This window comes from Cetorhinus maximus, chromosome 4 (assembly GCF_964194155.1).
Source record: "Cetorhinus maximus chromosome 4, sCetMax3.hap1.1, whole genome shotgun sequence".
NCBI lineage: Eukaryota > Metazoa > Chordata > Chondrichthyes > Lamniformes > Cetorhinidae > Cetorhinus > Cetorhinus maximus.
The window spans coordinates 65,889,787-66,033,965 of NC_135882.1; positions in this window are offsets into that span (position 1 = coordinate 65,889,787).

A 144,179-nucleotide genomic window follows, 5' to 3' on the forward strand; every position below is an offset into this window, starting at 1 on the left:
AATCTGAAAAAACCCCTTTATGCCTGCTCTTTGCTTCCTGTTAGCCAGTCAATCTCTTATCCATGCCAATATGTTACTCCCCTATAGCGTGAGCTTTTATTTTACACAATAACCTCTGATGTGGCACTTTATCAAATGCCTTCTGGAAATATAAGTACAGTACATCCACTGGTTCCCCTTTAACCACAGCACATATTACTTCCTCAAAGAACTCCAATAAGTTGGTTAAACATGATTTCTCTTTCACAAAACCATATTGACTTTGCCTGATTACCTTGAACTTATCCAAGTTCCCTGCTATAGCAGCTTTAATAATAGCTTCTAACACCCTCCCTATGAGAGATGTTAAGCTAACTGGCCTGTAGTTTCCTGCTTTCTGCCTCCCTCCTGTTTTGAATAGCAAAGTTAGATTTGCTATCTTCCAATCTAATGGGATCTTCCCCGAATCTAGGGAGTTTTGGAAAATTAAAACCAATGCATCAGCTAGCTCACTAGCCACTTCTTTTAAGATCCTAGGATGAAGTCCATTAGGACCCGGGCACTTGTCAGCCCACAGCTCCAACAATTTACTCAGTACCACTTCTCTGGTAATTGTAGTTTTCCTGATTTCCTCCCTCTTCTCCATTTCCTGATTTGTAGATGCTTCTGGGATGTTACTTCTATCCTCTGTAGTGAAAACTGATGTAAAATACCTGTTCAATTCATCTGCCATCTCCTTGTTTTCCATTATCAATTCTCCAGACTCACTTTCTATAGGATCAATGCTCACTTTGTTAACTCATTTCTTTTTAAAATATTCATAGAAACTCTTACTATCTGTGTTCATCAATTTTAAACCCTTCAAGTGTCTGAACTGCTTTCTCTTTCACCGTGACCTGGACAGCATCTTCTTCCTTCGGTAAAGGCAGATTCATAGAATTCATTTAATACCTCAGCCATGCCCCCTGCCTCTATGCATAAATCCCTTTTGACCCCTAATCAATCCCACTCGTCCTTTTACCACCATTTTATTTTTTATATGCCTATAGAAGACTTTTGGATTCTCTTTTATGTTAACTACCAGTCTCCACTCATACACTCTCTTTGCTTCTCTTATTTGCTTTTTCAATTCCCCTGTGGACCTTCTATGTTCAGGCTGGTTCTGAATTGTATTATCTACTTGAAATCTGCCATAAGCGCAATTTTTCTGCTTCATTTTAATTTCTATCTCTTTCATCATCCAGGCAGCTCTGGATTTGTTTGCCTGACCTTTCCCCTTAGTGGGAATATACCTTGACTGTACCTGAACTATCTCTTCTTTAAAGGTAGCCCTTTGTTCAGTTACAGTTTTGCATGTCAATTTTTGATACCAATTTATCCAGGCTGGATCTATTCTTAATCCATTGAAGTTGGTTTTACCACTTAATTATTCTTACTCTGATTGTTCCTTGTCCCCTTCCATAAACTTATGATACAATGAACCCTGTCCCCTATTGTTCCCCTACTGACATTTGATCCACTTGGCCCAACACATTCCCAAGACTCAGGTCTAGCAGTGCCTCCTTTCTCATTGGACTGGAAACATACTGCTGTAGAAAATTTTCCTGAACACACTCTAGGAACTTTTTCCCCTCTCTGCCCTTTACACTACTACTATCACAGACTGTATTCAGATAATTAACACCTCCCATTATAACTACTCCATCAATCTTGCACTTCTTTGCAATTTCCTTGCAAATTTGTTCCTCTACATCTTTCCCGTTAGTTGGAGACCTATAGACTACACCAAGCAATATAATTGCACCTTTTTTGTTCCTTAGCTGCAACCAAGTTAATTCTGTCCTTGCCCATTCTGGGACATCCTCTCTCTACAGCACTGCAATGTTCTCCTTAATCAATACTGCTATCCCTTGTCCTTTACTCCCTTCCCTATTTTTCCTGAACATCTTGGGCAGAATTTTTTCCGTCAGTGAGCAGGGGGCGGGGCCTGCTCGCCGATGCGTAAAATGATGCGGGATGATGTCGGGCGGAACCCCCGACGTCATCCTGCCCCATTTAAATTTTCAGGAAGGCGGGGACTCAGCAAAATTAGCTGTGGGTCCGCTGACCTGTTAATGGTCAATTGAGGTCATTGACAGGATCATTTAAACAATTAAAGAACCTGCCCGTCCAACCTTAAGGTTGGCAGGCAGGCCAGGAGCTTTGGCGGCAAATAGAGAAAACATGAAACCTCATCCAGTGGCGGGATGAGGTTTCATGCAGGGTTTTTAAAATTTTAATAACATTATTCTGTAAATTATGAACATGTCTCATCTTATGTGACATTGTCACATGAGGGGGACATGTTAAGGAGTTTCTTTTTCTATTTTTAATATTTTTCAAAGTGTAAGCGATCTCCCTGAGGTTGCACTTAGCCTTGGGGAGATGTGCGCTCTTTCTTTTTTTAGGGAATCCCCCCCACCTGCACAGGAAGTGCATAGCACTTCCCGCCAGACGTCACGCCGGGAGGGCCTTAATTAGCCCGCCCACGTAAAATGGCGGCGGGGCCCGCTTCTCCGGCGGGGATCAGCTCCCCACTGCCGGAGATTGGGTCAGGCCCGCCCGCCCGACAGGCAGAAAATTCTGCCCCTTGAATCCAGGATACTTAATAACCAGTCCTTCCTTTCTTTGAACCAGGTCCCTGTTATCACCACAACATTATATTTTCATGTGGCTATCTGCGTCAGTGACTCACCAACCTTATTTACCACACTCTGTTCATTCATATACATGCACAGTAACCCTAATTTAGGTGTTATTACTTTCCCTCTTATGCTGAACTCACCTAATAATTTACTATTTCTTACTCTAGTGCTATCTATCTTTCTCAGTAATCTGTGCACCTTGGTATTCCCCTCTGATATTTCCTCCTGGTTCCCACACCTTTGCCAAGTTAGTTTAAACCCTCTCCAATAGCACGAGCAAATTGGCCCACAAGGAGATTGGCTTCTCTGCCCTGTTTAGGTGCAACCCATCCAGTCTGTACAGATACCATCTGCCCCCAGAACTGATCCCAATATCCCAGGAATCTAAAGCTCTCCTTCCTGCACCATCTTCCCAGCCATGCATTCATCTATTTCTATACTCACTTGCACATGGTACCAGGAGTAATCGAGAGATTTCTACTTTTGAGATCTTGCTTGCTAATTTCCTACTTAGGTCCCTAAATTCTGACTGCAGGACAACATCCTTCTTTCTACCTATGTCATCGGTAGCAATGTGGACCATGACCACTGGATGTTCACTCTCCCCCCTCAGCCGTTCAGTGACCCTTGACCTTGACACCAGGGAGGGAACATACCATCCTGGATTCATGTCTGCGGCTGCAGAAATGCCTGTCTCCTCCTTTAGCTATTATGTCTCCTATCACGGTTGCTCTTCTAGTGTTTGCCTATACAGCTGAGTCAACCAACAACAACATACATTCATCTAGTGCCTTTAACATAGTAAAACAGCCCAAGGCACTTTACAGGAGTGTTACAGAACATAAGAACATAAGAACTAGGAGCAGGAGTAGGCAATTCAGCCCCTCGAGCCTGCCCCGCCATTCCTTAAGATCATGGCTGATCTCATTTCGGCCTCAACTCCAATTTCCTGCCCTCTCCCCATAACCTTTCAACCCGTTACTAATTAAAAATCTGTCTATCTCCTCCTTAAATTTATTCAGCGTCCCAGCATCCACTGCATTCTGAGGTAGTGAATTTCACAGATTCACGACCCTTTGAGAAAAGTAATTCCTCCTCATCTCTGATTTAAATCTACCACCCCTTAGCCTAAAACTATGGCCTCTTGTTCTAGAATACCCCACAAGGGGTAACATCCGCACCACATCTACTTTGTCTATCCCCTTTAGCATCTTATATACCTCAATTAAATCTACCACCCCTTAGCCTAAAACTATGGCCTCTTGTTCTAGAATACCCCACAAGGGGTAACATCCGCACCACATCTACTTTGTCTATCCCCTTTAGCATCTTATATACCTCAATTAGATCTCCTCTCATCCTTCTAAACTCTAGTGAGTATAGGCCTAAACTGCTCAATCTCTCCTCATAAGACAAGCCCCGCATCTCTGGAATCAATCTGGTGAACCTCCTCTGAACCACCTCCAGTGCAACTACATCCTTCCTCAAGTAAGGAGACCAAAACTGTGCACAGTACTCCAGGTGCGGTCTCACCAATGCCTTGTACAGTTGCAACAACACTTCGCTATTTTTATATATTTTATATTTTTATATATTTTATATTTTTATATATATTTATATATTTTTTTAGCAATAAATGCCAAAATTCCATTTGCCTTCCTTGTTACCTGCTGTACTTGCATACTAACTTTCAGCGATTCATGCACGAGGACACCCAGATCCCTCTGCACTGAAGCATTCTGAAGTTTCTCTCCATTTAAATAATAAGTTGCCTTTTTATTCTTCCGACCAAAATGGATAACCTCATACTTATCTACGTTAAACTCCATCTGCCAAATTTTGGCCCATTCACCTAACCTGTCAATATCCATTTGTAAATTTCTTATTTCTTCATTGCAACTTACTTTCCCACCTACTTTGGTGTCATCTGCAAATTTAGCTACAGTACCTTCTATCCCTGAATCCAAGTCATTAATATATCAAACAAAATTTGACACTGAGCACATACGGAGATAACAGGGCAGGTGAGGAGTAGATTTCAAGGAGTATCTTAAAGAAAGAAAGTGGGGTAAGAGGCAGGGAGGTTAAGGAAAGGAATTCCAGAGTTTAGGGTCCTGGCAGCTGAAGGCACAGCCACCAATGGTGGAACGATTAAAATCAGGGATGATCAAGAGGTCAGGATTAGAGGAACGCAGATATCTTGGAGGGAAGTAGGGCTGGAGGAAATTACAAAGAAAGTGAAGAACGAGGCCATGGAGGGATTTGAAAAGAAGGGAGTTGTGGAAAAGGTCACCGCAGTGTGTAAATTAGATCATCTACTCACCCTTTGGATCACAGCATTTTGTGGCCCAATGTTCTTTGCAGGTTCGTGTTCTATAAATCATTGCTCCTCTGTCATTTATCCTCTACTTTACAATGTATACCTCCATATTCAATTTAATTGGCGCTGTTATCATACTTTGCTTGAAAAAAAATTTTTTGTAATGTTGAGATACCACAGAAGCTTTTAGATTTGATAGTTCTAATAGCCCAGGGAGCAATAAAGAAGTCTCTTTAATTCTGCACTTGAGATGGGACAATTTTGATGTGAGGTTTCAGGATGGCACAATAACAAGGCTAAGAGATAGAACTAAAAAGCAGTGAAGTTATGTTAGATTTGTATAAAACCTTGATTAGATGACACTTAAGAGTGCTGTGAATAGTTCTGGTCTCCATATAATAGGAAAGATGAAGAAGGTGCAATAATATTTGCTAGGATGATACTAAAACATACATGTTATATCTCTCAGGGAAGATAGAACAAGCTGGGGCTCTTTTCTCTAGAAAAGAGAAAACTTGGAGGTGGGATGTAGGGGGTAACTTGATAGAGGTCTTCAAAATTATGAAAGGGCTTGATAGGATAAATGGAGAGTAGATGTTTCCACTTGTGGGTGAGACCAGAACTAAGGGGCTATAAATTTAAGATATTCATTAATACATCCAATAGGAAATTCAGGACAACGCTCTTTACCCAGAGTGGTTAAAATGCAGCACTTGCTATCACAGGAGGTGGTTGAGGCAAACAGCATAGAATCATTTATGAGGATGTTACATAAGTACATGAGGGAGAAAGGGGTAGAAGGTATGTTCTAACATACCTGACGAGCAGGAGGAATCTCGCGTGAAGCATCAGCACCAGCATGGATCTGTTGGGCTGAGTGGCTTGTTTTTGCGCTGTAGATGCTTTATAATATGTCAGGAGGCTAAGACATCTATATATATATATATCATCTTGGCTAGTCTAGAAAATTATTTTTCTTAAAACTAGACAAAGGCTTTAAACTGACTGAAGCTATGACTGGCTATGACTCACACAAAAGGAATTTTTGGCCTTCAGAACAGCAGCAACCTCATTACCTCTAAAGAGGCAGTAATGCCCCTGTGACTGCAGAGATTAAATCCCCAGGATTTGTACAAAGGCCTTTACATTCCTGAGACCAGGCCCCTGGCCAACAGAGAGGATCCACCTGCAAAGACAAAAGGTCTAGGAAATGTCTGTTGAACATATTAATGGTTGAAACATTAACCATCTCAAGAATGCAGACCAGGAATTTACATCAAGATAAAAGCAAAATACTATGGATGCTGGAAATCTGAAATAAAAGCAGAAAATGCTGGAAGAACTTCAGCAGGTCTGGCAGCGTCTGTGGAGAGAGAAACAGAGTGAACTTTTCGCGTCCGTATGGCTCTTAAGAAGAGTCATACGGACTTGAAGCATTAACTCTGTTTCTCTCTCCACAGACGCTGCCAGACCTGCTGAGTTTTTTCGGCATTTTCTGCTTTTATTTAGGAATATACACCCTTTGTCCACCCAAGGTGGTGAAGTGGGAGTAATGTCACATGACACCCAATGATGGCATTTTAATGGCCTTTTGAAAAGGGTGCCCATCGCAGATGCCCTATTCAGTAAAATAGAGCATAAAAGGAAAGGAGGCCCTCTAAGTGAAGTCAGAAGGCTCCTTGAGTGGTACAAGGCAGAACAAAAAGTCTTGAGCCCCAAGATGCTAGAACCTGTAAAATTTCCTTGTGGTGCTGGAAGAAAGGCAGTGCCATTTTCTATCTCGCAGGCAGCAGCAGGAAAGGGCTTCATCCAGGTTTTTGAATACCTGGATCCCCACCTACACTTTTTCTACTTGAACTTCTGTATCAGTGCCTAATTCATCTCTACATGCCTCTCCCATCGTGGAAGTCATTGCTCCTGGAAGAGTGGATTGCTTCAGCTTGCCAACTCTGTGAAAGAATGCGCAATTGGACTTTGATTCTGGACTCTGGACTCATGTGAAACAATAGTTCTTAACTTCTCTTTGGTCTTTGCCTTTTCTTCCTTTACCTCTTTCTTTCCCTTATCCCTCTTTTATAGTATGAATGTACTGGAGACTACATAGCGACTCCCCTCCTGCATTTTTGTGTGTATAAACTAACCCTTTTAGTTCACCCTATCCCAAGTTTGCTGTGGGGTTCTGAAGGGTTGGGAAAATACACCACCACATGTAAAGGGGGAAATTAAAACACCTTTCTGTTTACGGATAGCTGGCGAGAGGAGAAATCGGGGCTGTTTAAATTAAACCCCCTCCTGTCCATAACAAATGCAATGAGGTCCTCTAGTTAAATTGGGCAAGATTTCTGTGTCCCAGGCCTTGACAGGTTCCCTGGCTATTTTTACCCTCCCTGCCACCCTCCAATTCTTGGGGCCCAAGACTTTTTGTTCTGCCTTGTACCACTCAAGGAGCCTTCTGACTTCACTTAGAGGGCCTCCTTTCCTTTTATGCTCTATTTTACTGAATAGGGCATCTGCGATGGGCACCCTTTTCAAAAGGCCATTAAAATGCCATCATTATCCTAATGAAATCCAAGGTACCTAATTCAAATGTATAAATGAGACTGCCACCTGATTCAGGCAGGTATGTCAGCTACAAACACCACGGGCCCAATTCAGTTGTTGGCAGTCAGGAATCTAGTCTTCGCAATAAGTGAAGAAAAGCCTTCACAAAGCAACTTACCCATTGAAAATCCCATTTTTATCCCTGGTCACACACTGTCCATATTTCATCTTATTTTTATTTTTAAAAATATTATTTTGCCTTGCGTAGAGTCTATTTAGATTAGTTCAGTAGCAACTAGATTTGGGTATCCTGTCACCATTTTCTTAAGCTATAAGGCAATTGGCATCTGCACTTATTTTTAAAGTTCATTGGTATCTGGGTTTCACAGCTGTCAGTCCTATGGAAATGTGAGATTCACTTGTAATACTCACCTATTCATTACAATCACTCTGTCAACTCATTACATCCAGAACTCGACAGTAAATCGCATAAAGGAGAAGTAAGTGCAACTGGTTTAAAAGTGGCATCATCTTTTCTCTTCCTCATTCCTTTGACAATCAGCATACTGTACCATACACAGAAGGGCACATTACATATTCCTGAAATGCACGGAAACTCATCATCAATCTTAAGGGTTACCAAATCATCCAAACTACTGAGAAATTCACTTACGAAGATGTTCCATTTGCCTGATATAGAGTACAAACTGACTGCAGGGACACATTCTATTTACTGAGCCACAGTTTTCTTAGGTGCAGGTTGTTAAGAGACAAATCTTAGCAGTTTGAAGCTTGCATAGGAGTTTTGCTGGAGTTTTACTTGCTAAAACTGGGCAGTGGTAGGCTATTTGCTACATTCTCACTTGAATCACCCTACCTATTATGAGATTGGCTGCCAGGGTTATCTTGAGCCAAAAGAGAAGAATCCCAACCCCAATTACTACTTTACCCCGACAGGTATGTCCAATGTGACAAACTGCCTGATCAATCATCAAAAGCACCCTTGTATCCTATAGACTTGTTTGGCTTGTTGAGTCGGTAGTTAGGAAGGCAAATGCAATGTTGGCATTTATTTCGAGAAGATTAGAATATAAAAGCAGGGATGTGCTGCTGAGGCTTTATAAGGCTCTGTTCAGACCACATTTAGAATGTTGCGAGCAATTTTGGGCCCCGTACCTCAGGAAGGATGTGCTGGCCCTGGAGAGGGTCCAGAGGAGGTTCACGAGAATGATCCCAGGAATGAAAGGCTTAACATATGAGGAACATTTGAGGACTCTGGGTCTATACTCGATGGAGTTTAGAAGGATGAGGGGGGATCTGATTGAAACTTACAGAATACTGAAAGGCCTGGATAGAGTGGACGTGGGGAAGATGTTTCCATTAGTAGGAGAGACTAGGACCCGAGGGCACAGCCTCAAAGTAAAGGGAAGACCTTTTAGAACAGAGATGAGGAGAAACTTCTTTAGCCAGAGAGTGGTGAATCTATGGAATTCATTGCCACAGAAGGCTGTGGAGGCCAGGTCATTGAGTGTATTTAAGACCGAGATAGATAGGTTCTTGATTGGTAAGGGGATCGAAGGTTATGGGAGAAGGCGGGAGAATGGAGTTGAGAAACTTATCAGCCATGATTAAATGGCAGAGCAGACTCGATGGACCGAATGGCCTAATCTCTGCTCCTGTGTCTTATGGTCTTATGACTAAGGCATCAGATCATCGAGGCTGCCACAGTAAATTGACCCAGCTTCAGATTCCCATTCCCATAGCTGTGTCAGCCATGGCTGAGTTTGTAGCAATCTCACTTCTGATTCCTAAAGGTTATGGGTTCAAGTCTCACTCCAGGGCTTCAGCACAAAAATCAAGACTGGCACTCCAGTGCAGTACTGAGGGAGTGCTGCATTCTTGGAGGCACTGTCTTTCAGATGAGATGTCACCATATGCCCATTTAGGTGGGTGTAAAAGGTCCTATGGCATTATTTTGAAGAGCAGGGGAGTTAGCCCTGATGCCCTGGCCAATATTTATCCTTCAATAAGCATCACATTGCTGTTTGCAGGAGTTTGCTGAGTGTGAATTAGCTGCTGTGTTTCCTACATTACAACAGTGAGTACACTTCAAAAAGCACTTCATTGGCTGTAAAGTGCTTTGAGACATCCAGTGGTTGTGAAAAGCACAATATGCAAGTCTTTCCTTATTATTGCAACAGGTATAATCTAGTGGTCAATTTCCATTAAATAACACTTTTTCCATTGTGAGCAGTCAATGGTTGACAATTAGCAGGTGTAGTATGAACGCCTGTCAGGCCACTATAACTCCTGATGCCAGTTGAAAGTTTTCCTTGTGCATGACAAAATGTACACATGTAACATCATTAAAATTACATCGTGAAAATGTTAAAATTAAGCCAAAGCTCCCTCTTTGCCTATACCAATTTGAAAACTCATCTGTGCATGCATGCAGTGACGTTATCGTGTACAGGTGGTTGCGCGGTGACATCATCACGTTCCGAAGTTTGCATGGTCACATCACCACCCACTCATTTGGTACTTCCCCATCTTGTTTTAGCTTCTCCTGGCTACATCATCAATATAGACTCTACCACATTGAACAGTGACTCCATCAGTTGGAGTTGTGAAGCTTCAGTGAGAACAGCTTATCTTTCTGCACCCAAGAACAGTAAATATATGAATGTGTCTCTTATACCTGGCCTGTATGTGCTTTTCATCTTTTATTAGCTTATTAATCTCTAACCAACCATCCCAGCAGTTCAGATTTCTTCCTATTCCCAATGCCTGTGCTCTAGCTGGGTTGAAGTCTATGTCCATTCCAGAAAAATATTACTTAGAACATCCTTCCTCAGACTTGGATAATTACATCTGTAGTTGATAGATTAGAGGTTTAGTCGTAATCAAGATTTGAATGTGTGACTTTAAAAATGTAACATCTCTTGATTCAACGGCTGAAATAATCGGGCACTTCACTCCTAAATGAAGGCCGTAGGCCCAAGGCATAGAAATGTCCATTATTCAAGTTCATCCACTGCAATTTAGCCAGTTTCTGACTAGGTAGATGCACGGGCAGCATTGGAGGCAAGTATTCTACGGGCAGAATTTTTGGGTTGGTGAGCGGGGGCAGGGCCCGCTTGCCGACGTGTAAAATGACGCGCGATGATGTCAGGCGTGCATCCTGACATCATCATGATATTTTGTTTGGTGGGGGTGTGTCGGAGTCAGCTGCGTGTCTGCCGAGATGTCGACGGCCAATAAAGGCTATTAAGAAATCAATTAAAGCAGTTAAGAATGCTGCCCATCCAACCTTAACATCAGTGGGCAGACGAAGAGCCCAGGCGGTCTTCACATTTTTCATGGAACCTCATCTATGGGCGGGGTGAGGTTTGATGAAGTATTTAAAAATTGAATAAAATTTTTTTAAAAAATGCATTGACATGTCCCAGCTCATGCGACACTGTCACATGAGGGGACATGTTTTAAAATTTTAAAATTTCTTTATTTACATGTTTAAAACTTAAACTAATCTCCCTGAGGCACAGAGGCACATGCGCCAAAGAGCGCAGGCCCCGACTCAGGGAATCCTCCCCCCGCCCGCACAGGGTGCGCTCAGCGCTTCCGGGCGCGCATCACACTGGGTTGGCCTTGATTGGCCCGCCCACGTAAAATGGCGGCGCGGACCTGATTGGGGGCGCTGATTGGATTTGCGTCCGCCCCCACCCGACCCCACACAACCTCCCCGATGGGGGAAGAATTCTCCCCTGGCCTGAATTTTATCTTTGGCGGATGCGCATGATTGGCAAGCCTGGCAGTGCGATTGGCTCCCAACCGCAATTTCACACTAGCTGGCCAATTAATGGCCAGCCAACGTGAAATGCGCAATGAAAAGCTCAGTGTGCTGGGGTGGGGGCGCAAAGAGGGCTGGCAATGATGTTACTGCCGGCATAGGTGAGCACAGTGAGAGAGATCCCTGAAGGCAGACAGCTGCCTCGGGGAGCTGCAGGCATTCAAGTGATGAAATAAAGATTTAAAAAGCTGCAAAATTATGTCCATGCATCCCAATCAAGCACCTGAAAATATACCTCGTAAAAATGCTGTCCACAGATATTTATTTTTATTTTATTTCATAACGGAGATTTCATCCCGTCCTTAGATGAGGTTTGATGAAAAATAAAAAGTCTGCCTGGCTGATTCGCCTGTCCGCCAATCATAAATTTGGACGGGCCACGGAAAATCAGAGACAATTGCGCCGTTAATGGACTTAATTGCCCTTGTAATTGTCGGTGGGCGCGCTTCCGACATATGCGTGAGTCTGCCGAGCGAAGTATCGTGTGAGTGGGCGACGATGTCGGGACACTCGCCCAATGTCATCTCGCATGATTTTACACCCGATTGGGCTGGGTACGTGTCCGTCCGCGGGACATAAAATTCTGCCCAATAGAAACCCTGCACCATGAAAGACTTGAGTGCATTGCCGCCATTCTCTTGACCACATTATGAACATACACTTGTACCCCAAACACTAATTTCAGTTTGAGCTGTTTTAGTTGCAGCAGCAGCTGTTCTTTTTGGCAATTAAATCAAGGTCAGATAGAATAGGTAAGAACTTGCATTTCTAGAACATCTTAACACACTGCAAGACATAAATATTGAATCACTTCCTTTTCCAAGTGTAGTACTGTTACTATCTAAGCCAGGCTTGTCCAAAGTGTGGCCCACGAGCGGGATTGTGGCTCCCGAAGCCATTTTTTTTTTGCTCTGGAGCCACTGTTCAAAATGCCGGTCAGACAGGTAAGTGAGGTCATGATAAGTGCTTTGTAAAGGCAAGTTCTTTATTTCTATTTTCGTATATGAAGTAAAATTTATACTAGATGACAAACAATGCAGTACATGTTTTATGAAACACAACTTTATATAGGTTGTAGGAGTTAGTCTGTACAAAAGCTACAATTAGGCTAAGGGCAGAATTTTACATCCTGCGGGCGCACTCCTGACCCAATTGGACGAAAAATTGCATGAGATGACGTCGGGTGAGTGTCCCAGCATCATCGCGCACTCGTGCAATGTTTTGCTCAGCGGGCGCGCGCAAAAGTCAGAAGCGCGCCCACTGACAATTAAGAGGGCAATTAAACCCATTAACAGCGCAATTACCTCTGATTTTTCATGGCCCGTCCAACCTTATGGTTGGCAGATGGGAGAATCGGCCAGGTGGCCTTTACATTTTTCATCAGAACCTGAGGTTTGGATGAACGCCCATTCGTCCCAAGAGCGGGATGAAATCTCCGATTTGAAATAAAATAAAAATAAATATCTGTGGACAGAATTTTTATGAGGCATATTTTCAGGTGCTTGTTTGTGATGCATGGACATTTTTTTTGCAGCTTTTTAAACCTTTATTTCACCATTTGAATGTATGCAGCTCCCTGAGGCAGCTATCTGCCTTCAGGGTGCTCTCTCACAGTACTCACCCACGCCCACGGTGATGTCATCGCCCACCTCTTCCTGCCCCCGTCCCAGCAGCGCTGAGCTTTTTAGCATATGTTTCGCGCTGGCTGCCCGTTAATTGGCCAGCCGGTGTGAAATCGCCTTCAGGGTCCGATCATGGTTGGCCATCCGTTTCTCGGCTGCTTCCGGGCCCGCTGATCACGGGCACCCACCAAATGTAAAATTCAGGCCTAAGCTTTAAATCAGCTTTTGGGTGGCTTAAGTTCTTTTCTGGACCATTGCAAGCAGCCATGTCTGGCCTGTTTGTGCCATTTATAACAGTTATTGGATTGGCAGGGAATGCAAAATAGCAACTGAAACAATAATCACTGGAGACAAAACAATATTTTCCAAAATGAGTAACTGTATAGCAAAGCAATTAGCTGTACTAACATACAGTCTGTACCTGTCTGTCACCCTGCAATGCTAAACACAATTAGCTCTAATGCGTATCTACTGGTACTGTATGCAGTATGACAGAGTTCTTGACGTGAAGATCTTTTGCATACAGGAATTGTTAACATCACTTTTGTATCCCATCAGCTTATAGATTGTCTCGGCAGGAATCCGAATTGATATTGCCTCAGTTTCATGCACTCCACGTGAGAGACAGGTCTGAAAAGATTGTTTTGCATAACCATTAGGATATCAAAGATGTGGGGTGTGGGGGAAGCAGGATGGCATGGGTTGCCCTTTCAATAAGTAATCAGTTTTAGAAGCAAAAACCTTTTATTGCACAGGAGATAAATGCATTTTATGGCTTTCAAAAAGATTCTGCTAGAGGATTGGGTGTGCAATATTTCAGAAGCTTGCTGTCTCACATCTGGGACTTGGGTTCAAATGCGATGAGGATCTTGTTTCTCTGATCACTCTCAAGGTTTCTCAGATGAATCTGATCAATTTCAATGCAATTCCCTGTGGATATAAATCTATGGTACAAAGCTATTTTCATCACTCATACTAATTGGTAAGAAATACAACTACACAGACAAACAGACTTATCCAAAATAGCTGGGCGTGATCATTTCAGAGAAAATGCTAAGCTTTGCTCATTTAGTCCAGAATCATATACAATTAAGATTTATTTTAGAACATAGCAGAAGATTTGACTTTTCATTATAAAATTGCTTTCTCATTAAAGCTGGTGAAATGCACTGTGGAGTACACCAGATTTAGGCTTTATTTACATTGAGTAAGTTAATAACATATGCAACCTTATATGGTTTAGTTATTTTTTTGGTTAAACCTTCATACAACCATATTTGATGCTGCCTGCAGACTGAACATTGAGAGGAATGATCTCTAACAGGACTCGGCTGAGCAATTGAATTCTATTCAGCTCTGTGTTTGAAGCGCAGGCCTTTTATTCCCCCATGCAAAATATGTTGAATGTACTAATTTTTGTAAATTACAGGACTCTTTCCCAAACTGCTTTTCTTCCTCAGTTAAGAGTACTTTGGTCAAAGGCCACTGCACTGTGAAGTAGTAAGATGGGCAATGCTGCAACTTAAGTTCCTGGTCTCCACTGTGCCAATAGGATACACACTGAGGTCTACAGAGATTGCTGCATTAAGAAATAAGGAACGTTTTGGGGTAAGTCATCTACACCTGGTAGCTCTTGTGCAGCTCCTTGTACCTATTTACAATGGTATTAATAGAGGCTTGGGAACATAATTTATTCCATTATTTGCCATGGTTTTAATGTAAAACTAATACATTTGTAGTCTCCTGTTTCAGATTTGTCACCTTTTTTTAAACAGAGCACCAATTCAGCCTGTATCCAATCAAATGTTCAGTGGCTACATTATAATGACATCCAATGCCTCACAAACCTCATCTTTCTATACTAGAATAAATGCCACCTATCCTAGACTGTATCAACCCTTTCAGCCTGCAAAAAATTTCATCTTCAGATGATCAATCTGAGGAAAATACATCTCACTCTCCATAAGCATTCATAAAAGGTTTTTAAAATAATGAAGGGACTAGAATCTGTGTGTGGATTGTCTTTTTGAATTATGAATGTTGGGGAAAATCTGAGGAGTTGTGTATAAATTACATAAGCACAGAACTAGGTTAGATTCAGGCATTGTTTTTTTTTGTTGCAGAGACCTTTGGAACAAGTTGCCATGAATGTGTGTTTATTGCTGGTGTCCAAAAGGGAGTTGAATGGGTTCCTGGCTATAGCTAACATCACACAGAAAAATTGTTGGTGGGGTATTGGGTGATATGCCACATGGTCACTGTAATTTTCTGGAACTTGTTTTGATTACCTTGGGGGTCAATTTCTCCCAGATATTTGCCTCTCCTGGGAGATTATGTGACTGCTATAGGCAGGGACTGTTGGGAGTCTTAATTCTTCAGTTACACCTGACTGCAACGCTCAGGCTTAATGGACCATCTGGCCCTTTCCTGGATGTCAACTTTGTAAGTACTTTGATAATATAGAACTTTGCCTTTCTGCCACCAGCCTTGACTTCAGAATTCAGCAGGACTGACAGCATCTGTGGAGAGAAAGACAGAGTTAACGTTTTGAGTCCGTATGACTCTTCTTCAGAGCTGACTAAAAGAAGACCAAAGTCTTCTTGTTCATGTAGCTAAAAATGCCATACCTTCCCCCTGAGTCTATCCCCCTCGGCTGCTGCCTCATTAAGCCAAATGCAGTAACATGCATTATTTGTTTTTGAGAGAGTGTAGCTCTGTTCAACCCTGAGCTAAGCTTCAAACGTCCCACTTGGTCCACTACCATGCTTCCTATTTTCACCTCCACAATAGTGCTACCTATTCCACACAGCTGGAACTATCACCATACCTTTGGGACCTGCAAGCTTGATTTCTCTTACTCTCCCTGGTGGGCTCCCAGCACTATTCTACATAACATTCAACTCATCCCAGAGCTCTGTTCCCCAGGTTCCCGCCCCCATTATTAAGTTACACTCGCCTATTACTTGGCTCCTTTCTTAACTCCGTTGGCTCCCATGCCTTCTGTTGTCTTAATTAATTGAAGAATGCCAACTTTTGATTTCTTTTTTGCCCAGAGGATATACCTGTTTCAAGATACTATTGTTTTGCTCAAAACAAGTATGAGGCATTTGGAACTGCGGAGAAACAAAGATGTTTATTGCCCCGTTTTACAGAAAACATTCAAAAGTAGCAGACAGGTACAAAAAATAATTAAAACAGCTAATGTAATGCCAATGTTCATTTCAAGGGAGTTGGATTAAAACTGTGTAAGTTATGTTAGTTATATAAAACTCTGACTGGATCCATCTGGGATCCTGTTTTCACTACACCTCAGGAAGGATATATTAGTCATGGAAGGGGTGTGGCGCAGATTTTCCAGAATGATACCAGGGCCAAATGAGTTAAGTTACGTGGACAGATGGCATAGACTAGGCTTGTATTCCCTTGAGCATAGACGATAAAGGGGTGATCTGGTTGAGGTTTTTATGATGATTAAAGGATTTAATAGATTCTCTCTACCTACTCTACTTATTCACAGTCAGACGTAAACAGTTCAGATTTGTCATCATAAATTATTTCTTCACACAAAAGGTAGTGGAAATTTGGAATTCTTCCCTAAAAGCTGCTGTGGCTTAGGCAATTGCAAATTTTAAAACTGGAATTGATTTTGTTTTTTGTTAGGTAATGATATTAAGAAATATGGAGCAGGTAGAAGGAGTTATGATCCAAATCAGCTATGATCTAATTCAATGATGGAAGAGGTTTGAGGGCCCACTCCTGTTCCTCTGACATTCTTCGCTGATTTTGTTTTTCATTTTGAGCTTTACAAACCAGTTACAAAAATGCATTCACTTAAGAGAAAGGTAGCGAATAGTTGACTGTGGATAGACGGATAACTGTATGTTGAATGACTGTAGGCTGGGACATATTACAACCATCGTGCCTGGAAAGCTTTGGGCGGATTTCCCTGGATGAATCGAAGGAAGATGAAGGGTTGTTAACTCCCTCCATTTTATTGTAGCTCTTGTTGTATTAATATATTTAGCTGGCATTATTGTTCAGCCAATACTGAATTAGAAGGCAGCTAGTAAAAGTATTCCAAATTATATATATTCATTTACCCATGTACATTAATTCATGTACAAAGTATAGCAGGTTCTCTCATATGTAATTTGAAATTAGTGATAAAGTATTGCCCACCTTAAAGGAGTATTTTTGCTGCAATAGGGTGACAAAAATCCTAGAAATGGTCAGTGTGTTTTTCCCACTGATGTCACAAGCAATATGATTTAATGTGCTAAGATATTTTTATGGCATGAACAACTGTCCTTTTGACACAAATGATGTCACAACATCAGAGAGAAAAATCTTTACTAATAATTTGATGAAACAACATTGTCCTGTAAGCATTTCTTAAAAAGGGGAACATAAACAGAAAATGCTAGAAAAACTCAGCAGGTCTAACAGCATTTGTGGAGAGAAAGACAGAGTTAACGTTTCGAGTCTGTATGACTCTTCTTCAGAAGAGTCTGTATGACTTCTTCTTCTCTGAAGAAGAGTCATATGGACTCAAAACATTAACTCTGTCTTTCTCTCCACAGATGCTGTTGGATCTGCTGAGTTTTTCCAGCATTTTCTGCTTTTGTTTCAGATTTTCAGCATCTGCAGTATTTTGTTTTTATCTTAAAAAAGGGAAACTGTTGTTGCTTAAATGGCTGTGTAAATGTAGGGAATTAATTCTCCTGTTGGTGTTGGCTACTTGAATTTGCTGCTAACTCGGTGATCTTTCCTCTTGGGCCCCCATTAGCCATGTAGAGTGGTTAGGAGAGTCATATCACTTCTGACCGGGTTACCGCTACTAGTGGGGAAGGGAGGGAAACTGAGTGCTGCTGGAGCCCATAAAAGGCTACAACTATTGAATGTAGGTCATGACTTTCAGCTGCAGGAAATACAACTGCAAGAATAAGAGATAAAGAATAAACTGTTGGGATGGACAGGGGCGGAGGGGGGTGGTGTGGGGAGAAATCACTGTGTGCACAATTAAACCTCTTCCAGCATCTTACCTATCCCAGCATCAGCCTAGACACACTCATATGGGAGGAAGTATACACTGAGTCAGAAGGGGTTTTACTGGCTGAAGCACTGAGTACGAATGAGGATGAGGATGCAAAAATGGAGAAGATGAAGATTGCCATTTAAAAACAACATAGTTCTTAGGATGTGGGAATTGCTGGAAAGGCTGGCAATGATTGTCCGTTCCTAGTTGCCTGAAAAGATGTGACACTTCTAAATGGCTTGTTAGGCCTATTCAGAGAGTAGTTAAGAATCAATCACATTGGTATGGAATTGGAGTTATATAAAGACTAGACTGGGTAAGGATGGCATATTTCCTTTCCTAAAGGACATTAGTGAATTAGTTGAGTTTTTACAACATTCTAACAGTGTCTTAATTACTTTTACAGATAGCAGCTTTTTACTCCCATTCTCCAGAGTGGAGAAATGACTGCCCTTGTCTGAGAAGCCCAGAGATCCAGTTTTCAGGGGTGTATTCTTCAACTGAACCCTGATTTGAGAGCATCTGTCTCATGTGCAGGCGGTGGTGATAATTTCCATGGTGATGAAGAAATGGGAGAAGCCCATTAAATGAATCTGAAATACACTTCAAGAGGTTTCTCAATGCACTGAACACCCTAGAGAGAGTGATGTGCAGAAAAATTTCTTAAGACTCCAGAAGGAGGCACTAAGGATATTGGTAGCTTCCAAACTGGCACCTATTACTGTTTGAGTAGATGCCTTTAAGGCAAGCCTGAACATTACACGTGCATAGGGCTTCTGAGACCGGACTGGGACTAATCAGTCTATAATGACACACATCAGTAGCATGCCTGAGCCTATGCCCCACACCGGGGCTGCGGGAATTAGCTGCAGATATTGTGATCTCTGTGACAGTGGCAATGAGCTTGCTGCCTTAAAGCCTTCTCCAATGCCTGTACATGACAGGGCTCCTGAGATAGACCCAGCACCCCTTAATAGTGTAAGCCAAAGATTGTTGGAAGCTGGTCCCTGTACCACAGTTACTTCAGTAAGACATCTCAGACCTCTAAAGTTATGTAGAATGTAGCAAGCTACAATTATTCTGGAGACTCACTGGACTCCAACAGATTAATGCAGGCACCTAAACAAAGGCTTAAGAGTGCTTTAGTCTGCTCTAATACATTTCTTGTGGTGACATAGGCCTCATCATATCTGCTATTCCCCTCTGTGCAAACCTTACTGGAGTCATAAGCTATGACCACATGGTTGGCTCTGATTACCAAAAAATCATCATGATATACATCACAAGGTTTGGTATCGTCGATTGTCATATGATGAATGTATTATGAAAACTTCCAGGGTAGTGGGCATTAACTTTCAGGATAATCTGATTGGCATCGTGCGCTAATAGAATATTAAGAGAAAAAAGGTGATTCTTGTTCATGAAATTGAGGGGATCTGCATATGGAGGAGGATCTTCCGGTTGGCCTGTTCACCGAGGTGTAAAATAATGCGGGATGACGTTGGGTGAAGCTCCCGACGACACCCTGCGTCAGTTCCATTTTCAGGCTGGCAGGGGCACAGCCAAGTCAGCTGTGCGCCCGCCGACCTGTCAACGGCCGATTGAGGCCATTGAAAAAGTAATTAACATCATTAATGGACCTACTCGTCCAACCTTAAGGTTGGCGGGCAGGCCGGGAGCCCTGGCGGGCTTCAGAAAAAGCATGAAACCTCATCCAAGGGTGGGATGAGGTTTCATGAGGGTATTTAAATATTTAATAAAGGTTTCAATAAAAGTTATGGACATGTCCCAACTCATGTGACATGAGGGGACATGTCAGGGAAATCTTTCTATCATTTGTTCAACAATTTTTAATTTGGAGCCGATCTCTCTGAGGCAGCACCTAGCTTCAGGGAGATCAGTGCGCTCTTTCGCGCCCATTGGGGGCGCCGATTGGAGGCACGCCTGCCCACCCCTGTCCGCGCCCACTCCCGTACTTACCCTCCCCTTTCCCCCAACGGGGGGAAAATTTTTCCCATGGGCCTTGAGTGCAACATACATTCTTGCATATGTGCTTCTTGCATATGTGGGAACATGTTTGTAGATTTGGATGGCTCACTATTTGTTTCTCTGCTTCTATCAGGAAGGAAATAAGGGAGAGATCGTCCCAGATTTGCACAAAGTGCGGTAGCAGGTGGGAAAAAGGACATTTTACCTGCCGGCTGCAATGACAGCTTTTCACGCTGCATCATCCCATTCCCGGCGCGTCCTGCCTCATTAATTATGCATCCTCGGGAAACATGCCAGGTTGCTGTGGGGTGGCCTTTGATTCACCTGTCCTGTCATCACTTCAGGCCTTTAGCCATTCAGGTGCCATAGCACAGAGCTAGCTCTCTCTAAGGCATCAGAAACTGCTGGAAAGTCATGGCTGCCAAAGGGAGGAAACATGCTGCCTCCAAATTTAGTGACACCTCCCTTGGACACCTACTGGATGCTGTGGAGGCCCGTGGTGAAGTCCTCTACCCCCACTCTGGGCGAAGACCAACAAGCAAGGTGACAAATCCAGCATGGGAGGCAGTGGCAGCAGTGGTCAGTGCTAATGCCCTGCCAAAGAGGACAGGGTAAGTCACTCTGCTCCTTACTCTCAACTCACACACTCACAAACCCATCACACATCCACAGGGATCTCACTCACTGCCAGTTCAAGGGACACCACCATTCACTCTCTCACATACCTTCATCTGCCCTGTGGATCGTATCCTCATCACATCCATGGCACCACTCACCACCCACACCTGCCAGGCATCCTTATCATCTGGCCTGGCAGGGGTCCTGCTTACACTCTTTTCATCTGTATTCACACAGGACAAGCTGGCACACAACAAGAGGGAGAGGGCACTGACAGGTGGAGAATGCCTGACATCATGTTCCGCTCAGCCTTTGAGCCATCCAGTTGGCCAGCGATGATTTGGACCGTTCCTGTGCTGATGGTGAGGTTGGCATTGTTCAACCAAGTGAGGATCCAGCAGGGCAACATCCATCAGACAATCATGCTGTGAGTGAGTTCCCCTGTTCCGCAGTCCCTTGCCGTGCACTAATTATCTCTCCTTACTTTCACAGGCACTTCTGGGAAGCAGCCGAGGGGGTCCACAAGCCAGGTCATTGACTCAAGCCCTGAAGACACCTCAGAAGAAGAACCTGATGATACCCTAATTGAAGACTCATCACAGCGCTCACCCACACCCTCCACCAGCGCAGAGACACACAGCTCGGTGGGACATGGCTCTAGAGTAGCCTCGAGGTCGCAATCTGGTGAGCACATTGCACTGTCCGATCCACAGCAGATGGAGGCAGGGGCTTCCCAGGTTTCTGGAACTCAGGGGACTGCTGGAGATCAGAAATCTGCAGAGTCCGAATCAGATGAGGAGCCTCTGGACTCGGTCATACCTCAGTTGCTGCAGTTGCAAAGGCAAGCTCAGGAACATCAGGAAGGGTTGTCCGTTGCACTCCTCAGTTTGCAAGGCACGATGGAGGAGTCTGTCCGCCTTCAGTCTGAGGTGATAGAGCTGACATGCCAATGCATTGAGGTCAACACTGGTAGGAAGGCAGCCGCCATGGAGACCTTGGTCCAGGACATTGGCCCTGCACCACTGCGCAGGCTTAACTCCATCACTGGCACCATAGTTGACCTCCAAAAGTGTCAACGCAAGATGGGTGCGGGGCAGCTCAATCTCACTCCACCTTCCCCTTCTCCTTAAGGAGTCAGCCAGGGGCCCTTGGACACCCATAGGGAGGAGGATCAACCAGTGCACACCCTGGGGCCATCCATCCAGGTGACTCTGGGAGTGTCCAGCCCATCCGAATCCCCTCTTCCTGTCACCCCTGCAGCTCCTGCTCCACAGGCCGAGGAGGGTGCCACTGCCACACAGCAGGGCCCTGAAAGCAGGCCAGGGCCCTCCAAGTCTCAGACCTCCAGAGGACGCCTGCCAAAGCCATTGGAGACAGGGTGTCACAGTCAGCAGGCTGTCTCTGCCTCCGATGTGGATGTCCGGGGAGCACCAAGATGTAGTGGCAGGGTTAGGAAAGTTAAGAAAATATTGTTTCACAGCTTGGGAACGGGCATTAATCACTGGTGCGTAATGTTGACTATTGTAAATTATGTCCCAACAATGTCACCCTGTCTATGGTTCCTTGTTATGATGAACAGGATTCATGTCAGTCTGAAGTGAAAGCTTGGTTCCCACACACGATAAAGGCTGGTGTCTCAGTCCAGGGCCTCCTCCCTGTGCTTTGTGCAACCTCCCCAGCACACTGATAGTGCACCTTCACAGTCACTGGACACACCAGTCATGGCTGTACCTCGATGGGGCTTATCATTGCTGCCAGAATGTCCTGGGCTGGTGGCACAGAGTTCCGTCATTCTCTCTGTGTGCTCCCAGCACCTTTGAGGTGTGGCTGACCCCCCATCTCATCAGCATCTGTGTCCGGTGACAATGTGGTCCTGAAGGATTCAGCTCACAAACGATGCCGTAGGATCAGGAGAAGTGAAAGTTTCTGCGCTGCATCTCCATGATGTGACCGTGTTCACAGAGCGCAAGCAAGGTGCTATCAGCTAGATAAGAGTCAAGCGTTCACAGAGGCAATGTGAGGATCTATGGAGTGTCCTCACTGCATGTCGTCATCATCCTCCATGAATCCAACAGCTATGAGGGCCTCCCACATGCGCCTGCCTCATCTGGACAAAATGATGTTCTCATCGCTGACATCCTCGCCTTCGAGGACCCCATCACCCTCACCCCCATCGATTTCCTCCTCATCGGAGGAGACGTGTAGTGCCTCCATCTCCTCCTCAGCCAGCTCCTCCCCCCAGTTGCAGCACCAGGCTGTGAAGGGCGCAGCAGGTGATGATGATGTGTGACACCCTCTGCGGACTGTATTGCAGGGCTCCATCAGACTGGTCCAGGCACCGGAACCTCATTTTAAACATCCCAATTGTTTGCTTCGCCAAAGTGCGAGTTGCAGCATGAGCCTCGTTGTACCTTCTCTCTGCTGTAGTCTGAGGCCGCCACACAGGTGTCATCAGCCACGCCCTCTGTGGGTAGCCCTTGTCCCCAAGGAGCCAATCCTGCAGCTCCTGTGGAGCTTGGAAGACTGCAGGAATCTGAGACCTACTGGGAATGTAGGAGTCGTGGACACTCCCTGTGAATTGTGCACAGGCCTGCAGGATGTGTTTGCTGTGGTCCGCCATATGGTGTCCGTGACCTCCTGAATGCATTTGTGTGTGGAGGCTGTCAAGATGCCACCGGGGGCATTTGTGGTGCCCTGGAAGGTGCCACTGGCATAAAAATTGAGCACCGCGGTCACTTTCACGGCCACTGGCAGTGGATGCCCTCCAAGCTCCAATGGTGCCAAACCCTGCAGCAGGTGACATATGTGACCGACCAGTTCCCTGGACATGCCCAGTCTTCGGCGATTCTGGTTCTTGGTCATCTGCAGGAATGATAAGCGCTAACTGTAGTCACTGACTCTAGCTAGGCGCTGACACGCAATGGCTCACTGAGGGTCTTCAGCGGCATGCGCAGGAGCCGTAGCCCCCACTTCTTGAGCATGTTGCTCCTCCCTCTGCCTGGCAAGGCACCTCCATTGCTCTCTTCTTCTTCATCTCCACTCCCTGTAAGCCATGAGGCACACAGCCAGGTCACCAGGCTCCATGCTCCCGAGGTACCCCTGCAGGATGAAAGTGGGTCAGCATTGGTCTCCCAGAGACCTCTTATGGTTACGTGTGTGGCTCCGGCATCATCTCAAGACCCCTTAATGCATGCCGGAGAGTGCTGGCTACCACTTGGATGGCCAGAGTTTAGCGTGCTGCATGGCTCCTCGAAACCACCCACTCCGATCCACTCCATCTGACCAACTGGCGGTAGCTTTGGTCATTGGACTGCATGCTGTGCTCTCAGCTCAGGCACAGATATTCTCCTAACCCACACTGCAAGGCTACACTGTTAGCTTGGGAACGATGGGGGAAACTGATTCAAACCTGAATGAAGACATTGCAAGAGGCTGTGAGCGCCTCCACCAGTGACTGCTCCATGGCCAGCTTTAGCAAGGAGATTGCACAACTTGCCCAGTTGTCCAATTGTTCTGTAGCCCCCTAAAACGCTCATTAATTTGAAGTCTGTGCCTGAGGAGTGCAAAGTTCAGGAGCATTTGGTGGCAGTTTCAGGCCTCTGCATTGCTTGAGTGGACAGATAAGCTAGATGCCTGGCTCCAAGCATGTCAATGTAGCTGTGCCTGAACTGTCTTAGCTGTGGAAGAATGCTCACTTTATACAAGGTTTCCCAACAGGTGGCTGCTTCCCTTCCCAGTGCCCAGCATGTGATTGTGCACTACAATCAGACCGTGCTGCCTTGCACTGTCCCCCCTCCTCACCCCAGCCGCAGTGCACCTCTTGCCTTGGCACCTCCCTGTCAGCCAGCTGGGAAAAGCGATTTGCCTGTGCCCTCGCCTGAATGCGTGGCCCCTGTTCCTTGAAGTCGAATGGGTCACCCTCGTGTGCACTGCACAACGTTAGTGTGCCCTCACCCCAGAGCTCCCCTCGAAGCTCAGCTCGCCAGGTGCACACCTTTTAAATGCTGTTGTGAATCACATCGTTCTGAAGTCACACCGATGTGGGAGGTAAATTCAACGTGGGGGGATGATTCCGGTGGGCAGACAAGATGATGAGATGCAAATACATTGAAATTAGGTTTCCATCGTTGGACGGCGGGAAACGCGGCCCGCCATCAACGGGCAGAGTGGACAATCACAAACTGGTTTCACGACGGCGCAAAACTGATTTTTGGCCTTCTCGCCATTTTGTTCCCCTCCGCCTGTTATGAAGTGGTGGCAAAAAATTCCGGCCGAAGTGTGTAGTTTGACTGAAGAGAATATTAGTCACCTTCTCTATGTAATGGTATACTATTACCTGACTATTGTGGTGAAGGCCACCAAATGCTGCCTAAAATTTTCAAAGAAATTTGAGGCAGCATTTACCTTGACCGATACAACCAATGGTGCCCTGGAGTGGAAGTGGATTGCGGTTGCTTTTGGGGAGAAGTGTAAACCCTGCTAAATGGCTATCTGAGGCCTCATTGTAAGTGCAGCCATTCTAGCATATTCTATCACTTTATCCTCCTATTTTTATAACTTGAGAATAGGGAAAGTCCATTGTGAAATTTGTGCCCTCAGTCCAAAACTGTACTTCTGCAGAGCTCTCTAATCAGGCAATAAAAGTGCTGACAGAACTTGCAGAGAACCAAAGAGCTAGTACTCATATACAGTCAATGTAAGACAAACCTTCAGCCACAAACAAGTCAATGTCTTCAATATGCTAAGCAAGGCAGAGATACCATTCTGCTACTTATATAATTACCTATCATGTGACAGTAATAATTAGGGTTGGATTTGGAGCAGAAGTTGGAAGAGTCCAGGTGAACATGCACGTCCCCTACCTTCCTGAAAAATCCCACCCCCATCCACATTGACCTCCCCAACCTCCTCCTTTCCAACCCCAGGGTTCGTGTCTGCCTCCGTGTCCCCAAGAACCACCCTCGCCATCTCTTCTACTGGTACCTACGCACCCTCAGCCTTCCACTCTACCGGCTCCCCCTGCCCCCTCTGACACTTACCATTCCATCTGACCACGCCCGCCCTCAGTTTTCTCCCCAGGAGGCAGTAATTGACTCCACAGACCCCTCCCTATCACGTTCACTTGGACACTCCACACCTCCCTTACTCCTTGCTCCACTTTAACTCCTTCCTCTATCCTTAGTCCTTCCTCCCCATGCTCCCTCAACCCTCAAAACTCCCTCCTCCTCTTACTCCCTCCTTCCCCCGATACCTTCCACCCCTTCAAATCTCACTCCCCCTCCAACACCTTCCAACCTCAAAACCCTGGTACACCTCCCGCTCCCACTCATATCCAGACCTTCTTCTCTTTCCTCCAACTTCACCGATCACCCATACCAGCTCATAGCAAAGTCCGTGAAGTTCCGAAGCAGGTCCGAAGTATCAATGGAGACCAGGGAAAATGGTGTGAGCCCATGGCGAAATCGAAGCTGCTGCATGGAGACCTCCTACAGCAGAGGCATGTGAATGAGAATCCACCCAGCATGCGGTGCACATGTTCCACCAGGGTCTGGTAGATGTAGGGCTCCAGCATCATCTTCTTCTCAGATGTTTGCGATCTGAGCAAGGCCCTAAAGATAAGTCCTGACTTTTGCACGTCACGCCTGTCCAGATGTGTTCTGGGACGGCATGTTTTCCCACCAGCATAACAGTAAATCAGGCGCGGGGGGACGATTCCGGTCAGGCCTTACTTTGCATCCCATTAGTGGGATGCAAATCGGGTTTCCGCCGGCCTCCAGTGGGATTCGCGATCCGTCACGGCGGACATCATCAGATGATGCTGCTGTGATTTCACACCAGCGTGAAACCGATTGCTGCCCCTCCCACAGAATTCTCCCACCCACCATGATGCCAGCCACCAATGGGAGCGGACGATTCTGGCCTTTGACATAATATGGGCGCGAATCATGTGCTTAACCATTCGGATGGCCTGCACACATTGGTCCCACTGCTGAATCAGTGGAGCTCATATTAGGGATTGGGCCTAATGCCTGTTGAAAGACCAATTCAAGATATTTATTGCCAATGAATGGGACAGAGATTGGGTCTAATTGGCTCAGGATTCTTCAGCGACTCTATGGCCACCGTTGACAGGCAGGTTGAAACTTTGCTTCTTCTTAAAACCCTTCTTGTGAAGTTGCAGGAGTGCTCCTCTGACTACACAAGAGTTGTGATGGACCATCCTCCCATCATTGTCTTTGCCACTCTCCCTTCCATGGGACTTTGACTGAAGGCTGCTGCTTGGGACATTGATCACATTGTTGGGGCAAGTTGCCAGTGGAGGCATGGCCACTGCTGGCATCTCATGCTGAGTGTGCCAGTGAGGCTTGTGGACCAATTTCCATCTTTGGGAATTTCGGTTTGGACAAAATCAGGTAACGCAGAGCCAAGTCTGGGCCAGGCAACATTTTTCACCTCACCTTTTGCTACTTAAACACCAGTTACAGAATGCATGTGTTGCTTATTTTTGTCTATACTAAGTTTCCTAATAATTTAGTCTTATGACAGTACAAATCAGTAACAGAGCTCTTCTCTGCCCATCTTCTGGTTTGCTTTCTTGTATACAAGTTAATAGGTGTTAATGTGTGTGGGCACTCACAGTGCTATGGTCAGCTGCTACTGTTTGGCCAGCATGTTTAACACAATTGAATTTTGCTGCTGAATTGAAGTTGATGGGATATGCCTTTCAAGGCCATACATCCACCTGGCTGTAAAATTTCCACTTATTATTGTTATAATCTGAAAATTTACTATCTTATAGGGATGAGTCAACTTAGTCTATGCTTTCTAAAATGCTAAACCCTGATAATCAATACTCTGTTTGTGATTACACAGAATTACAAAGAATGTACATCACAAATACAGGCCATTTGGCCCAACTGGTCTATACTGATGTTTATGCTCCGCTTGAGTTTCCTCCCAGGACTCTTCATCTAACCCCATCAGCCCAACCTTCTGATTGGTTCAAATTAATTCACTGCACTTGATGTTCAGTGAACAGCAGGGCATTTCTGAACGGAAACTTCAGCATTTCCCAGCTGTTCGCATATTCTTCCTGCTCATAAACAAAGCAATATGTTCAAAGCCCAAATTTCTGACATGAGACTTCACCTATTATGTGTTCATATGTCATTCAGCAGTAGGAATATCAGCAACTAGATTTACTTTAGTAACATTTTAGAAGCCGTAAGAAAAATTATTACACCAAAAATATCACTACAACTGAAACAGAGATAAGGTAATGTTATTTATGATTTTCTTGTGGATCTACAAAGAAGGATTTTGCAGCTTTATTAACATTAGTCTTTTATATTTATCATTTGAAATTTATTCCTGACTTTTATTTATTTTTATTTAGCTGTGTGAAATTTACTATCCTGTCTGAATGGACCTTCTGTAGAAGCTGATAAGGGAAAATAAACAATGGATAATATTCACAATCAGCAGAATAGAGACTGGGTTCTCTTTTGTACAGAAAGTACTTGTCTTAAAGACATGTTGGGCAGAATTTAATGCCCTCCCCTGTGGTGAGTTTGGTGGCAGAGGGGTCATTTAATCAGGCAGGGGGAACATTTGCTAGAGTGGTTGGGGAGGGTTTAAACTAAAATGGCAGGGGGAAGGGAACCTATGGAAGGAGTCAGAGGAAGGGGAATCAAAGACAAGAACAAAAGAAAGGAAACGGAATAAAAAAAGTGATGGTCAGAGAAATCAAGGGCAAGACTCAAACAGGGCTTCATTGAAAAATAGTGGGAACAGGACAAGTAATGTTAAAAAGACAAGCCTTAAGGCTTTGTGCCTTAACGCGAGGAGCATTCGCAATAAAGTGGATGAATTAATCGCGCAAATAGATGTAAACAGCTATTATATTGTCAGGATTACGGAGACATGGCTGCAGGGTGACCAGGGATGGGAACTGAACATCCAGAAGTATTCAGTATTTAAGAAGGACAGACAAAAAGGAAAAGGCGGTGGAGTTGCATTGCTGGTTAAAGAGGAAATTAACGCAATAGTGAGGAAAGATGTTAGCTCCGACGATGTGGAATCTGTATGGGTAGGGCTGAGAAACACTAAGGGGCAAAAAACATTAGTGGGGGTTGTATATAGACCCCCAAACTGTAGTGGTGATGTTGGGAATGGCATTAAACAGGAAATTAGAGACACATGTAATAAAGGAACATCTGTAGTTATGGGTGACTTTAAAATGCATTTAGATTGGGCAAATCAGATTAGTAACAATACCGTAGAGGAGGAATTCCTGGAGTGTATTTCTGGACCAATACATTGAGGAACCAACGAGAGAACAGGCCATGCTTGGCTGGGTGCTGTGTAATGGGAAAGGAACAATTGGCAATCTAGTTGTGCACGGCCCCTTGGGGATGAGCAACCATAATATGATAGAATTCTTCATCAAGATGGAGAGTGACGTAGTTGATTCTGAGACTTGGGTCCTGAATCTCAATGAAGGAAACTACGATGGTATGAGACGCAAGTTGGCTATGATGGATTGGGAAGCGTTACTTAAAGGATAGGCAATGGCATCTGTTCAAAGAGCGCATGGGTGAACTGCAACAATTGTTTATTCCTGTCTGGCGCAAAAGTAAAACAGGAAAGGTGGCCAAACCATGGCTTACAAGGGAAATTAGAGATAGCATTAGGGGCAAGGAAGAAGCATACAAATTGGCCAGAAAAAACAACAGACCTGAGGATTGGGAGCAGTTTAGAATTCAGCAAAGGAGGACCAAGGGATTAATTAAGAAGGGGAAAATAGAGCACGAAAGTAAGCTTGCAGGGAACATAAAAACTGACTGTATAAGTTTCGATAGGTATGTGAAGAGAAAAAGATTGGTGAAGACAAATGTAGGTCCCTTACAGTCAGAAACAGGGGAATTTATAATGGGGAACAAAGAAATGGCTGACCAACTAAATATATACTTTGGTTCTGTCTTCACAAAGGAGGACACTAATAACATACCAGAAATGTTGGGGAACACAGGGTTTAGTGAGAGGGAGGAACTGAAAGAAATCAGTATTAATAGGGAAATGGTGTTGGGGAAATTGATGGGATTGAAGGCCGATAAATCCCCAGTGCCTGATAATCTGCAGCCCAGAGTACTTAAGGAAGTGGCCCTAGAAATAGTGGATGCATTGGTGGTCATCTTCCAAGATTCTATAGACTCTGGAACAGTTCCTACAGATTGGAGTGTAGCTAATGTAACCCTACTATTTAAAAAGGGAGGCAGAGAGAAAACAGGGAATTATAGACCAGTCAGCCTGACGTTGGTAGTGGGGAAAATTCTAGAGTCCATTATAAAAGATTTAATAACTGAGCACGTGGAAAACAGTGGCAGAATCGGACAGAGTCAGCATGGATTTACGAAAGGGAAATCATGCTTGACAAATCTACTGGAATTTTTTGAGGATATAACTAGTAGAGTTGATGAGGGGGAGCCAGTGGATGTGGTTTATTTGGACTTTCAGAAGGCTTTCGACAAAGCCCCAGATAAGAGATTGGCGTGTAAAATTAAAGCGCAAGGGATTGGGGGTAGTGTATTGAGATGGATAGAAAACTGGTTGGCAAACAGGAAACAAAGAGTAGGAATAAAGGGTTTTTTTTCCGAATGGCAGGCAGTGACTAGTGGGGTACCACAGGGATCGGTGCTGAGACCCCAGTTATTCACAATATATATTAATGATTTAGATGAGGGAATTAAATGTAATATCTCCAAATTTGTAGATGACACAAAGCTGGGTGGGAGGGTGAGCTGTGAGAAGGATGCAGAGATGCTTCAGTGTGATTTGGACAAGCTGAGTGAGTGGGCAAATGCATGGCAGCTGCAGTATAATGTGGATAAATGTGAGGTTATCCATTTTGGTAGTAAAAACAGGAAGGCAGATTATTATCTGAATGGCTATAAATTGAGAGAGGGAAATGTGCAACGAGACCTGGGTGTCCTTGTACACCAGTTGCTGAAGGTAAGCATGCAGGTGCAGCAGGCGGTAAAGAAGGCAAATGGTGTGTTGGCCTTCATAATCAGAGGATTCGAGTACAGGAACAGGGGTGTCTTGCTGCAATTGTACAGGGCCTTGGTGAGACCACACCTGGAATATTGTGTGCAGTTTTGGTCTCCTTATCTGAGGAAGGATGTTCTTGCTATAGAGGGAGTGCAGCGAAGGTTTACCCGACCGATTCTTGGGATGGCGGGACTGACATATGAGGAGAGATTGAGTCGGTTAGGATTATATTCGCTGGAGTTCAGATGAATGAGGGGGGATCTCATAGAAACCTATAAAATTCTAACAGAACTAGACAGGGTAGATGCAGGAAGGATGCTCCCAATGGTGGGGGAGTCCAGAACCAGGGCTCACAGTCTGAAGATATGGGGTAGACCATTTAGGACTGAGATGAGGAGAAATTTCTTCACCCAGAGAGTGGTGAACCTGTGGAATTCGTTACCACAGAAAGTAGTTGAGACCAAAACATTGTATGTTTTCAAGAAGGAGTTAGATATAGCTCTTGGGGCGAAAGGGATCAAAGGATATGGGGTGAAAGCAGGAGCAGGCTATTGAGTTGGATGATCAGCCATAATGAATGGTGGAGCAGGCTTGAAGGACCGAATGGCCTACTCCTGCTCCTAGTTTCTAGGTTTCTATGTTTCTGTGAATGGTGGGTGAGGACCCTGCCGCTTTCCCACCTCCATTGCCAGGATTAAGTCTGTGGCAGGATGGTCTGTGGACAGCCTTCCTGCCCCACCACCAGTTGAGGCCCTTAAGGGGACAATTAATGACCACTTAAGGATCTCATCCTGCCACCACTAGTATTAACACCACAGTGCTCGGGGGCTCGCTATGTGTTAAGCATGAGGAACAAACCCGTGTGGGGTTGCTTGTGGGCTCCCAGGGGTGGGGGGGGTCTTTTTTTTCAAAGGCACTCAGTGGGCAGTTTTTACTGGTGATGACAAGGCTCCGTCTTGCCTGCTCTTTTAGACATACTAAGTGCCACTCAGGCACTTAACTGAGCAGCAGTGGGTTCCCCCCCGCTAACAAAGATCGCAAGGGTGGTCTCTAGCTGGCTGCTCTCAGCGGATGAACTTCTGACCCCAGGGTCCTTAGTCCTAGGGAAGGCCAGCCGCTGTCCAGTTAAAGCGCCTGAATGTCACTTAATTTAGCAGGCCTTCCCTAAAAGAGGTGACATGGGGCTCTCGCCAGCTGTCCAACTGACAGGCAAGACCCCCATTGCCTCCATTAAATATTGCCTGTTGTTCCTGATATTCTACATCAGACTGCTGAATGGATAGGCTGAAATGAAATTATAATGTTCTAGAAATCCAATCACGCTGCAACCATTTTGCAGGTTTAAAAAGACATGAAAGTGTCCTCTATGGTATGTAGTGCATTACTTTCCCCAACGTAAAAGGTTCCACAGATAGCTCCCACATTGCATTATGTGCTCTCCATCACTATCCTGCCACCTTTCTGGAAAAAAGGGCATTTCATTCCCTCAATGCCTATTTAGTTTATGATCACAGGCTACACATCCTGCAGATCTGTGTTCCGAACCCTGCGACACCCTTACAGAGCCAGCCTCGACCAGAAACATGACCGAGCAAACGGTCAACAACAGTCAAAAATCGCTCCTGTTGCTTGAACCAGTTGGGAAGGCATTTGAGCACAGCTCTGTGTGGCTGGCCAGACTTGCTGCATGGTGCAAAATATTGTCATCATGAGAGTGCAGCTTTTCCCACCAGTTGGGCAACAAGAAATGCTGGAGAAGGAGAAGCAGGAAAAGGCAGAGCAGCATGAGCAGGAGGAAGAACTGTCGCCATGTCGACTAATGTCCCAAATCTGTACATCAAATTCAAAACAGCATTTTCTTTTACCCAACAACTGGCAGTGTATATCCACAAATTTTTGAAGGTGACAGGGCAAGTTGAGAAGGCTGTTTAAAAAAACATTTGGCATCCTTGGTTTTATAAGCAAAGAATACAAAAGCAAGGACGTTATATTACACCTTTATAAATCACTGGGTAAGCTCCAATTCTGGCCATCACACTTTACTAATGATGCTAAGGTTTACAGAGAGTGCAGGGAGATTTGCTAGGGTAGTATAAGGGATTCGGGATTTCAGTTATGTGGAGAGTCTTGAGAAACTGGAGTTGTTTTTCTTGCAGCAGATAAGGTTAAGGGGAGATTGAATAGAGGTTTCAAAATCATGAAGGGTTTTGACAGAGTAAATAAGTAGAAACTTTTCAGTGACAAAGGTTTGGTAACCAGAGGATGAGCTGAGGAGAACCTTCTTTTTAAACACAATGATTGTTGTAATCTGCAGCATGATGGCCTCCTTCTGTATTATATTAGTTTATGATTCGGTGGGCTAAAATTTCAATTGCTGCCGCAAATGTGTGCTGAAATTGTGATGTGCGATTAACCCGCACAATTTACTGCAGGAAGCATGCAAACTTTGTGTTGCCTGCTAATTATAATATTAGTTGAGTGCAGCCCAGTGGTAAATGTAATGTTGAGTGGATGCATACCTCAGCAGGAGTCTGCAATGGTGCGAGGTGAATACCACTTAAAGCTAGCATGTACTACATAATGCCAGACTGTACCTCTTAAATTGGGGGGTAGTGGGTGCATTCTGGCTGCCTCAGCAGCTACTAGAAGTGGCTCAAGAAGATTCTCTGTATGTCAAAGTGCAGGCTCCCAAATGCAGCACCTTGGCTCCCCCACCAACCATGTGCTCACCCAATGGGTAGCCTCGGCAGTGATGATAGTTTCATGGTCACCATAACTGAGACTGGCTTTATATTCCAGATTTATTAACTGCTGTGAGTGGGTTTTGAACCCATGACCCCCAGAGGATTAGCCTGGGCCACTGGATTATTAGTCCAGCAACATTTCCACTCTGCCACTGTTTCCCACACGAGAGGAGGTTGAACAGCACAGTCAGCAGGATTTGAAATTGAGTGAGAGGATCCTGATTCAATTCTAAATCCATCGCCTTAACCACTCGGTCATCACTGCAATAGCGACCCTCAGCAGTGATGGCTGCTTGTCTGAGCCATGATAATTATTGATAATTTCATACTGTCCTGTGAACAAGTTCAAGTAGTGTGTCCTATGGGGTGCCTGAAATCTGCCACTCCTCCAATTAATCACCTGTTAAGTTATTTGCAGAGCCAATTGAAAGGTTTTACTGGGCCAATTTGGGATTTTCAGTTTGCCAGACAGGGGGAATACATAGAGTCTTGCAAACCTCAGGGTGACACTAATGTGCACACAGCAGGAAGCCATCAGGGCTCATGGGGACACTGGTCAACTCAACTGAAAGATGGGCAATCAAGCTCAGCTCAACCAGTGGCACAGAGATGCCATTGCTGGTGCTAAAAGGCATGTATTTCTCACTAGTGAAAGGTTGGAGTCCTGAGGGGGTGCCAGGCTGTCAGCTTCACCTGGGCAGCAGAGTTTGGCAGAGGAAGCCCTGCTGCACAAGCCAATAGCAGCTTGGGGACTGGAGATAGGAATGGGCTGCTCTTCATCAGGGAGGAGGCGAGGCATCCTCCTGGTCAGGAGGAGGCTAGTGGAGCTCAGAGAAGGACTGTAAGGAGAAGAAGGTGCTACCCTCTGGGTAGAGGCATCAGGTCTACCACTCAAGGGTCAGCTACCTGAAGATGTCAGAGTCCCAATGCCGAGGGAGGAAGTGCCTGTCCAGGTAGATGGTCTCAGAAATTTGTGCTATGGTGCACAACCAGTGACCTCATGGCCACGCTCTACCTGCAGCCACCAAGGTTACCATTGCCCAGAATTTTCATGCACCCGGGCCATTCCAGGGGTCAATTCAGACCTAGGTGGCATTTCACAGTCAGCAACCCACCACGCCATCAGGCAGGTCATGGATGCCTAATCCAGAGGGACTACATCCATTTTGACAGAGGGGTACCAGTGCAGGTAGAGAGGGCACATCTGGTACCCAGACATGTCAGTGGAGAGGCGCTCCAACCAGAGCCATTGATTTACATGTACCTGCATTGAGCAGACCATTGGTATGTTGAAAATGCACTTCTGTTGCTTTGCGTGGTCAAGTGGTGCCCTCCAGTACGACCTGTATTGTGATTGTCTTCTGCGTGCTCCGCAACATGTCTATTCAAAAGGCCTGAGGCTGGTGAGGAGGAGGTTGACTGGGAGGAGGAAGCAAAAGAGGAAGAAGGGGAAGAGGAGGATGAAGTGGGCACTCAAGAACAACCTGGCGCCCTCGCATTGGAGGGAGACCTCCGACATTGTCCCATACCTCATGATGATGGCTAGCTGATCTGGCCATAAGGGCCATGCTAATTTGTCAGTGCTTCACCTGAGTGGTTCCCAGGTCTATGACAGATGATTCCCAACCTGAACTTGAAACATCACATCAAGTTTTCCATCCAGCACACACATCTGGATTATTCTATTGCCTCCCTTGGACAAGGAGAATGGGGTCTCCACAACCACTATCGCCCCACCTCACAGACTCGGTACCTTCAACAAGTCCATGCCCCCTCTCCCCCACGCAGCCCCACACCACTAGCCATCTCCTCCCCCCTTAGCCTGCTTCTCAGTCCCCACACAATCCATGAACACAGAATTCTGAGTGATATCATCAAACAATGTTTATATAGCTACATAAATCAATGAAAACTCAAACAGAGCAGACTTCACAAAGTGACGCATCAAGTACAACTAACAGCGTGGCACCTTGCGCTCACACCCACTTCTACTTGGTGCTCCCCTGTGTCTGAAGATGATGTACAGGCAGCCTCCTCCATTGTCCATACAGCTAGCTGACATGCCCATGGCTTGTGTCCTTGTCTCGAATGTGCCCATAGGGGCTCCTCCACAGGCTGCTGTCATTGCCTCTGTCAGCCTCTGTCACAGGGCTTTGCTGCATGGGTGGTTCCTGAGTTGGAGTGATTGAGGAGGTGAGGGATGATGCCAGTGCCCCTGAGGTGTGGTTTCATCCTCAGCCTCCTTGACAGCCTCAGTTCTTCAGTTGTGCCGTTGTTGGCAGGGCAAGACGAATGACTGATATCCACTCTTCGTATCTCTGCGCCATCAACGACATTGAACATTCAATGCAACAAAGAGTGTCACTATTTCTGTGCATATCTACGCTCTGCTGCTGTACCCACTCAGAGTGATGCTGTATACAACTCAAAACCCTGAATCATCATGGAGAACATGCACTGCATGGACTCCTCCATTATCTGCTTATGTTTCATGGATCTCCGACAACTGGGAATTTATCTGCCTCTGATGCTCCAGAGAAACACTCCTGGTGTGTGACACCTGAGGTCCAGCATCTTTTTCCTGTGCAGCACGGCTGTCTCTGTCTTCCGTCTTCTGAAGGGGACTGCCCACAGCTGACTCTATATCACTCTCCTCCTCCTGCTCACTTGTGATGTAATGTTCACCCTATGCTTCCCATTCTAATCTAGATTATGATCCCCACTGAGGTAGTGTGTCTGTGCTGGTGGGTGGTGCGAAGGTGCACTGTGAGAGTGCTGGCTCTGTTGAGTTTCCGCCTGCCGAGAATGTGAGTGATGTTCACGTTGGCTCCCTTTGTGTGGCCCAGGCTGCAGACCCTGTAGGAAAGACAAGAAGAAAGGCAATTAGAGATGGGAAACAAATGCTGGCCTGGCTAGTGACACCCACATCCAGTGAAAGGAAAAAAAGAACTCGGACAACTCAACAAGTGCACCAGCACCAACCAAGCCCAGAGATAACAATGACCAATGAGCCAGGGTGCACACTGGGCAGGAATCTTCTTGCCCTTTGCCCGAGCATAGAGTTATCAAATGACCCTGCTTTTCTCAGTTTCCAACCTTGCCGTTGCTGATGGCTGCTGTGATGGCACCCATGCGATGTTCAGTGAGTTGCCATGAGCTGTTGTGCTCCTCAGTGACATCCCCCGCTCACTTGTGCACCATGTGTGAGGGTGGCTGACTCCTCAGTGCTGCAACTGGGCACTCACTCTGACAATGTGAGAAAGCACTATGGTCGCACAGTCTACTGAGCTTGTATGCATGCTGCTGTGTACAGAGTTGGAGGCCTGTTACCCATGTCCCGCTCACCACTCAGCTTCTCAGATATTAGGAGGTCATTGAAGCACTTATAGCACTGGACCCACATCCTGCTGATCACACCACGACTACTCACCTCCCCTGTTATCTCCAGCCATGCCCTTTTGGTCTCCTGGGTGGGGTAGGGGAGGGAGTGGGTTTCAGCCAGAGGCCATGAAGAAAATCTGCCCTCTCTCTGTCACAGTCTTGGTGAGGACCTCCAGGGGGGCATCCAAAAAATTTGGGAGCTGTACGTGTCTGCCTGCTCCTGACAGCGCTGGCCCAGATTCCTTCTTCTCCCTGGGCAGCCATCTCCACAGCGAGCAGCAGGCCCAGTCATAGCTGCTGCTCACCTTTTCAGAGGCCCTCTCTGACGGTGTCCTGTCACCAGGCTGCTTTCGCTACCACTAATTGATTGTCGAACCCACTCCCAGGCCAATAAAGTCATTTCCATTTGAAAATAAGTGTCATGTCAGTGATGCTGATGCGATTTGGGGTTGGGGGTGGGGGGTGGGGTTGTCAGGACCCGGAACTGAACTGGCGGCTGAATGCCTGACCCAGGACTGAACATTTTGGCTGAAATGCCTGTGTCAGTCCCAATCCAGCTGCTGCCCAGTATCATATTGATTATAAAAAAAATTGATGTAAGTAGTTGACAACAGATTAACCAGAAATTTGTTTTGATTAACAAAGAAAAACAATTTTGTTTTGTTTTAGGATTTAACTATTGAACAGATGTGTGCAATGAATCGAGTATATTTTGGGTAATGATGGATCAATCTTGCTCTCTACTCTGCCTCTGTTATTGTCTTCCTGAAACTACAGATGGGATGGATGAGGAAGATCTTTTATATTAACTGGAGTTCTGTAATACATCAATATCCAGGCATCCTTATTTATCATAGTTTAGCAATCTTCCTAGTACGGTAATAATAAGGTCCACTAAAGGCAGTGTCCTCTCCCAGCACTGCTACTGAACTTCCTGCTGCTTTCTGCCATTACATTACTGATATTAAAAATGTTATATTGGAGGATTACATCAGTTAAACCAGATGGGCATTTGTAAATATTCTGTGCTTTCATTTTTCTGTGCAGAATTATGATGTCAATCTTTTCATTGCCACGTAAGAACCAGGTTCACATTTGGATAACGTTGCTGGAAGAAAATGCTTTATTTAAGATAGTTTGCATTACCATATGATCTGAAATTACTATTGGTGTTTTAATTATGCCAGATATTTGTTCGATATTGTGTGATGCACTGCAGAACATATATGCATTCACTGATGAAGAAGTGGCTGCTAACTGTGTTCAGTGCTGAAGGCAGTGAAGTTGACAAGCTGCCTTCTCAAGAGCAATTAGGAATGGGAAACATATGCTGACCTTGCCAGCGATGCCCATATCCCATGAAAGAATAAAAGAATGTTGCTGTTAGTGGTTCAAATGTCACTAGGCTATTTCATGAAAGCAGAAATTAAAACCGACTTTAGCCAGAATTGATTGAGTTAGGCAACATCTGCTCCAGTTGTGGAAAAATATAGCCAAATTCAGAGACCTTTGGGATACATTAGGTCCTTTACATAGGTTACAGTAGATATGGCACAGAAATAGGCCATTTGGCCCCACCAGTGCATGCTGGTGTTTATGCTCTATCCGAGTCTTCTCCCATCTTTCCTCATCTACATCTATCACTTTCTAGCCTCCCCTTAAATTTTTCTGTACTATTCACTTCAATCACTCTCTGTAGTAGGGAGTTCCACATTCTTAGTGCTCTTTGGGTGAAGAAATTTCTTCTGATTTCCTTATTGGATTTCTTGGTAATATCTTATATTGATGTTCTCTCGTTATGCTCTTTCCCCCGAAGAGGAAACACCCTCTCTGCATTCACTCTGTCAGAGCCTTTCATAAGTTTAAAGATCTCTATTAGGTCACCCCTCAGCCTTCTTTATTCAAAAGAAAAGGGAGTCAGCCTGTTCATCCTTTTCTGATATGTATACCTGCACATTTCCTGTAAATTTTCTCTGCAGCCTATCCAGTGCCTCTATGGACTGAATTTTACAGGCCACCTGTGGGCAGGAAAACAAGCAGGTGGACCCTTAAATTGGGGCACCGTGCCATCGGTGGCATACCTGCTGCCGGTCCACCCCCGTGCACCCCTACACAATTTTATGGGCAGTGGGGGAGGCATTGGGTGGGTCGCCCACCATTGCCCAATTGAGGCCCTTAAGTGGACAATTAATGCCATTAATAGATCACTAGATCCAATAGCAATCTTCCCTTATTGGGCTTTTTACATGTTATTTATTCTTCCATGCGATGTGACCATCGCTGGCAAGGCCAGCATTTGTTGTGTATTGCTATTTGCCCCTCAGCAGGTGGTGGTGAGACACCTTTTGCTGCATTCCATATGGTGTAGGTACACCCAAAGTGCTGCACACTCTCTCACTCACACTCTCTCACACACATCAAAATTAGGTACAGATGAAGATAGAAACAATACTTAGAAAAATGGAAGGATCTCAGTCTCCATTTTGATGCAGGCCTGTTATTTCATAGTCACGTTGTTATGTCAGAAATGAAAGCTTTGAAATTGCAGAGATGTCTCAGCTGTTGTGATGGCTCGTTTAGCCGATCTGCCAGAGCAGTTGTCTTCACTATTTTTCAAGCAAGGGCCATGTTAGCAAAACACCTGCAGTGTGAGAGCCACATCAACTACTAAATTATCACTGCTTACTACTCCAGTAACTCACTTGGGCCTTAAAAAAATACGATACCAACGGCTGAATACTCTGCTAATTCTATGGTGGTTGCTATGGTAATATAACTGTTACTTATACAACGTACATGCTTAGATATACTTATTGGTGCACATTGTACCACGTGGTCAATGTGACATGTAAAGAAGACTGACTACTGATAGGCTCGCTACACATTTTTTAATGTTAAAAATAAAATAAATAGGAATAGAATGCTGGGTGAGCTCCTGCTCACTGCGACCCTCTGAGGCTAAGGTGGTCACTGAAACTGGAGTCAGGAATTGCACTTAGTGTCGATGGGAGCTGTCAGTGGCTTGAGGACCTTGCAATGAAGAACACTGTGCCTGAGGTTGGTTTCACAGATCAGCTAAAGTAGGAACCAGATAGGAGGGGGAAAGGAGGTTCTTTATTTCTCTTCCAAGGAACTGTGGTGTGGCCCTTCTTTAGCTTGATTGATCACAGCAGTTCAATGGCTGTGCTTATATGTCCCACTCTTCGGTGTGATGAAGTTCTGCGTTGGAGCTCTGTCTGGGAGCCTGACTGGGTTTGTAGCAGTTTGTTATATTTTTAACAGGCAGAAAAGATGGTTGCTGTACCACGTGGCCCTGTAACAAATGCCAAGTCAAATAAGACATTGGGATATTTTAAATTAGCACACTAAAGTCTATTCCCACTGCTTTAGCTTTTGTCCTGGCCAAAGCGAAATTTATATTCTTACAATGAGACATTGAAAAATTTCATCATCTCCTGGACAAGACCAGAGTGAGCCATAATTAAATTAAAGATGGTCTTTGTTCTCCCGAAAGATAAACACAATCTGATTCACAATCTGTCTGGTAGCTTTGAGCATTTTTGATATTCAATCTTTTTAAAATCAGTTCAAGGTTTTTAAATGTAACCTTAAAAGACAGTTTTTAAAACTTTGTAACCCTCATGCCTGACTGGGCATGACAGTATCTTTCTGAAGTTTTGGTGCCCAATGCTGAATGTAGAACTCTGGATGGGGTCTGTCCGAGGCTCAGTACAATGAAGTGGCAATTGTTCATTTTTGCAAACCAATCTCTTGAGCAAAAGGAAAGAAGTTAGCATCTTTGCTTACTTTCAGCTTTGGTGCACTAGTTTTTTGAGATATGTAAACATGGACACCTAAATCCCTTTGCTTCTCCACAGCCACTATAGGCTGTCATCATTAAGAACATATTCTGATATACCTTTCTCAGATCCCAAGTAAATGACCTCACACCTCCCCATTGTACTTCATCTGTTATAGTTTTGTCTTCTCGCGTAGTCTATCTATCTCCATTTATAACCTCCTGCTTCCATACACATAACTTACTGTGCATCCTAACTTCTGTGTCATCTGCAAACCTGGAAATGCAACACTCTATTCCTTCATCTGTCATTAATAGATATGGTGAAAAGCTGAGGCCCCATTACAACTCCACGGAAAGTATGATGGGCTTGATTTTTAGCCCCTGCTGGGGCCAGGAATAGAGGTGGGCGAGTGCTAAACATAGCACCACAAGTCTGCGTACCTGTTCCCTGGTTCCATCCTGCCACATGGCCATTTTTGCAGAGGCAGGATGGGGGAATGTGGTGGGTAGCTGATCTGGCTCCTTCAGGGCCAGTTAAAGTCAATTAAAGGAGGCCAACTGGGATTTTCCAATTGGCCTCCCGGTTCCTGCAGGCAGCAGGATCCAGTTCAGCTTCCTGGAGGTGGCCTCCTGGTGATGGACCAGGGCCAGCCCTCCAGGCAGGCCTAGAGGCCCTCCCTGACTGTCTGTATGCAGCAACAACTGCAAGTAGCCCTGTAGAGGGGCTCTGCACCCACCCCACCATCCCCCCTTCCGCCAACCGCAACCAACTGGCTGTAAAAGCCATTTTTAAATTTAAATTTAAAAGGTTGGAGAGAGGACACCTCTATTTTGAAGCACCCTCTCCCTTACTTACCAATTATACCAGCCTGCTGTTCCTTTCAAGCTGGAAGGTTTCCAATTGGTCCTCCAACTTTGAGCGCCCTCTTGCCATCCTGAATTGGATGGTGAGTCCACCCTCTGGTCACTAATGGCTGCTCCAGGGAAAATCTGAACGAGTACTGTTTCCCACAAATTGGGGGCTTCTGATGCACATTTGAGCCTGACAGCTGGGTTCAGAAGTCCACAGGGAAAGTCCAACCCTACTTATCACACCCTGTTAATCAGACAACAAGCTCTTTCTCAGCACTGCCTGTCTCCAACCTCCCAACCAATTACCAGGGCATGTTACAAGGCTACCGGCAATCTCGTCCAATCTCACTTTTGCTAATAATCTCTTGTGTGGAACCTTATCAAGTGTTTTCTGGAACTCCGTCTTGATAAGACATAAACATTCCCCTGTGCACCATGTTAGTATCCTCAAAATATTCAACCAGATTAGTGAGACATGACTTAAGATTCACAAGTCTAAGCCGATTCTCTTTTCCAGCTGTTACAAGTTCAACTACTTAATCACTATCTTTGATAGGTTCAAGTAACTTTGCGACAATTGATGTCAAACTGACAGGTCTGTAGTTACTCAGTTTCCCCTCTTTCTTTCCTCCCAAATATAAGTCATACTGTCCCAAAAATATAAATATTTTTTAACCACAGAGGGTATTACAACTCTGCCCTGTCCTGTTTTCATGTGTATGATGTGCGCTGTCAAATAGAGATCATTGGATAGTGGTCAGTAGCAGGAACCCTGGGTGATTTGACTCTCCTTTAGCTCCAGGCTGCTGAGCCAGATTGTAAAGTTCCATGCTGCTCTGACATCAGCTAGTTCAGTACAGTACAGGGTTGCAGGAATTAGCTTTATGCAGTTTTAAGTAAATTTGAATCCCTTAATATTTTCAGAGCATTTATTTGTGTAATTATTGCTACCATCAACTAATTGTAATCCATTTTATGTGACAGAGTAAATGGCTTCTGTATCATCAGAACACTGGATGGTAATCAAGTTATTTTCATTAATTATTAACAAGATAGAAAATGCCTTTTGCCATCTATAATGTCAGAAAGCAGATGCTACAGGGAATAGACTGCATTGAAAGGAGCTGTGGACTACAATAGCTTTGAAAGTAATTGATTTTTCTGCTTTATTCGTTCAATAACAAATCTCTTGTGGCATTGACACCCTACATATTAACTACAAGGGACAGCATCCAAGAATGTTACAGGGTCATTGTGTGCGAAAAGAAATAACTTCCACAAATGGCCTTGCTGAATTGTAAATGCTATAACATAAGCCATCGTGTTTACACCAAATTGGTCTTTTGCTCTGCATGTCGGAAAATGGATTCTTATAGACAGCATGCATCATTATAGCTAAATCCTTGCTGCATGAGTCTCGGCAAGTGCTGAATATGGCTGAAGTGACCCTTGCTTAAAATTAAATGTCATGGATGGGGGTAGGGAAACGTAGTTGTTCTAACAAGCAAGATTGTTTGATTTGCTTTCTTGCTGAGTGTTATGCCATAATTCTATTTATTCCCTTAGTTACATTGGGAAAACAAACAAGTAAGGTATGCATACCTTCCCACTTATTGGGCTGTGTGGAGATACTGAGGTGGGGAAGGGCAGAGGCAGGGGAGGAATGGCATCATCCCTTTATTTGTCAATACCTGTTCTTCATGTGCAACATGCATTTGTCTTTACAGTAATATATAAGACATGTGAAACTGCTTTACTGTTCTCATTGATTTATGAATCCTGAATTCCAGAATTGAATTCTGATTTGAAAAAAAATGATTTCCCTGTTTCCTTTTGCATTTATGATGGATTCATCTAAACCAAGCTTGTCCATCCTTCTGTGTTGGGGTTGGGCGGGGGGCACGTTTCCATTTCTTTCTCACTCAAGGGGCTGATGAGCAAATTTTGGAAAGAAAATGCTTGGCACAACATCAAACGTGAATTGAAAGAAAGCTGAGGTATGAAAAGAATCAACTTGCTGAGCAAAAAAAAATGTCAAAGCAATAAATTGATAAATTAAAAACTGAATGATAAATAAATTATTATTTATTACTATTCAAGTGCAAGAGGGTGAGAGTATGTGTGTCTGGCTCACTCTCAGTCTCAGGCTGCTCACTCATGCACCCTCACCTACCCGGAGAGTGGGTGAGAGTACCTGTTGGTTTGTGGGGGTGAGGGTGAATGAAAGCCCCAAGACTGGGAGTGAGCCAGACTTCTGCACACACTTCCCCCACCCCTCTCTCTCTCTCTCATACATACATACATACTCACACACTCACTCTCATTCTCTCCTCCCTCTGTCCTGCTCCTATGCAACATTTAAATGGGTGAACTTGTCCGTACAATATCAGTGGCAAAATCCACAGACTTTGATTATTGTTCAAGCTTTTATGTTTCAAATTAGCCTTCATTTGTAAAGCTCCTCCATAGATCCTTTTTATGGATTAAATTATTATTAGGTTGTGCTGGATTGACATAAAACTAAGCGATCCCACAACCAATGGACCAGAACAAACCTCTTCAGCTTTGCCACATCCAGTCATAAATAGTGGTGGACAATTAAACAATTAACTAAAGGAGGAGGCTCCACAAACATCCCCATCCTCAATGATGGGGGAGTCCAGCATCTGCAAAAGATAAAGCTGAAACATTTTAAAACACCTTCAGCCAGAAGTGCCAAGTAGATGATCCATTTTGGCCTCCTCCTTAGTTCCCCAGCATCACAGGTACCAATTCAATTCATGGCATATGGTATCAAGAAGTGGCGTGAGTGCAGTAGATACAGCAAAGGCTATGGGCCCTGACAACATCCTGGCTGTAGGGCTGAAGACTTGTGCTATAGAATTAGCTGCTCCACTGATCAAGCTGTTTCACTACAGCCAGTACACTGGCATCTACCCAACAGTGTAAAAATGTTTCCATATATGTCCTGATCACAAAAAGCAGGAAATCCAATCTGGCCAATTACTTCCCCATCAGTTTACTCTCAGCCATCAGCAAGATTATGGAAGGTGTCAATAACAGTGCTATTAGGAGGCATGTACTCAATAATAACCCACTCAATGGTGCTCAGTTTTGGTTTCCCCAGGGGCACTTGACTCCAGACCTCATTACAGTCTGGGCCCAACCATGGACAGAGAGCTGATTTCCGGAGAAGGGTGACTGCCCTTGACATCAAGGCAGCAGTAGACTGTGGCATCAAGAAGCCCAGCAAAATTGAAATCAAAGGGAATCAGGGGAAAACTCATCACTGTCTTACCTAGCACAAAAGAAGATGGTTGTGGTTGTTGGAGGCCAATCATCTCAGCCCCAGGGTGGTATTCTGGGTTGAACCATCTCCAGCTGCTTCATCAATGATCTCCCCTCTATCGTAGGGTCAGAAATAGTGCATTTCACTGATGATTGCACAATGTTTAGCACCTTTCGTGACTCCTCCGATATTGAAGATGTCCATATCCACATGCAGCAAGACCTGGGGAACATTCAAGCTTGGGCTGATAATTGGCAAGTAACATTCATGCCACACAAGTGCCAGGCAATGACAACTCCAACAAGAGAGAATCTAACCATCATCCCTTGACATTCAATGGCATTACCATTGCTGAATCCCCCACTATCAACATCCTGGTGGTTACCATTGACCAGAAACTTAACTAGACCGGCCAAATAATACTATGGCTACAAGGGCAGGTCAGAGCCTGGGAATTCTATAGCAAGTAACTCACCTCCTGATTCCCCAAAACCTGTCCACCATCTACAAGGCACAAGTCAGGAGTGTGATGAAATACTGTGCACTTGAATGGATCAGTGCAGCTCCAATAACACCATCCAGGACAAAGTTCTCTGCCTGATCAGCACCCCATGCACCACCTTAAATGTTCATTCCCTCCACTAGCAGTGTGCAGTGGCAGCACTGTGTGTCATCTAAAAGATGCACTGCAGCAACTTGCCAAGCCTCCTTTGACAGCACAAATACCTGCAAGTTCCCCTTCAGGATACCTACCATTCTGACTTGGAACTATATTGCTGCTCCTTCACTGTCGCTGGGTCAACATGCTGGACCTCCTACCCTAAGAGCACATGGACTGTGCCAGCTCAAAAATGCAGCTCACCACCACCTCCTCAAGGGAAATTAGAGGTAGGCAATAAATGCTGGCCTTGCCACTGAATATCATAGTCCCACAAATGAATAAATAAAACTGTCACAGTGCAGGAAGAGCTGTTGGCTCAAGGGCAAATGTCACTGCACTCAAGAAACTTGTCTGCTTTTCACAACATAATGGCTGCCATGAAGGAAGAAGGCAGCCATCCCAATGATCATCCAGACAGCTCTAGATTCACCATTCCTGCCATGTCCTCACCAATTCAAACATGGTATCTCACCAACATCAGTACCAGCCCAGAAGTATCTGCTAGGGATGAAATAGTTAGATAGCTAACAAGTGACAGGGAGAAGTGCTGAATATGAGTGAAATGATCTGGAACAGAGAGTGCAAAAATACAGAAAGATTTACAGCACAGAAGGAGGCCATTCAGTCCATCTTGTTGATGCCATCTGAAGGGGACTGATCCAGCCTAATCCCACTTCCCAGCTCTTGGTGCCAACCCTATCCAAGTGTGTTTTAAATGTGATAAAGGTTTCTGCCTCTACCACCCTATCAGGCAGTGAGTTCCAGACCCTCCCCACTCTCTGGGTGAAAAACATTTCCGCTCAACTCCCCTCTAATCTTCAGCCAATTACTTTAAGTTAGTGCCTCCTCTTTGCTGAGGAAATGCTGGAGATGCCGTTTCCCTCTTTGCTGAGGGAAATACGACCTTCCTATTCACTCTCTCTGGGCCTCTCATAATGTTCTGTACCTCCCTTCAGTCTTTCCTATTCTCAAGAAAATGACAGCCTTTGGCTGAGGAATGTGGGGACCCCAGATTTCAGTGACTCAGTCTATTAAAACAATAATGATTAGCAGCCATTGGTCTCATATGCTGAGGGTTTTTAAGCATTTAGTTAAGATGATGGAGAAGAGGGAGGACTCTACATTAATTAAGACCATTAAAAAGCCAATTGACGCTGATTTTTTGTTGCCCGTGTGATTTCGTGCTCGTCACACGGGCAAAACAGACAGGCGGCCAGCCAAAAACCTCATCCACGGGCGGGATGTCAGTAGTGGGGAGTTTGGTACATAATTTGCTGCTGGTGACTTATTGGTATTTGACAGCTTCATCTCTGTTCAGGTCTTCATTCTTAGCATTTCCAGGCTTCATTTCAGGACTCCTTGGTGTCTCCAAGACCCCTGGAGGATTCAGACAATATGGACCCTTCCAGGTATCAGACAGCCTTCCATTACCCTGGTAATGGGGATTATGGTCTCTGCTGAAGGCACTTCCTCTGAGGAGGAAGAGAAGGGCAGAAGGGAGAGGAGGCCAGGTGTTCCTATGCAGCCTCCAGGAGAGTGACCAGTTGGAGGAGAGGCGCTGGCGCAGGGCCAGCAGGAAGTCCAAGGCGGAAGGGGCCGCAGAAGACGCCACTACCTTGATGTCAGGGTTTACAGGCGGCGATGCAGCTACCTCAATACGTCCGAGGTGCAATGCCAAAGGAGGCTCCACCTCTCAAGGGAGACCATGAACTCCATTTGCTAGATCATCGGGCCTGAAATCAGCTCCGACTGTGTGGGCGGACACCCCATGCCAATTACTCTGAAGGTCACAGTGGCCCTCAACTTCTATGCCTCTGGCTCTTTCCAGGGCTCAGTGGGAGATCTGTGTGGAGTCTCCCAATCAGCTGTCCACAGTTGCGTCGAGCTGGTTACAGAAACTCTGTTCAAGCCAGTAATGATCTTTGTTCTTTACCATATGGACAAGACCAGCCAGGCTGAGTGAGCCAGAGGCTTTGCAGCGATGGCTGTGTTCCCCTGAGTCCAGGGTGCAATCGACTGCACACATGTGGCCATCAAAGCGCCAGCGGGTCAGCCGGGTGCCTCTGTCAACAGGAAGGAATTTCATGCCATGAATGTGCAGATAGTGTGTGACCACAGGATGCAGATTCCAAATCTGTGCAAGGTACCCTGGCAGCCCCCATGACGCTTACATCCTGAGGCACTCCCAGGTGCTGGGGCTCTCAGTGCTCCAGCCTGGCTGGATGGATGGCTGCTGGGTGATAAGGGCTATCCATTGAAGAGGTGGCTCATGACGCCTCTCCATCACCCAAGAACAGAGGCAGAGAAGTGTTACAATAGGAGTCACGCCTCCACAAGGGTGGTGGTAGAGAGGACTATAGGTCTTCTCAAGTTGCGCTTCTGATGCCTGGACCGTTCAGGGGGAGCACTACAATGCCCCTCAGAGTGGGTGTCACTGATGGTGGTTGCATGCTGCACTGACCACAATCTGGCACAGGTAAGGGGGGTCCGACTGGAGGAAGAGGATCTTGACACAGCTGCTCAGGCCACAGATGATGAGTCCAGTAGTGAGTCAGAAGAGGAGCACAGTGAGGAGAACGCTGAGGGCATGGAGCCAGACCTCAGTAACCTGCAGGGACGTAGGGATACCAGGGATGCCTTGATCCAGCGCTCCTTCAGCTAGTCTACCAAAGGTCAGCTTCAAACGCATGTCAGGGCTGCCTCCGCCATCCCGGGTGTCTGAAAGGACCCTTTCATTTGAACCCAAAGAGTGCTCAGTGCCTGTGGAATAAAGTTCAGAGCCTCTTAACGTTCAGCATACCCTGCACCAATAAAATAAAAAGGTGAAGCATACTCAGGCCATGACGACAAAAACAAAATTTATCTCATTTTGACAACTCCAAACAATTTACATAAGCTTCCCTAGTCTTCATTCCCAGACCTATATAGATAAAGCAAACATAAATGAACATAAAATCACCTGTGAACTTTCCCTCTTGTGCTCATGGTGCCTTTAGCTTAGGTTTGCGACTGCTATGTCTAGGTGCTCTCCCCCTCGCTGGCACCGGTATTGGGGACAGCCTGCTGACTCTGCTGTCTTGTTGGCCTTGATGACCTTGGCGGTCGTCCTCTGACCAGTGGAGCTTGTGCTGACCCTGCCTGGGAGGGAGCAGCCAGTGCCATGGCTGGCACCTCCCCAGTCATCGCAGCTTCATCAGATGACACGGTGACTGGCAAAGTGGCGGAGGAGCTGCTGCCATCATCCAGAGTGCCCTGAGAGGAGCCCGCAGAGGCAACAAGCAGCTCTTGCGCCAAAGTGAGGTCGCTCTGGACCTCCCTGCTCACTATTGAGGGATGGGCTCCTAGCTGGGATACTGGGTGCCTCATCCGTCTCCCACACTGGCACTGACCTTCTGAGGTCAGTGCCTGTGTGAGGGCTTGCAGGTCCGAGGGCAACCCCAGGAACCCCTGATTCTCTCCCTGGAGCTGCCTGTCCTTGAGGTTTTCCACTCTCTCAATTGAGGAGGCAGTGCACTTGCTATGAGGGTCAACGCAATGTTCACACTCCCCCTGAGCTCCTCCATAACGGCGACCATGGCACGCACACCCTCCTGGATCTCAGCCAAATCCTCCTGCACATCTTGCTGAAAATTCAGCATCTGCCGCCTAATGGATGACCTCAGAGGCTCATCATCTGCCTTCGACTGAGCATCATCCTGGTCCCCAGCAGTCCTCTTAATGCCGGCGCCCTGGGCACTCTCTGCCTCCGCCTCAAGCGAGTGTGAAGTGCCCTCACTAATGTGCACCGAGATACTAGCCATTGATCTAATGCCTGTCAAGGTGCTGGTATCTGTGCTGGTGCCTGCTTCAGAGAGCGGGTTTGATGCAGGTGCAATTGAAGTCTGGTGGTCCTCTGGCATCAGGGGTGGCTCTTTGGGGTCCACAGAGTGAACACCTGCTGGTGAACCTAAAATGGAGAAGAAGGACATGTCATTAGTTGAAGTCATCACACTGTCACTGTGCATGCCAGGCATTCTGGTGACACAATGGAGATCTGCATCATGGTACCATCGTCTTTCAATGATCAATGGGAACTCCAGGTTCGAGGCTCACATCAATGAACAGACTACACAAGAATGTTTGCACCATCTGAAACTCTCACCTCTGCGCACAGCACTCTAACCTCCGTCTGGCACCCCTGTCTCTCCACATCTGGTTGTACGTGGAGCATGCCGGCTCTCCAGCTCCAGTCTGTCTTGCTCGATCCTGCGGAGCAGCAGGAGGTTGGGTGGCCCTCCACCTGTACGTGCCCTCTCTGCCTCGTTAAGGCTTGTCTTCTCCTGAAAGGACAGAGGAGCATTGATTAGTCCACTCTCTACCTGCAGCACCATTGCAGCCTGGCCAACTCCAGCTGAGGAACATCTCACAGGACATCCAAGTCATGGTCCTTGAGCCACAAGACACTCAGCCCATGCAGCCAGGGCTCATCCCCTTGGCCAACTCCGGCATTGTTGACAGTTGGCCCTCAGACTCTTGCACCCCTGAGGTCCACGGGGGAACGGCCACACCTTAACACTTTTGCACACTGACCCATGCCAACATGGTACTCACCCTTCTTGAGTGCAGCAGGTCATTGAAGCGCTTTCAGCACTGCATCCATGTGCGCCCATGGCTGTTCACCATTACTGCCACCTCCTTCCATACCCTTTTTCCATCTCCTCCTCCCATCCCTGGGGAAAAGGGTGTTCCTCCTGGTAGCCACCTCCTTCAGGAGGACGGTGAGGCACTCATCAGAAAAGAGGGGGGGCCAAGTGCCCACTTGACCTGCCCTCCTGCCTGCCGTATCCAGCCGTACTCAACTCCATAACTTCAATATAGGAATGCAGAACAGATGCCCTTCCATGGCAGTCTTCCAGGGGCTACCAGATGCCGGTTTGCCATTGGACCCGGCGGCCGACAGGCCCCCAAACCCACTCAGCCCATCCCAACCAGTGCGGGGCTGTGTTCCACTGGGCAGGCCTTAATTGGCCCACCAGCGTGAAATTGTGGTCAGGGTGGTGGACCGTTTCCCGGCTGCTCCCGGGCCTGCCCATCATGCCCACCTGATGACCTCAAAACCCTGGCCTAGGTGAATCGCAACAACCATTCGTACATCACACACATTCGCCTGGGCCCACACACACACACACACACACACACTAGTACAGGTGGCAGAATAAGAAAATAGGCCTTAGGATCTTTTACAGTTTGTGAAGTAGATTAAACAAAGGAATATATGGTTAGCTGTTCTTTGGTTGGTATCAATGCTGTGATTCCATGTTGCAACCATTTTGTTCAGTTGTCTTCCTGGGTGTAGTTATATGGAGCAGATTTCCAGGTTTATTCCCAAAAGATCTCAGTTTGCAATAGATTTCTCTTCCCAAGATGGTTACTTTGCAAATCTGGGCGCAAGCCTTCCGAGAGAGTCACAGAGAGGGCAAACAACTTCAGCAGCCTGTTTCAGTACAGGCAGGGTGAGAGTTACTGCCCTTGGCATCAAGGCAGCATTTGGCCGAATGTGGCATCAAGGAGCCCTAGCAAAGCTGGAGTCAATGGGAATCAGGGAAAACTATTCGCTGGCTGGAGTCATATCCAGCACAAAGTAAATGGCTGCAGTTGTTGGAGGTCAATCATCTCAATCACCACTGCCTTCCCAAGGGCAATTAGGGATGGGCAATAAATGGTGGCCTAGCCAGCGATGCCCATATCCTGCAAATGAATTTTAAAAAATTCGCTCCTGTTTGGTAAACAGATCCTTAGAGTACCCTGATGGCTGTGTATCCCAGGGAAATTCTATTAGTCCATGTCTGCTGCGGTCATTGTTTTAAAACAGGTCATTTTATTTTGATGCCTCACCTCAGAAACATTTGAAAAATTTCAAGGTAGTGTAAAGCCAACAGGAGATGGAGTTTTTCATGCTCGTCAGGGGGTTGAGTGTCTTTTTTTTCACATCCCATGTGGTGGAATGCAAGCTGTATACTGTAGCCATCTGGGCAGTCTCCATTGCCTTTTGAGGGTTTCAGTTTTTTTTAAAATCCAGCCAGAAAAAGAAAATTTAGAAATTGTATCTTTAAAAAAAAGCATATCCTCGTAACAGTAACACTCTGGAGAGTAATGGTCTAGCATGGTTATACAGCCACAAGGGAGAGGGACGCTGTCCAAAGGAATGTGGTGGATCCAGAGTATCAACTACCATTTCTTCAGTGGTTGCCATGAGAGTCAGCCTGAAAGCCAGATTTTCACAAGTTTCTAAAGATCAGTTACCCATCTAAGCCTGTGTACTGATCCTGTGATTTGCCAGGAGCAGTCATAGATGCTGGAACCTCTCCAGAATGTGACAATGAGTTAAAGCCCTTTCCAATATCTACATGAACCCTTCAGCCCTTGTCACTGCATATACTGCAGGAGTTGTCCTGTCAAAATGTTAACGGGGACCACAGAAATCATGGGTGGAATCGTCTGGTCCTGTTGACAATGGGTGCCATGGCGGGCAGCAGGGGGATGATTCAGTGTCCGCAGCAGTAATCGGTTTCATGATGGTGTGAAATCGCAATGGGATCATCTGATGGTGTCTGCCATGGTGGAACGTGAATCCTGCTGGAGACCGGCGTGAACCCAATTTGCATCCTGGTATGGGACGCAAAGTAAGGCCTGACTGGAATCGTCCCCCCCAGGCTCGTTTTACCGTTACGCCGGGGAAAAACACACTGCCCAGAACATGTCTGGACAAGCGAGATGTGCAGAAGATGGGACTCACCTTTCGGGCCTTGCTCAGATTGCGTACATCTGAGGAGAAGAAGATGCTGGAGCCCTATAGCTACTGGACACTGGAGGAACATGTGCATCGCATGCTGGGTGGATTCTCATGCACATGGCCCCACCGCGAGGCAGCTCTCAGAAGACAGGAGGTCTCCACTGATGCTTCGGGTCTGCTTTGGAACATCATGGTCTTGGTCATGGGCTGCTACAGATGATCGGCAAAGTGGGGGCAGAGGAAGGTCTAGCTGTGAGTGGGAGAGGAGGTGTACTGGGGTGGGATGAAATTGGGAGGGGGGTTGAAGGTGTCAGGGTGGGATGAAATTGGGACGGGGGGGTGAAGGTGTCAGGGTGGGGTGTGATTGGGAGGTGGGGGAGTGTCATAACCAGTGGGTCATAACCCCGAATTACTTATGGACATATTGAATTTTTAAGTAAAACATGTGTTTTTTTTAAAAGAAGGACATGCAAGCAAAAACTGGCTGAAACTGTAAGGTAAACTGGAAAATTCGTATGCGGATTACATGGCCAACTAGTTTAGAAAGAACAGAATGTTGCACCTAAAAGGTGTCACATATCCTCCTTCAGACAAAGGCACTTCAAAGGAAAAGATACAACGTAAACTGAACTGTAATCTCCTGTGGTTGTGGAGATAGTGGAAAATGATTACCAACTCAGCCGAAGCCACCACCACCTCCTGTGAGTTATATCCCAGACTGTGAACATGATGTGAGTTGAAAGGAGAGCAGTTTCTGGGTGGAAGACATGTTTGTTTTTTTCCCTTCAGAAATACACAAGAAAAGGGGTTAAAGGCCAACAGCAACCCTAGTTCTGTGTGCTAGTCTGGTGTTCTGTTCTGGTGTGTGTCTGCTGTGAAGGTCACAGCTGAAGAACACCAACTGGGCATCCCTGCGCTTGCAGTTAAAAAAAATGTCTTTATCTCTGATTCCTGGAAGCAAGTCACAAGTCAGCAAAGCCACAGTAGAAAAGGAAACAGGGCAACTTGTTTCAGCTAACCTGCAGAACCAAGAATCTCCAAGCCAACTGCTCAGTTGCCAAAGTCAGCGCTACCATAAACAGCCCAACTTAACTGCTGCAACGTTTCACCATCTACCTCTCACGGACAAGCCAAAGGACTGATATGTGCATCTTTTTAATTTTTATTTTTGGACTCAATTTCTCATTTCTAATCTGTGTGTATGTGTGTTGACGTTTTTATTATTTTTTCTTGCATTTAGTAACTACTGAACTCACTCTTTGTTTGACTCAAGAAAACCTGGTTGAATTGGCTCCTTTTGTAACATAAATACATTTGGACTGGGAAAAGGCATCCACAAGGGGAGGGATCCTTTTTAAATTAACCTTGTTGCGACCAACCAAGGGGGTCGAATAAAGAAAGGGAGCCAGTTCATCCCTCCTCACCCGGGAGCAGCAATTTGGGGCACCTTGTCCGGGATCATAACAAATTGGGGATTTCGTCCAGGAATTTAACAAATTGTGGGGACCTCGCCTGGGGACCAGTCATGAAAGGGGACAAAGGTGTCGGCGGTGGGGTAAGGTTGGGAGGGGGGGTGTTGAAAGTGTCGCGGGGGTGAGGTTGAGAGGTGGGGGGGATGAAGATGTTAGAGCGTTGTGAAGTTGGGAAGGTGGAGGAGAGAGAGTACAGGGTGAAGGAGGGTATAACGGGAGAGAATGCAGCAAGTGGGCAGGTAGATGTAAGGGAGGGAGTTCAGAGTGGGGAAGATGTCCGGTGGGGGGAGGAGAGAGTTCAGAGGGGTGGAAGGTGTTGGGAGAGGAGTGAGTAAGGGTGGAGCAGGGAGTAAGGATGGAGGAGGGAGTAAAGGCTGGTTGTCCAGGTGAACGTGCAAGGAAGGGGTCAGTGGAGTCAATGACTGCCTCATGGGGAGCCAACTGAGGGTAAGTGTGGAAGGAGTAAATAGTGAGTGTGAGAAGGGGCAGAGGGAGCCAGTAGGGTGGGAGGGTGAGGGTGCATCGGTAGTGGTAGAAGGGACGGCAAGGTTGGTGGGGACCCGGAAGCAGACGTGAACTCTGGGGGTTGGAAGGAGGAGGTCGGAGAGGTCAGTGTGGATGGAGGTGGGATTCTCAGGAAGATAGGGAAGGGGCATGTTCATCTGGACATCCTGGAAAGACAAGGGTTTGTGTTGGTACGTGATGGTGAGGAGGTGGAAGGTGATGCCGGGGGTCCGACAGTGACGGGGGAAAGGACATGGGTGACAGGCAAAGGGGTAAGGACAGTAGAATTGACAATATATTTCACTACGACCATGGTTGTCAAAATCAAAAGTGAGCGGGGCCTCATGTTGGACAGGCACAGGTGCTGCATGGGAGTGCAGTCAGTGGGTGGGCGAAGATGCAGATCAGCTCAGATGAACAACTGAAAGAGAACCCCAACAGGCAGCATTGAAAATGCTTGGGACAGTGTGTGATGGATGAAGGCTCCACATGTGTGGGAGTATGCTTGCACGAGGCTCTGAAAGATCCTGCCACACACACTCCCTCCAGAATTACTTGTGGGTTGGCTGCATGCAGGGGGAAGCAGGGGGAGGACTCGCGAAGCCTGGTAATGAAGCTGAAAGACACCATTACACATTATTCAGTGAAAGTGAATATATTTTCCGATTATAAAGTGACAAAATGTGTTCACCCATGCAACCACTTGTGATCAGAATTTCTTAACTTTTCTAGGCCAACCACTTCTTCTAGTTGCTGACCTGACATGCACAGGAGGTCTGGAGACAGCCTGTGCAATGGTTGGCCCTGTTGCCCCTGATGACTTTGACATTGGCCCACTGGAGCACCGAGGCCTTGAGGATCCCAGCTTACTTTGGCTGTCTTCCTGTGGGCCAGCTGCTCCCTCTGCAGTGAGAGAGGACGAGGTTCTGGGGGTTACAGGCAAAGGGGACTCGGAGGGAAAGGACAGCCTCTGAGATTCCTGAGTGGATGACCCAGGGGTGTCTAGCTGCGGCTCCTCATCCCTTTGGGTGCCTGTGGCCCTGGCCTGAATTGTTGAGGGGACAGAGCACCTGGATGGATGTCGAGGTGCTCCGTTTCCTTCTCGCGTTACCACTGCAGGAACTGACCCATGGCTCCCACAATGGAGTGCAAGTCTGCACACATCTCCGCATTCTGCTGGATCAGGGTCTCCATCGCAGCTGCCTCCTCCCCATGAGACCTCCATACACGCACGTGTGGACACCACTTCATCAGAGAGCAGGCGGATGCAATCCTCTAGCTCGTGCCCCACTCTGTTGAGGGCTTCCAATAGCTCTGCATGATGTTCCCATGCCTTCTGTTGACTCTCCACAATGAGTTGGAAGGCCAAATCTAAAGGCTCGTTATTTGACTCAGACCACACAAGTGCCTCTTCCCCAGCAGTCTTCCAAGTGCCATGGAACCTGCCTCCTCCTGCTGCAGACACATGTCTTTGTGGTGACCACCAGATTGTGAACCGAGCCTGCTCTTGATCTAGGTCCTACCGAGGTGTGTGTCTCTGCGCTGGTGCAGGGTGTGGATAAGCGCTGTGATGGATCTTCCAGGCTGCTTGATTCCAGCTCTTTAATGGAGGAGGTGTCCTCTTGGCTGGTGGTGGGGATCTGGATGGAGCTGAGGGACTGGCTGGCTGAGGGTTTCAGTTGCTTGGCAGAGATCATTGTGAAACAAAATAGTGATAATTAGTGCATGGCAGCAGAGTCAAAAGTTGGAGAGAGAGCACTCACGGTTGTGTTGAGAGAGTGATGATGTTGCACAGGATCCAAACGTGGGTGTTCACTGCTGACCTCACCATCACCACAGACACGGTCCACATCCTCACCAGTCAGCGCGATACCACACTCCTCAAAGTGAGTGAGGGGCCTAATGTGGGCCACACCACCACCAGTCTGGGACCTCTTCTTGCTGATGTGAGCCAGCTTCTCCTACATGAAAACAGATGGAGAGAGTGTGAGCAGGACACATGGCACTGCGTGGAATGTTTGTGTGGTGAGTGGAGATGTGGGCGGGATGAGGACGTGAGCTCGAGAAGATATGAGTCTGATAGAGATGTGAGGGTGTGTGTGAGAGTTAGTGGTGTTGCCCTTGCGGTGTGAGATCCCTGTGAATGTGTGATGGGTTTGAGAATATGAGAGTTGAGAGTGATGAGAAGAGTGAGTTACCCTGGAGGAAAAGATGACACCATTCATCCTCATGCTGTACTGGATGGCTGACCTCCTCTGTGTTCCAGTGGCACTGACCACCACTGCTACTGCCTGCCAGGCCAGATTGGTGACTCTGGTGGACCTCCTGCAGCCAGAGCAGAGGACTTTACAGTGGCCTTCCACCGTATCCAGCTGCATCCCAGAAAGGTGTCACTAAAACTGGGGGCTTTCGGGCCATCTGTTGCCTGGAGCAGTCCTGGTCTGTAGACATGGAGTAGGCTGTGCTCTGGTACACTTTAAATATGGTGCCCGGAGCGAGGAAGCGCTGAGGTCACGGCGTGGTGGGCAAATCTGAACCTGCCCACCAGCGATCCGGAGTTTCCCGTGAATGCATTATTAATGAGAAGGGATGCGCCTGGAACCAGACGATACGGCGCAAAATCCCACCATTGTGGCCGACGGGTAAAACGTCATGTTTCACGGCTGCTGCCGCACTTAGTGCAAAGTTGGGCGATTCCATCCCATGTTTCCAAAATTGTTTAATTCCCACCAACCTGTTAGCAGACATACATGTGAAAGTGGTAGTTCATGTTCCCTCAGCTTTTCAACACTCCGCTTATTGTGGGTTAGCTGAAATCTACCTGTATGACCAGTTTTAAAAAAGTGATTTAAGTAATGCCAAGAAGTGCCAGTTGCCCATTTTGATTTGCAGCTAAGAAGAGCACTACAGTTACCTTACAGAGGTGCCTTCCACAGCAGCCCTGGCATTGGCAGTAGCGCAACAGAGTAATTGAGACATCACTGTTGTCTCCAGCAGTGCAAAGACCCAGGTGAAGAAATAGTTTATTTGGCTCTTCTGAAGGCAGTAGTGCTGGAGCAGCATTGAAAACAGTCACCATCCTTTAACCACTAAGATAAAAGCAAAATGCTGTGGATGCTGGAAATCTGAATTAAAAACAAAAAACGCTGGAAAAACTCAGCAGGTCTGGCAACATCTATGGAGAGAGACAGAGTTAACGTTTTGAGTCCGTATGACTTGCTCCACCTGCTCCACGCCCTCTTAAACAGTATAAAATCCATCACATTTCTACTTCTCTTTAGCTCTGAAGAAGAATCATACGGACTTGAAACGTTAACTCTGTTTCTCTCTCCATAGATGTTGCCAGACCTGCTGAATTTATCCAGCATTTTTTGTTTTTATACACCATTTTTTAACCGCTTGCTGAATGACTGCTCATCCCACTGCACAAGCTATTGATTTGGTTTCCTGATCGCTGAACCATATAAACCATCCCCAGCTACCAGGGAAAAGAAAGTTGAAACAATTTTCAAACAGCTGGCTCCTGGGATATTACAGAATCATATCTGTTTATAATGAGTTGGCAATATGAAAATAGCTTTACAGGTATACTGTAATATTTTCCTTCATTATTTTCTGTGGAGTGTAGGGAAGTTTTCTTATATCCATTTTCCCAATTTGTTTTCATGCCATATTCAGACTTTGGTCACTTTGTTCCCAAAATGTGTGTGTTTCTGATACCAGACACTTTTCTCAATAAACAAGTTAGAAAATAATCACTGTAATATTGCAACTGATTAGCTTGTCCATGAATATAATTGAGGATTAGCTGTTACTTATTCAATTGAAGATGATGATTATAAAATATTGTTAAGCAGCATCTGTAACCTGGAAATAATCAATATGGCATCCAGGTGGAAGGCTGCATTCTGGTGAATCCAGATTTGAGTGTTGGAGGATCAGGGAAATGGACATACAAAAACAAAATACGGCGGATGCTGGAAATCTGAAGTAACAACAGAAAATGCTGGAAATACTGAGCAGGTCAGGCAGCATCTCTGAAGAAACAGTGAGTTACATGTAGATAGGTAATTTGCCAGAATCTATGAAGGACTCGAGGCATCTCTCTCTATTGGAGAGAGACACTTGGTTATATAGCTAAAGGGGCCCCACTCCATATCAAGCATGGGGCAGGTCCTAAGGCAACCTTAGCCAGAGCAGGAATCGAAGCCCCGCTGTTGGCGTTATTCTGAACCACATGCTAGCCATCTAGCCAACTGAGCTAACTGGGTCATAACTTATGTGCACATCTTTCAATTTAGTGTACTGTATTCATTGCTCAAAGTATGGTTTGTAGTGAAATCATTGACATTGGGGACACCAAATTCAGATTGGGTGACCGTTTTGCAGAACACCTCCATTCAGTCCACAGCATGACCCCGAGCCTCTGGTCACTCGTCATTTTAATTCTCCAACTTGCTGTCATGCTGACCCCTCTGTCCTTGACCTCCTGCAGTGTTCCAATGAAGCTCAACTTAAGCTTAAGGAACAGCACTTCATCTTTCGATAAGACACTTTACAGCTTTCTGGACTGAACACTCAGTTCAATAATTTCAGACTGTAAACTCTGCCCCCTTTGTTTCCATTTTCACAGAATCACAGAATTCTTACGGTGTAGGAGGAGGCCATTCGGCCCATCATGTCTGCACCAGCTGTCTGGGCATTTTAACTTAATGGCAATCTCCTGCCTTTTCCCTGTAACCCTGCACATTGTTTCTATTTAAATAATCATCCAATGCCCTCTTGAATGCCTCAATTGAACCTGCCTCCACCACACTTCAGGCAGTGCATTCCAAACCCTAACTACTCGCTCTGTGAAAAAGTTTTTTCTCACCTCGCATTTGCTTCTTTTGCAAAGCTCTTTAAAACTGTGCCCTCTCGTTCTCAATCTGTTTACAAGTGGGAACAGTTTCTTCCTATCTACCCTTTCCAGACCCCTCAAGATTTTGAAAACTTCTATCAAGTCTCCTCTTAGCCTTCTCCTCTCCAAGGAAAACAGTCCTAACCTCTCCAATCTTTCCTCATAACAGAAGTGTCTCATCCCTGGAACTATTCTCGTAAACCTCTTCTGCACTCTGTCCAATGCATTCACATCTTTCCTATAGTGTGGCATCCAGAACTGTACACGGTACTGCAGCTGAGGTCTAACCAGTGTTTTATATAAATTCATCATAACCTCCCTGCTTTTCTTTGCAAGTTTGAGTTATAGTGTTGTTTTTCCCTTGCATTTGCCTTTGGACAGCAGCTATTCACCATTCTGCCATTCACACCTCCTCTAGACAAATCTTTTGTTTCTCTACTTGCCCCATTGCCACTCCCTTTGGTCCTGCACCCTCAATTCTTTAGTCAATTAATCTCTTCTGTCTTCCACTCTATCACAGACCCTCCCTTTTGTTCTTTTCCACTATCCCCCCCTTTCACTTGCTTTAAACCTATTACATTTCTAACTTTTCCCAGTTCTGATGAAAGGTTATTTACTTGAAATGTTGACTCTGCTTCTGTCTCCCCAATGCTGCCAGACCTGCAGCGTATTTCCAGCATTTTCTGTTTTTATGTCAAACAAGCTAATGCCTATAGACCAACAAAAAGATCAAAAATACCACTGAGGGATGTAAAGGTCAATCAAGCCAATGACTACCATGGAAATGTACTTTTTATTCCACTAGAAAAAAATGGATCTTTTGGATTGATCAGGATTTTTGAATAGATTCATTGGATTTATTGGAATTATTGGTTAGATTTATTGGAGAGATTGATTTGAGTGATTGATTGGTGTGATTGATTGAATTGATTAGAATGATTACATAGATCCCAAACAAATGAAAGAGGAACAAAAATAAAAGTTAAGCAATCACTAATCCAATAATCATTCATTTCCAGCTTCAGATATTAAACTTTTGTTTGAAACACATTGATAGCATACAAACAAATGCAGGTTGAAATAATTGACCTGAAAAAGCCAATTGAATGATTATCATGGGCCTTTTCTAGCATTGATTTTGTTCAGTGTTTCATGTGGTATCAACCTCTAAAGCACGAGGAGAGACGCCTGTGAATAGTGTGGTTAGTTCTAAATGGCAGGAGGCTTTTCTGGGCTCTCACAGCCCATCCAGTAAGGGGGGAGGGGGGAGGGGGGAGGTGGGGGTGCTGCAGCTGCACTTGCACTGCACACTAGTATCTGATAATTCAGAGCTGGAGCTGTGGTTTCTGCTCACCAGGGCTGCCTGGAGCAGGCTTACAACCCTGTATCACCTGACTCACAGGCAGAAATGCGAGTACTAAGCAAAAGGCCTGTCTACTTTAGGCAAGGCAGCCCAATAAAACATGAGACAATGCTTGTATTAGAGCTATGGGTGAACCAGGGGAGGGTTAAGGGAGCATAATTATTACAGTACTGAAATTCCCTTCTTGGCTGTTCATAATGAGAGCTGCAGAAATTTACCTTTCAACAGGAACGCCACATATGTAAAAAAGTATGAAAGTAGAAATTCTGAAGAAAAACCTGCCACCAGACATTGACCTTGTGATTGGCCTGCTGCGTTTCCAGCAGAGGGGTTCCCAAGGGGAAGAATTTTATGTCCCACGGGTGGGGGCGTGCCCCACCCAAATGGGCGTAAAATCACGTGAGATGACGTTGGGCGAGCATCCCGACGTCACCGCACACTCGTGCGATATTCTGCTTGGCGGGCGTGTGCAGGAGTTGGAAGCGCGCCCGCCAACAAGCAAGAGGACAATTAAGCCCAGTGGTGCAATTATCTACCATTTTCCGTGGCCCGTCCAACCTTATGGTTGGCAGATGGGTGAATCGGCCAGGTGGCCTTTACATTTTTCATCAAACTGCATCCAAGAGCGGGATCAAATCTCCGTTATGAAATAAAATAAAAAGAAATATCTGGGGACAGTGTTTTTATGAGGTATGCTCTCAGGTGCTTGATTGTGATGCGTGGACATTTTTTTGCAGCTTTTTAGCACTTCATTTAAGTTTTTGCAGGTCTGCAGCTCCCTGAGGTAGCTGCCTGCCTTCAGGGAGCTCTCTTGCAGTGCTCACCTGCGCCTGTGGTGATGTCGTTGTCCGCCCCAACCCCGGCAGCGCTGAGTTTTTTAGCGCACGTTTCACGCTGGCTGACCATTAATTGGCCAGCCAGCATGAAATCGCAGCCGGGGGCCAGTTTCCCAGCCGCTCCTGGCCTGCCGATTGCGCGCACCCAACGAGGGAAACTTTCAGGTCTCTGTTTCAGATTTCTAGCTATTTTCCTTTTGATATGAAGTGAGAAATGACTGGTTTTTGAAGACTGCTCCTGGTAGGTGGCACTCAGATGAAACTGATGGCAGGATCATTCCAAAACCATTCCAATTCAGTTCCACTGCAGATGAATCTCAAGTTGAGCTATCAGCTGAATATTCATTAATGCGTGTATATTGAATCTATGAATAGCTTGCTGTGCAATCCAGTCTGACTATCCAAGTCATCTTCATATTGCTGATAAGGAGTTTTATTGTAAAACTAGTCTCATTACGCCAAGCTTGGGTTGATAAGTGGCAAGTAAAATTTGCACCACACAAGTGCCAGGCAATGACCATCTCCAACAAGAGAGAGTCTAACCATTGCCCCTTGACATTCAAAAGCATTACTATTGCTAAATCCCCCACTATCAACATCCTGGGGGTTACCATTGACCAGAAACTGAACTGGACGAGCCATATAAATACTGTGGCTACAAGAGCAGGTCAAAGGCTAGGAATCCTGTGGCGAGTAACTCACCTCCTGACTCCCCAAAGCCTGTCCACAATCTGGAAAGCCCAAGTCAGGAGTGTGATGGAATACTCTCCACTTGCCTGGATGAGTGCAGCACCAACAACCTCAAGAAGCTTGACACCATCCAGGACAAAGCAGCCCGCTTGATTGGCACCACCTCCACAAATATTAACTCCCTCCACCACCGATACACAGTAGCAGCAGTGTGTACCATCTACAAGATGCACTGCAGAAACTCGCCAAGGCTCCTTGGACAGCACCTTCCAAACCCATGCCCGCTACCATCTAGAAGGACAAGGGCAGCAGATAGATGGGAACACCATCACCTGGAAGTTCCCCTCTAAGCCACTCACTATCCTGACTTGGAACTATATCGCCGTTCCTCCACTGTCACTGGGTCAAGATCCTGAAACTTCCTCCCTAACAGCACTGTGGATGTACTTACAATAAATGGACTGCAGCGGTTCAAGAAGGCAGGTCACCACCACCTTCTCAAGGGCAGTTAGGGATGTGCAATAAATGCTGGCCCAGCCAGCGATACCCACATCACATGAATGAATAAAAAAAAGCAATCAAATGATTTTCAAAAGGATGAATACCAGAGATTAATAATTATTTTTGTACTTATTTTCCATTGTGATGACAAGATATTGTGAATTTGCATCTAAAAATGGAGCCATGTTTAATCGTATGGTAAACAGAAGTCTGTTGAAAGCTTTATCCTGGGATTAATTATTCGGCTTCTGACAGAGCACTTTAGAGCAATGTCCCCAGAGAAACTATGCAAACATTATTGGCTGATGAACATCTTATATGTAATGCATTAGAAATATGCTGATATAGTGTAAGGAATACAGAGCTATTTGCTTGTAGGGAAATCATCAGCTCAGTTTATAGACCATATATTGAAAACATTTTTGTCTCCTATTTCACTGACAGCCAACAATATGAAGTATATGTCAGTAAATCACTACATTTAACTGTAGAAATATTCTATATTGTTTGACGGTTATTGTTATTGTACTGCATAATAACCTTCATAGGAATGGTGTGAAGAATTACAGTCATAAATAAACAAAACAGAATAAAACTAAAATATAAGCAAAGACATTTGCAGAGTTGTTAACATCTCAATAAAATAAAATCAAAGCAATAATAGTACATTAATGAAAATTGCAAAAACAAATACATGAATACACCTATTCCAATAACATGCTGCACAGCTACATCCTGCATGCCCACTATTCCAGTTACTGGAAGAATGGTTGGAATTGGATATGGAAAATATTACTGAAACACAACAATGGAGAATGCAGTTAAATATAGCTTAAAAGCTATGCTTGTTTTTAGCTCCATTGTTCCCTGCCTCTTGCCGTAGTGCCCATTATAAGATGCTCTTAAGAGAAATCGTGTTCCAACTCCATTCTTTTCAGTAATCTGCATGAAATCCTGTCTATCATTTTGCTGATGAGCATCTGATGCTACACACTGGATGTTGCACTTTGAACACCATAGCTACCAGACACTCAGGGTGGAATCGTCTGTGCCCGCTGGCATTGGGCGTGTTTGGTGGCGTGAGCTGACGATATAGCAAAAAGGCTAAAATTCAGTTTCATGATGTCGTGAAACCAGTTTGCAATTGTCTGCTCAGTCCGTCGATGGGAGGGCTGCGTTCCCTGCCGTCAGATGTCAGGAACGTCATTGTAATACATTAGCATATCATTATAAGGCCAGCCTGCCAGACTAATCTCCCACCCCCCTCTGCTGGATCGTTTGCCCACGTCGGCGGGAAAACACGCCAGTGCAGAATACATCTTCACAATTGTGACATGCAGAAGTTGGGACTAGAAGTTGTGGGCATCCGAGGAGTAGAAGATGCTGGAGACCAAGACCAACGGCACACTGGAGGAATGTCCATGACGTGCTGGGTGGATTCTATTGGACATGGCTCTGCTGCGAAGCAGCTCACAGAAGTTGCAAAGTCAGCGTTGAGGGTCTGCTCACAACAGATGATGGTTGAGGAGGTGGGAGAGGAAGAAGTGTCGGGGGGTCAGGTTGGGAAGGGGGAATGAAGGTGTCAGGGGGTGAGGTTGGGAGGTTGGAGAGAGTACGGAGGGATCGGAGTAAAGGGGAGTACACAACAACTGGGGAGATAGGTGTAAGGGGGGCGTGGAAGGTGTGAGGGAAGGAGTTCGGAGAGGGGAGGGAGTCCAGGGGGAGGAAAGAGTGCAGAGAAGGGGGAGAGTTCGGTGGGAGGTAGGAGTATGGAGAGGGGAGGGAGTCTCGGGGGTGGAAGGAGTGCAGAGAGAGGACAGAGTCCAGGGAGATGAAGGAGTGTGGAGAGGAGAGGGAGTCTGGGGGGAGGGAGAAGTAATGGCGGAGGAAGGAGTCAGGAAGGGGGAAGGAGTAAAGCTCGAGGAAGAAGTGAGGGTGTCTGAGGGAATCAGGAAGGGAGAGGGGCTAATTGGGGGTGGAGTCAGGGGGGTTAGGAGGACTAAGTGGGATGAAGGGGTTCTGGTGGGGAAGGCGTTCCGTCGGGGAAGTGGTCCAGGGGGGGAAGGGGTCCGGAGGGGGGGATGTCCAGGTGAATGTGCAAGGGAGGGGTCTGATGGGTCCATGACTGCCTCCTGGGGAGTGAACTGAGGGTGGACATTGTATGAGGGAATGGTGAGAATGACTGAAGGCAGAGTGAGGCGGTAGGGTGGGACATAAGAGTTCGATGGTAGCGTTGGAAGGGACGGCGAGGGTTGTTGGTGGGGTCTTGGAGGCAGACATGGACCCTGGAGGTGGGAAGGAGGAGGTCGGGGAGGTGAATGTGGATGGGGGTGGGATTTTCAGGAAAGAAGGGAATGTGCATGTTCACCTGGACATCCCCGAAAGAAAAGGGCTGTGGCTGGTAGGTACTGGAGGGGTGGTGGAAGGTGATGCCAGGTGGTAGGTCACTGTGATGGTGGAAAGGAAATGGGTGATTGGAGGAGGGTAAACGATGGGGGAGTGAAAGTAAAACCAAATTAGCACCATGCTGTCCAAATGGAAAGTGACACGAGGGTTATGGTGGGCAAAATCAGGTGCTGCATGGGAGTGTGATCAGTGGGTGGGCGGAGATGCAGGTCAGCTCAGATGGACAACTAAATGTGAACCCCAGCAGGCAGCATTCAAAATGCTCAGGACATTGAGATGAGTATGATCTGCGTGTGTGGGAGAGTGCTTGCATGAGGCTCCGAAAGGCCCTGCCCCACACACACACACTTCTCCCTCCAGAATCACTCGTTGGCCAGCTGCTCCCTCTGTGGTGACAGAGGATGAGGTTGAGGGGCTCACAGGCAAAGGCGACTCGGAGAGAATGGACAGCCTCTGAGATTCCTGAATGGATGACCCAGGAGTGTCCAGCTGCGGCTCCTCATCCCTTAGGGTGCCAATGGCCCTGGCCTGAATTGTTGAGGGGATGGAGCACCTGGATGGATGTCGAGGTGCTCCGTTTCCTTCTCGTGTTACCACTGCAGGAACTGACCCATGGCTCCCACAATGGAGTGCAGGTCTGCACACATCTCCACGCTCTGCTGGATCAGGGTCTCCATTGCATCTGCCCCCTCCCCATGAGACCTCCATACACGCACGTGTGGGCACCACTTCATCAGAGAGCAGGTGGATGCAATCCTCTAGCTCGTGACTCACTCTGTTGAGGGCTTCCAATAGCTCTGCATGATGTTCCCATGCCTTCTGCTGACTCTCCAGGATGAGTTGGAAGGCCTAATCCAGAGGTTCGTCATCTGATTTGGACCTCATGGATGCCTCTCCCCCAGCAGTCCTCCGAGTGCCAGGGAGCTCAGCTGATCCTGCCTCCTCCTGCTGTGGACATGTGTCCATGTGGTGACCATTAGATTGTGAACCTGAGTCTGCTGTAGATCCAGGTCACACTGAGGTGTGTGTCTCTGCGCTGGTGGTGGGTGTGGGTAAGCGCTGTGGTGGGTCTTTCAAGCTGCTTATTTCCAGCTCTTCAATGGAGGAGGTGTCCTCTTAGCTGGAGGTGAGGACGTGGTTGGAGCTGAGGGACTGGCTGGCTGAGGGTGTTGGTCGCTTGGCAGAGCTCCCTGTGAACCAAAGTAGAGATAAGTAGTGCATGGCAGCAGAGTCGAAAGCAGGAGAGAGAGCACTCGCATTTGCATTGAGAGAGGGATGATATGGGCAGGATCCTCAGGTGGGTGTTTGCTGTGGACCTCACTGTCATCGCAGGCATGGTCCACGTCCTTACCAGTCAGTGCGATGGCACACTCCTCAAAGTTAGAGCGGGACCTCTCCCTGGTGTTGTGAGCCAGCTTCTCCTGCATGGAAACAGATGGAGAGAGTGTGAGCAGGACGTAAGGCACTGCATGAAATGTTTGTGTGGTGAGCGGAGCTCTGGCTGGGATGAGGACGTGAGCTCGAGAGGACATGAGACTGATGGAAATGTGAGGGTGTGTGTGAGAGTTAGTGGTATTGTCCCTTGAGGTGTGAGATCCCTGTGGATGTGTGATGATGGGTTTGTGAGTGTGTGAGTTGAGAGTGATGAGAAGAGTGACTTACCCTGGCAGAACGGATGAGACCATTCATCCTGTAGCAGCACTGGGTGGCTGTCCTCTTTCGCAGGGTTTGCGGCGACCACTGCTGCCACTGCCTCCCATACTGGATTGGGGATGCAGCTGCCCATTCTGTAGCCAGAGCTAGGGTAGAGGACATCACGGCAGGCCTCCATGGCGTTCAAAAATCGCTTGAGGGACGCATCACTAAATATGGGGGCTGCACTCTTCTTGCATCTCAGGGCCATGTTTCCATGCAGCAGTCATGGGCTGGAAGCACTGAGATGTGTGCGCACGGCTGCCCAGTGTGATGAAGTGGCGAGGTGATGGCATGGCGGGTGATTGAGAGCCTGCCTGCTGTCGAAATGACGTGTCTCCCAGGAATGTATATTTAATGCGGTGGGATTGGGATGATACAGCGTGAAAAACCGCCATTGCAGCCGGCAGGTAAAATGTCGTTATACCTGCCGACTACCACACTTAGTACAAATCTGAGACGATTCCACCCCCTGTCTGCCTTCCTCCAGTGCTACCAGACCCACCAGCACTCTCTTGCACAACTCAGACACATCCACTGTGTTGGCACAGCTCAGATTTGCTCAGATTTCCTGCTTTCCAAGATCTGGCATGCTGCAGCAGGGTGTCTGCTTGGTGCCTGCAGATAGCAGCCAGCATTTTCATAAGGGCCATATCTCTGAAAAAGCTCCTTTCCAAGTGCTATCAATGGTTGTGTGCACCTTTCCCAGTCTGACAAATAACACCTCACTTTGCTACAGAGTAAGTAGAGAGGAATCTTGCCAGCGTGTGCAAAAACTTGATGGTGTCACTCATAATTGGACATTGGAAGATTTAGGCCTGGCTGTATGCTACCAAAAAGGGGATATGTCCTATAGGGAAGGGAATCTGCCATCCTTACCCCGGTAGGGCCTACATGTGACTCCAGTCCAACAACAATGTAGTTGACTCTTAATTCCCCTCTGAAACAGCCAAGCAAACTATTCAATTCATTAGCAATTGGGGATGGGCAACAAATGTTGATCATGCCAGCGACACCCACATCCCATGAAAGAATTTTTAAAAAAGCTTATTAAAACTGAACCAGAAGAACATAAGAAATAGGAGCAGGAGCAGGCCATTTGGCCCCTCATGCCTGCCCTGTCATTCAGTAAGATCATAGCTGATCTGCCCCAGGCCTCAACTCCTATTTCGTGCCAGCTCCTCATAGCCCTCAACTCCCGATATTTCAAAAATCTATCTACCTCCTCTTTAAAAACTTTCAGTAATTTAGCCTCCACAACTCTCTGAGGTGGAGAATTCCTGACATTCACTGCCCTCTGAGAGAAGAAATTCCTTCACATCTCAGTTTTCAATGAGTGCCCCCTTATTCTGTAACTATGTCCCCTAGTTCGAGATTCCTCCACTAGTGAAAACATTTTCTCAACATCTACCCTGTCAAGCCTCCCTCAGAATCTTGTATGTTTCAGTAAGATCACCCCTCATTCTTCTAAATTCTGATGAATAAAAGCCTAACCTCTTTAGCCATTCTTAATAAGTGAACCCCTTCATCCCAGGAATCAGCCTAGTGAATCTCTTTTGAACTGCCTCCAATGCCAGTATATCCTTTCTAAAATATGGGGACCAAAATTGTACACAGTATTCCAGGTGTGGCCTCACCAGCACCCTGTACAGTTATAACAAGACTTCCCTATTTTTAAACTCCAACCCCCTATTCAAAATTCCATTTGCCTTCTTAATTGCTTGCTGCACCTGCATGTTACCTTTTTGTGTTTCATGCACAAGAACACCCAGATCCCTCTGTGCTGCACTTTTTTGGAGTCTCTCTTTATTTAAATAATTGTCTGCCTTTTGATTCTTCCTACCAAAGTGCACAACCTCACACTTTCCTACATTAAACTCCATCTGCCAAGTTTTTGCCCACTCACTCAACCTATCTATATCCCGTTGCAGATTCCTTATGTCCTCATCACAACATGTCCTCCCACCTATTTTTGTATCATCAGCAAATTTGGATACATTACAATCTGTCCCTTCTTCCAAGTTCTAAATTTAAATAGTAAATATTTGAGGCCCTATATCTGATTCTTGTGGCATTCTGCTTGTTATGTCTTTCCAATCTGAAAAAGACCCATTAATCCCATCTTTCTGTCTTCTGTGTGTTAACCAATCCTCAATCCATGCTAATACATTACCTCCAATACCATGAGCTCCTATCTTGTGCAATAACCCTTTATGTGGCACGTTATGGAATGCCTTCTGGAAATTCAAATACACTACATCCACCGGTTCCCCTTTATCAAACTCTGCTTGTTATATCCTCAAAGAACTTTAGCAAATTGTCAAACATGATTTCCCTTTCACAAAACCTTGTTGACTCTGTTTGATTGCACTAAGCTTTTCTAAATATCCTGCTATTTCTTCCTTAATAATGGACTCTAGCATTTTCCCAATAACAGGTGTTAGGCTGACTGGCCTATAATTTCTTGCTTTTTGACTCCCTCCCCTCTTGAACAGGTGTGCCACATTAGCGGTTTTCCAATCCTCTGGGACCCTCCTGGAATCCAGTGAGTTCTGGAATATTTCGACCCATGTCTCCACTATCTCTGTAGCCACTTCCTTTAAAACCCTTGGATGCAGGCCATCAGGTCCTGTCAACTTGTCTGCCTTTAGTCCCATTAGTTTGTCAAATACTTTGTCCCTCGTGATGGAGACTGTTACATGATCTTTCCGCCCATTAGCTCCTTGCTTATCTGATATCTTTGGGATGTTTATAGTGTCCTCCACCGTGAAGACCGATGCAAAATATTGGTTTAAATTATCTGCCATTTCCCTGTTCCCCGTTATCAATTCTCCAGTCGCATCCTCCAAGGGCCCACACTTTAGCCACTATTTTTCTTTTTATATATCGGTAGAAGCTCTTGCTGTTTGTTTTTATATTTCTTGCCAATTTACTTTCATAATCAATTTTCTCCCTCTTTATTAGCATTTAAATCATCCACTGCTGGTTGCTAAAAAATTCCCACTCCTCTGGTCTACCATTAGTTTTTGCCGCTTTGTGTGTCTTAGTTTTTGATTAGATATTCTCCTGACCACCTTTGTTAACTGTGGGTGGTTCATCCTTCTCATCGAGTCCTTCTTTTTGGCCGGGATAAATTTTTACTGAGCGTTATGAAATATCTGCTTAAATGTCTGCCACTGCTCACCCATTGACCTTCCCCTTAGTCTATTTTCCCAGCCCGCTTAGACAACTCTTTCTTCATACCTCTGTAATTGGCCCCTATTTAAGTTGAGGACACTAGTTTGAGACCCGAGTTGCTCACCCTCAAACTGAATTTCAAATTCTATCATGTTGGGATCCCTACCCCCTAGAGGATGCTTAACTATGATATCTCTTATTAATCCCACCTCATTACACATTACTAGAGCTAAAATAGCCTGTTTCCAGGTAGATTCTGTAGCGCATTGCTCTAAGAAACAATCCCTGATGCACTCTACAAATTCATCTTCCATGTTACCCCTGCCAATGTGATTTGTCCAGTCATTATGCAGATTAGAATCACCCATGACAATTGCAGCACTCTTCTTATATTATTTCCTGATTTATACTTTGTCCTACGGTGAGGCAACTCTTCGGGGGCCTTTAGACAACTCCCACCTGTGACTTCTTCCCCTTGCTATTCCTTATTTCCACCCAAACTGATTCCACATCATAAGCTATTGCACTTATATCACGACTCACCACCACACTGATACCTTCCTTTATTAACAAAGCTACCCCACCTCTTTTTCCTTTTTGTCTATTTTTCCAGAACGTCCTATACCCTTGAATATTGAGTTTCCAGTCTTGGTCACCCTGAAACCATGTCTCTGTAATAGCTATCAAGTAATATTCATTTATTTCTATTTGTGCCATCAACTTGTCTAACTTGTTACAAAGGCTGCATGCATTCAGGGCCTTAAGCTTTGACTTTTTACCATTATTGCTCATTCTGGTTCTGATTTCTGCTGCACTCTTCTGCTTATACTTTCTGCCTCTCCTTGTCACACTTTGATTATTGTTCACCTCTTCACTACCCTGCATCTCTGCTCTCTCTTTTCTTTTTCATTTTTTTAATTGAGCCCTTCCCCCCCCCCCCAACTAATTAGTTTAAAATCCTATCTACAACCCTAGTCATACGATTTGCCAGGACATTGATCCCAGCATGATTCAAATGAAACCCCTCCCAAAGGAACAGCTCTCTCCTTCCCCAGTAATGGGGCCAGTGCCCCATGAGTCAGAGCCCATTTTTCCCATGCCAATTTTTGAGCCACCCATTTACCTCTCTGATCTTATTTACCCTACACCAATTTGCACTTGGCTCAGGTAGTAATCCGGAGATTATTACTTTTGTGGTTCTGCTTTTTAATTTAGCCCCGAGCCGCTCGTAGTCCCTCAGCAGAACCTCTTTCCTAGTCGTACCTATGTCGTTGGTACCTACGTGGACCATGACAACTGAATCCTTCCCCTCCCGCTCCAAGTTCCTTTACAGCCTAGAAGAGATGTCCTTAACCTTGGCACCAGGTAGGCAACACAGCCTTCGGGACTCTCTGTCTTTGCTGCAGAGAACAATATCTATTCCCCTAATTATGCCATTACTATTACATTTCTCTTTTCTCCCCCATCTTGAATGGTGCTCTGTATCACGGTGCTGTGGTCGGTTCGCTCATCCCCCCTGCAGCCTGGGCCCTTGTCCACACCGGGAGCAAGAAGCTTGTACCTATTGGACAAGGGCACTGGCTGAGGCTCCTCCAAAGCTAAATTTTGGATCCCCATACCTGTCTCACTTGCAGTCACACCCTCCTGTCCCTGACCTCAGCCCAAATTTGATGTAATATATCTAAGGGGCGTGACTGTCCCCTGAAACACACACAATGTCCAGGTAAGTCTCCCCCCGACCAACTTGATGTGTTTCATTGTTTGCAGCGTGGACTCCAGCACATCAACCCTCGAGCAGCCAACACTTGCTGCACATGTGGTCACCGTGGATCACACTGGCAACCGCCAGCTCCCGCATACTACAACTGCAACACATCATCTGCCCAGTCATCTCTGTTCTATTTAATTTATTAATGTGGATATTAAATATTTTAAAAGTGAATTTCTTAACTGTACCCTTCAGCTGTAAAAATGTCTCTTGATTTAAACCACTTGGCCAATTGAAAAAGACACAGAAGAGATACTCAACAATCACCTACCTGTTTTCCTTTGTCGTCACACTTTGGCCCTGACAGGTGGATGTCATGAAGCTATTAATGTATATAATATTATTGGAAATTATTTATCTTTTAAAATAGAGGTTTAGTCTGTGGGTGTGTCTTAATTGGATTAACGCCAGCTAGTCTGGGTGCTTTGATGTGTACTAGTTTTGAGATGCACGAGAGGTAGAGTGTATTTGCATTTTGTTGAATAGAGCATTCAGGAAGGGGAGTGAAATCTGACACCTAGCTAGCAGAGACCAAGCAATGTTTATAGTACTAATAAAATTGGTACTATGAAAGGGATTGTATTGTTAGAAGAGGTGGAGTTCAAAGGGGCTGGTGATACAATGAGAATTTATATTCAGTGACATGCTGGGTATAACAAACAGCAGTTTTGTATGTGCAGGGCAGAGGCAATGTAAGATCAAAGCCTGTAAGCCTACCACTGTGCCTGTAAACGAATCAAAGTGAAAGGAATCTCATTTTGAATTTGTAAGGTGAAAATGCTTTGCCTGGTGTCTGCTTAAAGTCTATAGGTTGTTGTTGCCTTAGTGGAGATTAGTTTGGGAGTTATGACAGTAGTAATTTGTAGTCATGTGTATATATTTAATTTGTGTAAATTAATAAATGTCTCATGTAGTTTGACATAAAAATCTCTTGAGAACTGGTGGCCTGATTCCTGAATTTAGAGCTGCATCTCAAACATACCACTTAAAAATATAGGTTATGACAGTTGTTTAAAGTTTCCTTCTGGGATTTTTAAATAACTCAGCTTTACCAACTGGTGTGTCATAACATAGAAACAGGTCCTCCTCTCACACTCTTCTTTAGGTGCTGCTAACTGCCTGTCCCAGGGTCCTCCTCTTACACTCTCCTCTAGGTGCTGCTGACTGCATGTCCCAGGGTCTTCCTCTCGCACTCTCCTCTAGGTGCTGCTGACTGCCTGCCCCAGGGTCCTCCTCTCGCACTCTCCTCTCAGTGCTGCTGACTGCCTGTCCCAGGGTCCTCCTCTTGCACTGTCCTCTAGGTGCTGCTGACTGCCTGCCCCAGGGTCCTTCTCTCACACTCTCATCTGGCTTCTGCTGACTGCCTGTCCCAGGGTCCTCCTCGTGTTTCATTGTTTCTTTATCATTTTTTTTACAACAGGTATCAAAGCATTGATGCCAAAAATTGAAACAGAATTGCCCTATCAGTTGTGGCAACAGGAAAACCATACCAGCTGGTGTATATCTCACATGGTTAGGTAATTTCACTAGAATAGATGCACAGTGGATTGAGGATTTCTGTCTTTGTCATTTTTAAAATTCATTCACGGGATGTGGCCTTTGCTGGCTGGGCTGGTATTTATTGCCCATCCCTTGTTGCCCTTGAGAAGGTGGTGGTGAGCTGCCTTCTTGAACCACTGCAGTCCATGTGGTGTAGGTACACCCACAGTGCTGTTAGGAGGGGATTCCCAAGATTTTGACCCAGTGACAGTGAAGGATTGGGGATATATTTCCAAGTCAGGATGGTGAGAGACTTGGAGGACAACTTCCAAGTGGTGGTTCCCACATATCTACTGCCCATGTCCTTCTAGATGGTAGTGGTCGTGGGTTTTGAAGGGGCTGTCTAAGGAGCCTTGGTGAACCCCTGCAGTGCATCTTGTCGATGGTACACACTGCTGATACTGTGCATTGATGGTGGAGGGAGTGAGTGTTTGTGGATATGGTGCCAATCAAGCAGGCTGCGTTGTCCTGGACAGTGTCATGCTTCTTGAGTGTTGTGGAAGATGTCCTCATCCAGGCAAGTGGGGAGTATTCCATCACACTCTTGACTTGTGCCTTGTAGATGGTGGACAGGATTTGGACAGACAGGAGGTGAATTATTCATCGCAGAATTCCTAGCCTCTGACCTGATCTTGTAGCCATAGCATTTATATGGCTAGTCCAGTTCAATATCTGGTCAATGATAACTCCAAGGATGTTGATAGTGGGGGGATTCAGCAATGGTAATGCCATTGAACATCAAGGGGTGATGGTTAGATTCTCTATTGTTGGAGGTGGTCATTGCCTGGCACTTGTGTTGCATGATTGTTACTTGCCATTTGTCACCGCAAGTCTGGATATTGTCCAGGTCTTGATGAATTTGGACATGGACTGCTTCAGTATCTGAGGAGTCGCAAATGGTGCTGAACATTGTGCAATCATTGGCAAACATCCCCATTTCTGACCTTATGATGGAAGGAAGGTCATTGATGAAGCAGCTGAAGATGGGCTTAGGACACTACCCTGAGGAACTCCTGCAGTGATGTCCTGGAGCTGAAATTACTGACCTCCAACAACTACAACCACCTTCCTTTGTGCTAGGTATGACTCCAACCAGTGGAGAGTTTTCCCCAGATTCCCATTGACTCCAGTTTTGCTAGGGCTCCTTGATGCCTCACTTGGCCTTGATGTCAAGGGCAGTCACTCTCACTTCACTTCGGGAGTTCAGCTGTTTTGTCCATTTTTGAACCAAGGTTGTAATGAGGTCAGGAGTTGAGTGGTCCTGGTGGAACCCAAATTGGGCGTCAGTGAGCAGGTTATTGCTAAGCAAGTGTTGCTTGATAGCACTGTTGATGACCTCTTCCATTACTTTACTGATGATGGAGAGTAGACTGATGGGGCGGTAATTGGCTGGGTTGGATTTGTCCTGCTTTTTGTGCACAGGACATACCTGGGCAATTGTCATTGTTACAAAGGGTCCAGGTGCTCTAAATATTGGCCAAATTAGTAATTAATGGGAATTTGCATAATATTCATGTATGTAACAACATCATGTTCATTTTCAGGATAAGAATAGAATTTCAGAATATATTTTTCAACCTATACAGTGTTAATCAGTGTTGAGGAAACAATCAGGAAAATGCTGCAATAGCAGGTTATGTTGAAACAGATTGTTTGACTTGATATCAATGCCATTGTGTCTGCTCAATTTAGAACTCAGATGACAACACATAAACAACATGAAGGCCTCCTCCTGTGGTGTAAAATTCAATGGGGGAAGGTATCTTAATTTTGTGCAATAGTGGGCGATAGTGAATCAGTAGCCTGTTATACATCTCTCCTGATCTTTATTTACACTGACATAAAAATTACCTCAATGAATCTAACTGCTGTGTAGTTTATAAGTCGCAATCAAAATTTTTAGATTCTGGCTATGATCATAGATTTTGGCTATGATATGGTCCATACAGGTGAACACCTGAGGAAATCAACAAAAAAAGGTAATTGGCAGTGTGTGGTGCTGTTCTGTTCATATTTACTGTCATTAACACTGTATCTCCTGTGGTGCAGTGAGATACAGGGATTGATCTATTGATTGGTATGAGAAGCACTGGTGTTACTCATTTAAATCACATTGGTGCCAACTGAGTTGATTCTGCAGCTAATGTAAATGTATCAATAGGCCCCACTTTATAAAAAAAAGTGAACATATTGAATATATTCTATATTTGTTCTGTCTGCTATTTGATCATGTTACAAAAATCACTTAATTCTATGAGAAAAATAATTTTACAATTTACTTTTAAAAATACTTTTGACAATGTGAGCTAGTGGTTTAAACCTCAGCAGGTCTCCAAAATGAACCAAGATGTGGAGCACCCACAGATCAACTAAACACTTTGTGAAACTCAGGGCAGAAATTTTGCCTTGATTTGGGAGCGAGATGAGAGGCAGCTAGGAGCACAATTTCAGGTTACTGACTGGTATGCAAGCAGTGGGTAGCCAATCAAGGTAAATTAAAAGCCAGTTAAGGCCAATTATCAGAGGCTGATGGAATTTTCCAGTCATCCATCCCTGCAGTGTCTAGTACAGGCTAGCTGCCTGGAGGCAGAGCAAGTAGCTTCCGCTCATTTGAGCTGGTCCAGGTCGAGTGGAATGCCTGAGGTGGTGGCTGCGGCGAAGGGCGGTGCATCCTGCAAGGCGCTGAAACAGTCGCTGACTAATGTCACCAAGAAGCCGCCCAAGAAGTAGAGGAAATCTCGCAAGCTGAGCTATTCCACTTACGTGTACAGGGTGCTGACCCAGGTCCACCCTTCCACCAGGACCTCATCCAAAGCCATGAGTGTTATGAATTCCTTTGTTGTCGACATTTTTGAGCGCATCGCCTCCAAGGCTTCGCACTTCATTCACTACAACAAGAGCCACACCATCTCGGCCAGAGAGATCCAGAGCACCGTCCGCCTCATGCTGTCAGGGGAACTGGCCAAACACACCAGCTCTGAAGGCACCAAAGAGGAAACCTAATACACCAGCTCCACACAAGCTTTGAGGCCCTCCCTGCCTGCCTGCTACAGCTGTGGCTGCAGGCCTCCCTGTGGAAGGGTTCCCTCTCTATAATTCTTTAATTGTAAAGTTTTAAAAGTGCTGAGAGAGTACCTCAAGATGGAAGTACTTTCTCTCTCCTTACTTCCCACAGAAGGTTGCAGCTCCTTTCATGCTTGAGGGCCTCCTATGGCTCCCAACACAGTGAAAGGTCAGGACCCAAACTTGACCCTGACGATGGGGTCCTGAACCAAAACTCAAAATCCTGCCCTCAGTTTTAAAGGCTATGAGATGAATTTGGGGCTTCAATGATGATATCATAATTCTGTTGCAAACATGCATAAAATGTAGGCTGAGGGGTCCCTACCCTTATTAACATCATTTCAAACCCTTACTGGGGCAAGATGTGCCAGAGGAGTCACAGCCCAGCTGTAAGAAATTGGGTAATGCCATCCTGGAGCAGAGCAGCACACTCCTGAGATTTTTCTAACAGCCTAAGCAAATGCCTGAATTACCAACGTCTGCCTTCAGAACGTTTCCTCTTTGGCCTCCTCCCCTCAAACCGCAGCAGCAGCAGATCAAATAGCTGTAGCCTCTTCTGAAACTTCAGCAAAACCCATTGCATTAACGTAACCCTAAAACCACCTAGCTACAAGGAGGAAACTTTTTTTGAAAATGGTAGATGGTCATAATATCGAAACTGAAATGATTCTGACCCTACTTCTACTTCAGGATGATCTTCCAGCAGCTCTTAGCAAATTCTCTCATTGTATGACTTTCCTTTGCCTTCTGTTTCAGGTCATCTCATCTTTGCCTGGTGTCACGTTTTGCTCAAGCCTCCAGGACATATAACATTTTTGAAATATTAGAATGAATATAGACAAGTAGATAAATAGCTCCATTTTATAACTGAAAATTGTTATTCTCAAAGAGCTGGTCTATGGGGCTGACAACTGCAAATTTTATTTTAAAACTTAGCTTCTAAATGGAACATTCAGGATTTTTAAAAGAAAATTTATGCATTTTAGCAAAGCAATTATATTGCATAATTTGTATGTTAATACCACATCTTTTAATATTCTATTTCAGCTCAATTGGAAATCATTTTGATTTGTGCTTGCAAAAACTAAATGCCAAAAAGTGCATTTCTAAAAGAGATAATCAGAACCTTGAAGGTCTTAAAGGGGCTGGAGGAGGGCGTTCTATTCATGTAATTCACTGTAATTATGGAAAATCATACAAGTCAAAAATTAAGTGGTTTAACTATTAGGTCTCTTATAATGTTGTTCATGGCCAAAGACTGGAGGAATGAATTTTGATATTTTGACATGGTCTCAGTGCAAACATTAGTCCTTGTCAGTTTTCTAAAATGGAACACCTTACTGCAAACATCACTAGGTGCTTGGGGATTTTATTTAATGGATAAAATTTCATGATATATTGAAACAGAAGATATTTTCAGGCCTCATTACTCATGCTTGATTTGCCGCATTAGATCCTGGGAATTGTAGTTTTACAGGAGCAATTACACTAAAACAAAAATTATGGTAATTCAGTGTCAGAGCAGTAGAATGTTTTCATGGTGGAGTGAAAGAGGGCTCAGAACAAATATTTTCCCACAAAGAAAAAAGGGTGAGATTCACAAATCTAGACTCCCTATCCACTGAGTAAGATAAGGCAAAAGAAAAGGCTGGCACTGGATTTACAATCAGGGATCAGGAAACCAATGCCCAGATCATTCTGGTGTCCTGACCCTGTATTTTCAAATGTAAAACCCCAATTGGCACAGAGGTGAGTTTGGCACCCAATTAGCTGCAATGGCAGGAGCCTGTAGGCAGGACCTAGTAATGGAGGGCGATTTTAAAAGGCAAACACCAGCCAGGACTGGGCTTGCTAGACACTGAAGCTAGGGAGCTGAGGGAGCTCTCTGGACAGGTGTCCCTGGGCAGACCCATGCTTTTCAGATGCCTCCCTTGAGACTTTATTGGACGCAGTCACTGGATAAGTGAGTGGCAAGTGACATCCGGGTGGCAGGTCTCTGACTCTGTATAAACCAGCATATCCATGAGCTGAGCAAACTGAGTGCCCATAATTCTCATTAACTCTGCCAAATCAAATGACCAGTTGGATCACTGAGGAGTCAGCGACCCTAACATAAAAAAACCCATGAAGATGATGTCAGGTGAGGGCCTCTCCAGCTGAACAAGGGGCATCACTGAGGAAAGCAATAACTCATGTGAGTGTCATGCTGGAACAAGTTATGGAGGGAAGCCCTCTCATAAAACTTTCTCTTCTCCTGTAGGAGAAGACAGTACGTAATTCCAGAGAGATGTCTCGGACTGGTAGTGTGCAGCAGCTCCACACACTGACCCCCATGGTGGAGGCAGAGCTGGAGATCGTGAAGATGCCATTGTGTTGAGCAATGGAGGAGTGCAGGCAATGCATGTTACCACGATAACTCAGGGTTTGAATGCATGAGCTCCTCCAATGAGAGAGTGGCAAACTTCTTGTGGCAAACTTCACCCTGAGTGGATGCAGGAGCAGTGCGCTGACATGCACAGAAAGAGAGAGACTCTATAGCATAGATCACTCAGTGTCGCTGATGGTGCAGAGATGCTGGAATGGATGCAACTGCTTCTGAGCCGGTGGCCTCATCGAGAATGGAAGGGCACCATGAAAGGGCTGAGGCAGGCGAAGAGGCTGATGAGGGAGTCACCTCTTGGGGACACTGGTGTCATCCCTCACCTCCTCAGCCCCTTTGACTAAGGAATCATCCATGTAGCAAGGCCTTATGATAGATGCTACCCCTGTGATGATACAGGCACGACAGCCTGTGGAGAAGCCCCCCGTGGGCAGCTCCAAGATGAGGACAGAAGCCACAGGCATCTCAGCTGTGAACAGAGACAAGGGAGCAGGCTACCTCCACCTCATCCTCAACCACATGGGGAGCACCGTGTAGAAGCAGATAGGAATGCAAACCACTGTCTCATTTGATGCACTTTATAGGTCACTTGGGTGATGTTTTATATGGTCATTGAATTCTCCTTTATTACATTGTTCATCATACGAGCAGGCTTGTGTATTATCATTGTTTGATATCAAAAGTGACATTGAGTTAAGGGTCATGGGGGTTAGTGGGGTTGGGTTTCGTGCAGTGCTGTGTTCGATGTATAGGGAGGCTGTTGACAGATCTGCAAGATGGACTTCTTGTGGTCACAGACCTTCTCGACATTCATTGAGTGGAATCCTTCTGTGTTCAGGAATCTGTCTGGTTGGTCTGTCGGTGCCTTGATGACTATATGGGTATAATTGATGACCGCCTGGACCTGAGGGAAACCATCAATGGTGGCTCTCATCTGGCCTCACCTTCATGAGTTTTAGAAAATCCAGTTCTAGATGCCAAGAGCTCAATACAGCAGAAAGCTTAGAGGAGTATAAAAAGTGAAGGGGTGAAATTAATAAGTAAATTAGGAAAACAAAGAGAGGCCATGAAAAAATATTGGCAAGTAAATCAGGGAAAATCCAAAGGTCTTTTACAAATACATAAAGAGCGCAAGGGTAACTTATTGGGCATGGTTCTTAATGAATACTTTGCACCTGTTTTTTAGGAAAGAGAGGGGCGAAGTCGACATTGTAGTTAAAGAGAAGCCGTATAAAATATTGGATGGGATAAACAGAGTGAGAGAAGAGCTGGCATGATGGTGATGTCACTGGACAATTAATCCAGAGGCCCAGGTTAATGCTCTGAAAACATGGATTCAAATCCCACCATGGCAGCTGGTGGAATTTAAAACTCAATTATCTGGAATTGAAAGCTAGGGCAGAATTTTCTGCCGTGGAGACTAAGTGGCATGGCGGGCGGCTTTCCACACCAGGTTATCTGCTTTACAGCTCATGATATATGCATGAGCGCGAAGCACACTGTATCTCATGTGGGGCGGGCTGGGACTCAACCGCCTGCTGTTACCTCATTGGCTCTTATTTCCAGGCACCAAATTTAAACTGCACCTGCGCACACATTCACTCTCTGCAGCTCGGGACCTTTGTGCTGACCAGTAGAATGGCCCCTAAGAGAACCAAGCATGCTTCTCTGAAATTTAGCGACACTGCAATGGGGCCACTCCTCCAAGCAGGAGAGGCCCGGTGGGACATACTCTTCCATTGTGATGGGAGCCGGAGGTTCACCAACCTCACCACCAAGACTTGGGAGCAGTCGCAGTGCGGTCAGCGCTAAGGTGGCCCAGAGAACCGCCATCCAGTGCTGGAAGAGGACGAACGATCTCATCTGCTCCGGCAGGTAAGTCCACCTTCTCCTCACTCTCAACTCACACTCTCACAAGCCCATCAGGCTTTCACAGGGTTATAGTCCACAGGGATCTCATACGCTACCAGCATAACAGACATCATCACTGATTCTCTCACACACTGTAATATCTTCATCTTTTGTAACATCCTGTACAAGTTGCATCCTTGGCCCTTACAAAGATTCATTCAGCACACACAGAAGGCAGGCATGCTCATCATCTGCTCTGGCATCCATCCTGCTCACAGCATGTCCATCTGTCTTTATGCAGGAGAAGATTGCTCACAACAATCGGGAGAGATCCCAGGCAGGAGGCGGGATGCCTGAGCTTAGGCTACTGACAACATTTGAAGAGCAGGTGGCAGAGCTGGCTTATGAGGACTGAGACCTTGCCTGTGCTGACGGTCTTGTCTCCCAGATCAGCGTCTCCTAAGCGAGTGAGGACCCATTAACAGCTCCTCAGAAACTGTGAGTACTTTGTGTTGTTAGTCACTACACAGCCAATGACTTATTCTCTCTTTTGTCTTTAACAGTCTCCTGCTGCTTCTGCACTGTTCAGTGCTCAATGTGGATCTTAGAGGATTTAATGATGATGCACATAACACTCATTCACAGTCAGTGCATCTTTTATTGGGCTCCATGTAATGATAATCAGCATTGAGTGTGGTTTACATGTCCACCAAAATCCAGGGCTCTCATGTGCTCCTGGTGGCCTGCAGCGTCATCTTATGCCCCTGTGTACATTTAAAGATAAACCCCAATAATAGTAGCCACTTTTCCATCTGCATGATGCAGAGCTATGGACCTTGCTGACACATGTTGAGCCTTGTGATTCCTGCTAGAGGGCTGAAACTATATGAGATTGGAGGTGTGTGTAAAGGCCCCAGATGTTGGACTTTGACATGGGAGGATGCTGCGTTGGGCCAGAAGGTCTGGCTAGCATCTCTTGACATTAACCCTATGCCAGCTCTCAGATGCATGTTCTTGTTACAATCAGTGCATCAGTGCATCTGGTATCCGTGTGGATATGTCAGACTGGTAGAATGAAAACGTGGAGCCCTCAGATATGCTCCTTGATATCAAAGATTAAAGTATTCAATGCCTAAATGGAGTGTCAGCATTTTCGGGCCCACAGATGCCAAGGCTAGGCTGTATGGGAACTTGCGAGGCTCCAAACGGAGGCATGGTCATGAGTTCTTGACAGAGATCTGACTATACTGTTGCTGCTGAAGCTTTCACGGTCCACTGAAAGATCACATCCATAACTGAGAGTTACAGATAACTGCTTCCTGAAGATTGATCTCATGCTATGGACTCAGTATGATGATGAGGCCTGAACACTCGTCTTGCATGAATGATTGTCCTCCTTGAGGTGCCTTGTAACACTGCAGGCATACTGCCACAAGTGCAGTGAGGATTGTAATGCTGCTGCTGCCTCTTGAGGGCTGTCGTTGGCATTGGAATGTAGGCAAGATGCTTGAAGAGGCTGCACCTTGTTAATTCTGCTCACAAAATGCACTGTTGGTGTTAATATCCCATGGCAGAAAGACCACATGCTCCAGACGCTGCCTTCCCTTCCAAGGAAGAGGACATTGTGATGTGAAAGTGCAACTACTCATTCAGAAATTGATGTGTTTCATTGAGATGATGTGGATCTCAACAAGAGTGTTAAGATGGACCCAGCATGGAGGGCACTGGCCAAAAAGCATCATATGAGCTAGTTGTCATCCTGGAACCTGGTGACTATAAGCATCTCACATGCACACCTGCCTCATCTGGCCTATGCTATGGCCTCCTCCTCTGGAGCCCCAGCTTCCCCACCCTCATCAACACCTGCCTCATTAGAGGAGATGTGCAGCTCCTCCATCTCTCATTCTGCCAAGTCATCCCCCACTTTGGAGCGCCAGGTTGTGTAGAGCACAGCAAGTCATGATGATGCGTGAGACTCTCTGGCCAGAGTACGGGAGAGCGCTGCCTGACCTGTCCAGACATCTAAAATGCATCTTCAGTAGGCCAATGGTCTACTCAGTCAATGAGCATGCTGCAGAATGAGCAGCATTGTACCTCTCCTCTGAAGAGTTTTGTGGCCTGAAAACAGGCATCATTAACCATGTCTTTTGTGGGTAGCCTTTGTCACCGAGGAGTCAACCCCAGATGCGTTGAGGCCCCTCGAAGATTTGTGGTGCCTGCGAGAGACTCAAGATGTAGGAGCCATGGGAGCTCCCAGGTTATCTCACACAGACCTGCATAATCTGCTTTGGTGGTGACAGACCAGCTGAATTGAGACAGTCTTTCAACAGCCTTTTCTGTTGATGAGTCGGAGCTCTCAAAGCCACATATGTGCAGTCAATGGCACCCTGCACCCGTGGGAACCTGGAAATCGCTGCAAGTCCCACTGCTCTGGTAGGCTGGCTAGATTCACCCAGGGAGAACTGGACGTAATTGTGTGCCTTGCTAAACATGGTGTTGGTAACCTCTTGGATGCACTTATGAGCAGGTACTTGAGATATTCCACAGAGGTCCCCAGTGGATTCTTGGAACGAGCCACTTGCAAAAAAGTTCAGCGTGGGTGCTCACTTTGAGTGCCACTGGCAATGGGTAGCCTCCCAGTCCCTGCATCGTCAGCTCCTCCCAGAGAATGCGGCAGATGTGAGCCACTACATGATCCCCTGACAGGTGAAGGTATCTACAGCACTGTCCCATTCATCTGTAGGTATGAGAAGCATCTTCGGTATACCCTTGGTAGCACCAAATGCCTCCATGGAATGGGTCTGTCAGCCTCAGCTTCAGGCTCTTGAGGGTGCTCCACTGGCGCTTGTTCATCAGGGCGAGGCTCTTCCCTTTGCCCAGCCTGACGGCGATGGGCTCTTCTTCTCCACCTTCTCAGTTGCCTGGTTACCAGGATAAATGCAACATTGGCTGCTCCATCCATTATGCACTCGTGCTCGTCTCTGCAGAAAATTGGACAGATACATGAATAGACATAGGGCTGCAATGGTCACCTTCCAGTAACAAACTAGGGAGTCATTGTAAAGCCCATGGGTTTGCTTTCATCCCAACCTTTCCATATCCACATTGTCCCTTACAGTGGTATCACTGTCTTGAGGATCATCAGTAGAGCAAACCGTGCCCCCCCCCGCCACCCCAGCACCCCCCACAATGCCACAGGCATGACAGGGCTTTCACACAGGGGCCTGGATCAGACTGAGTGCTGCCAGGCATTAGCAGCCTCAGTCAGGGCACTGCCAGACTGAATCTTTTGGATTACACAGCAGCCCCAACTTGCACTAATGTTATAACGGTGTTTTTGTTGGGGGGATGGTGGGGTGGAGGGGGGGTGGTGGGAATTGGGCACAGGGGATGATAGCATGCAAAGGCTGAACCCGGCAGCATCGAGGTCTGGAGGCTTTTGGGCCATGAGGCATATGCATTTTGCCGTAGCCCCTTTACAGTTGGTTCTTTCTGACCCTCACCATTTCCTAAGAGATGGACAAAGGGTCTTTGGAAGCCAATCCAAAAATGGCCCCAATCAGGAATAGGCTCTTGCAAGAATGCGCAACATGAGTTAAGCTGCCACAATCCCTTAATTGGCATTTGACTGTTCCTAGCATTTCTCAGCTGTGCCTTCCTCTCCATTTGGTAAAGTGGAAATTAGTAAGGTACCCCCTCAATTGGTCCAAAAGTGCAGTCGTCGATTCCTCCAACAAGCCCTGAGTGCCCTCCCCTGGTATTTTCTTTCCTTCTTTGTTTTTCAACTGCATCATTGGTTCAGCTTGAAAAATGGTGATGCTGCGGTTTTATTACAAGATCAGCTTCCAGCCACCTCCCCCACCCCCGTGGTTGTTGAAGACCCTCCCATTGTGCTGGAACAGCACCATGTTCAGGTTTCCCTCCCTCCAATCAGTCTCCTTCCTCCACCTCTAATCCTTGATCCATAGTCATTGTTGTTGATATTCCTGTCCTCCCCACAAACTGTCTGATGTTGATGACCCGACCCCTCCCCATCTTGAGGCCCATGGCAGTGTGACTTACCAAGAGCCCCCTATTGAGTGCCCCCCCCCCAACATTACCTGTTCGCCAGCTGCAGCCTGTAGATGGGGAACTGCGCCCAGTTTCAAGCCACCAACTACCAGTAGCACCGTGTGTGAGGGAATGACTGTGCCTGTGCACCTTGCTGGGCATGACTGACACAGGACTGACAGGCCCTCCCCCTCCCTGGACTGAAGCCAGGACAGTGTACCAAACACAGCCCTCATAATTGTGGCGCAAATCCCCAGGACTGACTCTGCTTTCTGGCCCCGACTATCTCTTGCACTATTGCCCAGGACTGTTCAAGCTTTCTGGCTCCAACTACCTCTTGCACTATTGCCGAGGACTGTCGGTGCTTTCTGGTCCTGACTAATTTCCTCCCCCCGACTCGTGTTTCTGTGCTCTGTTCTCCAATCATCCCCCCTCCCTGAGTCACGTACCTCTCTGCACCCTTTCCCCTGGGTACCATTGCTACACACTTACACCCCTCCCCAGGTAAGCCTTTGCCTTCCAGCCCCTTCTCTTGCCTTTGTCTTGTGTAACAAGCGCCCCCCACCCGCCCCCGCCACCCCCGTCAGGCCTTTGCCTTCTAACATCCCCTCTCACCTTCCTGATGCTGTCACATGAGAAGCAGAGAAGCCTTGACTCTGAGCACCCCCTTGCCTTCCCACTTGCCTGAGTAGCCTTGGCACGGAGTCTGAGCAGCGGTAACCGCAGTGCAGTAAAAGGTAGGCGAGCGTTGTGCACACACACCTCAAGGTCACGAATGAAGTACAGTTCGCCAGGTGCAAGTTGCTTATATGCGATCCATGAATCACATTGGTTTAATTAGCAGCCTGGGTGGCTACTTGATCTGGAGTGAAGGCGTGATTTCAGTGAACTGGGTTTTAATGAGTATTCATGAGATTCAAATGCATGCAAATTCGGTTCCCGGCATGGTGCGGCAGGAAACCTGGACCACCATGAAATTTGGGAGTGGGAAATTTCAACCGACTTTTACGCAGTTGGGAAACTGACTTTTGGCTGCACTCCGAATTTTCTGGTTCTGCCCACTATGATGCCCACTGCTGGCGGGACCGGAAAATCCCACCCCTAGTCTTAGTAATGGTGACCATGAAACTATCAATGCTTGTTGTAAAGACCCATCTGGTTCACTAATGTCCTTTAGGGAAGGAAATCTGCCATCCTTACCTGATCTGGCCTACATGTGACTCTAGATCAACAGCAATGTGGTTGACTCTTAAATGCTGTCATTTCCAAAAGGTATTCAATTGAGTAAGGCATCACAGCAGGTTAGTAGGCAACATAAGGGCTCATGAAGTTGGGGATAGTATTTTAGCATGGGTAGAGGATTGGCTAATGAAAAGAAAGCATAAATTGGGCTTTTTCAAATTGGCACACAGTGAATAGTGGAGTGCTGCAAGGATCAGTGCTGAAGCCTCAGCTATTTACAATCTATATTAATGATTTAGATGATGAGACAGCAATTAATGTATCTAAGTTTGCTGATGATACCAAGCTAGGTGGGAAGGTAAGCTGCGGGGAGGACACAGAGAGGCTACAAAGAGATATAGACAGGTTAAGTGAGCGGGCAACAAGATGGCTGATGGAGTATAATGTAAGGAAGTGTGGAGTTATTCACTTTGATGGTAAGAATAGAGAAGCAGAATATTTTTGAAAAGGTGTGAAACTTCTAAGTGTCAAGTTTCAAAGAGAATTGGATGTGCTCGTACAAGGAACACAGAAAATTAGCATGCAGGTACAGTAAGCAATTAGGAAGGAAGGTTGGCTTTTCTTGCAAGGGGTTTCGAGTACAAGAATTAAGAAGTCTTGCTACATTTGTACAGGCCTTTGGTGAGACCACATTTGGAATACTGTGTGCAGTTTTGATCTCCACATTTAAGAAAGGATATACTTGCATTGGAGACAGTGCAGCAAAGGTTCACTAAATTGGTCCCTGGGATCTGGGATTTTCCTATGATGAGAGGCTAAGTAAATTGGGCTTATATTCTCTGGAGTTTAGAAGAATGAGAGGTGATCTTATTGAAAGCTATAAAATTCTGAGGGGGTTTGATAGAATAGATGCTGAGAGATTGTTTCCGCCGGTTGGGGAGTCTAAGACACAGGGGCACAGTTTCAAGGTAAGGGACCAATCATTTAGGGCTGAGGTGAGGAGAAATTACTTCAATCAAAGGGATGTGAATCTTTGGAATTCTCTACCCCAGGGAGTTGTGGATGCTCCATCATTGAATACATCTAAGGTTGGAATAGACAGATTTTTGGTCTCACAGAGAATGAGGGATATGGGGAGGGGCAGGAAAATAGATTTGAACCTAAGATCAGCCATGATCGTATTGAATGGTGGAGCAGGCTCAATGGGCCATATGGTTTACTCCTGCTTCTATTTCTTGTGCTCTTGAGTTCTCTGGGGAGAGTCTAGGACCAGAGGGCATAATCTCAGAGTAAGGGGTCACCCATTTAAAACGTAGATGAGGAGAAATTTCTTCTCTCAGAAGGTAGTTAACCTGTAGAATTCTTTACCGCAGAAGGCTGTAGAAGCTGGGTCGTTAAGTATATTCAAAGCAGAGGTAGACAGATTTTTAATCAGCAAGGGAATCAAGAGTTATGGGAATAAGGCAGGAAAGCAGAGCTGAGGATTATCAGGTCAGCCATGATCTCATTGAATGGCAGAGCAGACTCGATGGGCTGAATGGCCTTCTTCTGCTCCCTTGTCTTATGGCCTTATGGTCTTATAGCAGGACAAAAAGCAGGACAAATCCAACCTGGCCAATTGCCGCCCCATCAATCTACTCTTAATCATTAGTGAAGTGATGGAAGGGGTCCAACAGTGCTATCAAGTGGCACTTGCTTAGTAATAACCTGCTCACTGATGCTCAGTTTGGGTTTCACCAGGGCCACTCAACTCCTGACCTCATTACAGCCTTGGTCCAAACATGCACAAAAGAGTTGACCTCTAGAGGTGAGGTGAGAGTGACTGCCCTTGACATCAAGGCAGCATTTGACTAAATGTGACATCAAGGAGCCCCGAGCAAAACTAGAGTCAATGGGAATCAGGGGGAAATAAATGAGTCTTTTTCGGAATGGCAGGCAGGGTCTAGTGGAGTGCCACAGGGATCAGTGCTTGGGCCCTAGCTATTCACAATATATAGCAATGATTTATATGAGGGAACCAAATGTAATATTTCCAAGTTTGCTTGTGACACAAAACTAGGTGGGAATGTGAGTGGTGAGGAGGTTGTAAAGAGGCTTCAGACAATTTAGACAGGTTGAGTGAGTGGGTAAATACATGGCAGATGCAACATAATGTGGATAAGTATGAAGTTATCCAGTTCGGTAGGAAAAGCAGAATGGCAGAGTACTATTTAAATGGTGATAGATTGGGAAATGTTGATGTACAAAGGGACCTGGGTGTCCTTGTCCACCAGTCGCTGAAAGCAAGCATGCAGATGCAGCAAGCAGTTAAGAAGGCAAATGGTAGGTTGGCCTTCATTGTGAGAGGACTTGAGTACAGGAGCAAGGGTGTCTTACTGCAGCTGTACAGGGCCTTGGTGAGACCACACCTGGAGTATTGTGTGCAGCTTCGGTCTCCTTAATCAGAAAGGATGTACTTGCCATAGAGGGAGTGCAGCAAAAGTTCACCAGACTGATTCCTGGGATAGCAGGATTGTCGAATGGGGAGAGATTGGGTCGACTATGCCTGTATTCACTGGAGTTTAGAAGAATGAGAGGGGATCTCAGCAAAACATATAAAATTCTGACAGGGCTGGACAGACTGGATGCAGGGAGGATGCTTCTCCTGGCTGGGGGTTCTAGAACAAGGAACTGAGGTGACTGAGGTGAGGAGAAATTTCTTCACTCAGAAAGCAATGAACCTGTGAAACTCTTTATACAGAAGGATGTGGAGGCCAAGTCACTGAGTATATATAATAAGGAAATAGATAGATTTCTAGACACTAAAGGCGTCAAGGGGTATGGGGAGAGAGCAGGAGTATGGAGTTGAGATAGATGATCAGCCATGATCATATTGAAGAGCGGAGCAGGCTCAAAGGGCTGAATGACCTATTCCAGCTCCTATTTTCTATCTTTCTAAGTTTCTAGGTTTCTAGCAAGCCTCTCAGTTCAAGGGCAATGAGTGATGGCAACAAATGCTGGCCCTGCCAGCGATACCCACATCCCATGAAAGGTTAAACTCAGCAGGCAAGAACCTGTGGGATTGGGTGGAATTCCGATATTCCATCCCGTCCGACGTTGCTTTCCGTTGATTGCAATAAAGAGTAAGACCCAGTCCTGCCAAAATCCCGACAAGCGGGTTAGATTAAAACTTCCCCAGGGTTTTTTTTAAAAAGAAATATTAAGGTGTTTAACATCCTTGAATGTGGATAAATCACAAGTCCCAGATGAAATGTATCCTAGGCTATTAAGGGAAGCATGGGAAGAAATTGAAGAAGCTCAGACCATCATTTTCCAGTCCTTTCTGGCTAAAAGCAGAATGCCAGAGGATTAGAGGATTGCTAGCAGTGTACTTCTGTTTAAAAAGGGAGGAAGGTATAGCCTGAGTAATTGTAAGCCAGTCATTGGTGGTGGGCAAATTCATGGAAAATATTCTGAGAGACAGTATAAATTGTCATTTAGAGAGCCACAAATTAATCAAGGACCATGGATTTGTTAAGGGAAGATCGTGTCTGACCAACCTGATCAAATTTTTTGAGGACTTAACAAGGAGAGTCAATGAGGATTGCATTTTTTATGTAGTCTCTATGGATTTTAACAAGACTTTCGACAAGGTCCCCACGGCTGATTGGTTAAAAATTAAAAGCCTATGTGATCCAAGGGAAAGTGGCAAGCTGGATCCAAAATTGGTATAGTGGTAGGCAGCAAAGGCTAATGGCTGATGGGTGTTTTTTGTGACTGGAAGGCCATTTCCAGTTGGGTTCCTCAGGAATCAGTACTGGGTTTTTTTAATGTTCATGGCATTCATGGAGTATATATCAATGAATTTAGGCTTACATATAGGAGGCATGATTAAGAAGTTTGTGGATGATACAAAAGAATTGGTTGTATGGTTGGTAGTAAGGAAGAAAGCTGTGGACTATAGGAAGAAATCAATGGACTGGTTAGGTAGGCAGAACCGTGTCAAATAGAATTCAAGCCGGAGAAAAGTAAGTCCTCACTTAAAGTTGTGGTTTTGTTCCTGAAAATTGTTACATTAAATGAAACAACTTTAAATGAATCACAAGTTCCCATAGGAATCAATGTTAAAGCTGGGGTTAGGTTCCTTTGGATATTTCTCACCTGGAAAAAACAATGTACAAGTTGAAATACTGTACCATACATGAGCAATACTGTGCATTCCTAGCTGAAATAGTTTGCAAAATAAAATAAATCACTAAATATAAAAGAAATACTGTATAAATTCCAATTAGATAATACTCACTAGTCTCTCTTAGGCTGTCCCTCGGGTTTGGGGATGATTTGCTTCAACTCTGGCTTGATGGGTTCTGAGATGCCTGAAAAGTCCAATGCGCAACCTTTAGACTCTGCCACGTGTTTTTGTTATTCATTCATGGGATGTGGGTGTTGCTGGCTAGGCCAACATTTATTGCTCATCCCTAATTGCCATTGAGAAGGTGCTGGTGAGTTGTCTTCCTGAACTGCTGCAGTCCATGTGATGTAGGTACACCCACAGTGCTGTTAGGGAGGGAGTTCCATGATTTTGACCCAGCGACAGTGAAGGAATGGCGATATATTTCCAAGTCAGGATGCTGAGTGGCTTGGAGGGGAACTTCCAGGTGGTACTGTTCCCATCTGTATGTTGCCCTTGTCCTTCTAGATGGTAGCGGTCATGGGTTTGGAAGGTGCTGTCTAAGGAGGCTTGGTGAGTTTCTGCAGTGCAGAAGGCACACATTGCTGCCACTATGCATTGAAGGTGGAAGGAGTGAATTTTTGTGGATGGGGTGCGAATCAAGTGGGCTGCTTTGTCCTGGATGGTGTCAAGCTTCTTGAGTGTTGTGGAGCTACACTCATCTAGGTAAGTGGAGAGTATTCCATCACACTCCTGGCTTGTGCCTTGCAGGTGGTAGACAGAATTTGGGGAGTCAGGAGGTGAGTTACTCACCACAGGATTCCTAGCCTCTGACCTGCTCTAGTATTCATATGGCTGGTCCAGTTCAGTTTCTGGGAAATGGTTACCCCCAGGATGTTGATAGTGGGGGATTCAGTGATGATAATGCCATTGAATGTTATGGGGCAAAGGTTAGATTCTCTCTTGTTGGAGATGGTCATTACCTGACACTTGTGTGGCCTGGATGTTACTTGCCACTTGTCAGCCCAAGCTTGGATATTGTCCGGATCTTGTTGCATATGGACACAGACTGCTTCAGCATCTGAGGAGTCACAAATGTGCTGAATATTGTGCAATCATGAGCGAACATCCCCATTTCTGACCTTATGATGGAAAGAAGGTCATTGATCCAGCAGCTGAAGGTGGTTGGGCCTAGGACACTACCCTGAGGAAATCCTGCAGTCATGTCCTGGAACTGAGATGATTGACCTCCAACAACCACAACCATCTCCCATTGTGCTAGGTATGACTCCAGTCAGAGTTCCCCCCGTGTCCCATTGACTCCAGTTTTACTAGAGCTCCTTGATGCCACACTCAGTCAAATGCTGCCTTGATGTTAAGGGCAGTCATTCTCACCTCACCAGGTGTTGCTTGGACGGTCAGTTAGAGTAGCTGCTTGGAGGTTTTTGCAGTCTCTCCACCACCTTGCCTTAGCCTCTGCCTGGTCCTGACGAAGTCTCTCTATGTTCGCTGCCTTCCCAAATGAATCTTCCCCCATTTTGGTCAGACACCATGAGTTGCTGAAGGTGTTTGACTTCCTCAGGGATGCTTTGAGGACATCCTTAAAGTGTTTTAGTGGAGGTAGCTTTGAGTGATTTAGTACGTCAATGCTGAACCTTTCCTTTGCAAATGGCTCTCTCCCTGGTTCTAAAATGGTTCCTCTGCCTCATCTGCTGCACATAGCTCTCTCAATGGTTCCTCTGCTTCGCTTGCTGCGAATGGCTCTCACTGGTTTTAAATTGGCTTCTGCCTCACCTGTTGCAGACTTGAACAAGGACTTGGGGGAGCTCCAAACCTAATCAGACATTACAGAAAGAATGTGATTGCACGAGAGAGGATACGAAAGAGATGTACAAGGATTTGGCTAGAAATGGAGAATTTTAGCTATAAGGAAAGTTGGATAGGTGGGGTTGTTTTCTTTGAAACAGGGAGACCGAGGGGAGATTTATTGGGCGCATGAAATTATAGACTAGATACTTTAGCAGAGAGGTCACTAGCCAGGGGGCATAGATTTAAAGTAATTGGTAAAAGGATTAGAGGGGAGTTGAGGAGTCATTTTTTTCACCCAGAGGGTGGTGGGGGTGTGGAGCTCACTGGCTGAGAGGACGATAAGGACAGAAACCCTCATTGCATTTTTAAAAGAATGCTTGGTTATGCACTTGATGAGCTGTGACCTGCAGGGCTATAGGCCAACAGCTGGAAAGTGGGATTCAGATAGATATCTCTTTTTCTGCTATCACCAACATAATGGGCAAAATGGCCACCTTCTGTGCCACAAATCATTCTATGTTTCTAAGTTATGTGTCACCGGTTTATGGATCACAAGTGCACCAGAGTACTTTGTGGAGAATTTCAGGGCTGTAGTGGAAATGCATCTTAAGAAATGCAAAAGGCTGTTCCTACCTGTCTACATACCTAAATAAAATTGTTGCATCAAGCCCAAGTTTTTATCTATCACACTTCAGGCATCACACCTGACCACGTGCCAATTTATGCATCTGATTGGCTCAAACTTCCAATTTGTAAACCTGCAAACAAATCAGGGGTGTGGAATCTGTACATCAGCAGGGAGAAAGCAGGAATGAAAATCACCAATCATAAGATTTAAAAAAAATCAAACATGCAACTAGCACCAATTATCTATAATAAGGAAAGACAGCTAATCAATCAGAATACCTTGGTTGCCACCTTTTCACTGAGTTGGCACCTTATTCCTAGAAATAAAGGGGCAAATTTTCCCCAACAAGGGAAGGTGAGTTTTTGTGCATTTGAGGAGTTAAATCCCCTAAAAATGACATTGGGTGGGGATCCTGAAATGATCTTATTCTAGGTTTCACTAGGGTCAGTTTGAAGCTGAGTGGGGAACCCCGTGCAGTGTTCGGGTAAGTAATTAAAGTATATAAAAAGTCAATTAAGGACTGTTAAATAGCGAGAGCAAAATGTGGGTTCATGTCCCACTCCCGGAAACCAAGAACTGTGATTGTACTTGAAAGAGTTGCAATCTGTGACTGTTGATAACTCGAAAGAATTTTTGAGGTGTCAGCTGTGGCTCAGTTCATAGCACCCTCGCCTTTGAATCAGAGGGTTGTGGGTTCATGTCCCACTCCCGGAAACCAAGAACTGTGATTGTACTCGAAAGAGTTGCAATCTGTGACTGTTGATAACTCGAAAGAGTTTCATTATTCGGGGAGGTGTCAGCTGTGGCTCAGTTCATAGCACCCTCGCCTTTGAATCAGACGGTTGTAGGTTCATGTCCCACTCCCGGAAACCAAGAACTGTGATTGTACTCGAAAGAGTTGCAATCTGTGACTGTTGATAACTCGAAAGAGTTTCACTATTCGGGCTCCTGGAAGCAAATGGTCCCAGAGGGACGAAGGAGGAATCTTCTTGCCTTATTCCCTGCATGAACAGCAGGATCATTTTCAGGTCAGGAACCTGACCAACTGAGTTGCGTGCCTGGCCATTGCTTTTCCAAAAGCAAACTAATTATCATCCCTCTTCTAGGCTCTCCAACCAATTATGGTGAGTGGGCGGGATGACACATCCATTCTGTCAAAGGAAGGATCTCTAATTGAAGAGCCCACGGCATGGGGAGGAAAAGCTCACCAGCACTTGGATTTTTGAGACTGCCGTCTCAAGTGAGAGTGAGTCTCAGGTGAGAGTGACTGCCCTTGACATCAAAGTCGCATTTGACCAAATGTGGCATCAAGGAGCCTGAGCAAAACTGGAGTCAATGAGAATCAAGGGGAAAACTCTCCGCTGGTTGCAATCATACCTAGCACAAAGGAAGATGGCTATAGTTGTTGGAGGTCAGTCATCTCAGCTCCAGGACATCACTGCAGGAGTTCCTCAGGGTAGTGTCCTAGGCCCAAACATCTTCAGCTGCTTCATTAATGACCTTCCTTCCATCATAAGGTCAGAAGTGGGGACGTTTGCTGATGATTGCACAATGTCCAACGCCATTTGTGACTCATCAGATATTGATGCAGTCCATGTCCAAATGCAGCAAGACCTGGGCATTATCCAGGCTTTGGGCTGACAAGTAGCAAATAACATTCACGCCACACAAGTGTCAGGCAATGACAATCTCCAATAAGAGAGAATCCAGCCATCGCCCCTTGATGTTCAATGTCATTACCATTACTGAATCCCCTACTATCAAACTCCTGGGGGTTACCATTGACCAGGAACTGAACTGGACTAGCTGTGGCTACAAAAGCAGATAAGAGGCTAGGAATCGTGCGATGAGTAACTCGTCTTCTGACTCCCCAAAGCCTGTACACCATCTACAAGGCACAAGTCAGGAGTGTGATGGAATACTCCCCAATTGCCTGGATGAGTGCAGCTCCCTCAACACTCAAAAAGCTTGACACCATCCCGCTTGATTGGCATCACATCCACAAACATTCACTCCCTCCACCACCAATGCACAGTAGCAGCAGTGTGTACCATCTACAAGATGCACTGCAGAAATTCACCAAGGCTCCTTCAATAGAATCTTCCAAACCCACGACCACTACCATCTGGAAGGATGAGGGCTGCAGATAGATGGGAATACCACCACCTGCAAGTTCCCCTCCAAGCCACTCACCCATCTGACTTGGAAATCTATCACTGTTCCTTCGCTGGGTCAAAATCCTGGAACTCCTTCAATAACAGCACTGTGGGTGTACCTACACCACATGGACTGCAGTGGTTCAAGAAGGCAGCTCACCATCACCTTCTTAAGGGCAACTAGGAATGGGCAATAAATGCTGGCCCAGCCAGTGATGGCCACATCCCGTGAATGAATAAAAGAAAAATGTAACTACAGATTTCTCGAGTGTCTCACTCTTCCCTGGAGTTCCTGCTGTGGGATCTAAAGGACTGCAGTGAGGTGAGCTCTCCCAAAGACAGGGGGAAAAGATCAATCTCTTCAAACAAGTAGGTATGGATGGAAGTCAGTAGGCATGGGTGTGGTCCCTCCAATCTAGAGAGAGTGCACCAAGAGGATCCAGGACATCGTGAGGGTTGGAAAGGTGAATGGCGTAACGCTTCCAGCTGCCGATTTCTACACTGACTTTCCCAGCATTCTCCTGCACAGCATATCTCAGAACAACAAACCTTGCATCTCTACACATTCCTCTTTCTCCAGACACATCACATACCCATCTGAGCATTCAACACTCACACTCACCTCAGCCTATTACTCTCTTGCATCCACACCTCACAGTCACTCTCGTGTCCTTCTTTCCTCCCTACACAAGCCGTTCTGAGCACTCAAATCCCTCTGCTTTCTGTCTTTGCAGGAGAAGAGAGTATGCCACTCAGCAAGAGACAGAGAATCTGGGGTATGGTGGGCTCCAGTGACAGGCACTGGTACTGAAAGCCCACCTGCTTCACTGGGAAGGAAGTCTTTTTTCAGGAGGCTGTAGTCTTTAGAGTCTGAGCTTCCTTAGGCACTGGTGCTCAGACATGTTGAGAGAGCAGATCCCTTGTCTTTTAACTCTTTGTTCGGCACATTGCCTGTTTCTAGCCGAATCTCAATGTCTATCCCATCTGCCCAGTGTAGGAACATGCGGCTGAGGAGAAGCAGCTGGTGCTGCTGTGAGTATTACTCCTGTCGCTGCTGTTGTGAGCAGTTGCTGGTGGCTTCTGCCCTTGCCTGTCAGCAGAGGTGGAAGGTGAAGCTACACAAATTACTCCCAGGCCATGTTGAAGGCTGACAGCAGGGAAGTGCAGCTGAAAGTGAGTGAAGTTCTAGACAGGTGAAGTGCCTTCCAAGAATTTTACAATCACCTGTCAAGCAGCGATAGCACTCTTGGAGAGAACAAGTGCTTTGAGTAGCAACCTCTCAATGGCCATGGCTGGAGCTCTTCAGTTCACATATCGAAGCTTTCCCAGCTTGTCAGTTTCACTGAAGAAGCTCATTTCATTGTGCACTTGCCTTGGTGGCCTTGGACTATTGGGAAAGAAGAGATTCATGATTATAAAAGTCTTAATTGCACTTTTAATCGTTTCCCGTGCTTTCCCACCAGAGTCACAGGGGTTCCTAGCTGGACATACAACCTGCCCCAGTGAAAGCTGGAGGAGGGCAGGATCCCGACCTAATGTTATTTTCTGAAACTTTCTCATTCTGCGCACTCCAGAATCCGATTCACCGGGCTAGGAAAATTATGCCCTAAGCCCTAAAAATGTTACCCATGATTTGCAGCATGATAAAAACAGAAACAAATGGAAAATAATATCATCAAATTTACCTGTATAATGACATATACCATGTTTGAACTGCCTGTGATATTGTTTTCTGTTGGAGATCTATGCCCATGAAATAAGCCTCAGACATGTTCATGGAGAATCCTAAATACATTTCTAGTTGAAGAGCCAGCAAGTTTCATGCTGTAGTTTTCAGCATGAATTTGTGTTTGCAACTTGCAGATTTGTTTATGATTGGCAGCCACATAACTACCATAACTTGCAGTCTGTGCTTCCCTGTAATGAAAGAAAACTACTGCAGACAGAAATCCCCAGAGAAGTTATTATGGAGGCAGTTTCAGTAATTTGATTGTATTTTTGTCTAAAGCATCAAATGCAAGAATAAATAGGAACTCTAAATTTTCTGAGAGACCCTTGAAAGAAAAAGTAGTTTATAGTCTGTAAAAGCTAACTCACCTTGAAACTTCCGCATGATATATAAAGTATTTAAACATAAAATATCTGTAAATATATATTATATATGTGCAAGATGTGTTGCAACATCTATGTATGTTTGTCAACGTATATTATTGCACATGTGAGTACAAATTTTATTTGGGGAAATCTGCATTGATAAGAAATGGTGCGGGAGGCTCTGTCACTCCATTAACTCCAACAATTGGCTCACTGAGACTTTCAAAAGGGCTTATCACTGGGCAGCCAATGTTCCTGCCTGAAACAAGCAGTAGGTTTCTTCTCCATGTAAATCAGGGGCTTAGTAATGTAGTTAGAATCCCGATTGCAAATTTAAGGGACAAGTGAGCACAGCTTGAAACGCACAGACTGCACTTATGTTCATTGGTGTTCGGGATCAGTTGAATTATTTTTTTGTGGACCCGGAAGTAGAGGAGCTCTGCATACCTGCTGCCTGCATAGCTTGGGGCAGGCTTGTCTCACCTCGCTGTTCTGAACTTTCCTTGCACCTCAGAGGACCTACCTGCCAGTCTCTGCCAGCATCCCAGTGGACTGACATCACCTGAGGCAGTAGAGCAGCAAACTGCATCAGGACAGCAGTTTGATGTCAGCAGACTGCCTGCCAAATATAAATGAAGCTGGGCTTCAAAATCATGGCCATCTCTTTGCTGCTAGAACGAGAGATTGGCCAGTTACCTTCACCGCTTGATGACCCAAATGTTACAATCAATCCCGGGGAGTCAGAACGAAAGTTGGTCCACAGCGTGAATTAGGGAGTGTGTTTGGGAGATTATTGGGCAAGCGCATGCCAAGATAAAATGCATATAGATACATAATCTGGCAACAAGCTACCAACACATTGTCATTGCCTGCTGCATTTCACACCCTCGCATAAGGTAGCTATTGGTCTTGGCTCTTATTTCTTGGCTTATATCTTATCTCATATCTCAACAGCCTTTCATAATCATACTCACTGAATAATACCTTACAGCCAATGTCCCAGACTCCTCCGACTCCATCCCTTACGTATGTCTTGTCCCACCAACAGCAACAGGCAAGACTCACCAGATGCCAGGACCATACGGCTCCAGGTCTCATTACAACCTTGGTTGAAACATGGACAAAAGAGCTGAATTCCAGAGGTGAGGTGAGAGTAATTGAGGTGAGAGTGATTGCTGTTGGCATTAAGGAAGCATTTGACTGAGTGTTGCATCAAGGACCCCTTGTAAAATTGACGTCAAAGGGAATCAGGGGGAGAACTCTTCACTGGTTGGAGTGACACCTAGCACAAAGGAGGATGGCTTTGGCTGTTGGAAACCAATCATCTCAGCCCCAGGACGTAGCTGCAGGAGTTCCCCAGGACAGTGTCCTATATCATCCATCAGCACAGATACATTTACTTGTTAGGGTCAGCCTTTCAGTTGCATGATAGGTAAAAATGTGCTGAGCAACCTGTAAAGTTGGGACATCCATGGATAAGGCAACAACATGGGTTTGTGCAGTACTGACTGACCACCTGACTAAACGACAGACTAGCAGAGAGTGCAATGTCCTGCTCGCTCATCAACCTAGTCTTCATTGATCTGCACAGCCTCTCTGTCTTTAATTGTCTAATGTGTTTAAAATGTATGGATTGTCCTCATCTTCAAATTTCTCCCTGACCTTGTCTCACCTTAGCTCGGCAATCTCTTCTAACCTTATATCTTCTCCAGCTCCATAATTCTCTAATAATGAGTCACTGCAATACTGCTTAGAAGTTATAAATGAATTATGGGACCAGCAAATCAATAATATAATTTGGGGGCCTTAATGAGCTTAGTGAATAATGGAGCCCATGCTATCAGTACCATAAGCGCTTCAAGACCACATTAGACACCACTGTACGGTGAGCAACACAAGAAGATACCTACCAATTTACTTCATTCGAAGATGTTTAAAGAGGTTTAACTTGAAGAATCTAAAAGAGGTTTGATATAGCCCTGAATTTAACTTGGGGGCGAATGTGGGACCAGTGTGGTGGCTAACAAATTCGCCCAGACATGTTGACGTGTAACCTGGACTATGTTAACTCCAAGGTTTCAATTAAACAGCCAGGGCCCAGCTTCTGGCAGAAGCTCCTGTCAGTGACAAAGGGCTGGCAGGTGGAAGTCGGGCAAGGCGGCAGGTGGCCACAGCCGAGAGCTTGTGGGAGCGGTACCCAACTTGTCTGCTGAACAGCAGAGTCTTCTAATCGACTGCAGGAAGCTTGAGACTTGGGAGGTCAAAGGTTTCACTGTGGAGCTGCTTCTGGCCATCAGGGAAAACTTTAAACAATACTTTTAACATTTGCAGCCTCTTCTGGACCTGCACCAAACACTGACCTCAATGCAGGTAGTTACAACATAGTCTGGTCTGATTAAATCATTGGTCCCCCACTTCCGAATGTCAAGTCTGTACTTGTTAAAATGGCACAGTGCGTGTGTCAGCTGTAGCTGCGATGAGGATCACGCTGCTGATATTTGAACCTCAATGCATGAGCCGTGCAATCGGTCATCGAGTGGGGGATGGGGCAGGTGGATTAAAATTGGTGCTTATATATTTAGCTGTTACTATGGTAGCCATATAAGTGGGAATTGACACAAGGTGACTGTAACAATGGTTGCCTTGTGGGTATTATACATTTAAAATGATCCTGAGTGAGATCAAGAACAAATTACTGCAGCAAAGTACAATTAATTTTGAAATATTTTGAGCAGAAATGACTATTGTGCTCAAAGTCAGGCCAGTGTCCTTTGATTTTCCAGTCATCAATACAAAGCTACAAAAATCTCGGAAAATGGGTCAGTCTCCCTTACACTGGTCTGGGTGTATGGGAGGAGCTCGGAGATTCTTCTTCCTTTGTTCATTAGACCCTGTGTCATCTGGGAATTATTGCAGTTTATAAGGGTTTTAAGGTTGAGGAAAAGTCTAGCAATATCAGGATGTCATTGTCAAAGTATGGCCTGGATTTTGCTCAAATGGCTTGGAGTTCTTTTTACTGTGCAGTAAAATTATTTTCAAACTTCAGACATTTAATGTCCTCGCACCAATAGCTACTGGCATTTATTGTAATACTGCAGCATATACTGCCGATGAGTGTTAAGGGTAACTGAGTTTATTAAGATTCTGCTTTTGTATACAAGCAGAGACATTCACAGCCCGAGGTTTGCTTTAACACTGTTAACACTGAGCTTTATAAAAGGACCCATCTGTTTGTGGGAACAGCTAGAATCCTATTCTCAAGGGGCAGGGCTCCTACTGTGTGCAAGTGGCATGCTGGGGGTGGGGAGGTGTACAAAAATCATTTCGTTGCTGCAACCCAGCCCCCAGCTAGTCGCTAAGCTTAATGTTCTGCCCTTTAACCTCTCTTAATTGCCAACAGTGGCTACAATTTGGGCTAAAAACCTTAGAACATCTTTGGACAACCAGTTACTCATTTTAATTTGATAGTTTCTACCAGTAGTTTGAAAAGGGATCGTGCAATATGTAGATTTAGTGTGGGTGAGAACCCTTTAATATATTTCTGGAGTGAAATTCAGACCTTTTATTAATTTTAGTAATAAGAAATTGAAGTATTATTTTGCACGTGACAAAGCTCTGGTGATTTCTCAGTAATGAAAATAACCGCAGACAGGATAATGGTGGTTGTACTAACATATCAAGGCAAAGATATGAGCAAATTAATTTTAGGCTTATCACGTGCTGAGCAGTTCCCAATACCTACATGGAAAAGAACAGGAACTAAAGGGTGGGGAACTGGCAGATATCTTACATCTGCTGTTCAGAGCGAGGCTATGGGAGATCAGCAGCTAAATGCCACAAGCTGTTAACATGTTATAGATTAGTTTAGATGCTGCCATTTTAAAACTGTTACAATTTGTGATTTAATTTAAAGGATGTTAATGTTGGGCATGCCTCACTTCTGACCATGGTATAATATAATACACATATCTTATTATCCAACAATTTTAGTGCCGTGAAAAATTGTAATCTGTCTGGGCAGCAGAGGCCATTTATCCCATTATGCCTGCGCCATATATATTTATATAAATTGGAAAACATTCACAAAAAGTGCTTACAGAGAAAGGAATGATGTCCCCATATAAAATACAATTATTACCACTCTAATCCAGCTCCAATACCAATTAACTGAAACAGGGCTCATGCACTTATCTATCACCACCGGGACCACACCCCCATCCCCCCATCCCCGCCCCTGCCTCCACATCTCTAGCAGGCCATCAATATATTTGATGAAGGTTGAAAGGACGTTTCAAATCTAACCTTCAGCTGGAAGATGGGTACTGCCTTACGAGATGTGAGACAAACAGGCACTGCACTTAAAGCTTAACTGTGGATCACGAATCACTTTCAAACCGCTAACACTTTGTTTACGCAAGATCTTCACAAGACGTGGAGCAAATATTCTTTTCATGGCATAGCTGAACCAGCAGCCCGTGCCTTTGCTCTTTAATGATAAAATATTTTGATGCTGCTGCTTATTTCGAATTCCAGTATCTCAAAGTAGGTAATACCTTCAGCCAGGCAGGCTGCACAGAGAAAGGAAGCTGCACAGTAGCAGGTAAAGACTGTCTGAACAAGATATGTGTTTGTTCTGCTTCTCCAAAATAATTAAAATGAGAATTTTCAGGCCTCTGTTTAAACCTAATACGTTAATCAATATAGATTTTAAAAGCAAACTATAGATTTCTATCAAAGCTGGTCCTTGAACAAAGGAAGAATTCAAGCAACGTCCAGCATAATTTAAAGTAAAGACCACAGACTGCGGATGGTGTCAAGTGCTTATCTCATGCTTTAAGGTTACTGGCATCTTACAAATCTAATGTCGACTTTGCCTGTTCGACTGATCACCGTTGCCATGGTTACCTCAATTTTCTTCACCATAGTTTCCCGTTTGTAGCAAAGACGTTCGCTAATCACAAATGTGACCATAGTAACAACTGAAATAAAACAAACATGAACTCTGACTTCAAAATCATTTTCAGCCAGAAAAACCCTATAATTCTTGAACAGCCTGAAGACAGACTCTGTAATCCCCATGGATGGCAGTATTGGCAAGATTCTGCTTCTTAATATAAATAAAGGTCTTTACAGTCTGGCACATTAGCTGTGTGAATTGTGAAACCATTAGCCCCTGTGTGATCTTCCTTAAATTAGTCATATTCATAATTTTGTAACTTGAGTAATGATGAAAGAAGAGACATGTCAAAGCCTTTCATCTTGCACTCATCAGGACACTTAGCAGTTAACTGTCAGTCACCATTACTGGTGCATTCTCCATGGCAACACCTCTATCAATCAGAGCCCACTTGCCAACCAATCAGCACTCTCTTCACATATAGTATAATTTGTTGTTTTGCCCTTATATTGGTTTTCTTGTGAAGTGTCCTGATGAATGCAAAATGAAAAGCTTTGACATGTCTCTTTTCTCAGCAATACTTAAGTTCTGTACTACCAAACAACAATTTTGTAACTTTGGCAGAAAGTGGAAAATGATAAGTGATCCGTAATGTTTAGAGGCCTTGTGTTTATGTTGAAATCAAAACACATTGTTTAATGGAGTATTACTGGCACAAACATCTGGCGGGCGGTGTTATGCTGCCGGAAGTGAGGTGAAGCAAGCTTAATAAAAGAAGATTGTGATGGGCATCTAGGTACTTCTAAATCAATAACTTCTGCTATGTCCACACCAACCTGACCATGGCATTTTACCAACTTCAGCGCCAATCTAGAGGCACCCACTCAGAAGAAGTTAGTCCGACAGCCTTCACTGAGTATTCATGAGGATAAGGACCTGGAATTAGAAGAGAGGGAGAGTGCCACTTCTCCAAGGAGATGCTATTTCTGAAAAATCAAAAACAATGATTAGGGAGCATTTCATACATTAAGATCTTGAGCAGGTAAATTAACTGGCAGGAAATTTAGACACAATGTTAGGAAACAATTATAATTAGGATGAATGGATTTTTTGGCATCTTTAGGCGAATGTTATTCCATAAAATAAACACATCGGCCACAAAATTGGGCTCCTTAGCACTCATAATTTCGACGCTACAAGGGCCATTTTAGTACTGAAATGGCACCTGCACTGTGATGCATACTCCTTCTACAGCTCCCGCTGACTGCCATCTTGGTGAGGGCGCTGGCGTAGGTGTCAGAATTGTGTGTTGGAAGTATGCAGAGCCAGCAGATTGTGATGTCAGTCATCGTGTCACACTGATTTGACACCAGCTGCCATTTCCGACCTCACTGCTTTAGCTGACACCCTTCCGTAAACATGCACAGCGTTCAGCAGCAGGAAGGACCATCCCTCCTGCATGATCATCAACAACTTGCAGTTGATTAATCTCTACTTGCTCGGTTTGAGTTTATGGAAGTGTTTTGAAGAGTTGGCTACAGTTGATAAAGTCTACAGGGAATAGTGCTGCATTTGGAGAAGGTCTTTGTTATGACTACAAGAGTTCTGGTCAGAGCTCCCAGTCATGGGTGCTTTGGCTGCAAATCCCTGAGGGCTGCAACATGAGAAGGAGATAGAACAGAGGCAGCAAAGAAGAGAACAAGTTGCTCACAGAGGGAAGAGGAGGAGGGGGAGAAGGGCTCTCAGGTGGAGGCCTTATTTACCCAGTATCTTCTAGGGGGATCTCTCTTGCTTCCACCTAAGCCAGGAACAGTGTGTGTCATCTGTGCTTTATGAAGAAGGTGCTCACAGAATTCTGGCACCTCTTGCAAATTCCCCTGCAAGGCAGAGGAAGGATGACGCTGCTACTGGCCCTGAACAGGAACATACAGGCCCTGAATTTCTTTGTGTCAGGATCCTTTGAGACTTCAGCAGGCCAACTGCACATTCTGTGACATATCTAGCATCTTCCAGTATGCCATCCACTGCTGCATTAGAGAGGAGACAAACATTCTTTATGGCCAGGACAGGGGTGTTCATTCTCTTCTGTCTGAACAGAGGGAAGCAGGCAGACAGCACTGCTTTTCCAGGATAATGACTTCAGGTGCAGGGAGCCATCAACTGCACATTCTACAGGAATCATATCCCAATGCTGAGATCTACCACAATTACAATAATTATCATTCGCAGAATGTGCATTTATTGTGCCACCAAGCCCATCATATCATGCTGGTGAATGTTGGTTATCCTAGTGGTGGTCCAATGCTTTGGATTTGTGCCAATCCACGGTTCCAGCAGCCTCTCAGCCACCATGTCAAACTAGAGGTGCCTACTGGGTGACAAAAGCTATCCACTTTACACCTGGCTCATGCCTCCACCATGTAACCCAACTACGTGACCAGCATGGATTAATGAGAATTAAAAACATCATAGGGCAGAATACCAGGATGCTAAAACAAATGTTCCAGGACCTTGACCACTCTGAAGAAGCCCCCCTGAGCTTGCTGAAATAGGTGTTCTGATTGTGGTGGTCTGCTATATCCTCCACAAGCTGGTCATCATGAGGGAACAGCCCTTGCCACCAGGGATGCAGTGAGCAGGTCAGCAGCAGGAGGAGAGGAGGGAAGAAGAGATAGAAAGGGAGAGCACGTCCCCTTTCAGGTCTGGCTGTCCATAATCAGCTCATCCAGCTACGGTTCCCATGCACATAACCAAAACCCCATTGTATAACTGGTCCATACCTTACCATCCCTCTGTCACAGTGTCCTCTTTGCCATAATGCTGAAATAAAATCCACCACAAAACAAACATTCCATACCAACGTTATCCAAGAAACCATCCAATGTTCCATAAAAAGTCAACTAATCGCTCTAGTGCATTCACGTTGAGCCTTTCCTGCCTTTGCCTGGCCTACTGATCCTACACAGTGTTATCCTGTGCTGCAGCATGGTTGGCGGAAGGCTGCTGAATTTCACTGGTGGAACCTGCATATGGCCTTGCACCATGCCCTTGAGCAGCTCTAGCCTAGAAGGCATGGCTTTGGGCTGCACCAGCTCATGAATGGCAACAAACTGAGCTGCTGACTGACAGGCAACAGCAAGGGCACAGGCAGAGAGGTAGTGGTGAGAGCACCAATTCTGCCATTGTGAAAGAACACATCAGACTTGTGCTTCATGTGGCCAATACCACTCCCCCATCCCCCCAAACCAGCACCTCAGCAATCCTAGAAATCTGTTGGAGCAGGGATTGCTGCACTACTGCGAGAGCCTGCAAGCCACTTTGTGCAATGGTATCTGCAGCCAGGATGATAACAGGCTGCATGGCATCAAACTGAGATTTCAAGAACTCAGTCCAAGGTTGCAGCGCAGCACTCAGATATTTGGTTGCTTCTGCTTGTGCTGCAATGGAAGCTGAAATATTGGCCATCCGATGCTGCATCGTAGTTGGATCCACAAGTGATCACATGGAGATGGTCACCACTTACATGCTGAAAATTATGGGCTCCAAACTCTGCACAAAGCCCCATGACATGTTGGAGCCAGACTCCTCCATGCTTCTTGATAATGACAGCAATTTTTCTAGCAGGCCTGTCAATTGTTCCTCTGTCATTTCCATCAGCCTTTTCCTGTGTGCTGCCCATTTAAATCCTCATCTGAGTTCCCTATGGCAGAGCTCATGAGGACCTTCATAATTTCGGGAGTTGACACTCACATAATCCTATCTCTGCATCCTCACTATGTCTTAACACATGGAGATCTCGCCTCTGTGCTGACCTCTAAAGTTCATGCAGTGCCATTATCTGAACTGATAGTTGTTTGTATGAGATTGAGTGACAGTGTTTCTTCTTCAGCGGTTTCTTGTTCATCCAGTACTTTATGCTCCTACATTCTTGACCTGGTAGCAGTTCTTGTAAGAGGTGCTTCCTTACATCACCTACAGCTTGCAAATCACAAGAGGTTGTGGGATGAGGAGAAAAAGGAAGGGAAGAAGTTGGTTTGGCAGGAACATATTGTCTTCCTGTATGTTTTCAGGCCTTCTGTTGACCACGGTCTCAGACATGGCCGCACCAATGGTTGCTGGCACTGTCTCCTCCACGGGTGTGAGGGCATGCAGCCATACCTGTCTCCCATTGGTTGGATGCTGCTGCCTCTAATTTTGTGCCACATTTGTCCTGCAAGAGAGAGGGAGGTGCCAATAAGTGTGGTACAATGTGTTTGGGTGGCTTGTCTGTCACAGTAGAATAGATGGCAATGCCTACAAGCAGTGGTATGTGAGTGTGAGATTTGTAGCAAAGCCAAGTGTGCGATGTGAGGTGAGGCAATGGATGTTGGGTATGAGTCGTGCTTGATAGAGAATGTTGGTAGGTGAGTGATGGTGGGGTGGTGAATGGCATATGTGTGTGAGGCTAGTGGTTCATTTGTGTGGATATGCCATGTGAAGATGCATTTGCATTCACTAACCTTGACCACTCGTGTGAGGTAAGAGAACTTTTTGTGGCACTATGTCCAAGTATTTGGAGCTACACTGCTGGCATTGACTATGGTGGCTATCTGCTCCCATTGCCTTTTCAGTATCTGCCTGGAAGGCCACCTAGCCCACTGAGCAAAGAGGATTTCTCTCTTCCAGACCACCTCGAAAACTAAGGACTCCAGTGCTGCATCAGGGAGCCTAGGGGCATGATTTCCACTTATCTTTCTGCTCAGTTACTATTTTTGAACCAGCTCCAGCAACTGTTCCAGCCAAAATGCACCTGATCTTTAAAAGGCACAGACAGGCTGTCATGATGACAGGAACTTGTGACTGAGTGAAGCCTACCTATAACTTCACCAGCTAACCAAGAATATATTGAACTGTTTAAAGAGTTTTGTTTTAAATACAAGAGAAGACACCAACCAAAGATGGTTACCACCAATCTCTTGATTTCTAATATTGTAAGTTGACCACTTTTCTGGAAAGCTCCTATATGGATTGCACTGCAGACCTGCCCTGACATGTTGCATCGAATTTCACATCTGCGCTATGTCAAGGTCCAAGTCAAAAAGGGACTCTTGAAAGGAAGGCATTGAAAATGCAAAGCTCTGGACTTTAATCAACTTTAATTCTGTCAAGGCAATGAGTGATTGTTACCTAGCCAGAATACACCCAACAGACACTCAAACCCCTCTGTGGAGGATGAAATAACCCCATCTCCTGTTGTTTTCTACTATCTTGAAATGTGTCAAAAGTTTCTGTGATGAAAGATCAAAAAATGTAATTACTTGTTCTACAACAATGACTGCAAGACACGTTAATTTAATCCCTTTCTTGGAATACAGGTAGGAGGGTTCTTTTAAAGAACTGGTTTTGTCAAGCCAGAAACAGAGGAGTCAGCGAAGTCATCTGTAAAAACTGATGAAGGAAGCAGTAAGGGATCTCTCTCTCTCTCTCTCAAGCTGTGAAAAGCACTATCTCTTAATCTAAAAAGCCTTCACAGAGATAGTGTATTTCCATCAGAAAGAAACTCAGGAGAAACCCATCGGTTTCTTGGAGACAGATCATGGAACTACGGGAAGGAAATGGTCTCCAGCAAAGTGCATTTACCTGAACTTCAATTCAACTCCAGGATTTTAAAGGAAACCAGCTAACTTCAAACTGCCACAACATTTAACAATCTATGGCTCAAAGACAAGCAAACGACTTACTAGTACATTCTTTTAACTTTTATTTGGACTCTTTTCTTTCCTGACTTCTCATATCTGTGTGTGTGTTGTCAATTATTTTATTATTTTTCTTCGGGTTTAGTAACTAATAAACTTGTTCTTTCTTTGACTCAAGAAAACCTGGTTTGATTGGCTCCTTATTACAAAGTAAATACATTTGGATTTGGAAAAGGTATCCATGGGGAAAAGAAATTTAAAAACCTTTGTTGCAACCAACTGAGGGGGCTGAATAAAAGGGAGCCAGTTCATCTCTCCTCACCTAGTTGTAACAAGGCTTTAAGTAGTCCAAGCTAGCCTTAAGTGATGCTAGCTTCACACATACCTGAGCCCCTTGCTGAAGTGTGCCACTGAGCTGCACACTTAGGGCAGAATTTTCTGCCAGTCGGGCAGGCGGGCCCGGCCCAATCTCTGGCGGGCAGGGAGCCAATCCCCGCCAGAGAAGCGGGCCCCGCCGCCATTTTACGTGGGCGGGCCAATTAAGGTCCGCCCAGTGTGACGTCCGGCAGGAAGCGCTATGCGCTTCCTGTGTGGGCAGGGGGAGGGATTCCCCAAAAGTGAGAGTGCGCTCTTTAACGCATGCACACGAAAGAACGCGCACCTGAGGCTAAGTGCTGCCTCAGAGAGATCGCTTACACTTTAAAAAATATTAAAAATTGAAAAAAAAATTCATTAACATGTCTCCCTCATGTGATAATGTCACATGAGATGGGATATGTTCATAATTTACATAATAAGTTTATTAAACTTTTTTAAACCCTACATGAAACCTCATCCCGCCAGTGGATGAGATTTCATATTTTTTCTATTCCCCGCCGGGGCACCTTAAGGTTGGACGGGCAGGTCCTTTAGTTGTATAATTGATCCTGTCAATGGCCTCAATTGGCCATTGACAAATCGGCGGGCCCGCAGCTGATTTTGCTGCGCCCCCGCCTTCCTGAATATTTAAATGGGGTGGGATGACATTGGGGGTTCCGCCCGACATCATCCCACGTCATTTTACACGTTGGCGAGTGGGCCCTGCCCTCTGCTCGCCGACGGCAAAATTCTGCCCTTAGTGTGGGCTGCACTCCACTATCATTTAATTTAGCAGGCAGCACAGCGTTTGTATGCTGTCTGTATTGTTACAACGGGATGTCAGTTAATTGCACATTACAATGCCCATACCTGATTACCAGCCTAATCTAATTGTTTTCCCATAATGTCCTGTGTTAAGTTTCATGTTTGCTTGCCGCATTTTGGAGCTGGATGATGGAAGAGGAAATGTAAACTTCTGTGGAATGAAGAAGCTATAGTGAAGTTTTTGACAGCAAAGGACTTTGTGAACATAGCAGGGAAGAACAGACAGATGTGAAGCGACTTGATCTTTTGTGCCAACTTTTATTTACTGGAAACATTGGATAATAATTTGTGTGCTTATTTTTCTGGCTATCGGTTATCCAATTCCATGTCCCCTTGTTCATGTGCCCCTTTCTGATGCTTCCTCCTTATCATCTTCAGTTTTTGGAAGCAGCAAAACTTTTATCATTGCAACATTATGTAATACACAGCAACCAAGAATGAATGTGAATTCTCTTGGTGGGGATGTATTGCATGCAGGCCAGATTTTTCTATGTACCTAAAACAAGGCTTCAGAACACCAATTACGGAGCACCTATGAGAATGTCAGTGACCTTGTTTAAGCAATGGTATGCAGCTGCCTTATTAATATGACAAAGGTTATTACAGGCTGCTGGGAAAATAAACTCAAGTCAATGGTGTCTTTGGCTGGCACAGAAAATGTTGCTCTCCATGGAAATACAGGGCCCTTTCTTCCCCTTCCATTTTCTATTAGGTTCAGTTTTGCACTTTAATTGCTATTCAAATTAATGTAAATAATATTTTTCTTTCTTACGCAGTATTCTCCATGCATTTATTTTTTCCTGTATACATTGCACATTTTTGCCCCTGCAGGCCTGTTGATCCCTAATGGATGGCACAGTGTGCTGCTTCAATAATGCACTAGATTAATTTATCCTGCGGTGGTATTGTTGACATGAAACAGTTTTGCTTGTCACCCAGTCTGAAGTTGTAGCTCCTAGGTTCTTCTCCAAGTTGCTGCAGCACCAACCCGGCATAGCACAGTGTGCTGCATTGACCTGGACACACCTGGATTTGTAAGGTCAGCTCATTAGCATGACCTGACCTGACAGGCTCATCCCTCGGCAGCAGTCTACGTTCAAAATTGGGAATGGAAAACCGACCACATAAAGGAATTCAGGCTGCTGTTTAAAGACAGCAGGCAGAAATCTCCAAGAATCCAATAGGTCCCTTTGGGAAAAGGGCCACTTGGATTTCTTGCTTTTTCTGTCTTCCCTTCAAAGTCCATTCAATCTAATAGGTACCAGGATTTAAGGGCCACTGGAAGCTTCTTTGGCACTCATCCAAACACTGGCATTTTCAAAAAGGAAAAAGATATATCTAAATGTTGCTATTGATGTGCTTTGATGTAGCCTCCTTCATCTCAAACCATTAAAGTTTATCTGACTTTTGCCATAACTGAAAATCGAATGAGGAGTCTTAAGGCATCTGTGGAGATGGATGAGAACAGCACAAACATTGTTTTAGGAATAGAAGGCCCCACCCATAAACTTAATGACAGAATGGAAAAAATGTTGCAAAAAGGGGATTATCACTGAAAAAAATCAATCTTATATTCAAATTTATCTATGAAACCTGCTACATAGCCTGCTCTTGGAATTCTTACAATGCAAAGGCTTATAAGAATAATTTGGTATTTTCTACTTTCCCATGAAAACATTTTGCATGATTACTACAAATTGTACAGCTAGGTTTCAAAAAGATCAACATCGGAACATATACCTGATGAAAATTCTGTCCGTACATTTTTAAAAAATTTAATAATGGAAACCTCATAACCCCCACGGATGAGGCTTCCTGAAAAATGCAAAGGCCGCCTGGCCGATTCGTCTGCCCGCCAAACGTAACATTAGATAGGCAATGAAAAATCTCAGTTAATTACTACTTTAATGGCCTTAATAAGCCTCTTAATTGTCGTCAGGCGTGCTTCTGACTCTCACGTGTGCCTGCCAACTGAAATATTGCACGTGTTAAGGGGGAGGTGGTGGCGTAGCGGTATTGTCACTGGTCTAGTAATCCAGAGGCCCAGGGTAATGCTCTGGAGTTCTGGGTTCAAATCCCACCATGGCAGGTGATGACCATGAAGCTGCTGTCAATTGTTGTAAGAACCCATCTGGAGGGAAATCTGCCATCCTTACCTGGTCTGGCCTACATGTGACTCCAAACCCACAGTAATGTGGTTGATTCTTAATTGCCCTTGGAAATGGCCCAGCAAGTTATATCAATCCTCCAAATAACGTAAAGGGAATGGAACCAGATGGACCACCTGGCATTGGCCTAGGCACTGGAAACGACCCTGCAAAGTCCTCCTTATGATATCTGGGGGCTTGTGCCCAAATTGGGAGAGCTGCCCCACAGACTAGTCAAGCAACAGCCTGACATAGTCATCCTCATGGAATCATACCTTCTTAGACAACCTTACCACCATCACCATCCCTGGGTATATCCTGTCCCTCTGGTAGGACAGGCCCAGCACAGTGGTATACAGTTGGGAGGGAGTTGCCCTGGGAGTCCTCAACATTGACTCTGGACCCCATGAAGTTTTATGGCATTAGGTCAAACATGGACAAGGAAACCTCCTGCTGATTACCATGTACCACCACATGCTCAGCTGATGAATCAGTGCTCCTCCATGTTGAACACCACTTGGAGGAAGCACTGAGGGTGGCCAGGGCACAAAATGTACTCTGGTTGGGGGGACTATCACCAAGAGTGGCTCGGTAGCACCACTACTGACCAAGCTGGCTGAGTCCTAAAGGACATAACTGCTAGATTGGGTTTGCGGCAGGTGGTGAGGGAACCAATAAGAGGGAAAAACATACTTGACCTCATCCTCACGAACCTGCCTGCTACAGATGCATCTGTCCATGACAGTATCGGTAGGAGTGACCACCGTACAGTTCTTGTGGAGACCAAGTCCCATCTTCACATTCAGGATACCCTCCATTGTGTTGTGTGGCACTACCACTGTGCTAAATTGGATAGATTTCGAACAGATCTAGCACCTCAAGACTGGGCAACCATGAAGCGCTGTGGGCCATCAGCAGCAGCAGAATTGTACTTGAGCACAATCTGTAACCTCATGGCCCAGCATATCCCCCCCTCTACCATTACTACCAAGCCAGGGGATCAATCCTGGTTCAATGAAGAGTGCAGGAGGACATGCCAGGAGCAGCACCAGGCGTACTTAAAAATGAGATGTCAACCTGGTGAGGCTATAACACAGGACTACTTGCATGCCAAACAGCATAAGCAGCAAGTGATGGACCGAGCTAAGCGATTCCATAACCAACGTATCAGACCTAAACTCTGCAGCCTTGCCATGACCAGTCGTGAATAGTGGTGGACAATTAAACAACTTGCTGGAGGAGGAGGCTCCACAAATATCCCCATCCTCAATGATGGGTTATCCCAGCACATCAGTTCAAAAGATAAGGCTTTTGCAACAATCTTCAGCCAGATGTGCTGGATGGACGATCCATCTCGGTCTCCTCGGGCGTCCCCAGCATCACATATACCAGTCTTCAGCCAATTTGACTCACTCCAGGTGATATCAAGAAATGGCTGAAGACACTGGATACTGCAAAGGCTATGGGCCCTAGCAACATTCCAGCAATAGTGCTGAAGACTTGTGCTCCAGAACTTTCCTCGATCCTAGCCAAGCTGTTCCAGTACAGCTACAACACTGGCATCTACCTGGCAATGTGGAAAATTGCCGGGTATGTCCTGTACACAAAAAGTAGGACAAATCCAACTCGGCCAATTACCAGCCCAGCAGTCTACTCTCCATCATCAGTAAAGTAATGGAAGGGGTCATTAACAGTGCTATCAAGCAGCACTTGCTTAGCAATAACCTGCTCAATGGCATTCAGTTTGGGTTCCGCCAGGGCCACTCAGCTCCTGACCTCATTACAACCTTGGTTCAAACATGGACAAACGAGTTGAACTCCAGAGGTGAAGTGCCCTTGACATCAGGCAGCATTTGACTGAGTGTAGCATCAAGGAGCCTTAGTAAAACTGAAGTCAATGGGAATCAGGGGAAAACTCTCCACTGGTTGGAGTCATACCTAGCACAAAGAAAGATGTTTGTGGTTGTTGGAGGTCAATTATCTCAGTTCCGGGAGATCACTGCAGGAGTTCCTCAGGGTAGTGTCCTGGGCCCAACCATCTTCAGCTGCTTCATCAATAATCTTCCTTCTATCATAAGGTCAGAAGTGGGTATGTTCGTTGATGATTGCACAATGTTCAACACCATTTGCGACTCCTCCGATAGTGAAGCAGTCCATGTCCAAATGCAGCAAGACCTGGACAATATCCAGGCTTGGGCTAACAAGGAGCAAGTAACATTCACACCACACAAGTGCCTGACAATGACCACCTCCAAGAGAGAACCTAACCATCGCCCTTTGACATTCAATAGCATTACCAGCGCTGAATCCCCCACTATCAACATCCTGAGGGCTACCATTGACCAGAAACTGAACTGGACTAGCCATATAAATACAGTGGTTACAAGAGCAGGTCAGAAGCTAGGAATCCTGTGGTGAGTAATTCAGCCTCTGACTCCCCAAAGCCTGTCCACCATCTACAAGGCTTGGGTCAGGAGTGTGATGGAATACTTTCCACGTGCCTGGATGAGTGCAGCTCCCACAACATTCAAGAAGCTTGACACCACCCAAGACAAAGCAGCCCACTTGATTGGCATCCCATCCACAAACATTCACTTCCTCCACCACCAATGCACAGTGGCAGCATTGTGTACCAAGGTTCCTTCAATAGCACCTTCCAAACCCACGATCGCTACCATCTAGAAGGGCAAGGGCATTAGAGAGATGGGAACACCACTACCTGGAAGTTCCCCTCCAAGCCACTCACTATCCTGACTTCAGAATATATCGCCGTTCCTTCATTGTTGCAGGGTAAAAATCCTGGAACTCTCTCCCTAACAGCACTGTAGGTGTACCTACACCACAAGGTCTGTAATGGCTCAAGAAGGCAGCTCACCACCACCTTCTCAAGGGCAGTTAGGGATGAGCAATAAATGCTCTGCCAGTGAAGCCCACATCTCATGAATGAGTAAAAAAAATTCAAACATCTTGGCCCCCTTATTGTAGCCAGTGCAGGAACAAGAACAAATTCTGATTTTAATTGGACAAAAGTGAGTTATCACAATGGTTAGCATAGAAAACATGACTACCATGATCTGAAAGTCAGTTTTTTGGAATTAATTCTTAGGATGTGGCGTCACTAGTAGGGCTGCCATTTATTGTCAATACCTAATTACTCTGGAGAAAGTAGTGATTGGCCTTCTTCCTGAACTGGTGAATGTGTGGTGAAGGTACTTCCACATTGCAGTTAGTTAAGGAGCTCCAGGATTTTCACCCAGTGACAATAAAGGAATGAATGGCAACATATATCCAAGTTAGAATGGTGTGTCACCTCGAGGGGAATTTGGAGGCAATGGTGTTCTGATGCACCTGCTACCTTTGCCCTTCTAGATGTTAGATGTCGTGGATTTGGGAGGTGCTGCTATAGAAGCCTCACTGACCTATTTCAGTGCATCCTTTAGATAATACATACTTCAACCACGATGTGCTGATGGTGGAGGGAACAGATATTTAAACTGGTGAATGGGCTACTGATCAAGCAGATTGCTCTGTCCTGAATGCCATGAGCTTCTTGAGTGTTGTTACAGTTTCTCCCACCCAGTTAAGTTGAGAATATTCCATCACACCGCTGACTTTTGTCTTGTGGATGGAGAGGTTTTGGGGTATCAGCAGGTGAACCGCATGTCACAGAATACCCAGCCTCTAACTTACTCTGGTAGCCACAACATTTAGGTGGCTGGTCCAGATAAGTTTCTGGTCAATGGTGACCCCCCCACCCCTCCCTCTCAAGAGGTTGATAATAAGGAAATTAGCAATGTTAATGCTATTGAATATCAAAGGGAGGTAGTTAGGCTCTCTCTTGTTGGAGATGGCTATTGCCTGATATTTGTATGGTGTGAATGTTAATTGTCCAGATCATGTGGCATGTGGGCATGGGTTTTAGTTAACTGTCTAACAGTGTGTGAATATTTATCTAATAGTGATCATAATATGATTTAATTCAATGTAACATTTAAATGGGAGAAATGCAAAAAATTTACTAAGATTTTAGATTTAGATCAGGGAGATTTTAATGCGATGGGGACAGAAACTGAACAGTAAACTAGGCAAATCTGTTAATGGAAAAATGAAAGAAGAGTCAGAGGGAGGTCTTCAAAAAATAAATTTAATGTGATGCAGAGCCAATTTATACCCCTAAGGGACAAGAGATCCTCTTATCAAAAAAAAAGCCAGGGATGATGAAAGAGGTAGGGACATCATAAAACTAAAAGAAAGAGCAAACAAAAATGCAAAAATAAACTGCAAGGGATCCTGGCAAGGGAGACATATAAAGAACAACAAAAGAGGGCAGAAAGTAATAGCTATAAAAAATAAATCTGAAAAGAAACATGTAAGGGATATCAAAATGATTGTTTTTTTTACAGTTGTATGAGTAAACTGACGATGAAGATTTTGTCAATTAAAATAAGGAGATGGTGGACATGTGGAATAATTACTTAGGGACAGATTATGGCTACTGAAGCATGAACTTCTCTGGCTTGCTGGACCTGCCTCAGTAAAAAGCCCCCCAATACACACAATTTTTGCTCTGGAGTGCAGGTACACGTGTAGGATGGAGTTGGGCCCACCAACCCTGGAAGCACATCAGCAGCCAAGAGGGCGGGCAAGTGCCAAGGTGGGCTGGTTAGAAGACCCAGCTCAGTTCTCTGGGACTTCATTACAGTTGTCTTAGAAGATTTAGGCCCTCTAGACTCACCCGTCACACTCTCTCGCCTCCTCTAACCCAACCATTTCCAATGGGCCCTTACACCTTCCGTGTCAACTCCTGCAACTTCATGCTCCTCAGCCACTCCCCATTGCCCTCATACTGTCATTACCAACTCAATGCTAATTCATGCCCCTGCCATGCTCATTCACCTAATACCACGTACATATTCAATGTGCTAAATAGTAACAATGGCAAGTGTGGAACTGCTGAGAGAAAAAACCATAACATATTCTTTTGGAAAGATAAACTGCTATTTCTACAGCCATATAATCTGACAGGCCATTTAAGTATCAATAACAGATGCTTCACACACTTCACACTTCTTAATCTTATCCAAATAAACATTGAGACATTGACACAAGAGATCACAGAAAGAGCAATTCATTATAACTACTTACAGACATCACTGAAGCAAAACCAATAATTCACTTCAATTGTCAAGAAGAACCCCCTGCTGAGCTAATGCTATTATTGGTCGGGGCTCATAGCCAAGCATGCATTCTCTCGGCAGTTCCACACTAGCCATTGTTATTATATAGCTCATTGATTATGTACATAGTGCAACTTGGTTAATGGGCATGGAAGGGGCATGAGTTGGCGTTGAGTTTGCATGGACAGTATGTGGGGCCAAGGGGAGTAGCTGGAGGACATGAGTGGGCATTGAGTTGATGTGGAGAGTATGAGAGGCCACGGGGTGGGCGACAGTATGAGGTGTGATGGAGGTGTCAAAAGGGGCATGGAAGGGGCTTGGGGTGCATGGTAAGACCTTTCGAATTTACCCTTCGAAACGTTTCCAAATCAAGACTACAGTTCATAACTCCTCTGAGGGGCTGTGAGCCATGAGCCATGGAGAAGTTGGCCCGACTCCACGAAAATTGCAGGGGGCTAAGAGATGCCTGTCTCTGCAATGGTGCAGGGAGGTCAGGAGTGCAGGGTGCAGGATGTGAGCCGCACCACTGCAGCGAAAACTAGGGGCACTGGGAATGGGGCAGGAATCCCAGAATATGGTCCGGCCCGCCATTTTTAAATGGCTCTGGAGCCATTCGGAATTCAGTGAAAGTCCAGGCCTTATAGTCAGTATTTACGGTAAAGTCCCCAGGACTAGATAGTTTCCATCCCAGGATTGTGAAGGTGTTAGGTGAGAACATAGATGTCCTGAAAATAAACTCCCAAAGTTCTCTTGATTTGGGAACTGGCTCTTTAGATTGGGAAATTATGCATGTCACTTTGTTATATATGAGAAGTGAAGGAGTGAAACCAGGGAATTATAGACTCGTTAGCCAAACATCTGTTGCTGGAAATTGCTAGAATCTATAGTTAAGAATAAAGTAGCTGAACACCTTGAAAATAACAACTGATCAGAGAAAGCCAACATGATTGCAAAGGTAGGTTGCGCTTGATGAAACTGAATGAATTTTTGAAGAGATGGTAAAGTAACAGACAGGGGAATGTCTATGAATGTTATTTATATGGGCTTCCAGAGGCACCAGAGATAAAGCCTCTCATAAGATACTGTTAGCTAAAGTTGAAGCCCATGGAATTGAAGGCAAATTATTGACCAGGTTAGGAAATGGAGCAGCAGGAGTAGTAGAGCAGCAGTAGAGAAAAAGGACGAATACTCTAATTGGCAGTATGTGACTAGTGGTGTCACGAAAAGATCTATGTTGGGGCTTCAACTAAATTAATGTCTTAGATGATGCTGTAGCTTTCTGAAATCCTGGTTTGACCACACCTGGAGAAATGTGAGTAGCTTTGGGCATCACACCTAAGGAAGGATTTTTTGACCTCGAAGGGAGTGCAGTGTTAATTTACCAGAATGATACCTGCACTCCAAGGGTTAAATTATGGAAGCAACTTCACAAACTAGGCTTGTATTCCCTGAATTTAGAAGGCTAATGGGGTGATTTGATTGAAGTTTTCAAGGTATTAATTGGAACAGGTAGGGCAGATAGAGAGGAACTATTTCCACTGGTTGGTGAGTTTAGAATCAGGAGGCATAGTCTAAAAATTGGAGCCTGACATTTCAGGGGTGAAGTTAGGAATCATGTATACACACAAAGCGCGGTCTAAGTTTTGAAGTTTCTTCCAAAATGGCAATTGCTGCCATTAAAATAAAACTGAGATTAGTAGTTATTTTTAAACAAAGGTGTTACACACTCTGAAGAAGAGTCATAAGGACTCGAACATTAACTCTGTTTTTTTTCTCCACAGATGCTGTTAGACCAGCATTTTCTGTTTTTGTTTCAGATTTCCAGCATCCGCAGTATTTTGCTTTTATCTTTGTATTACGCAAATAGTTAGGGCACAGATCAGCCATGAATGGCAGGACAGGCTCAAGGGGCTAAATGGTCTATGCCTGTTCATATATTCCTAAGGCCTGCTTTTTATTGTCAATAAAAACAAAAAAACTGCGGAAGCTGGAAATCCAAAACAAAAAATAAAAAATACCTGGAAAAACTCAGCAGGTCTGGCAGCATCGGCGGAGAAGAGTACAGCTGACGTTTCGAGTCCTCATGACCCTTCAACAGAACTAAGTAAAAATAGGAGAGGGGTGAAGTATGAGCTGGTTTAAGGTGGGAGGGGGGCGGGGGGGGGGTGCTGGGGAGAGAAGTCAGGGGGGGGTGGTTGTTGGGACAAGCAGCCAGTGATAGAAGGAGATAACCAAAAGATGTCACAGACAAAAGAACAAAGAGGTGTTGAAGGTGGTGATATTATCTAAAAGAACGTGCTAATTAAGAATGGATAGCAGGACAAGCAAGGTAGCTCTAGTGGGGGTGGCGTGAAATAAGACTAAAAGGGCATAAAAGGTATAGATAAATGATCGGTGGAATACATTAAAAATAATGGAAATAGGTGGGAAAAGAAAAATCTATATAAATTATTGGAAAAAACAAGGAGGAGGGGGAAGAAACGGAAAGGGGGTGGAGATGGAGGAGGGAGTTTAAGGTCTAAAATTGTTGAACTCAATATTCAGTCCGGAAGACTGTAAAGTGCCTAGTCGGAAGATGAGGTGCTGTTCCTCCAGTTTGCGTTGAGCTTCACTGGAACAATGCAGCAAGCCAAGGACAGACATGTGGGCAAGAGAGCAGGGTGGAGTGTTAAAATGGCAAGCGACAGGGAGGTCTGGGTTATGCTTGTGGACAGACCGAAGGTGTTCTCTTCCCCCTCCTCCTTGTTTTTTCCAATAATTTATATAGATTTTTCTTTTCCCACCTATTTCCATTATTTTTAATGTATTCCACCGACCATTTATCTATACCTTTTATGCCCTTTTAGTCTTATTTCACCCCACCCCCACTAGAGCTGTACCTTGCTTGTCCTGCTATCCATTCTTAATTAGCACATTCTTTTAGATAATATCACCACCTTCAACACCTCTTTGTTCTTTTGTCTGTGACATCTTTTGGTTATCTCCTTCTATCACTGCTTGCTTGTCCTAACAACCAACCCCCCCCAACCAGCTTATATTTCACCCCTCTCCTATTTTTACTTAGTTCTGTTCAAGGGTCATGAGGACTCGAAATGTCAACTGTACTCTTCTCCACTGATGCTGCCAGACCTGCTGAATTTTTCCAGGTATTTTTTATTTTTTGTTGAGGAATTGTGAATACTGTGCAATCATCAACGAACAATGCTATTCTGACCTTATGATGGAGGGAAGGTAGTTGATAAAGCAGCTGAATATGGTTGGATTTAGTATGTCATCATGAGGAACTCCTGACACAATGTCCTGGGCTGAGACCATTAGTCTCCAATAGCCTAAACCATCTTCCTTTATGCTAGGTATAACTCCAGAAACTAGAAAGCTTTCTCCTGTTCCCCATTGACTTCAGTTTTGCTAGGGTTCCTTAGTGCCACACTTGGTAGAATGCTGCCTTGATATCAAGAATAATCACTCTGACCTCACCTCTGGAATGCTTGCATGCATATTTGGACCAAGGCTGTAATGTGGTCCAGAAGGAACCCAAATTAAGCATTGATGAGCAGATTATTGGTGAGTAAATGCACTATTGGATTTTGGTAAGTATAACGAGATTACTCACTCCAATCAATTCTGTAATTCTGATTAGCTGGCACTCTAGCTTTTTTAGCATTTAGAATTTGATTTTATGCTTGAATGTTCATTATAAACAGAATCCACAGCAGTTAGCATGTAATGCTCAGATTATCCGACTCATTAGTAGAACTTTCAATTTCTTATCCTTTTACACTTGGAACAAATGCAAACTCCAATATGTGTCTCTTGTAAATACGTCACTTTTATTTGATCATTCTGAAATGGAATTCTTAACTTTAATCTCTTTATAAGTATCTCTTTTACCTTGCAGATCAAATTTGGTACAACCAGACAAATTTAAAGGAGATTAACACAACTGTATTCTACTAAATCTTGGCACAAGCAAATCTCTCAATCCTGCTGAATAACTTGATGCTTTAAAAATCAAATTACACACATTTTAGGATGCTGGCTTTCAATCAGAGACCCAACACTGTGGCTTCTACTGTGAAACTAACAATTCTGAAGCAAAGACTCACAGCATCCTGGATAATTTAACAAATACTAAGTTATATATTGCATGGGCAGGATTTTCCTTTGTCAGGCAGCCTTGGCGGGTGGGCCCGGGAGCGACCGCGAAACGGGCCACTGCCCGCGATCAGGACCTGACCACGATTTCACATTGGCTGGCCAGTTAACGGCCAGCTAGCGCGAAGCGTGCGCTGAGAGCCTTAGCACTGCCTGGGTGGAGCGGGGGAGGAGCGTGAGCGCTAAAGCCTGCGCATGCGCTGGGGAGCGTGCACTGAAAGCTCCCTGAAGGGCACACAATTGCCTCAGGGGGCTGAAGAATTTTACAATAAAAAATAAAGATTTAAAAAAATAAGGGAATCATGTACCCCACAAGTGATTCAGTCACGTGAACAGGGACATGTTAAAAATGATGTTTAAAATTTATTATTTTATTTTTAATTACTATTGGAAATCCCGCCCCTGGATGAAGTTTCCTAAAAATGCAAAGGCCGCCTGGCCTATTTGTGCGCCCGCCAACCGTAAGGTTGGACGAGCAGCGAAAACTACAAATTAATTGCTAATGGCCTTAATAGGCCTCTTAATTGTCAGTGGGCGCGTTGCCAACTCTCGTGTGCGCCCGCCAACCGAAATATCGCACGAGTGCGACGTATCCGACATCATCGCACATTATTTTACTCCCGATCGGGTCGAACGCACGCCCTGCCCATGCAAAATTCGGCCCCATATTTCTATTGTGCAATTTTCCAAGTACATTGAATCTGCATACAAGTTCATTTTAATTCGTCAGGATCATAAATAAGAGATAGCAATCTGCTGATGCATTGCAGTAACATTTAGGCTACACGTGTAGGGTGGAATTTTCTCATCGTACCCATGGCAGGATTCGTAGCGGGCGAGAGCAGAGAATCCAGCACCAGGCAAAATGTTGCAAATCCACTGTTGTAAAAACAGGATGCAATTCTCCCAATGGTGTGTTTATGGCAGGCCAACTATCCCGGTGACTAGTGACGCGAATGTCACTTGCGTTCATTAACATATCATGAATGCTCATTAAAACAGCTGCTTGCCGGAATCTTTCCGGGCCTTCCAACCTTGTGTCACACCAGTGGGAAATTGCGTCGGCCTCAAATCCATTTGAAAAGGGGTGGCGTGCACAAGTCGGACTTCAGCTCACTGGTAACTTGGAGGTAAGTGGAGTACACATAGCCCACCAGCCATAGCGCTGTGCCGGTCTTGTTGCGAAGAACGCCACTCTGCTGGGGCTGTCGGGTTGTTCTGCTCCTGCTCTTTGCCTACATTGCCCCGAGGAACACCACTATGCTGTGGTACTCATGCAGGCCTCCATTTTCAGAAACTAGCATTTCAACCGGATGTGGGCTGTGAGGTGAGTGTGGGGCTGATGAACACGACAGGGCAACGGGGAGGGAAAGCTATGGGACGGTCTTCACTTGAACCATGTTGGGACCACTGTTCTGGTGAACCAAATAACTAGGGCTGTAGACAGGGCTTTAAACTAAATAGTGGGAGGAGGGTTCTGCAAAGGCGATACATAGGCTTACAAAGTAAAAGGACATGGCAGCCTTGCAGGGCAGCTATTTAGGTAATGATACCCAAAGTGTGACAGGAAGGGACAGAGTATACAAACACTGATGAGCTGCCCTTGCTCAATGGTGTTCCTTGAGGAAGAAGGGTTAGAAATGCTTATATCACACATTTCCAATAAAGATTTAAACACATCTCCCTGATATCACACAAGGATGTGGAGACTAGTTCAACTGAGGTTGACATCACAGGAATATGAATCTCACAAAGGAACATTTACATAACCATCAAATGTATCAATAAAAGTGTAATTTATTTACATGTCTAGCACACCCGTGATCCAAAAGTGACATCAATTTTTCTTAACTTTCCTAACCCTACTACTACACCTGGGTGCAGCCCCGACATTCGTAGCAGAGGTGGAGATAGTTTGCTGACTGCTGCGTCCTGATGTATGTGATGACCTTGGCGGATGTCCTCTGGTGACTCAAGGCCAGGAGGGCTTAAGTCTGATAAGGGTCACCTGCTCAGGGGCAGAAGAGCCCTCAGCGGCCTGAGCAGCTGAAGTGGATGGGGTCACAGGGAGAAGGGTCTGTGAGCGGCTGCACATCCTTGGAGTGTCCTGAGAGGAGGCCCCCCGGGGTGTCCAGCTGATGCTCATCCTCCCACAGTGACTTTGAGGCACTCACATGTCGGAGGCACGGCAAGAGGCAGAACACGGAAGGGCTCCTCCATCTTTCGCTCTAGTCTGCTGAGTGACTGTCGAATCTCTGCCTGATGTTCCACCGCCTGTCATTGCATCTCCAGGATTGATTTGGCAGCCGCTTCCAGAGGCTTATCCTCTGACTTGGACTGAGCAGGTGGCTGGTCTCCAGCAGCACTCTGAGTGCCGGAGACCTGGGCTGTCCCTGCCTCTGACTGCTGCAGGGATGTGTCAGTGAGGTGTTCACCAGAAAGTTAGGCTGAGCCTAATCTACACCTGTGCCCCACCGTCAATATGTGTCTCTGAGCTGGTGGAGGGTGCGTGTGAGTGCTGTGATGGTTCTTCCGGAGTTTCCTCTTTGGATATAGGCTGTGGGCTCGCACTGGTGCTGTACTGGCTTGGGGGCCTCGATCTGCTGGTGTCTCGAAAATAGAAAGTAGAGTTTCAGTTAATGAGCATGAGCTAGATAAGACTGCATGTGACTCACTGTGAATGTCAGGATTTGACGAAGTGATGGAGCTGTGATCCATACCAGGTTGGTGGGAGAGGCTGATCTCCCTTTCCCCACAGGAGCGATCCCTGTCCTCCCCAGCCAGCTCGGCTGCAGCCTTCTCAAACTCACTGAGGGCAATGGTGTTGGCCGTCCCCTCCCCCGGTCTGTGATCTCTCGTGCCTGTTGTGTGCCAGCTTGGCCTGTATGAAGAAGAAAGAAAGGCATGTGATGAGAAGGGATGGAGCAGAGGTTGGGTGAGATGCATGTCCCCTGGGAGTGGTGAGTCCTCCCCAGAAGGGCCAGAGGATGGAGTGTCAGCAACATGATAGATGGAATGGTGGTGATGTGAAAGTCTCGGTGAGAGAATGAGTGTTGATATGTGTTACCTACTAATAGTTGCGTAAGATCCCGTTTGAGTGCATGATGCCATGACAAGAGTTTGATATTGGAGGGAGTTGAAGGATGACTTACCCTGGCGGAGCAGATGAGATCATTCATCCTCTTCCTGCACTGGGTAGCATTTAGGGCGTGGTTGCCAGCCACATTAACCTGCTCCATGACTGCCTCCCAGGCCGGAGAGGTGAGGCTGCTGAGCTTCCTGCAGCCATCCCTGGGATAGAGCATGTGCCTTTGCACCTGCACCTCTCTGATCAAGGCTTGGAGGGCCTGGTGCATGCAGTGGGATGCTGCCTTCTTCTTCAGGCTCTCGGCCTTCCTCTCCTGGCTTCCAGACATCTCTGGTGTGCTGGAGAGAGTGAGATTGTGTGTTGGACTGGCCTTTCAATATGGCGCCCGGACCTTCAAACACCAGCTGACAGCGGGCGGACAGATCAGGTCCCGAGCTGCCAGGTGATTCAGACCAATACGTGCTTTTGCATAATTAATGACCTTCCAAGTGCAGAATTTACACTACAATTCTGATATAATTCTGGACGTTTTTGTTTGCTGGCCTGTATTGTAGGGCACCACCAGAATTATTCAGGTACATAGAGCAAACCTTCAAATACCATTGATCTGTTGTATTACAGTTCCTGTAGCTTCATGAGCCTCTTTATATCTGTTCTCTCTCTCTCTCTAGCTATTCTGATTGCTATTCTGGCATCAGCCGTGACCAGAATGGTATTCTCTGATGACCAATTGATATCCCAATATGTGGGCCTGGAAATTCAGACATAAGTCTGCCTTCTCTCTTTTAAGGCTGACACTTCCTGTCAAATTCTGGAGATAAGATCAGTTGACAAGCTGGTGTGGGCTGCTGTCATCTGTAACGGTGCATCAGCAACAACCCCGATGTGAGCCAATTCATCCTTCTCACTTGAGTCACCCTGACTAGATAAGATAACCAATCCCTCCCAGGATCTCTAATAAAGGATTGGTGTTTTTAGAAGGCTCATATTCAGGGCTCTGTGCCCTCAATGTAATTTACATCCTCTCTAGCCATGGGAATTTTGGGACCATGGCCTGGAGTAATGGTGGATTGCAATATCAAAAAGTATGACATGAACTTTCAGGACTACGAGCCTCAACATGCAGGATAAGGGGATTGGAAACACACACTGGCTGGATAAGATAGAATGAATTTGTTCTTATTAATGACATAGAGCAAGTTGCTATATGGGGCTTTCAAGTTACATTTTTGTTCCATCATTTGATTCCTGAAATGTGGGAACCCGGTTAGCAAATTATTTGGAACACTCACTTTGTTTTTTTTGCTTGGCAAGTTCCATTGAAAAGGTAATAAATTAGGAGTCTTAACCTTATAGAAATTTAATGGATTCTTTATGCTGTGGTGTGTTGCTGCCCGACTAATGTGGATGGGGATCAGATGCTGCCTCTAAAGATCTGCTGGTAAAATAAACTCAGGGCACTTACGATGCTAGAGATAATGCCGTGCTCCTCATTTGATTGGGCTTCAACTCCTTAGCCAATAGCTGTCATGTTTCCTCAATCGCTTCCAAGTGAAGTGCTACATTCTGAGACATTAGTGGGCAGATCTTCCAGCTTATAAATACTAAGGTGAGTATTGACGTGTTGGAAATCCAATTACATGCAGTGAGGCAGCTCTCGGTCAATGGATTTGGTCTTCTGGGTTTTTAAGAGGAAAACTTTGCTTGTTATTCTTTGGATTGTGATTGTGATGGTAAGCCATCCCCACACACTTTACTCATTCTACCAGCTCTAAACCAGCCAAAACCAGATGGCTTTGTAAAGGAAAGTCCAGCCTATGTCTACCTCAGTGTTGTTTACCTCAATGTCTTATATACCTGCCAACTTTTAATACTTTAAAATAAGGACCATTCATTATTTCAAGTTATACTTTCCACAATTTATTGCTTAAAAGGCCAGTTATTGCACTGATATAGTGAATGTTCTTATTCATTCTTGGGATATGGGAGTTGCTGACAAGGCAAGCATTTATTGCCCATCCCAATTAGACCTTGATAAGATGACTAGAATGTCATGTAATTTTTAATCTGTCTCAAACATACATGTTGCACAAAACATTATTTTACATGCACCTTTGGTGATTTTAAAGCTCTATATGATCTACTCCTTTGTTTTCTCTCTCCTCGATACTTGTCCATGATAGGTGCTTAACCCTAATTCCAGTATCATTTATGTTTGAGCCCCAATTTAGCAAGATGATGTGTATTTCTCATGATCTTGTGGATTGTCTATAGATTCCCTTAAAAATTGTTATAACACGTGGTGGATTGCACAATTTCAGAAATATATATATACATGAATATATCACAAGCATAAAGTCTCAATAATAGTACAATAATATTGTCGATATAAAATTAGGTCAATGCAAAGTCAACCATTTCCTCTAATACTATTTGCAATGGAAAAGTACTATTGTACAACGCGCAGCCTTCTGAACATTAATTTATATTTGTGAGAAAAATATTTTCTACCCTTATTTGTAGGACATGTGGTTTTGAACCATCTTTTATTAGCTTTCAATAATGCATATGTGAAAGTGTTGACTTTGTAGTGGACGTTAGGGTCGAATCTAATGTAATTTGGATCTAACGATTTGTTTCGTTGTTAGATTCCATGACAGTGTAGATAGATAAAAAGTTCCACTCAGTTTAACATGGACCAGATAATACAAACTGGTGGCAATGTAAGGAAACTGACTGAACAGTCTAATGAATTTATTCAAGCAACTTTGAAAGGATTTGAAAAGGATGTGTTTACTTTTAAATTGTATCAAGATTTACAAGGTGGTCAAGACAGGTAGCCAAATTCTTCAGTGCAAATAAAGGCAGTGTTTAGAAAAAACATTTTGATGTCCAGATTACCAGAGATATTTGAAAGCGCAAAATCTACCAAAACAAGAGCTGACTTGTGAGATTAACATTAAAGAACAGACTCCTGTTCTAAACAGATGTATCAGGAAAATCTTAATTCATATTGAGTCCAAATCTGCCCAGGGGTTCTCGAGATATCCTTAGCACAAAATATCTGGGAGATTTGGTGAGAGCAATTAGTTAACTTGAATGTGGTAGGAGATTAATTTGCTGAGGTTGACTATTAACTTGCTTGGTGCTTGGGGTTGAAACAGAGATTCTTGAATTCTGACAGAGTGTTAGTTTGTAGGATTTGAGTGCCTTTAAAAATTAAGGCACAGATTTTTGCCGTGATGGACAGCGCCTCCATCTGGCAGGAAAATACGAAGTCCCACCGCCAAACATGGCAATTCCCATTTTTGCAGGGACAGGAAAAGGGGTAGGGCACGTTTCACACATGAGGATTTTACAGAGGCAGCTGGCCATTCAAATTATCAGCTTCCTCCACTGAAGTTAGATTTTGGTAGGCCTGGAATATGAAACCCGATGTGTACAGATTAGGTCAGGTAAGAGCAGGTTTGAATTTTGTAGATTCGTTTGGATAGCCAGGGTACTCCTTTGAAGAAGTAATGTATCCCTTTGGATCTGATTCCGGGACACTTTTGATGTAGATCAGATACCCTTTGGGGGAGGTAAGTTGCCCATTGGAATTGTTAAAAGTAGACAGAAATGTGTGTATAGGTGCATAAACTCATGACCGTCAAACTCATTGTAACAGTCAACAGACCTGTCAAAATCAACTATCAAAACTGTCAAAAGTAGCTGTCAAACTGTCAAAGTATTTAAAAATCCTTCCTTTGAAATTTTCAAAAAATATATCTGGAGTGTTAAAAAATGCTTGCTATTTCACTCTGTCTGTTGATATAAGCTTGAGGGTTTCCATTACTGGATGACTTTGCATGGTAGGTCTAAGGGGAGGCTACAAGGGTCCATGGCAGGTGGGTGGAGGGGCATGAGGCAGCATGGGGGGTATGGAGGGCGGGTGGAAGGTCATAGGTTGGCATGGAGTATATGAGGGGCCGTGGCAGGTGGGTGGAGGGGCATGAGGCAGCATAGAGGGTATGGGGTGGGTGGAGATGCATATGTTTGCATGGAGGGTATAAGGTGCCTGGGTTGGTGGATGCAGGGGCATGAGGTGGCAAGGATTGGCATGGATGAGGCATGGAAAGTGTATGGTGAGTGAGGGGCTGAGGGGGGAGGCCTGGAGGGCTGTTTCATATTTTATTCTTTATTTTTAATCTTTGGACACTGTGCTGGAGCCCCGAAGCTGGCCTTCCGCCCAGCCCACCTTCACACCCGGCACCCTCCTCAGTTCTTCCCGAGTCACCCAGCCCAACTTCTAATCCAGCCCGCCACCTCCCTGCCGACCAAAAGTCCAATGTCCGGGCAGTCATTTTTAAAGGTTGGGTCTGCAGAGCCGGGAATTCTCCTGTCTCTGTGCACCCGTCCTGGAAGTGAAAACCTGGGTTTACGTGTTACTTTGTGAGAGTCAGAGTATTCATCAGGAGACTGTCAGCTCACGAGAATGTTGAACAGAAACTGCCAAATGAACAGAAGGTAGTTTGGCAAACTGACAGAAAAATAGGTCATTCATCTGAGAAACTAGCTAGCAAGTTATATTCAACCTAAGAAACTGAGTAGCCAAGATTGCCAAACCACAGGATTAGATTCTTGCTGTACCTTTCATAAATATTTGTGTGTGAACAATGTTAATGAACAAAATGATGTCAAGACCATTGAGAAAGAAAGAATAGAAGGAAGGAAAGAAAAGAAGGAAGGAAGGAAGGACGGACATCCCAAAGCATTTGTAGCCAAAGAAGTACTTTCGAAATATAGACTGGGAGTTTCTGGTCCTGCCCACCACGGGTGCCATCGCAGGTGGGATGGAAAATTCAACGGACCAGCCAAAGGCCCATTGACTTCAGGCGGGAATTTCTGGGCCTGCAGTGGGCAGGACCAGAAACCCCCCCTCCATGTTAAACATTGTAATGCAACTGTCACTATTGTCACACTCACACAATGTGGACTCATGGATTTATGGAGTATAAATTTGAAATGAACACTTTATCTTAAAACAAAATGGAGAATGAACGCTTTATTTTTAAAACAATAGAGTCGAGAGATTCCCATTGCAATGACATGGCTCCTGAGGACTGTACATAGTGAAAACTGGGCAAGTGGCTTATGGAGGATACATGGGAGATGAAGAGGCATGTGGGGTATGAGGGGACACAGGGGGCATGGGAATAGAAGGGGGAATGGAGGGGCATGGGGATATAAGGGGCCATGGAGAAGGCATCAGGTGGGTGGGGGGAATGAGGGAAATGAGGAGGCAAAGTTAGGGGCCATAAGAACTATGTTGGAGAGCTGAGCCAATGTCCCAGCAAACCGAGGCAGACCTCGGCACCCTCACTCCTCCAACGCTGCCTCGGGACTTGGAAAACCCGAATTCTGCTCGCCCACATTTTAAAAAATTATTCATTCATGGAATGTGGGCATCACTGGCTAGCCCAGCATATATTGCCCATCCCTAATGGCCCTTGTTCAGAGGGCATTTAAGAGTCAACCACATTGCTCCAGGAGACAAAAATATGGCAAGAATGAACTCAGGTTTCCAAACTCAGGAAATGGCTTGCTTAACATTCCCTAGGCAGAATCTTCTGGCTGACGTGCAGGTGGTGGAGCCCGCACGCCAGCGCTTAAAATGTCGCGTGTTGATGTCGCGCGAGCATGCCGACGTCAGCACGCGGCATCGTGATATTTCGGTCGGCGGGCGCGCTATGCAGCGGGACGCACGCCCACCATTAATTAAGGGCCTCATTAAGGCCCTTAACTTGCCAATCGTCGATGATTTTGAGGGGCCCGTGCGAACTTCGGCTCAGTGCACAGGCCCAACGGGCAGGCGGGTAGGTGATTTTTTTACAAATCTCATCCATTGGTGGGATGCGGCTTGATAGCGGTTTTAAAAAAGTTTAATAACGTTTTTGTTTATTTCGTTAACATGCCCCATCTCGTGTGACATTTTCACATGAGGTGGACATGTTAATGAATTTTTTATTGTTCTATTTTTTATATTTGCCAGCCTTTCAGCAATCTCCCTGAGGCAGCACTTTGCCTCAGGGAGATGTGTGCTCTTTTGCGCATGGCCGAAAGAGAGCGCACTCTGACAGTTGGGGAATCCACCCCCCCACCCCCACCCCGCACAGGAAGCTCATAGCGCTTCCTGTCGGGTGGCCGCTGGGCAGGCCTTAATTGGCCCACCCACTTAATATGGCTTAAATGGGCGGGGCCCGTTTCGGCAACGGCGATCAGCTGCCCACCCGCCACCGAGCCAGTGGGGCCCGCCCGCCCATCAAGGGCAAAATTCTGCCCCCTGAGTCCATCACGAAAATCTAGCCCCAAAGTGATGCCAAAGGCTGGATTTTCACTGTGAAGGCGGGAAGCTTGAGGTCGGAAATCTCCTGGCCTATCAATGGAAATGATCCCCGCACACATGACTTATGCTCCAGGGGGGATGGGGCTGGTGGGAGCATGATCAACTCATGCCTTTCACCTCCAGATGCAGTTCGGAGGCAGCCACAGAGGCACTAATGCTTTGGTGGAATAATTAGAAGGCGCACATTGGTTCTCTGAGAATACAGCCCTAATAGACCCTCTAGCCCTCACCCCCCCACCTCCATGTCACTTCATACCTCCATGCAACTTCCATAAGCGTTCATCCAGTATTCACTAAGGGTAGACCACAGGTGCCACGTGGAGATAAAAAAATTAAAAACCTAACAATCTAAGAGAGCTTTCACATACACGTGATAATGAAAAAACCTCTCATTCATGAAACCCATTCAAAGATCTTAAATCTCCTAGAGTGGTTAGTTTGTTACAAGAAACAAATAAACTTCTATTTAGTAATGAGATCAAAGACAGCTAATCCTTTAATAGCCTCACAAAACTGTAAATTAAAATATGAATCCCCCCCCACCCCACTGAGATAAGTGGTTTTGGAGATTTTGAAACTCAGCCAAGTATTTATAATAAGCTCAGTTGCGATAACAATCTTTGGAAAATGACAACAATGAAGTCCATTGAACTTGCAGGAGCAGATGGTAATATATTTTTCTATACCAATCTAGATCCCCTGTCAATCAATGCATTCTAGCAGCATGTGTTTATTTCTTCCCTCTAACTGACAGCTGCAGCTTGTTTTTCCATGTTTAAAGGGCTGAAGATTTGAATTAATTCAGATCATGACACTTAAACAAACATTGCCCACTCTTCAGGAGCATTTATGTTTCCTCCATCAATTTGTGATTCCAACATTGCATGTTAAGGCCCTTGGAACTGCCAAAATGGGGTCTGTTTGAACTCAGCATGAAATTCAAATGGCCCTGCTGCATTCAAGTTTCCTGCCTGTGTGATTCATGCCCCCTACCCCTTGCTGGCAAAATTATAATCTACTGGAAATTGGGGCACGACTTCTGCATCCTGGTCCCGCCCGTCATTTTTAAAGGTCTCCGGAGTCAGCCCAACTCTGCAAAAATCCTAAAAAATTTTAGTAGCAGCACAGAAAATAGCTCCTCAATTTAGTATTCACTTCAGGGATAGCTTACTGCAGCTCTTACGCAAGTTACATAACAGTGATAATCATTTGGTAGAAATGGGTCAAAAGGGTAGCCATTTTCCTAAACCTTATTTGCATTTAAATTGCATCCAGCAGGTTTTAGAAGTGATAGGTGATTTTTTTTGGTAGAATAATTCAGACTTTTAGTAACAGATTGGAGGTGGCAGCTCTAAGAGTCCATTTTTAAAAAATTACCCTCTGTAGTCTTCCACTAGGGAATTTTCACAGGAGGCGCACAATGAGTGCAATTTATAGTTGCATTAATTTTTAAAATGTTCAACACTTTGCCCCAATTTAGAGGAAAAACTAACAGCTAAAATCTTCTGATCAGGATCGTAACCGTTGTGTCCGACACTGATCAAACTGAAAACTACTCACTTACCCCGATACGTTTAAAAAGACCAGATTTCCAATCCTCCATGCAGAAGAACTCCTTCAGTGCAGAAGTCCACACAGAGAGCAGCGAAGAAAATCAGTGCAGAAGACACGCCCTTTTTTTTACCACACTAGTTGCATAAAGTAAGTTTAAACATTCAGTGTGAATGTGGATGCATGGATAGGATGGTAGGTGGGTGAGGTAAATGGGTAGGGTTGCAGGTGGGTAAGGTCATAGGTGGTTAGGGTGTCGGGTGGGTAGGGCAGCAGGTGGAAAAAGTGGTAGGTTGGTAGGGTGGGAGTTGGGTGAGGCCAGTGAGGTGTAAGGTTGGGTGGGTGATTCAGGGGTAGTCAGCTCGGGTCACAGGAGTAGTCGGGTGGTGGAGTCTAGCCAGGTCTGGTAGGGGGTTGGGGGGTAGTTGAGTCAGATCATGGGTTAGTTGGGGGTCAGGAAGTAGTTGGGAGTCTGGGGGGGTGGTTGGGGAGGTCAGGCTGAGTGATTTGGGGTGTCAGTTGTATATTACTCATGAGTTAGACTAGATTTTTCTGTCTAACATTTTCTGGATAAGTATCTAGGGAAGTAAATCAGAACTGTCCGAAGTCTCCGACACTAGCTCAGAGTCGGAGACTTTTTTGGAGGCTCCCAGGGAGCAAGGGAACTGCCCATCGGAAGTCCAAATTTCCCAGGCAATTCCCATAGATTCAGCATGTCGGGATTTCCGTGCATCTTGGGTCATATGTCGGGTCTCCAATGATTCGGAAATGGGAAGGTCTGAGACAACCTTTTTCCAAGGTAACATGACATCCGTTGAAGGTTTAAATTCTTGCTCCTTCATTTAAAATGAATGAAAAGAATTCTATGCAGTATTTGCAGTTGGCCCTACAATCTAATTAGTTTGAATATCACTAAGGAGTTTTTAGAAAATTCTATTGAATTAACTTGTTGATCAGGTCTGCCTAATTATCAAAACAAAGAAGTACAATTTCAATTAGAATTAAATGGCAGAATTTTGTTACACTATTCCAAGAACTAATGTTAAAAATTACCATTAAAATCCAGTTTGCTGAAGCATTATTGATTGAGCCTCTGAAAAAGAGTAACTGAACAAATGAAAAGAATTGAAGGGATTAGTCACCTTTAAGGACAGCCAAGTTCTTTTTTCTGCTCCAAAAAACTGATTTGAAATCCTGATGTGTAACTGCAGAGATTAGACTGCTTTATAACTTCATTTCATTTATCTTGCCTGATGCTTAGCAGCATCAATCTCTCTGCTACCTATCAGATCAAATGACTAAATTTGGTCTCCAAGTTCAGTAAAGGTTTGAGGTCATTTTATGTGAACTATAAAGAGTTGGTAGTTTGCAGAATGTATGTCATTTAGTAGAATTATCCTCAATGAAGGCAATGGAAAGATGGAAAGGAAGAAAACTGAGAGCAAGAAGCTTAACAGCTTGACTTGAATTTCTGAGAATTAATTGTCATTCCAATTGCATGTGATAACATAACAATTCTTTCATGTCTGCAAACCAAGACTTCAATTTATCGAGACTGTGGCCAGGGTTTTTTGGCCCTGTTGTGGCGGGATCTGCCACGGGAGATTTGGCGGCCCAGCCAAAAGCCACTGACTTTCGGTGGGGCCGGATGATCGTGCAGCGGGTGGTGCCAGGAAATCCTGCCCTTTGTCCTCTTTGAGAGGTTGAAAGCCCATATCAATTGCCTCATAAAGTGCTTCGCATACGAAGAATTGCTTTAAAGTGCAGTGACCATTATGAACACAAATGTGACAGCTATTTTGTGCAAAGCAATGTTCTGAGATGGGTCCCTGTACCTTGGACTCTAGGTGCAGGACTTTGTTCTTAGCAAGCTGTAGATATGCTCTGGTATCTGCTTAACGCTCATTTATTAGTACTACCTCTCAATAGGTTACAGAGTAGGAACGTTGCTCCTAGGAGTGATTCCAACCTCTCTCTGGAGATTCTAACACCTGACTGACTAATGTCAGCAGTACAACATCATATACGTCATACATTAGCACATCTCATCTGTTAACCTGGACTCAGGCAAGACATTCTCTGTGGAAGATTCTTCCTGAACTACATGAGATAAAGCAGGCAATACATTGATAGGTTCAGTGGAATTATGATCTGAATGCTGCTCAGCCTCTAAAAGCACAGCTGATTCTTCTAAAAAGACAACAGAAACTTCATAAGGTGCATCCATCAAGAGGAAAGATTAATAATTCTCTTCCCAGAAGGAAAAAAACAGTAAAAACTGGGAAATATGGATACAGGTCCAAACTGGTCTTGTATACCTTAAAATGGAACCCCAATTCAGGCCAGTACTCCTATTTCCCAGTTTTTACTGCTTTTTTCTCCACTGGGTAGGACCTCAACCTCCAAGAGATCACTCAGTACTGTAAGGGATTTTTCCTCATCACTGTATAGGAAGAGCCAATTCAGGTCCAGCAGGTCTTCATGGAAATGGTCACGTTCTGCTGCAGTGCTTTCTGTATCCTCTGCCTTACTTTGTGAAGGACTGAGAGATTCATAACTTCCATGTCTGCCCTGGGCCTAGTGGATGGTGTCTCTGTGAATGACAGGAACTTACTGCTGAGTGTATAAACTCCCTCAGCTTCTGAAGGCTGAATTTCCACTGCTTCTAAATAAAGGGTTGAAGATTGTTGCAGGAAGGACAGTGAGTTGTTCAAATGATAAGCATCAAGTTGTTTTTCTAAGATTCCTAGAAGTATACCAACATCGCCACTCGCTAAGGATGTACGTTGATTTTAAAGATCAGAGAGAGAATCGACAATCTGTCATCCCTTGTGGCTAAGAGAAGCAGCAATCCTGCCTTTGACTGGAAGGTCAGTGCCGCCTGGACCTTGTAACTTGATGTCTGATAGATAAAGGGTCATTGGCTGAAGCCAGTTGAGGTCATCTTCTTATATATTAATAGCAGCTCCAGTATCAATTTTAGAAGTAGTGTTGAAGCCTTGAACTTGGATTGTAACTGACCAGTAGTCTGAATTAAGGCTATCTACTTCCCGTAGGAATGCTGTAATTTTGTCTTTTTCTTGACTTTCCATGTCTTGGAAGGAATATGTTTCATAAATACTTCCTGGTCTGCAACTTTGATTAAAATTGCTGGATTTGTCAAAATGTCCAGTTCTCCATTCTAGAAGCATTCCACGTCCCTTTGCTGGGCAGCCCTGGAGTCTATGATTGTTTTTTGTGCCACCATGCTTTCGCATCCTTTTGCATGGTTTGGCGGGCTTTCTTGTGGGTGTGGTCACTGCTGATGGGCCTACCCAATCAATGGAGTAATGCGAGGCCTCAGAACTGCCCCGAAATGTAGCCCGCTTTGGCGCTTGGAGTTGGGGCCACATCGTGCACTGGACCACCTGCTCAATAACAGGGTTCCATGGCGGATTAAAAAAGGTATCAAAGGCTTTAAAAATGGACTCAAAGTCCATAGTGGACTCCTGTACACCCTGCCTTAGGAGAATGTCATCTGTTAGTATACTTACTGCATTAAGAAAGGAACTGAGCTTTGGCTCCTTTTCGTGAAAAATGGCATTTCCATCACTCCCACTGCTGGCCTCTCTGTGGGCCCTTGAGGTAGTCAGACTGGTGGGGCAAGGGCAGGGACTGCTGACTAGGTACAGTCATCATTATCTCTCTTCAGTGTGCCTCCTTCTTCTGCTGAAATTTTTCGAGCTGCTTTCAAAGGTTTCTTCACTCTGTGGTTCCTTCGATAATACTGATATCTCTTTTATCTCAATGTGTCCACACTGTAACCATGTTCTGAGATGGGTCCTTCTACCTTGGACTCTAAGCATGGGTCTTGGTTCTTAGACAAGCAGTAGACATACTCTGGTACCTTTTAAGACTTGTTTATTAGTACTACATTTAAACAGGCTACAGAGTAGATATGTTGCTCCTAGGCATGGTTCCAACCTCTCTCTCTCAAGAGAGAGAGTCTAACACATGACTGACTGATGTCAGTAGTACATCATAATCTACATCATACATTGGCATATTCCATCGGTTAACCTTTTTTACTACAGGCAAGATTCCACAAATAGCAATAAGGTGAATGATTGAGTTAATCTGTTTTTGGTTGAAGATTGATATTTGGCCATGACGCTAGGAGAACTTCCAGATCTTTTCTGATTGGTGGTATTTTTAAATATCCACCTGAGTCGACAGAGTTGCAGTTTTACCTCTTCTCCAAGGGAAGGTACCCCGACAATATAGAACTTTCTCAATGCTGCGTTGGATTGGTGGCCTACTTTATGCACTCAAATCCAGAAGTAGGGCTTGAAACTATAGCTTCCTGTCTCAGGAAATAACAGTGTTCACAAATGACGCTGACAGTGGATCTGCTTGTCTTTGTATACAAGAAAGCGAGGTAACTCAGTTAAGCTGGTTACCTCTATAGTTTCATTTGTGTGGTTGGAGAAAATATGTAACATGTCGCACATTGGTGTGTTGTTCATGGCAGCTAAGAAGGATGGCATTGGCAATATTATAGGTTGTGAGTTATTGCATTGGTGAGAAAGGAGCAGGGCAGGTCCAGCAATGTAACAGGTTTTTGGATTCTTTTGGATAAAATGTTGTGCATTAAGATCTGCCAATTGCTTTTTGCAGCTATGAATGGTACTAATACTGCTGCATCTTCTGGCTGCATTATGACTTCCTCTAGCTGGTATCAGAAGGTTGTGGATGCAGCTGCTCCATTTCAACTGCTCTTCCAATTGGCAGGTTGTGAATAATATGAACACTGCAGCCTCACTCAGAATTATCTTGGACACTTTAGCTGGGTTATCCTGAAGAACACCTTGTCACCTGCCCAGGCATCTGACGTGGAGCCTTCTACTGATGTCTTGGATTGCGGCAGAGGGGTAATGAGTCACACAGCAGTGGACATCCTTGGTCTCTAAAGATGGCTTGCTGGGATTTAACTAATAATGATGGCAAAATAGCCTGATGTAAAAGTGAAGCATCCTGGCTGTTGCCAGAGAATTGAGCAATCACCTCCTGTATCTTGTGCCGCTGGTTAGACATAACTTGCACATTGATGGAGTAAAAGTTCTTGTGGTTCATACATGGGACACTTCTGCCTACAGAAGCATGTAATGCCTTCAATCTCACTTTGGACTTTAAGGAACCCTACCATTCTGAAAAAAGCATAAGAATCTGTCCCATTTCTGTTGCCCATGGGCAAAGCAATGTACCTGCTTATATCTGACTCCTACCTCATGCAAGGCAACATGACAGATTGGATGATGGCCCTGGTAGTACTATAAAAAAGGGACCAAGGAAAACATTTTTGGTGACTGTCACATTCATTTCTTTTTGCACTGTTACTTAATCCTTGTGAATTGGACTCTTCAAAGGCATTTCTTTTTAGCAATGTCGGGAAAACAATAATTTTACATAATGTTATTGGAATTTATTGTAAGATAGGAGTAGTGTGTGCCTGTGTGTATGTGTGTGTGTAGGGGGGACTTAATTGAAAGATTTTTATTATTAGAGAAGCAGAATTGAAAAGGCATATTGGGACAATGGGATTTACATTAAAAAGGGAAAATCTGTATAAAGGAGATGAGGTTGTGTGTAAGAGGAAGGCATTCTAAGATTTAACAAGTGTGAAAAGCCTCCAGCTTCTAAGCCTCAAGTTGCTGTCTGCATGAACTGAAGTGAAGAAAACTCACTTTGAATTTGACTGTTCAGGGTATCGCGTTACTTTGCCTGGGTCTCTTAAAAATTGTGTTTTACTGTTGCCTTAATATAGGTGTAACTGGGAGTTAGATTAACTAGGAATTATCATGGTAGTAATTTGTAAACCTGTGTATATGCTATAAATCATTTTTTTATTAATAAAGGTTTAATTTAGTTTTGTAAGAAACCTATAAGGCTCGGTGGTCTTACTACTACTGAATTCAAGGCACACATCTCGAAATAAATACAAATTGTAAAATAGTTGTGGCAGTTGTTTCAAGTTTCCCTCTGGGATTTGAACAACTCAGCCTTTACCATCTGCTGTGCCATAACAAGTAAAGGCTGGATCGTTGCAACATGACTGGAATATTCTGTTAGCAGTGTAATGGTGGGCAGGAACCTGCTTCACTAGCATTTGAAAGTTCTTTTTAGCACCACCCCCACCCCCCAATATCTGGGTGGATGGTGGTTGACAGGGCCCTCAACCATGTTTGACCCATCTCCTGCGCTTCTGCCCTCACACCTTCCTCTCCCTCCCAGAACCATGACAGGGTCCCCCTTGTCCTCACTTTTCACCCCATCAGCCTTCGCTTTCAAAGGATCAGCCTCCGCCAATTCCGCCAACTCCAGCATGATGCCACCACCAAACATATTTCCCCTCACCCCCCACTGTCAGCATTCCGTAGGGACTATTCCCTCCGGGACACCCTGGTTGACTCCTCCATCACCCCAACAACTCTACCCCCTCCCACGTCACCTTCCCATGCAATCGCAGAAGGTGCAACACCTGCCCCTTTACATCCCCCCCTCCTCACCATCCAAGGACCCAAAAATTCCTTTCAAGTGAAGCAATGCTTCACTTGCACTTCCTTCAATTTAGTCTACTGCATTCGCTGCAGCCAATGTGGTCTCCTCTACATTGAGAGACCAAAGGCAGACTGGGTGACCGCTTTGCAGAACACCTTCGGTCTGTCCGCAAGCATGACCCAGACCTCCCTGTCGCTTGCCATTCCAACACTCCACCCTGTTCTCTTGCCCATATGTCTGTCCTTGGCCTGCTGCATTGTTCCAGTGAAGCTCAACACAAACTGGAGGAGCAGCACCTCATCTTCCGATTAGGCACTTTACAGCATTCCGGACTTAACATTGAGTTCAACAACTTCAGGTCATGAACTCCCTCCTCCATCCTCACCAATTTTTGGTCCCCCTTTTTTCAATATTCATTTTTATTTTTTAATTTTCATTTTTTTTCCATTTATTTTTGTTATTTTAAAAAATTTATTTCCATTTTTATTCATTGTTTTATCCCCAGCCTTAAGCATATTTTTGATCTTTGTTCCCACCACCATCCCCTCCCCCCACCCCACCCCACTAGGGCCATCTGTCACTTGCTCATGTTGTTCTTTCCAGAGTGCTTACTCTGGTCCGGCCATTATCACATTATGCTTTCTACTCTTAATGTCACGATTAGCACCTCCTTTAGCCAGTAGCACCACCATTAACACCCCTCTGACCTTTTCATTCATGCCAAGTTAAGTGCCCCTGCCCGCCAAGATTCCCGCTGCTGGCGGGAGCGGAAGATTCCGCCCGATGGATTTTATTAAAAAATTAAGTTTTGTTGTGCATCTCCCTTGCCCCATACTGCCCCCCACCCCCCCACCCTGCCCTTGCCCCAGACTCTCCCCCCCTCTCCCCAACCACTGAGCAGGACCAATGCTGAACCCCACCCCTCACCACTAACCTAAAGATAAGGAAGTGGAAATAAAAATAACTTGATTGGGTTAGCTTCACTTCCTCTTCATAATGTCTAATTCCAATCCAAATTTGTTTTGGGTTGTTCGAAGCAGGTGCAGGAACACGATCCCCACCGGCAGGCTCCTGGCACCTGAACTGCCACTTGTGCTCACTAGCCAGCCAGTGATTTATGCCATAAGACCATAAGACATAGGAGCAGAAATTAGGTCATTTGGCCCATCGAGTCTGCTCCGCCATTCAATCGTGGCAGATTCAGATAGGAGCTAGACAGTGTATACAGAAATGAGGGATGGGATCTAAATCTCTCTGGGCCTCCACATGTGAGCTCCTCACTTGCCCTGCAACCCTCACACACTGATCCCACAGAGTTAAAATCTAGACTGTGTGTTTACGGGCACTGAAAGTTACATCCTTATGACCAGTTGAAATGGAGGAAGGTACTTTGACATCACTTTTGTAACATTGTGATATAATTTAGATCTGTGTGCCTCTTTCAGGTGGGTTCTTCTACTCCTTTATCCTCATCAGAATGCTTGGGAAATAAATAGTAATGGAGTGTTCCAATGAGGAAAACTATTTCGCAATTTCTAAAATTATTTGAGAAACTGGATTATATCTGACATTTTACAATGCTCACTGGTTCACATTATATTAGTTTTTTCAGTCCCAACGCAGTGAGAGTCTGCTTCTGATGCAAAGGAACACAGATCATAGATTTATAGCTGGAAAATTGGGAATACCATGGGCGGGAATTTCCTTGTACTTGCTCCCACTCCATCACTATAATTTCGTTGGTAATGCTTGTTGTAAAGGTTTGTTTAGTAGGTCTCATGAAGAGGTTCAGAAGCTTGTAAAGTTGAACAGTAGTGTTTATTGGTAACACTTAACTATTTACATATACACAAAGTATAGCCCAGACTATGAACTAACTCCATGCTTGTTTCTACACAGGTAGACTGACCTAGGTCCCTTGTCATGTGACCCCTTATATCACATTGTGTGCAGTACTGTTTTTCAGTCCCACATTAACCCTTGCTATGCCAAACACTCTTATACTACAGTGACCTCTGACCCCCTCAGGTGATCAAAACCAATCCACAAGATCACATGGACCAAGTGTTATCTATAAAACACTTATTTCCTATACAATGCAATCACTACCTCAGTAAAGGACTTGCTCAGCTTTCTCTTGAAAGCATGCACGAGCACTGGGAAAAGAACCATCACCTAACATCCAATATATATTGTCCCAGTTAATATACTGAAGATTGCAATACATTATCAGCTAATGGTGATTCAGTATTAATGTTATTAACTACAGTTCCACATTATCTATGCAATGTTAAACACAGCTTTAGTAGAATAAATAAACTTGGCTAACATATCAATTAAGATGATTAATAAACCAGACATATTTTCTAAATATTAAAAGAAATGATGCCTAAGCCAAGTGAAAGTAAGATTGAATATGTTTATGCTCAAATGATGATACATGGAGTTCATCTATCATATAAGATATACTCACTTTAGATACAATATTATGATAACTTGGCTTTTTATAACACAATATTATTTGGCTTAGCAAAAAGCATTTCCTACACTCAGATCAGCAGAAAAGAATATGGCCTAGATATTTTTCTGTTCACTGGCCATTTTATCACAAGGTGAATAGTCGAGGAAAATGAGGCAGCAGTAAAATATGGGTTTCCCTCCCCCCAGCTCGTGGATGGCTTTAAATTGCGGCACAATCCCCACCTGCTGCCTGCAAATCAGATTCAAATGATGTACTGATGTCCATCATCAGGCTTCCTTCCCTGTCATCTGGGACCATCCACTTGATAAAATCAGTCCCTGTAGAAAAGATAGAATGCTGATTTCTTGTGAGGCGGACGGAAGTCGTATTATGATGACCTTATTAGGATAGAGCTTTGCTACTGAGCATTTTCTTTTACTTTTAGAGATCTTTGTTTTTTAAATCTGGAATTTACTAACAGCTTTGAAATTTCTGCCGAACTGGGAAGATTATTTCGGTTACAGAAAACAGAATGCACTGGTGTTTCCGTGAAGGTCTCCTGTACCTGTACCTTGAAAAACAAAAACTGCAGAACGAAAAAGAACAATCCAGAAGGGGTAGGCTGAAGACAAATATCTCAACAGTTTCTGGCTAAGAATGTCTTCTTTATCTTCCATTCCCATTTCCCCCTGACACCTGTGCTCTGTATATCATCTTGTGTGTTTTTCTTCTGGCTCATCAGCTAATTCTTCTGGGCTGGTACTCGGCAAGAGAGGATGAACATGGCATGGGTGTTGCTGTGCTGGCAGAAGGGCATGGGAGATGTTATTCTTCCTGCATGAAGAGGATAAACCAGGAAATGTCAAATATGTGGAGGCCCTGCCGAATTTAATGGCAGGACCTTGTTAATTTTCACTCTGGTTCCTGCATGACAGTCAATCAGACTGACAGCCTGGACATGCAGACTGTCATGCAGGAACCAGAGTGAAAATTAACAAGGTCCTGCCATTAAATTCAGCAGGGCCTCCACATTCCTGACATTTCCTGGTTTATCCTCTTCATGCAGGGAGAATAAGATCTGCCACGCCCTTATTTACTAATTCTGAGTTTGCTGAAACTTATCTCATGTGACTCTGACCAGTGGTACTCAACATCCTCTCTCGTTAACTCTCGTAGGTTTGCTGTGTGTTCTGACATGTAAGGTATGAAATAACTCATATACTGGATCAAGCCAAGGAAACTTCTTAGCTCTTTCTTGTCTCTTGGAACTTCCACCTCCGAGATAGCTGTGACATTTTTAGAACTAGGCTTGATTCTGTCAAGTGTGTACACCATTCCGAAGAACTTGCTTTCTTCACCTTCACAATGCATTTATCTGCACTGAGCTTGACCCCAGCTTTCATGGTTTTCTCCATAGTTTCATGTAGATGGTAGTCATAGTCATTTTTCATCTGCATCATAGATCTGGATATCATCAGCTATGCTGACTGCCCCTTTGGATACCTTGCATGCCTCGTCCACTTTCTGTTGGAACACACTCTGGTTCACTTTAAGGCCAAAAGGTAGACATAGGAATTTGTAATGTCCAAAGGGTGTGTTGAACATTGTCAACAGCAACAATTCCTTGTCAAACTTTGTATTCCAGTATCTGTTTCTGACATCAGGTTTGTTGAAAACTTTTGCCCTGCCAGTGTTGGTGTGATCCCTTCCAGTTTTGGAAGTAGTGATTCCTGTTTATTACTTGATTAGGATTTTTAGGATACAGGGAAATTCATAGCTGCCCATTTGGCTTCCCTCTCACAACAATGGAATTTACCCAATCTGTAGGCTTTGTGATTCTGGTGATCACCTTTTCTTCCATATCATGGAGCTCTCTCTCAAGCTTTCCACTCAGTTCTATTGGTATTTTATGTGGAGGGTGAGACTCTGGTTTCTTTTCTTGATCAATAGTGATGTGATATTCAAAATCTTCAAAGCATCGAACCTCTCATCAAAACAATTTGGATACATTTGGACCAAATCTTTCTTGCTTCTGATCAGAGGGCACTTTTCAATGGATGTGCTACCTTCAAGCTTCAGTGTTGCCTCCTTCACCTCATTGTATACTGAGATCAACTGCAGCTCTTTCCAACTGCTCATGACGTAGATCATACTGTTAACATCTTTTCTTTTGTCCTGATTTGTGTTGTTTCTAGCTGTCAAATCTCAGTTCCACCATATGCTGTCAGCATGACATTGCTCAGTTTCAGAGCATTCTTCTTTGGGTACCCTTTTTTCAAATTTTCAGGAAAGATCATCTGGTATAATCTGAGCTGAATGATGTTACTCTGTCCTCTGGTATTAAGTTTCAGCTCTACATTTATGGTTGTGGGCTTATTTCTCACCTTATTCCTGATCCAAACAGTTATGTGAATTTCTTTTCTCTTGTAAATGTCACATCCAGACACTTCATGCATTTGTATGATTCCTACTTCTATTGTATTCTCAAACTCTTCATCATCTTCCAGTGTATGGATGTTTTGGTTTCTTTTCTTTTTCATTCACCCTGTTGTTCTGCCTCTGGTAATTCATTTACCATTTTATTTCTTTGTTCTGCATATCTTTTCCCAGTGATTTGGCTTTTCACAGCTCTGCAGTTTGATCCAAATGCGGGATATTTCCTTCTGTCCGTGAACTTATATAGTCACCTACAGCTCATGCACATCTTTCCCACTTTGTGCTGTGTATTCTTTAGCTGCTGTTCACTGCATCAACCTCGCTGCCTTTCACTTGACTTAACTGAAGGCCAGCCATTTAGGTAGTCAGCGTCTTCACCTGTCCACTCGTGGCTTCATGTGCTCTAGCAGCATTTGCAGCCTGTGATATTGTGAGTTTGCCTTTTCCAATCAGAGCTTTTTGTACATCAGGGCCTTCAGAGCTCCAGATGTGCTGATTCACCAGCCTTTCATCCATTTCCTTGAATTTACACTTGCTGGCTACATTCATCAATCTCATTAAGAAATTATCAACATGCTTACCTGGTTCCTGCCTCATGTTTTGAAATTCATATCGGTGAGTCTGATAATTGACTTTGGCTGGAGTTGTGTTTGGAATTTCTGAAAAGATTTGTCTGGCTTTTTACTATCGCCCTCACTGATCTCTGAGCTATTACACAAACAGGTTTGATCCTTCCTCTCCTGCCCACAAAAGAATGTAGCTGATGCTTTCCTCTTCACTATTTTATTTTATATAAGTATTGAATGTTAATCTACATTTTTCTTTAAACTTCTCAGATGCCTCTGCAACATCAGCAGCCTCCCAATTCATCCTGAACTGTAGCTGTGTATTCATTGCTGCAAAGGCAGCAGCCATTCCATTTTCGCATGATTCGCTCTGCTTTTCCCTCTCTCTGGCACTGATTTGGATTTATTTTTCTCAATCTAATTCAGCATTTATTTTGTTTATAATGCTTGGATTTTACTCACAGACACCTGCTGCCATCATGTTATGCCTTGTGGCTGCCAGAAGTTTGAAATAATCACACATTTCAACTCAAATGCCGGAGCTTCATTGCATGTACTTCTCAGGTCACACCACGTGCTGCAGACTAATAAATTGTTAGTCCGATAAGCAGACTATAGTGCAGTAGTAAATAATATGGCACTCTGGATACTGTGTATACATATGTATGAACATATAGGGCAGAATTTTGCCCTTGGCATGCGGGATTGGCGGGGGCAGTCAGGAAGCCGACGGCTGCCCGCGATCGGCAGTGCTCGTGATTTTACATGGGCAGGCCAGTTAAGGCCCACCTAGCGTGATACATGAGCGGCAGCACTGAGCGCTGCCTGTGCAGGTGGGGGGAGGAGGGTGAGCAGGCCCAGCGCGAACTTTGCGCATTCACGCGAAAGAGCACTGAATAATCTCCCTGAGGCACGGAGCTGTCTCAGGGAGATGAAGAATATAATGAAAAAATTATTAAACAGCACAAAAAAATTAATGAAACGTGTCCCCTCATGTGACTCTGTCAGATGAGCAGGGACAGGTTTTTAATTAAAAATTAAAAACTTTTATTTCATTTGTATTTGATTTGGGAAACTTCATCCTGCCCGTGGATGAGGTTTCCAAAAAAATACAAAGGCCGCTTGGCCTTTTTGCCTGCCCATCAACTGTTAGGTTGAACAGGCAGTGAAAAATTCAGCACAATTGATAACTTAATGACCTTAATAGGCTTTTTAATTGTTGGTGGGCACATTGCCGGTTCCGGCATGCGCCTGCTGACCGAACTATCACACAACTGTGCGTTGACATCGGCGGGCTTGGCTGACATCATCGCGCGTCATTTCACGCTCGCTCGGGTTGGGCACATGCCCACCTGCCTAGCTAAAAATCCTGCCCATAGTTACTAAACCATATTAGCACAATGCAATATGCATTCCTGTCCACTTGAGCTGCTTATAGACACCAATCCTGTAAGGTTTTGCTGGCAGGCCCCAGAATATGTGAAGCCAATGGCAGATTTACATTTAGTGGAGCCCTGTGCTC